The following is a 144,179-nucleotide window of genomic DNA, read 5'->3' on the forward strand; positions in this document are numbered from 1 at the left end:
TAATACAATATATACAGAATAAATATAGGTGGAATATACAGTAGCGCAATGATAGACATAAGTTATGGATGGTGGAAAGATGCATAGTGAATGAAGCAGTGCAATATAGACAAAAAGTGATCATGCAATAATGTATTAGATAACATTCCATGATCAGATGTTCAGCGTGGTAACAGCCACAGGAAAAAAAGCTATTATTTACTGCGGGCTCTAAGGCACTTGTAGTGCCTGCCCGATGAAAGACAAGTGAATAATCCAAGATTGGGGTGCCAGGTATCTTTGATAATGCCTCTGGCCCTTTGCAGGTGGGTAGCTGGGTTCAAATGATTCTTTAGGCTCTTTCCACTACCATCTGTAGGGATTTATGGTCCTAAACAGTGCAGTTGCTGTACCACACTGAGATGCAACAAGAGATTAAAAGAGGAAAAAACTTTGTTCAGAACCGTTCAAATGAATCCAAAGACAACAGCAAAGCAACTGAAGAAGAGCTTGGAAGTCTTAGTTACTAGAATGCAAACATTCACCTTTAAAAAGTTATACATCTCCATGTCCTGAAAGACTGTCATATGAAGAAGAAGCATCTACTCTAAGACAAGCTTATACAGCCTGATTAAAGTTTGCAGGTAAAGCATGGTGGTGGGAGTATACTGTTTTGTTTAAAAATGGACTGCAGCACCTAAGAAAATAAGTGGAAAAGGGTATTATTTAGTATGATTATATGATTTCTAAGGCCCCATAGAGGCTGTAGTAGCCTAGTTGTATGTACTGTAAATTCTTGACCTTAACTTTATATACTGTAAAAGTCCTTTATATAATCTTAGCTCTAGGCATCAGGTTTACATAAGAATGTCATAATAAGTCTCTATAGTGATTTCACTTACAGTGAATCAATTAGAATGAATATTTTGTTTAAAATCTAATTTAAGCTAAAATGTTTTTTTTTTTTAAGTGATGTAGGAGTGTACATGAACTGTGGTAACATCATACTTTCCCCCAAATCATATTTCAATGATTGCATAGTGGTCCAGGCATCCTTGACACTGTTGTAATCCTCTTTGATGTAAAAAAAAATATATATTTTGAAATGTACATACCTGTTATTTCTCACTTTTTTATGAACAAAAGCAAAGTTTAGGAGAATTTTTAAGTAGCCAAATATTTATTTATTGAGGTGTAAGCCATAAAAAAATTATTACTTAAAACCAAGGAACCAAATTGCATTGCAAAGTGTAATCAAGGTTGTGTTTATATCTGCATAGCTTGATTAGTTATTTATAAGTATTAAAAATTCAAAACTATTAAAATTCCTCAGATACATAGTTTGCAGTTGTCAGCTGTGTAAAACTGAAAAAAGTAGACATATTTACTTTTACTTCTTCATGCATTTACTAATTATTACTATAATGGCAGTGCTTTTACTCATTTTCGGTGTGTTTTTGTTCTTTTTGCATTGAAAAATTTGATTCATACAGGGTAATATTATCAAGAGTGAATCATCCAGGGTTGCTAAACAGTTCATGGCCAAACTATTCTTTTGTATTGTTATCAGATAAACACTATAAACAGGGTCAAAAGGACATGCTTTAATTGTAAGCCACTGAACTTTGGAACAAAACTTTATAAACTCACCAAAACTGACTATTACAGTGGAAGTTCTAACAGGTCAGGCATTTAGAGAGCTGTTTGCACAGGCTTATAATAAGTGGGTGGGTCAACTATTTAGACTGCTACTGCTAAAACAGTGTCACTTCTGTCTCCTCCAACACAAGTCTTATATATAGTGAGTATAAGTTTTTGTACCCAGTACTTTTAAGAGCAAATTATTAGAACTGCTATATAAACTAGTTTACTATACTTTAGGCTACAATGAAATTATGTTGCTTACTTTGTACAGTTACTGGAATGTAGGTGTTTTTTTTAAAGGAGAACCTTTTACTTGTTTATAAATCACTCCGGGTCCTAGGACCTAAATACCGAACCTATAAACTGAACAGACCACTCAGATCGTTAGGATCGAGTCAGTTAAAAATACCAAGAGTTCACACAAAACATCCGCATTTAGCCATTAATGCTGCCCGCAATTGGAACCAGCTTCCAGAAGAGATCAGATGTGCTAAAACATTAGTCACATTTAAATCGAGACTTAAAACTCATCTGTTTAGCTGTGCATTTATTGAATGAATACTGTATACGTCCGAACTGACTGCACTGTATTTTATGTTTACCTTATATTTTTAATTGTTTCTAAATCAAATTTTAAGTAGTTTTAAAATTAATTAAAGTTTTACTACTATCATTTTCTATCTCTTTTTATAATTATTTTTTTCTCTTTTATGTAAAGCACTTCGAATTACCATTTTGTTTGAATATGCTATACAAATAAACTTGCCTTGCAGTTTTTTTTTTATAATCTTAGCTCTAGATTTCAGGTTTATACAAGAATGTCATAGTCAGTCACTGTAGTGATTTCTGCACAATTACTTTAAGCAACTAATTAGAATTATTGGGAAAATAAATTGAAACAGATGCCTTGAAAGAGAATTTAATTTTTTTTTTTAATGATTTTAAATATTTGTCACAGTTACATGATTGAGATTATCAAACAAATTTTAATATTACACAAAGATAACCAGAGTAAATACAAAATGCAGTTTTTAAATGACTATTTCATTAATTAAGGGAAATAAGCTGACCAAACCTACAAGCTGTAGGTTCCCACATCTGGGCCTGATTACTGCGAGGCCGGTTGAATCAAGAAATTTGACAAAGAAAAGAATGCTTAATATCTCAAAAAGCCACACAACCTAAATGAATTCAAGAACAGATGAAAAACAAAGTAATTGACATGAATCAGTCTGAAAAGGGTTACCAAGCCATTTCAAGGCTTTGGGACTCCAGGGAACCATCATCCACAAATGGAGAAAACCTGAAACATTCATGAACCCTCCCAGGAGTGGACAACCTACCAAAATGACTCCAAGAGCACTACAAAGGCTTATCCATGGGCTCATAAAAAACCCTGAACAACAGGCTCACTTTTCATGACTTAACAATAAGAAAGAGACTGGGCAAAAAATAGTGTCCATGGGAAAGTTCCAAGGAAAAAGACAGTACTGTTATGCAACAGGACGATAATCCAAAACACACCAGACTCTGAATGGAAAAAAACTAAATTAAGGTTTTGGAGTTCGTACTTCCGATTTAGATCCTTAAACGGTCATTTATGCTTGAAAATCCTCCAATGAGGCCTTGTGGTTAATCCCCAAGAGACGGTTGGACAAACAAAAACTCACAGATTCTGACAAACTCCAAACACTGAACACATATTCAGTTAGCTACTAATACCTCTATCTCACCTACGCAGTTTCGTGCAGTGGTCATAAGTATGGTTCATCATAATTCACCGTGGGTTTTGGCATGTGATTAGTTTCCATCTAGTTTCCGCGCGTCGGTCTTCACATAGTCAAACATCATAGGTGAGATAGGGGTATAACAGCTGGAATGACAGAGGGGGGTGGGTTATCGGGGACAGGGCTTGTAGGACGACTTTCACACACACACACACACACACACACACACACACACACACACACACACACACACACACACACACACTAATGGAATAGGAATAACTGTTGTCTGGCTCACTGATTACATGAATTGTTTAAACAATGGATTACATTTTTGAAAAAGTAATGGCGGACCTAACGCGTTAGATTACTCGTTACATCAAAAAAGTAATCCAAGTACTCTAACATGTTACACCCAACGCTGGTTACATCTGACAAAAGATCTAAAAACACTGAAACAGCAGAATTTGTGAAAATTAATATTTGTGTAATTCTTAAAACTTGTGGCCACAGCTATACTGTTACATTTAGAAGTTAATTATTACCACAAGTGTCTTGCCATGTCTCTAGTCCCCTGGTCTGTGTGTCTAGTCCCCTGGTCCTTCCGTGCCTCTGCTTGTCTTGTCCCACGTCAGCTCCATGCCTAGCTAGTATGTTCTGTTTGATCATAGAGCCTGTGTTTCGCCATAGAACCTATGCACGGTATGTTAGTGCCTAGAGCCCGTGTTTCGTCATAGAGTCTCAGTCCTGTGTGTCATGTCCTAGAGCCTCTGTTTATAGTTGGTTTTGCTTGTTTTGTTTCTTCAGTGTTTTATGTTTTTTGTTTGATAAACACTTATTTGGTTAAACACCCCTCTGCGCCTATGCCTGCCTGTTTGTGCCCACGGCAACTACAACTGCCACATGCCACCTTTCATGAAAGATTGCTCAACCGACTACAGGCATGGCAGAGGGGTCCCCGGGAGAATTTTTTTTTTCCTTTCTCCAAGGGGACTGTTGGGACCATAATGCCGGGGCAAGCTGGTTGAAGGTAATCAGCTTGCCCTGCGGCAGAACAGGGAAGGTCCCTTTCGCCCACACCTTGTCCGAGAACCTCAGTGGCAATCCCACCTTTACTCCCATCTTGTCTAGGAGTCTCAGTCAGAGGTTCCGCCTCTTCGGAGCACATCCTGGGAGGTCCCATAACCTCTACATCGCAGTGCTGCATCCACGGCCTTGTTTTGAGGACCATCCAGTACTGCATCGGCCGCCCGGATTGGGAGGACAACCCCCACCACCCGGCCTACGACATCGATCCGGTGCTGCCTCAGCCGCCCGGGTTATAAAGAGAATCCAGCACTGCCTTTACCAGCTGACTGCGACGTTGAGCGCTTACCGCTGCAAGGCTTGGAGGACTACCCAGTGTGTCTCTAGTCTCTGGTTTAAGTCCCTCGTCTCTGTGTCCCTTGTCCTCTGGTCTCTCTGTGCTTGTTTTGTCCCGCATCAGCTCCATGCCTAGCTAGTATGTTCTGTATGTTTAATCATAGAGCCTGTGTTTCGCCATAGAGCCTATGTACGGTATGTTAGGGCCTAGAGCCTGTGTTTCGTCATAAAGTGTCAGTCCTGTGTGTCTGTTTATAGTTAAGTTTGTTTGTTCCTTTGTTTCTTTTGTTTCTTCAGTGTTCATGTTTTTAGTTTAATAAAAGACTCCTTTGGTTAAACACCCCTCTGCACCTATGCCTGCTCGTTTGTGCCCACGGCAACTACAACAGCCACATACCACCTTTCGTGACACTGCTGAATTGCCTGATAGACTGGTTAAATAATCAAAATTAGGGGAATTGAAACATGAGTCACATAGAGAGATTTTTTTTGCGGAAATCCAGAGCCGTTAAAGAGTTAATGGCCAAACCACTATTACATTATATCAGGGAAGAAGTCCTCACAGGCCTGGCATTTAGAACGGTTTACCCTTGCTTGTAATAAGTGGGCGGGTCAACTATTTGGACTGCTACTAATAAAACAGTGTCACTCTTCTGTCTACTCAAACAAGTCTTATACATGGTGAGTATAACCACTTTTTTTTTGTACTTCCTTTTTTTGAGAGCAGATAGAGCTGCTATATAAACTTATATTTTAACTATACTGTAGGCTACATTTCAAATGTGTTGCTTGCCTTGTACAATGCATAGTGAGTGTTTTTGTGGTTTTAAAGGAGCACTTCTGCTTTATCTAGATGAAATGTTGGACATAAACTATGCGGTAGCTTATTTTTAATGATTCTGTTACTTTAGAGTTTACAGACTAAAATTGTGTTTAGTTTTAAAAACTAGTTTTAAAGTAGCTTTAAGTAACTGTATACATTTTTGTACACTTAGCAGGAACTCTGTCATTTTGTTTACTGAATGTACAGTAGTAATTTTGTGAGCCATACTGGATAGGACCTGGGAAGCATATTTAAGCTTTGTGACCGCTGGTTATGGTTTCAAAAAAAAAACATACAAAGGCACTCTTACAAAAGCAGCATTTCCATCTGATGTGTTCAACATTGAAATTTAATGTTACTATAACCTTATCTATCACAATATAAAAGGTTATGTTAATAATATGCACTGAAGTGTTCCTTTTAAGCCTAAGTACTACAAACCCAAATTTGGATGGAAAAACTCATTCCATCTGATAGAAAAGCTACCAGAAATAAGGTAATGAATTTATCCCCATAAACACTGGAATTTATCATTTATTATATAATTATATAACAGTGTTATATTCTATCATTTGGGACAACCCAAATATATATATATATATATATATATATATATATATATATATATATATATAATGTATTATACACTGCATCTTAAATTTGAGCATCATGAAAGGTTATTTTTCTTTTGTAATTTAATGATAAATTTTTACTATATATTTTTTTACTATTTATTAGAATATTCCCAAAGACCAATCAAAAAAGATTTACAATACAGGAAAAAAATAAAATAAAATATATATATATATTTTATATTTTACAATACTTGGTCAGGGCTCATTTAGCCAGAATTTGTGCATCATTTTTGGCGTGGGAAGGAGACTACTTGGTGTCAAGCCAGATCAACCCAACACTTTCATGTTATAACCACTCCAGAGTTCCTTTCGCACGCTCAGCAAGCTCAAGCTCGCTTGGCCTTATAAGCACACTGAAAAGACAGTCACTGCTGAAATATTTCGCTTGTGTCTCGCAGTTTCTTTCCTAGTGATAGCCAAGATGTGCAACTTGTGACTGGTTCAGTAGATTTTTATTAACAAGATTGCTGACATTTGACTGAACATTACCCCTCCTCCATATGTTCACTTTCAGGTCTGTCTTCGGGCTGTTTAGTTCCAGTGTGCTGGATTATTTCATGATTACATACACCATTCAAAGGCTATGCTTTTATATTTAGTTTGGTCTTGCATCTGTTCATCTTACTGGTTATTGATGGTTATACCTATGTTTGTTAAAGTAAACAATCAGCACTCACATTCTCTTCTCGTCCCTCATTTCACAGCATTCAGACACTTTGTACAAATTTAAACATCGGTCCATCCCGCTCCTGAGAGACAATATAAGTCATTAAAAGCAAAAATTTGCTCTCTTGATATTGTACCTTGCTGCCTCATTAAAGATGGAATTGCAGGTTGCCGAGGTGATGAAAAGGTGCCAAATGGCTTGGGTAGCTGCGGTAAGACAAAAGCATATTAACTTTATTTTAAACATCATTCAGCAGTGAATGAGAGCATGCTCTACAGTATGTTTTCACTCACTCATTCACTATACCACTTATCCTGTACAGGGGTGAAGGGAGACATGAGGTAGGGACAAACGTAAACACACACTATGGGTAATTTGGAAATGCCAATTAGCCTTATTTGCATTTGTTTTGGCTGTGAAAGGAAACCCACCAAGAAGAGGGAGAACATGCAAACTGCACACACACAGACTTGAGGTGGGAATTAAATGTCTGACCCTGGAGATGCAAGACCACCGTGCCGCCCCAATGTTTCTCATTTACTTTTAAACTTGATTAAAATCTCCTGTATCCTTATTTTGCTTTGTGGTTTTCGTTTTATCATAATGTTGTAAAGCGCTTATTGATTTGAACCTATCTTGGAACTTCTGTATAATATCTTTTACTACTTTAAAAACATATATTAATTTGACTTTTTTTTTTATTCTTTCCTGATGATTAGATGATTGGCTCAGTAAGGATGAAGATGATTGGCTGTGCTGGACTGCTCTTAATAACATTCAGCATGGTCACTTCCACTATCGTCAAAGAGGTATCGGGGGTTGCGCAAGGTGAGTCAATATGAAATTTCAGAATTTTCTGAAAAATGACAGACTTTATTCAAACATAACATTACAAACATATCCTTATGCACAGTGGCACTAAGGCACTAAGTGGCACGTAGGTCGCATACACACAAAAATAATGACCTTTTACCTTATCCTTTTGCTACAAGGTTATATTCAGTAATTTGGGACAACAGAAAGAAAAATGGTCAAACTTGGTCAGGGTTCATTTAGCCAGAATTTGTGCATCAATGTGGCATGGGATGAAGGCAATCGGCCTGTGGCACTGCTGAGTGTCACGAGCCAGCAAGATCAACATTTTTAGGTAACTCCGCTCGAGAGTTTCTCTTGCGCACTCAGCTATCCTTCATCGCACACCTGTACCTGATTAGTAATTATCCCATTCTTTATAAACACGCTGAGAAGGTCGGTCATTGCCGCTGTATCTCACTTGTGTGTCTTGCATTTACTTTTCTTGTGGTATTCAGTGTACATTTGATTCGTTATCGAACTTGCCTGTTTCTTTTGGATTGCTACTCGTTCCCTCCCCGGATTTTCTCTCTAAATCTACTGAATTTTGGGGGCGGTGTAACACACTCGGAGGACAGCGCTATCCGCTCCTTCCGCTTGTGTGAACTCACACAGACGCCCCTGATTGGCTGTAGAGCCGTGATTAATGTAAGAGCACAAAGTACCTCTCATCCCTCCCCTCTGAGAGAGCTCGGCCAATCAGCTCTCTCTAGACCTCCTGCTGCGAGAGGTTACAGCATCCCCAGATGATAGGCTGAGCACTTTACCACTACGCCACACCCTTAACAAACCGCGGCTCAGAGCCAGCCCCCAGCCACTTCAGCCAGCTTCACGAAGCTCCACCTGGGGACATTTGTATTCACTCTTCCAACACACTTTTGAGTCGTTAGCTGCTGGGATCATGCGGCTGTCATCATCACCCGCTGGGGTGGGCTTCTTCCAAAGCATGACGGGAGCCTACGTCCTTGTATTGATTCCTGGGGACTATTGTTTCTATTTGTACTATTAGTTAATATTACGGGGTACTATTATTAAGTGACATTACCATCAAAAACTACTATACCCTCCCCCTTATGTCCACAGCCTGCAGGGAGCCCAAGTCCTTATGAAATTGGACCTCCTCTGTGCTTATCATCTGGTCAGAATCAGAAGGGGGGATGAGTGCATGACCACCTTTAACACTCCATCCAGTCACTTCAAATATTTGGTCATGCCATTTACAGTACATTGTCCAATGCTCTGGTAATACTTCAAGCCCTGGTCATTGATGTCCTCAGGGACTTCATCAATGTCTTGGCCTTTGTCTATCTGGATGATATTATCCTCTTTTCATTTTCCTTAAAGGACTACAAGACACATGTTCACAAGGTACTTCAGAGACTCCTTGAGAACCAGTTATTCATCAAAGCTGAGATGTGGGAGTTGCACTGCAACACAGTTACTTTTCTAGGTTTCATTGTCGCTCCATGAATGATTCAAATGAACACTGCCAAGCTGAAGGCAGTTACTACAACTAAAGAAGCAATTCACCTCTGCTCCTATTCTTCTAAAGCCAGACCCATCCCTTCAGTTCATGGTTCAGGTGGATGCCTCAGATTCTGGAGTTAAGGCAGTGCTATCACAAAGGTCATCAAAAGACAAATTTTACCCACGCTGTTTCTTCTCTCACAGACTCTCCCCCGCAGAGAGGAACTAAAATATCATTCATTCAATATCAAACATCCCATATCTTGCATACTCATTAATACCTTCATCTACAGAAAGGGATGGTTAACGTTGCATGTGCTCCTTAGGCTTTCTGGTCTCACATTGCTCTTGATTTTGTTACTTGACTCTTGGCTCACACGTGTCCTCATGGTAATGAAACGCTTTTTTAAGGCCAAAAGAAACTGCTGAGCTTTTAATCATGCATGTTTTCTGGCTTCATGGACCCCCAACTGACATCCTCCTGCCCACCCAATGCTTCCTCTCTGACTTATCAATGGTGGTAAAGCATTCACTGGGCACAAGCTTTTAAAGGTTTGACGACCAGGCAGAGGCTTCCACCTGTGTGAGTACTTTTCTACGTCATTGCTCCACCTCATCTGGTGTCACAGGGGATTCCCTCTTTCATCTTGGTCACACAATTACACACATAGCTTTTTCTGTGCTGCTCCTCTTGCAACAGAAATCTTGATTCTTCTGTATATCTGTGGGATCAGACTGAGTTGGCTGGCCTTTGGATTCCATTGTGAGGTGAGAATAATAGTTGGCCATGGTTAGACCACCATTGCATGCATGAAAATAGAAAAACAGAAGTGGACCTAGTACTGAGTCTTGTGGATCAATTAAACTATTCTCTCTCTCTCTGTCCCTCTCTCCCTCTCTCTTAGGGACTGACTGCACACAAATAAAAACAACTTTCCCACATGCAAAAAGTGGCATTTATACCATTCATCCATCTGGATTAAAAAACCCTATCAAGGTACCAACATTCTTCCAAATGTCTAACCAATATTAACAGCTAAATGACTGCTGTTATATAACACACTATATAAGTATAGAATATATTATATTATAAGTTTAGTATATATTAATAATCAACTAGCCAAGGGTAAATGTTCTGGGCTATTGTACAGTACTGTACATATTTACCTTAATCAATCATCTAGCATAGCACTTTACTCATTGTACCAACATGTTTTGAATATTTTGAGTCTGTTTTGTAGGTTTACTGTGAGATGCGGCAGGATGGAGGATGGACTGTTATCCAGAGAAGGTCTGGTGAAAAGGTTTCTTTCAACCAGAACTGGAAAAAGTATAAGTGGGGATTTGGAAATATTCAGAGTAGGTGTTTTCTATTAGACAACCCACTTTGTTGTTGTTGTTTGTCTTTCGGCTGCTCCCGCAACAGGGACCATTCGATCCGTGTACAGGTTTTTGCACCAGATACCCTCCCATTGTATCTGGACTTGGTACCAGAACTGCATCCAGTGACTGCGGATTGGGTTGTAATTGAACCCGGGTCTTCCACATGGAAGGCGAGAAACCTAACACAGAGCCACCAGTGCCCTAAAAATAACCCATTGTGATTCCTTAAATATTAAGGCAGTCTTAATATATTATAGCAGTCATGAAGTCTAGTATTTCTTTTCGTTTATTACAGTAACATCCCCCTTCTGAAATCAGGCCAATCACAAATGCCTGTCGATGTGACGCCAAACCGACAGAGGCCGCTCCTACACAAGTTGATTGACACTGGTGTTTTAGCAAAGACCCGCCCAGAGTGAGAAGAAGCTGTCGTCCATTGTTTTTCGCCGCTGGAGCAAAATGTTGCCTAAGCGAGTGTTGTGTACAGTTGTTGGGTGTAATAGCGAACACAGCAGTCGTCATTCACTACCTAGGGTTAATGACCTAGGGTACCTACCTAGGGTTAGGTATCTGAGCCACTGAGGAGGCAGTGGCTGAATTTAGTTTTTGAAGCTAACGTCCCCGCTGATTTACCTAAATGCGTTCATGTTTGCGATAATCATTTTTCACCAGACTGCTTTATAAACGCGGGTCAATATAAAGCAGGTTTTACTAGGAAGCTGCTCCTAAAAATGGATCTGTACTAACGCTTCGTGTTCCTGCTTCATCTTCACCAGGCTCGGTGAGTGTGATTTATTTTACTATGACTCTTTGCAGATCGCCTTTTCTAATAATCACGATGAATGCGGAGTGTAAGTTAACTTATACTCTAATAGAACATGATTATGGCTTCTTCTCTATGTACATCAGTCTATATATAATCCCTAATCGCCCGTTTATAATAAACAATGCATTAAGGTGATTGTCTAGTTGCAAACTGTGTACGTAGTCGGAAAACTATATTATGCTTACCTTTGTAACGTTAGATGGTTTATAACGATGTCTGTCGAAGATTAAGAAGTCATGTAAACACATCAGTAAACACATCGCGTCCGTATCTCTCTCGGTAAGTTTCTCCGCTTTTTGTTGTTGTTGCTCGCGGCAGCGCAACAGCCCATTAATTCATGCCCATGCAGTGATGAGAAAGACAAATCGAGTCGATGCATGTCCATTCTTTTAATTTCTGCTTTGTCAGGCGATATTACAAACTTCTGCGTAGGTTCCGTACTTAAATCAAACCAAAAACGACTGAAGAAAACAGGCTCAGGCTCTATATTACAGCGTTTTCCAGTTTGGACTGCATTACCCACAAAGCATTGCCCGCACTGAACTACACTTACGTGGCTATACCCCACGTGTCACGCCCCACAGAACTGTGTGTGGTGGGGGGGGGGGGGGGCGTTCAGCAGAGGTAATGTGCATTTAAAATAGCATGTACTGAAACAGGTTGCTGAAAACAGAGCTAGTTTTTACCAGGTAAAAGTAGTGTTTTTTTTACACAATCATTTGGAATTTTTAATTAACGTATAATACAAACTTTTCATTAGGACCCTAAAGATCAAATTAACATTTAATGAAAAATATGATATGTAGGACCTTTAAGACTACACCAAATTGTTGATTTGGCCACACCAAATGTTTTTCTATGTCACAGATATGTTTGATTTGATTTTTGGCTTTATGATTGCTTATTTTGCTGCTAGTGTCAGCACTTTGGACTTTGGAACATATTCCAAATGCAAACACCACACACGAAAGCAACCCTAGACCTTTTTTATCTTCTTATTTATACATAAGTAAATAATGAGGGCATAACACACACCTTGCCATGGAACAGCCAAGCAATCAATTTTCCAAATATGTTTGGATTCATGTAAAAAAAAAAAAAAAACATGTATTAAAAAGTATTATAATTTACCATAACTTACTGTACAACTGTAAATGAGCCAATTTGGATTTCAAAACCCTCAATTCAAAGCTGAAAGTCTGCACTGTGGCTCATATTCATTACTTGATTTCAACTCAAATTTACAGTCTTAGACACCTACAATAATATTAACTTTGTCATTGTCCAAAAACAATGCCTGGCCCAAAAAAAAAGTCATATACCCTAAGAGTTCATTCAGTGACCTTTAGCTTTTACTAAAATACGCACAATGTGTGAAAATGATTCCTCATGCTCATAGAACCACTTTCTCACAGTTTCAGTCCTGGAATAAGCCTGTGCCATCAGGCATCCGTCAGCTGACTTAATTTTATTGCCACATAATATTGCTAAGCCTAGACCTGAACAACTAAAGCAACCATAAAAATCTCTTAAAACTTCAACTTGAATCTTAAATCTCAACTACATCCCTGAGAGTTAAAATATATAATATATAAAATACTATGTGCCACAGACCTCTATGTTTTTCAGGTTAAGTGAAACAATAAATGTTTTCGATAAAACTATGTACAGTATTCCTTCACAGACTATTAACACTGAAATTTTCCCTAAGATCTGAGAGCATGTTACTGTATACCCTTAGTAATTCACAGACTGTATAATCTTTTCATCTTTTTATTAGAAGACCACTGGCTGGGCCTGAACAAGATATGGGCTCTAACCAAAAGCAAGGATCATAGGTCAACTCTCAGAGTAGACTTGTGGGACTTTGAAGGAGGTTCTGCCTATGCTAATTATGAAGATTTTTGGATTGGTGGTGAAAAAACAGCCTATAAGCTGCATGTTGGAAAATACAGTGGCACTGCAGGTAAAGTATCTAAAGTGTATATCTGGGTTGCAAACCCAGGCAAATTCTCAGCATTCACTCCAGTATAAGAATGACATGTTTTCTGCTGTTTATTCATGCTGAAGAATTATCATAAGCACAATAATTTGTAATATTTGTGTCTACAGGAGTGTGAATAAGAATAGACATGGACTTAAATTTCTATTTTGTTTCATCCACACGAAAATCTAAATGCTTAGGTCAAAATAACCTTAACATAAATAATATGAATGTATATATAATACTCTCTAAGTAAATACTTTAAGCTAAATGAAAAAAATTTAAGGTGATTCAAATTAGTAATGTGTGGACAAAATTACTTTGCACTAAATGCTTGAAAACAAGAAGGTTATTTTTTTCTTCCTAATCCTTTCAGCAAAAAGTAGAAACTTTTTTTCTTGTATTCTAAGGTGATGCTATCCGTGGGTCATATGCTGGCATTGACCAAAATGGGTATGGTTTCAGTACACATGACCATGACAATGATGGCTGCTCCCCGTGTATTTTCGGGGATATTGCAGTTAATGAATGCACTCGTGAAAATATTGGAGGATGGTGGTTCAGCAGCTGTGGCTCAGCTGAACTGAATGGAAAATGGCACTCTGGGGAAGATAATCGCGGATGGGCTTCTGGGCTCCACTGGCTCACCTGGAGAGGCCCTGGGCCCTACTCAGCTAAGGCAACACGCATGATGGTCAAGACCATTAAGCAATCATAAGTTTGCGCATCTTAAACAAGCAGCAAAATGATATAATGCTTTTCAATTTAAACAGCCAATAAACATATTCCAGTTTCACTAGTCTGTATATTTTAAGTTTGTTTAAGTGTTCTTCAGTGTTCTCATCCTGTCTATTAATATGCACGTAGGCTACACAAAATTGCCCACAGGTGTAATAAATGTCCAATTGTGTGTGTAAATGGACCCGAATTACATCTGGCATTCTCCCGCCTTGTGTGCAGTTTTACCAGGATGGGCTTCAGATCCAGTATAAGCAGGACTGAGCAAATGTACACTTAAAGAGTACTTTATTAGGAATACCTGTACACCTGTTTATTTTGCAGTTATCCAATCAACCAATTATGTTGGAGCGGTGCAATTTGTCACATCATGCTGATGCAGGCCAGCAGCATGAGGTTATGTTGATATATGAACCATCAGAATGAGGGGAAAATGTGATCTCTGATAATGACCATGGCATGATTGTTGGTGCCAGGCTGGACAGTTCATGGAGTGGAGAATGGATAAACTGGTTTGATCTGAAAGAAAAGCTACAGCAGCTCAGATAACCATTTTATATAATTGTGGTGAGCAGAAAGACATCTCACATTGGTCCTTGAAGTACAGTAGATGGGCTACAACAGCAGAACACTACATAAGGTTCTATTTCAGTTAGCAAAGAACAGAAAGCTGAAGATGATATAAAGGTATCCTGGTCTGATAAATTTCTACTTTTTCTTAGGCACACAGTTGGTAGAGTCAAAATTTGGACCTGAATACATGAACCCAACCTGCCTTGTGTGAACAGACAAGGCTGTTTTTGCCACATTTTGGACTGTTAATCCCAATCAATCATTGCTTTATTGACACTGTGTTTTTTTTTTCATTGTTGCTGATTATGTGCATTACTTTATGGCAACATGACATGGCAACCGCATCTCCTAACAGCTTCCAGCATAATAATTAATCATGTCACAAAACAAAAGTTATGTCAAGCTGGATCATGAACATGGCAATAAGTTGCTCTTGAGTGGCCCAGTCATTTGCATTCAGTAGAATTCCTTTAAGATGTTGTAGAACAGTTTATTTGTAGCGTGTAAATGCACCTGAAAAATCTGCAGCATGTCAACAATCTCAAAGGAACATTTTGCTGAATCCAACAATTTTTTTTTAATACAACAAAAAAACTAGCAGCAAATATCCAGTATTAATATAATATTCCTAGTAAAGTGCTCTGTAAGCATACATTTTCACCATTAACATTGTTATTACACAGTACTATAAACACTGGCTATATTCAACACACTTCAGGGTTTGGAAATGTAATTCTGTTTTCTGTTTTAAATGTGTTAATGTTTATTAAATGTTTATAGAATGAAATCATATTTCTCCAGCAGAATACCGAACACATAAATTTTTAGTCTTGGATTAGATATTGTTTGTGTGAGAAAATATGCCAAAGCAAGCTCCAAGCAACCCAAACATAAACAGTTATTTATTCCACAGCTCTAAAGCCTCTTTTATGCCTTCTACCTCTATTTATACCTGCTAAATACACTTCTGTTGCCTACAGAGCTTACAGTCCTTCAGACTAAAGGATAAATCTATATATTTTTAGCTCATTTAAAAGGAACTATGATATGCCATCAAGTAAAGTAAACTTTTAAATGTACTGTTTTAATGAAAATAATAAATACTATTGTTTAATGCGAAAAAATAAAATGCTGTTGAAGCTTCAAAGTTTGTTTTCATTATTGACCGACAATAAAAAATGCAGCTGCATTTCCAAGAAAATGACATAAAATACAGTTTTCTATTCTTTAACAGACCTGAAAATATCCTGATATTAATGGGATGGGACTGTGTTGATGGGATAAGGTATGCTGATGCCCTCTTCTGGCACTTATTGTCTGCACTTAGTGCTGGCTGTATATTTTTAAACCCACTTGAACTTTTCAGGTTGCTGTAGCTGTTCAGTGTAGACAGAGTGTTGAAGCTATAATAGAGTAAGTTAGGAGTATACAGTAGATATCTTATAGAGCAGATAGGATGGACCCAGCCTACTGCAGAGCACCACAAGGAAGGCATTAAAAAAATTTTTTTCACAAAATGCCACTGCTCTTATTTCAGCAAACATTTTAGTATATATTTCTATATATTTCTAAATACTATAGAAATGAAACTTGGATATATTTTAGAGAAGTCAATGTGCAGCTTGGATAACAGTACAGATTTACTGTCCTCTAAAATTAACTCAACATAGAACCATTATTGTCAAAATAGCTGGCAACAGAAGTTAGTACACCCTACGTGATAACAGCTCCACATCTTTAACCATGCAAAGTCACATGTCCTATTCATCATGTTCTTGTGTTTGCCAGCTTGATCAGAACATACAAATCTGTTTATCTTATATCAGAGCATTTCAAATTTGGTGCTATGTGTACAATTCATTTAAACTGACCACTGGATGATCAACATGGCACCTCATGGCAAAGAACTCTCAGAGGGAGTGCAGATCAGGTGCAGAAGCTGGTTTTAATAAACAGACTTATGCATTCTGCCAGCATTGCTTCAGGGGTTGCAAAAGCAGGAGGTCAGCTTGTAAATGCTGGGACCATATGCCACACACCACAACATGTTGGTTTGCAAGGCCGTCATCCCAGATTGAAGCTTTTTCTGGTTCACAAGAAAGCCCACAGTGTGCTGTACAACCTGTCCAAATGCATAAATTACTGGAACCATGTCCTGTGTTTTGATGTGATTAAGATAAACTTCTTTGGGTCAGATAGTTACTAGTATGTGTGGTGACGCCCTCATGAGGAGTACCAAGAAAATTGTCTCTTGCCTACAGTTAAGCATGGAGGTGGTAGCATCATGGTCTGGGTACTCACTTTTGTTGATAGCTTTTTTGACAAGTTATTTTCAGAGGACAGTAAATTTGTACTGTTATACAAGCTGCACATTGACTACTCTAAAATATATCAAAGTTTCATTTCTATAGTATTGTCCTTTGAGAAAACAGATTGGTGAAATTAGATGGGTGTACTTACTTTTGTGAGATATTGTATATATACAGTATATACAGGCCTTGGATCCTTGGATTGCGAGCATATGTTTTAGAAGCAAGCTTATAAAGCCCTCATATATCACAGCGAATTTCCCCAAATAATGAAAATAATAGAAATAATGAAAACTCCGATGATTCATTCCACAGTAAAAAATTAAACAAATTAACCTGCACTTTACTTTTAAAAATAAGCGTAGCTGTAGTAATTTAATGTAGTGTCCAGAGAGGTAAGGAGAAGGGGGGGTTACTGTGTAGGACAACTTTCACACACCAGTTTGCCGACAGAGACACTCACACTGTAACGGCTGCTGTGCGTGGGCTTTAGATAATGAGGCATATATGTAGGGGTGATCACTTACTGTAGGAGGAGTCAGGAGCTAGGGGAAATGGCATAACACCAAGAACAAGGAAACATTCATACCCACTTAACTAAACAGATGCCAAACCAAGAGCAACAGAACAAAAGACTATTTATAACTAAACTAATTAGCTACCTCGGTTCAGGTGAGCGCTCCAATCACCTGACCGAAGTGCATTCTGGGAACTGAAGTTCAAACTAGAGAAAAACACAAAAGAACACAAATAAAAACAAAATGCAGTCCGGGAGCATGGCGTCCTCTGGTGTTTGACCGTGACACACACAAGCATGCGTGTGCACACATACACACACAAAATACAAATGCCTAACGTGCACACACATGGTCACAGTGTTATTGTAAACAGTATATGCACACACGTATGTTGACTATATGAGACATGCTCGTACTGTATTAATGTACCTATGTACTCGCAATCCAAGGTTTTATACTCAGCAAAAAAGAAACGGCCTCAGACTTTCAACTGTTTTTACTTTCAGTAAACTTAATGTGTAAATATTTGTATGAACACTAAAAGAGTCAACACCATAAGACATTAACTAAAAATGTTTCACAATGTGTCCCTGAATGAAGGGAGGCTCAAAATCAAAAGTACCAGTCAGTATCTGGTGTGGCCACCAGCCGCTTGAAGTACTGCAGTGCATCTCCTCCTCATGGACTGCCTATTGCGGACAGTCTGAGCACTGATGGAGGAATTGTGTGTTCCTGGTGTGACTCGGGCAGTTGTTGTGGCCATCCTGTACGTGTCACGCAGGTGTGATATTCGGATGTACCGATACACGTGGTCTTCCACTGCGAGGATGATCAGTTGTCCTTCCTGTTTCCCTGTAGCGCCGTCATAGGCGTCTCACAGTGCAGACATGGCGATTTATTGCCCTAGCCACATCAGCGGTCCTCATGCCTCCCTGCAGCATGCCTAATGCACGTTCACGCAGATGAGCAGGGACCCTGGGCATCTTTCTTTGGGTGTTTTTCACAGTCGGTAGACAAGTCTCTTTAGTGTCCTGCTTTTTTAGAACTGTGACCTTAAATGCCTACTTTCTGTAAGCTGTAAAGGTCTTAACGACCGCTCCACAGGTGCATGGTAATTAATTGATTATGGTTAATTGAACATGCATGAAAAACATTGTTTAAACCCTTTACAATGAAGATCTGTAAAGTTATTTGGATTTTTACAACATTATTGTTGTTGAAATACACAGTCCTGAAAAAGGACGTTTCTTTTTTTGCTAAGTATAGGCCTATATATATATACATATTAGAAACACCATACTAATACGGTGTTTGACCCCCTTTCGCCTTAAGAACTGCCTTAATTCTACGTGGCATTGATTCAACAAGGTGCTGAAAGCATTCTTTAGAAATCTTGGCCCATATTGATAGGATAGCGTCTTGCAGTTGATGAAGATTTGTTGGATGCACATCCACGGCAGGAAGCTCCCGTTCCACCACATCCCAAAGATGCTCTATTGGGTTGAGATCTAGTGACTGTGGGGGCCATTTTAGTACAGTGAACCCATTGTCATGTTTAAGAAACCAATTTGAAATGATTCGATCTTTGTGACATGGTGCATTATCCTGCTGGAAGTAGCCATCAGAAGATGGGTACATGGTGGTCATAAAGGGATGGACATGGTCAAAAACAATGCTCAGGTAGCCTGTGGCATTTAAACGATGCCCAATTGGCACTAAGGGGCCTAAAGTGTGCAAAGAAAACATCCCCCACACCTTTACACCACCACCACCAGCCTGCACAGTGGTAACAAGGCATGATGGATCCATGTTCTCATTCAGTTTACGCCAAATTCTGACTCTACCATTTGAATGTCTCAACAGAAATCGAGACTCATCAGACCAGGCAACATTTTTCCAATCTTCAACCGTCCAATTTTGGTGAACTCGTGCAAATTGTAGCCTCTTTTTCCTATTTCCAGTGAAGATGAGTGGTACCCGGTGGGGTCTTCTGCTGTTGTACAGTAGCCTATCCGCCTCAAGGTTGTTTGTGTTGTGGCTTTACAAATGCTTTGCTGCATACCTCGGTTGTAACGAGTGGTTATTTCAGTCAAAGTTGCCCTTCTATCAGCTTGAATCAGTCGACCCATTCTCCTCTGACCTCTAGCATCAACAAAGCATACAGTACATTATCCCACAAACACAGTTTAGAAGTTCAAGCAAAATACACATTTTGGTTGGTTACGCAGGGATTGAGAGTGATTTAAATACAGTTAAACATTTACAGGGCAATATGGGTTATTTTCAGGACATTCTGTCATTTTTAGTACATTTTCAGGTGTTTTCAAGAAAATTAGTCTTCTGAATTTCCTGTCTTTCCTGCCATTTAATTGTCTTTCGTGTTTTCATGTTAAATGTCAACTTTTTTGAATATGCAACTGCAATGTTTATTGTCAGTCAATAACGAAAACAAACATTGGTGCTTTAACAGCATTTTATCATTTGCCTTTTCACAAAACAGTACATTTTAAATCATTTTAAGTTTTAAAGCAAAATTAAACCCAAGGCTAAAGATTACACATGTGTTTCTTATTCTGATGTATTCTGAAATATGATTTAATTCCATAAACATTTAACCAACATTAACACATTTAAAACAGAAAACAGAACTACATTCCCAAGCCCTGAGGAGTGTTAAATGAAGCCAGCCAGTGTAATAACAGAGTACATTTACTCAATCCTTCTTATTCTGGTTATGATGGATCTGAAGCCCATCCTGGTAAAACTGCGCATAAAGTGGGAGATCACTGGATGGAATTGTGGTCCATTTACACTTTTGGGTGGCCTGTTAGCCTACGTGTTTATTAATAGACAGGATGAGGAAACTGAACAACACTTAAGCAAACTAAAAATATACAGACTAGTCAAACTGGAATATATTGTAAGTATCGTGTGTCATTTTGCTGCTTGTTTAAGTTGCGCAAACCTATGATTGCTAAAAGGTCTTGACCATCATGCGTGTTGCCTTAGCTGAGTAGGGCCCAGGGCCTCTCCAGGTGAGCCAGTGGAGGCCAGATGCCCAGCCACGATTATTTTCCCCAGAGTGCCATTCTCCATTCAGTTCAGCTGAGCCACAGCTGCTGAACCACCATCCTCCACCATTTCCACGAGTACATTCATTAACCCCAATATCCCCGAAAATACACGGGGAGCACCCATCATTGTCACGGTCATGTGTACTGAAACCATAACCATTTTGGTCAATGCCAGCATATGCCCCACGGATAGCATCACCTTAGGACAAAAGAAAGAGGTTTTTACTTAATTGCTAAAAGGATTGGTGTATATATATATATATATAATATAATATACAGTGGTGTGAAAAACTATTTGCCCCCTTCCTGATTTCTTATTCTTTTGCATGTTTGTCACACAAAATGTTTCTGATCATCAAACACATTTAACTATTAGTCAAAGATAATATAATTGAACAAAAAAATACAGTTTTTAAATGATGGTTTTTATTATTTAGGGAGAAAAAAAATCCAAACCTACATGGCCCTGTGTGAAAAAGTGATTGCCCCCCTTGTTAAAAAATAACTTAACTGTGGTTTATCATACCTGAGTTCAATTTCTGTAGTCACCCCCAGGCCTGATTACTGCCACACCTGTTTCAATCAAGAAATCACTTAAATAGGAGCTACCTGACACAGAGAAGTAGACCAAAAGCACCTCAAAAGCTAGACATCATGCCAAGATCCAAAGAAATTTAGGAAAAAATGAGAACAAAAGTAATTGAGATCTATCAGTCTGGTAAAGGTTATAAAACCATTTCTAAAGCTTTGGGACTCCAGCGAACCACAGTGAGAGCCATTATCCACAAATGGCAAAAACATGGAACAGTGGTGAACCTTCCCAGGAGTGGCCGGCCGACCAAAATCACCCCAAGAGCGCAGAGACAACTCATCCAAGAGGCCACAAAAGACCCCAGGACAACATCTAAAGAACTGCAGGCCTCACTTGCCTCAATTAAGGTCAGTGTTCATGACTCCACCATAAGAAAGAGACTGGGCAAAAACGGCCTGCATGGCAGATTTCCAAGGCGCAAACCACTTAAGCAAAAAGAACATTAAGGCTCGTCTCAATTTTGCTAAAAAACATCTCAATGATTGCCAAGACTTTTGGGAAAATACCTTGTGGACCGACGAGACAAAAGTTGAACTTTTTGGAAGGTGCGTGTCCCGTTACATCTGGCGTAAAAGTAACACAGCATTTCAGAAAAAGAACATCATACTAACAGTAAAATATGGTGGTGGTAGTGTGATGGTCTGGGGTTGTTTTGCTGCTTCAGGACCTGGAAGGCTTGCTGTGATAGATGGAACCATGAATTCTACTGTCTACCAAAAAATCCTGAAGGAGAATGTCCGGCCATCTGTTCGTCAACTCAAGCTGAAGCGATCTTGGGTGCTGCAGCAGGACAATGACCCATAACACACCAGCAAATCCACCTCTGAATGGCTGAAGAAAAACAAAATGAAGACTTTGGAGTGGCCTAGTCAAAGTCCTGACCTGAATCCTATTGAGATGTTGTGGCATGACCTTAAAAAGGCGATTCATGCTAAAAAACCCTCAAATAAAGCTGAATTACAACAATTCTGCAAAGATGAGTCGGCCAAAATTCCTCCAGAGCGCTGTAAAAGACGCGTTGCAAGTTATCGCAAACGCTTGATTGCAGTTATTGCTGCTAAGGGTGGCCCAACCAGTTATTAGGTTCAGGGGGCAATTACTTTTTCACACAGGGCCATGTAGGTTTGGATTTTTTTTTCTCCCTAAATAATAAAAACCATCATTTAAAAACTGCATTTTGTGTTTACTTGTGTTATCTTTGACTAATAGTTAAATGTGTTTGATGATCAGAAACATTTTGTGTGACAAACATGCAAAAGAATAAGAAATCAGGAAGGGGGCAAATAGTTTTTCACACCACTGTATATTATTTATATTCTCATTTTAATCTGAGCATTTTGGTTTTACCTGTATATAAAATGAAATCGAAATTAAGGTCAATGTCTACTCTCATTCACACTGCTAAATGTACTGCACACACACAAAATATTACAAATGATTGTGCTTTCAAAGTATTCTTTACCCTACTGCAACATTGACTTGAAATTAAAGAGAGATGGCCTGGTACTGTATTCTAAGTAAAATACCCAGCATGGATAAACAGTAGAAAACATGTCAGTCTTATGCTGGGGTGAATGTTGCGAATCTGCCCGGGTGACCACAAAATGTTTTATTTGAATACAGATATAGACTTTAGATACTCTACCTGCAGTGCCACTGTATTTTCCAACATGCAGCTTATAGGCTGTTTTCTCACCACCAATCCAAAAATCTTCATAATTAGCATAGGCAGAACCTCCTTCAAAGTCCCACAAGTCTACTCTGAGTGTTGACTTATGATCCTTGCTTTTGGTTAGAGCCCATATCTTGGCGAGCCCCAACCAGTGGTCTTCTGATAAAAAGATGAAAAGATTATACAGTCTGTGAATTACTGAAGGCATAACATGCTCTCAGATCTTAGAGAAAGTTTCTGAGTTAATAGTCTGTGAATGAATACTGTACATAGTTTTATAGAGTAACATTTGACTTAACCTGAAAAAGATGGGAGTCTGTGGCTTAGTATACAGTACAGAGTATTGTATTTATTATTATATTAGCTCTCTGTCATGTAGTTGAGATTTAAAAAAAGGCCAATGCCTTTAATCCATAAATACACTCCCTGGTCAAAAAAAAGCCCTATTTCAGAAAGGTCAGATTATTGGTCTGCATCAAGCAAAGAAAACAAATAAGATTTGAAATTCCTGAAACTGGGTTAAGAACCCTTCAACACATTATCAACACCTGGAAGGACGGTGCTGAACTGTTGTTTTTGTGAAAGAAATATGGTCCAAAAAATTATGAATGGAGATCACTTAAACACTTGGTAAAGTTCCATGGTATGAAATCAACAGTACAAACCTAGAGCTATGTTTATTAATGAATATAGGAGCATTTCCATACAATGTGATGAGTATTCACAGGATTTGAAGTAAGCAACAGCAACATTATCTGACAATAAAATGAAGTTAGCTGATGACCTGAGTATACCGAATGACCAGATTATCACATCTAAGGAGTTCTTTTCCCCTGATGGCACAGGGATATTCCATGACTGAACTTGTAAAAGAGTGGTTCTGGGAGCATGAGGAAGTATTTTCACATATGAACTGACCACCATTGTGTACTGTAATCAAATCTAAGGGGGTTGAATGATATTGGAGTGTATTGGCCAGGCAGTGTATTTGGTCAATGACAAAGTTAATACTGTTGTAGAGAATAATGTGTTGGGCAATTTACAGTGTAAATTTAAAATTTTACTGTACATTTAAATGGTAAATTATAATACTTTTTACATGTTTTTTTTTTTTACATTAATTCAATAGTATTTGAAAAATTGATTGCTTGGTCAAGTATTTAACTTGACAAATCATCAAATAATAATTGACCACCGTTATTTTACTTATAATAATAATATTTATTTGTTTAATAATAATATTTATTATTAATAATATTTGGAATGTGTTGGCAATTCAAATTGTTAAATTAAAATTTTTAATTCAAAGTGCTGTCACTAGCAGCAAAACTGCCAAAAATCTAACACATCTGTTAGATAGCTAAACATTAGGTGTTGCCAAATCAACAATTAGGTATTTTTGCAATAATTTTGCAAAGTTCATTTAAAACAAAAATACAATTTAATTGACCAGAACATTTGTGTCTCCAATTAAATTGCAATACCTGTACTATTCATCCAAATTGGGGCATATCCTGTACTGTAGTAGAGTAAAATAACTAAAATTAACTAAATAACATAAACTTTGTATATGGCAAAAATATTTATGTCCACTATCTAGGAGTCATATCATTAATGTTCAGTCTTCATGACTGCTATAAAAGATCTGCCTTAATATTTGAGGAATCACAGTGAGTTATGTTTAGGGCACTGGTGGCTCAGTGGTAGGTTTCTTGTCTGCCACGCATAAGGGCTGGATTCAATGTCCCCCCAATGCCCAAACCCCAGTCACTGGGGCAAAACCTGTGCCAAATTGTGTATAAATGAAATGGTCTGCTGTGGCTGGAGCAGCCAAACAGACAGGTTATGTCTAATAGAGAACACCTACTCTGAATATTTCCAAATCCCCACTTATACTTTTCCCAGTTCCTGTTGAAGGAAACCTTTCCACCAGACCTTCTCTGGATAACAGTCCATCCTCCATCATCCTGCATCTCACAGTAAACCTACAAAACACAGTCAAAATATCCATAACACGTAGGTACAATGAGTAAAGTGCTATGCTGCATGATTGATTAAAGTAAACATGTACTGTACAATAGCCCAGGACATTTATATAGATTTATATATAGATTTATACTGGATAGATTTATACTGTATCTGCACTCATATAGTGTGTTATTTAATTACTGTAGCAGTCATTCACCTGTTATTATTGTTTAGACTATAGGGAAAATGTTGATACCTTGATAGGGTCTGTTAATCCAGATGGATGAATGGTATAGATGCCACTCGTTGCATCTGGGAAGTTTGTTTTTATCTGCGTGCAGTCTGTCCCTGTGAGAGAGGGAAGGAGAAACAAAGAGAGAGAGAAAATAGTTTCATTGATCCACAAGGCTCATCCATGACCAACCATTATTCTCACCTCACACTGGTAAACAGACACTACCAAGGGGCCAAAGCAAAATCCAATGGAAAAGCCTAAGCAGCAAGTCGCTGAAAAAAGTCAACGGTGGCTACGATAGAAAAGCATCAGAATGCCCAGCACACGACATCCTGCCACGTATGGAGCTTAATGGATATGACAAATACCCTTTCCAGCAAGGCTAAGCACCTGCCCACAGTGCCAAAACTACTACTAACTCGTTTGCTGACCATGACATTATTGTGCTTGATTGGCCAGCCAACTTCCCTGACCAGAACCAGAGAATCTATGGGATATTGTCAAGAGGAAGATGAGAAACACCTGAAATAACAATACAAATGACCTGAAGGCTGCTATCAAAGCAACCTGGACATAAATAACACCTCAGCAGTGCCACAGACTAATTGCCTCCATCCTATGCTGCATTGATGCAATAATGCTTGCTAAATAAGCGTTGTACCAAATATTGAGTGTATAGATAAACATTTTTAGAATATCTTCATTATAAATCTTTTTGAATGATCTTACTGAATATTCTAATATTTACAGATATGACCTGTAAGCTATAATCATCGAAATGAAAACAAAAACGGCATGAAATATTGCAAAGTGACAGTGATAAAATCAGCATGCAAAATTTGTTGACGAAAAAAAGACAAGACTAAAAATCCAAACTAATAAAACATCTGTCCAATCAGGTCCAATCAGGCCTATATGGTAGAGTGGCCAGACGGAAGCCACTCCTTAGTAAAAGGAACATGGCAGCCCGCCTGGAGTTTGCCAAAAGGCACCAGAAGGACTCTCAGACTATGAAAAATAAAATTCTCAGGTCTGATGAGACTCTCTGGCCACTGACCGAGCGGGGAAGAAGGGCCTTAGTCAAGGAGGTGACTAAGAACCTGATGGTCACTCTGTCAGAGGTCCTCTGTGGAGAGAGGAGAACCCTTTCAGAAGGACAACCATCTCTGCAGCATTTAGGCCTGATTGGTGGATTGCTGCAGAGATGGACCTCTGACAGAGTGAAAAAAGGGTTTTGGTTAGACTAGAATGACTGTAGGGTTCATTAATAATAATAATCTTGTTGCTAAAATGTTACGTTTTCATTGACTAACTACACTGAAATACTTAAAGGTTTCTCTGACTAAAACTAGACTAAAATAATTAAGGGTTCCTCTGACTAAAACTAGACTAAAATGTCCAGACTTTTAGTTGACTAAAACATGACTAAACAAAAGTAGGATAGGATTGACTAAATATGATAAAAACTAATAGTGACATGTTTTTAGCAAATTCTGTAATTTCATATTGACTCACCTTGCACATCCCCTGGTACTTCTGTCCCGACAGTAGAAGTGACCATGCTGCATGTTATTAAAAGCAGTCCAGCACAGCCAATCTTCTTCATCCTTACTGAGGCAATCATCTAATAGGGGGGGGGGGGGGGGGTAGGAAAAAGAGAAACACACAAAGCACAATAAGAATGCAGTAGATAGGGGAAGTAAGGGGGAAAAAAGATCTTAATCAAGTTTAAGAGTCAATGAGAAAAAGTGGGGCGGCACGGTGGCTTTGCACTTCTGGGTCAGGGGTTTAATTCCTGCCTCAGGCCTGTGTATGTAAAGTTGCCCATAGTGTGTGTGTTCTTGTGCTCTGCGATTGGTCCAGGTTTTACCCTGCCTCATGCCACGAGTATCCAGGCCTCCCTTGCACCTGTACAGTATAAGTGGTATAGAGAATGAGTGAGTGCGAATGGAGAACATGCTCTCATTCACCGGTGAATGATGTTTTAAGTAAAGTAAATATGTTTTTGTCCTACTGCAGCTACCCAAGCCATTTAGCATCTTCCCAGCACCTTAAATGAGGCAGCAAGGTACAAAACCAAGAGAGCAAATTGTTTGCTTTTGATAACTAATAGTGTCTCTCAGTAGAGAAATGGACTTATGTACTGAGTAGTTTAATGCCATAAAATGAGGGATGAGAAGGGAATGTAAGTGCAGGTGATTTGCTTCATTTAACAAGCATGGGTATAAACTGAAAAATTAATGCAAACAAACTAGGGACAAAACAAAGCAATGACCTGTGAGATGAACAGATGCAAGACCAAACTAAATACAAAAGCATAGCCTTTAAATAGCCCGAAGACAGACGTGACACTGAACATGGAGGGTTAATGTTCATTCTCATGTCAGCAATCTTTTTAATGAAAATCTAAGCTAGCTGTAAAAAGTTGGACATCTTGACTATGTAATGATGAAGATACATACCAGTGTTTCTTGTGCTAAATTTGACACCTGTAGCCTAACTTTTTAAATTCATGGTCAGCTCTTCTACTTTTCCATCAAATGGAATGCAGACCTTATTTCATTCAGATTTTGGTTTGTAGAACTTAAGCTTAAAAGGAACGCTTCAGTCCATATTATTAACATAACCTTTTGTATTGCCGAAAGATACAGTCACAGTACCCATTTACTTCATACATTGAACACATCAGACAGAAGGTGTTAGAATGCCTGTGTATTTTTCTTAAAGCCATAACCGGTGGTCGTAGAGCACAAATAGCCTATGGTTTGAAAATCCTATACCATATGGCTCCCAAAAAAAGAAAAAACCCAACACAATTCATAAATGCACTTTACTTGGCAGATTTGATTAAAAAATGACTGAGAAATGTGTTTCTTGTAAGAGTACTTAAGGCTACTTTAAAATTACAACTTTTAGTAGTCTATAAACTCAAAAGTATTAAAATCATTGAAAATAGGCTGCCACATTATTTAGGTCTAACATTTCATCGAGATAAAGCAAAAGTGCTCCTTTAAAAAAACATGCACATTTCATGCATTGTACAAAGCAAGCAACAAATTAACAAATTAATTGTACATTACTGTATAGTAAAATAGTAGATTATATAGCAGCTTTAACCATCTGCTCTTAAAAGAACTAAGTACAAATGGTTATACTCACAATGTATAAGACTTATGTTTGAATAGACAGAAGAAGTGTCACTGTTTTATTTATAGCAGTCCAAATAATTGACCCGCCCAATTATTACAAAGAGGACAAACAGCTGTAAATGCCTGGCCTGATGGAACTTCTTCTGTAATGATATAATGTAATAGTACTTTGGCCATGAACTCTTTAACAGCTCTGAAGTTCTCAGGAAATGATTCATTCTTGATTATATCACTCGAATGTGACTCAATTTGATTACTTAACCCACTAGTTAGGCAATTAAACATTGATATAAAGTGTACAAAACACACTGAAACTTGTTAAAAGTACTGCACTGGTGGTAATAATTACCTTCTAAATGTAAAAGTATAATCGTGGCCAAATGCTACAGATATTAATTTTCACAAAGTCTGCTGCTTTATTGTTTTTAGATCTTTGTGTCAGATGTTACTATGGTATACTGAAGTATAAGTACATGCATTTCATAAGTGCCAAAGGCTTTTATTGACAGTTACATTAAATTTATGCAAAGAGTCAATATTTGCAGTTTAAACCTTCTTTTTCAAGACCCCTGCAATTCACCCTGGCATGCTGTCAATCAACTTCTGGGCCACATCCTGACTGATGGCAGCCCATTTATGCATAATCAATGCTTGGAGTTGGTCAGAACTTCTGGGATTTATGTTTGTCCACCCACCTCTTGAGGACTGATTACAAGTTCTCAATGGGATCTCAAGGTCTGGGGGGTTTTCTGGCCATGGACCCAGAAATTCAATGTTTTGTTCCACAGCCCACTTAGTTATCACTTTTACCTTTGGCAAGGAGCTTCATCATGCTGGAAAAGGTATTGTTTGTGACCAAACTGTTTTTGAACAGAAAATGTTTTTATACCATTCTTTATTAAAGGCAGCCGATGCCAACAGATTCAACAAACTCTGTCATTTAAGTCTACCTGGAGCCTCTGGTGGAGGTGTCTGAGAGGAGAAACTTTTCAGGATTCTAAACAATACGTCCCATCCACTGCATGCCACACTGGTGTCCTACCGGAGCACATTCAGCCACAAACTGAGACCATCGAGAAGCACCACAAAACAGCACAGGAGGTTTTTATTCCTGTGGCCCTTCTGTAGGGAGGAGAGCTAAAATAATAATCATAGCCTAGAAACAATATGTGCACTAGCCTTACCTGCAATTTGTATGCCTGGGTTCTTCAATATCATGTGCAACATTGTTTAGCAATATCATGTGGCAAAATCTTTTAGTAATATCATATGTACCGTAAATACCAGTTTTTATGGAGCTAAATCTGACTCAATGCAAATAAAGTTTAATCATCAAGCCAGGAAAATATTTTGTTCTTGCAGCTTTAACACCTTTCAAACCCTCAGACAGGCACTCTCTAAAATATCAAAGGACACCTGTAGCTTGTCTTTCCCATCAGATGGAATAAGTGACCTCGTTTTACTCAGATTTTGTTTTGTAGATAAAGCACAGGTGCTTCCATGATTCCATGCACTGTAGAAGGCAAACAACAAAATTTTATTGGTATGGTAAAATTTTAGTTTACATAGCATTTTTAATTATCTGCATGAGGGCATGTAAAATACCTAAACTGAGAGCCCAGTGTAATGCGCTAAAATGCTCCCTGGCATGGATTGCCCCCCAATTATCTTATGAATTTGAATGCTTTGTAACGGTATATTTATAAAATTTATTTATAATTCATAATATACATTCTCTGCAACATAACAAGCTGTATTTTTTCTGTTATTAAAAAGAGAATAGGTATTAAAATCTTACCCAATTCCTCATATTAACCAAACTGCTGATGCATAGTGGTTTAACTTCTGCTGCTGGTTGTGAAATATATATATATATTTCTTTTTTGCAGTTGTAGGCATTTTAGAGAACTATTTCAAGTAGTTTTTTCTATATTTCACAATGCTAAAAAAATAATATTAGCTGTGTAACCATGAACCAAAAGGGTGTAAGTTCATAAGTAAGTTGCTATTAAATATCAACCGACTGCACATTAATGGGGCAACACAAGGATGATTTAACAGATCTAACAGATTTTTATTACTTCTGTGAGCATGGGGATGGTTACTGGGATGAGAGTCATGAATAACTCTCCTGAGATTAATTGCAAATGTATACTTAAGTGTGTGTGTGTGTGTGTGTGTGTGTGTGTGTGTGTGTGTGATAGATTTATGAGAGTTTATTTAGGTATTGAAACAAAAGATTAACTATGGTGGGGCTCAGAATTAGGGATGGTAATCACTAATAACCTCCCGATACGATATTGCCTCAATTCTTGGGTTCCATTCAACTAACATTTATAATATTGTGATACAACTAATTCTAAGTATCATGATATTATAAATATTTCTATTTAATATTAAATTTTCCCCCTGATTTTATTACAATTTTAAACTGTTAAAAAAGTTTAACGAGTAATCTATGTAGCCCATTACTTATAACATTAGTTTAAAAAACATAGTTTAAAAAACATGCGCAGCTTTTAAACAATACAAACTAAATTAAATGCTTCGATCAAAGGATGCAGGCTGCTTGTCAGTACCGCATATTATGAAAACTAAAATACAAGAGTTTAACATGTAACTGAGCATCACATATGTGTATGTACAGTATTTGCATGTATGCCTGTCAAAAAAAATTGGAAATATAACTTTATAAAGTCTTTTCTTCATCACCACTCACCTCCACATCAAGACAAACACAACTGGAAATGGAGGAAGGGATGTTATCTCAGTTTTTAGCCTTGTGAAGCATAAAAAGCTACTAGAAATGTGATGAAAAAGTTATCTAAAATGCCAACAGCTGTTGTATAAACTGAAAAAACATTTTTTTCACCAAATTTCACAACCAGCAACAGAACTTAAACAACTATGCATCAGCAATTTGGGAGTTATAAGGAATTGTGGGGTTAGATCAACATATTAACAGCAATTTTTGTAGTTATAAAATCGGGATGAACATACAGTACAGACAGACAGACAGACCAGGGGCGTCGCACCCGTGGGGGATGTGGGTGTTTTAACACCCACACTTTTCCCGGTGAGAGGGTTCAACACCCAGACTTTTTCTACAGTTTTCCCGCAGTTTTAAACAAACACCTCGGCCTTGGCTCCTCCGTTTCCCTGGCCGCTCTGTGTCTCCGCTCGCTTCAGCTCTCCTCTCCCCTCCCTCTCAAACATGACACCGGCTGATGATTGGCTGTTCTGCCTTAAGTCCCGCCTCTCTTGGTGTGTTAGATTTATCGGTCAGCTCGTGCAGAGGAGTACTTTAAATGTTTATGCTTTTAAGGTTTTTAAATAAGCTTGATATATGTCTGGGAAGATATTGTATTATATTTCGTTTTTTAGACTAATGGCAGTTGCTAATTGGGATAGTGTTCAGTAGCTAACTTAGCTAAATTCGGTTATGTGTGTGGCATTAATGCATAAAGTAACTGTGAAGAAGAAGGCGGGAAATTGATGAGGAGAGACAAATTGACAATGTTAAGCAATGTATTTATGGGTTTATTGCCAGTGCAATTGATTTTGATATTTTGAGCATTGTTTGTTCATTAGCTGACTTGCCTGTTGTGTTTGATTGGATCTGTTGTGGAGAAAAAAGTGAGAAATAATGTCAGTTTGCATACCTGTTGACTATGGAAGTGTATTATTTTAATGTGTATATTATTTTAATGTTTAAAAACAGTAATTATAAAATTATTTATACTATTATTTATATTATTATACTTTTGTTTATATTATTATTATTATTTAGAAAAAGCTTTTTGTGGGAACTTTTTTGTTTTTGTTTTATATCTTCATTACTTGCTTATCTGCAAGTAAGCAAAATGTAGCAGTCCCAGTCCTGTCAGACCCATGCCACTATCAAGCTTCCCACTGTCCTTTTGTCACAAAAGTATCATTAAGATGCAGAAAAGTACGAGGCAGGAGAAGATTAACACATTTTTCAAGAGAAATCCTGTAAGTGAAGTTGAAAGATAAAAGTTGAAAATGTTGACATTAAACAACAGTAGCCTATTACCATTAGATGCTGTTTGCATTTATTTCATTGTCTTACTTTTCAATATTCACGGACCCAAACTCGCCTCAACAGTGTTGCTGTGTGCTGTGTGCTATGTACATAAAGACAAGCTGGACAGGGGAAACAGAAAAAAAGTTTGCTGAGCAGTTTGTCTCTTGTAAGGAGAGCAGAAAGAGCACTTTTGGTTCTTTTAAATGAGAGTTACAGTTGGTCATATATTATTTGGTTTGTTGTTGTTGGTTGCATTTATATATGTACATAGTGTTTATATTTTTGTTCTGAATATACAGTATGTTGTTTGTATAAAATGTTGTCTGTATATTTGGAGTAACAAAATAATTTCTCCCTGAGATTATTAAAGCATTTCTGATTCTAAATCTTTAGCAAGTCTAGCAAGTGTGTTTTTTAGTATCGCTCTAGTATCACTATCACTCATTTAAACTGAAAGCTTTTTATATCTTGTATGTTAATACCTTTTGTACCCTTCAACAAAAACCTTAACAAACAAACCACATTCATCCCCCACACTTTTGAAAAGCTTGCTACGCCCCTGAGACAGACAGATTTATATAGGTGTTATAATCAGTCACTGTAGTGACCTCATTTAAAATGAATTAATATTTTGATTACATCTAATTTGAACTAATATTTTGAATTTAAAACATTTAAGGAGTTTACATAAGCTGTGGTAACATCATACTCCTCCCTAACCATATTTCAAATGTCCAGTCATGTCTTGTCACTATTGCAATCTTCTTTGACTTAAAAAAAAACAACATGTTTTGAAATATACTGTTTTTTACTTTAATGTGAGCAAATGCAAACTTTAAGAGTATTTTTTATAGATTAATATTAACTTTCCATACTTTTGAGGTGTAAACAATAATGGGTTGGTTATCACATTGTTTATATTTTCATGACAAGAGGGTGCTCTTTAAAAGTGAAATACTAGTTTTGTACTAGTTTTGTCTGATGTTATATCCTGTCTGAGAAAAGAAAACCACACTGTTAACCGAAGTGAGCACCAATTTGCTTTTTTTAACATTCAAAAGTAAAAAAAAAAAAAAAAAAAAAAATATATATATATATATATATATATATATATATATATATATATATATATTTTTTTTTTACTTTTAGTAAGTTGTCACATGGTGCCTAGTTCCATCTCCACCCACTAATCAATTCCAAAAAACATTTAAACATATCCAAATGCTTGTCCAAGAAAACTAGCCCACCAACTGAAAAAACAACAACAAGAAAACTGCTATTTTTACTGACACACCAGTAAAGAAGGCACTTTATTCTGAAAGGCTAACCCAAGCACAAGGTAAAAAGCATCCTGCCTAAGGACGGATGCTGGGCGACCAAATCTAAAATACAAAAGAAGCAAAAGGCAGGGAAGAAGCAGAAGGCTGGTATAATAAGAGACTCCAGATGCTTCTTCATCAGATGAAGATGAGTACCTCTGTCTGGTTTGTATGGAGCAATTTGAGAACAGCTGTCCAGGAGAGACTTGGGTCCAGTGCATGAAATGTAAACAGTGGGCTCAGAAAGAGTGCACCCCTGGCAAAACAGTTTGTGTGTGCCAGAAGTGTGATTCTGCTGACGAGTCTGACTAGCCAGGTTTGACACGTGGTTTGACATTTGTTTGAGTGTTTCACAGGTTTTATTAAAAAATTTGACTGAACTATTTTTCAGTTGTAGTTGGTAATGATTTAATGGCCACATTCTAGGATTTCTTCAATTTCAGTGATAAATGAAGCTTTTTCTGTAGCTGAATGTAATGGTGAATGTGAAGTAAATAAAAAAAAATAATGATTAAGGTTAGGATTATAATTGAAAAAATTGAGTCACATAGAGTGATATTATCAAAGTGAATAATTTTCTTCAGACTCCAGAGCTGTTAAACAGGTCATGACCAAACTATAATGGATTGAGTTTTGTATCGTTATCAGATAAACACTATCTACATGGTCAAAGGAGCATGTTTTAATTGTAACCCACTGAACTTGATAAACTCCATATAAACCATAAGTGACTAGACAGAAGTTCTAGCAGGCCAGGAATTTAAAGCTGCTTGTTCTGGCTTATAATAAGCAGGTCAGTCACTATTTCGACTTAACTATTTAACATGGGCTTTATAGATAACTGGAAGACCTTTGAGGGCAAAGCTGGCCAGTTAGGGCGGGACGGTGTCCATCCCACTCGGGAAAGAGCTGCTCTCATTTCCTGTAGTATAGCTCATAGTCTCAGAAGAGGCCTAGTTAATTGGTGACAATCCAGAGCCCAGGCCAGGGAGCAGACAAATAGGCTAAACCAACCGTCTGCTATCTGCATAGAGTCGTCACTCAGGGTTCACTATATTGAGACTGTGTTTGTTCCCCGAGCTAAGCAAAAATGTAGAAAGACTCAGAAAGTCTGGTTTAGTAATTTAATTAACATAGATACCACAAACTCAGATCACACTGAACACATAGCCAGCACCTCTGATCTAAAATGTGGACTGTTAAATATTAGATCTCTCGCATCTAAAGCAGTTATTGTTAATGAAATTATTACGGCTCAGGAGTTATGCTCTGATTAACAGAAAAGCAAGACGAGTACGTAGCTCTAAATGAAGCTAGTCCTCCTGGATACAGCTACATACACCAGCCTCGGCTAACTGGTAGAGGAGGCGTCGCAGTTATTTACAATGATAATCTGTCTTTTGTACAAAAACACGGACACAAATTGAATTCATTTGAAGTTCTCCACAGTAACTAACAAGTGTAGTAATGTTAAGTCTGCTCAGTCGATCCCGCTAATCCTAATTTACAGACCCCCAGGGCCGTACTCTGAATTTCTTTGTGAATTTGCAGATTTCCTCTCAGACCTAGTCATTTCTGTAGACAAAGCGTTAATTGCCTGAGATTTAATATTTATTTTGAGAATTCAGAAGACACCCTGAGAACAGCATTTATGTCCATACTGGACTCAGTAGGAGTATCAGTGTGTAGTAGGACTCACTTATAAAGCAGGTCACACTTTAGATTTAATAATATTCTTCAGATTGAGTATAAGAAATTTATCACAATTCCACTGTCACAGATCACTATCTTGTCTCAATTAAAGTGTGTCATAGTAATAATGTACGCACAGCGCCGCGCTACCGTATGAAACGTACATTCACATCAACTACACAGACTTCACAGAGTTACCAACTTTGATTGGATCGCCGTCTGACCCCACAGAACTCGATCAGGCGACTGAATATTTAGAGTCGACTTTCCGTTATACCTTAGATAGTGTAGCTCCAGTTAAAAGAAAAAATATTAGCGATAAGAAACTCGCTCCCAGGTATAACGATCACACACGTACTTTAAAACAGATCGCTCGGAAATTAGAACTTAAATGGCGTCAAACTAAATCGTTAGTATTTCAAATATTATGGAAGGAGAGCACCCTGAACTATAGAAAAGTTTCTCTCCACTCTTATAAAAAAATAACAAAAATAAATAATAATGATTTTTATTTAATACCGTAGCCAAATTAACCAAAAATAAGACCACTGCAGAAATCTCCACAACAACATCATGCAATAGTGAGGACTTAATGAACTTTTTTAATAATAAAATTGTAAATATTAGGCATAAAATTGAGGCTTTGAAACTGGACAGTGTAACTGATGCAGATCTTAAACTCGCAATGTCAGATCAGAACCTAAAATACTTTACTCCCCTTGAAGAGAATGAACTAATTTCAATCATCTCTTCTGCAAATTCATCAACCTGTATATTAGATCCTATACCGACACATTTTCTCAGAAAAAATAGTACCAGCAATAACAGAACCCCTGTTAAAAATAATTAATTCTTCACTTAGCATTGAATATGTTCCAAAATCTTTTAAATTAGCAGTTATTAAACCGATAATTAAGAAGTCTGATTTTGACCCCTGTCAGCTGTCCAATTACAGGCTGATCTCAAACCTCCCCTTTATTTCTAAGAGTCTGGAAAAGAGTAGCGGAGCAGCTATGCTCATATCTATATAGAAATAACAAACATGAACTGTATCAGTCAGAATTTAGGCCTCATCACAGCACAGAGGCAGCATTCATTAAAGTAGTAAATGACCTTCTATTGGCCTCTGACCAGGGTTGCGTCACTATGCTTTGATCTATGCACCATTGATCATAGTATTCTCCTTCATGAATTAGAAAATGTAGTAAGAATTAAGGGAACAGCTTAGATCCTATTTGACTGATCAGTATGTATATTTAAATAGTGATTATTCTGCATGTTCTCTAGTGAAGTTTGGTGTTCCACAGGGTTCAGTTTTAGGCCCACTGCTTTTTTCCCTTTACATGCGTCCTTTGGGCAACATAATCTGTAAGCATGGTAGTAGTTTTTATTATAGTTTTATTATGTCTCAGCAAAACCAGATGAGAAAAACTAGCTTGCTAAAGTTGAGAAATGCGTAAAGGATATAAGAGACTAGATGCTAATTAACTTCCTTCTGCTTAATCCTGATAAGACAGAAGTTCTAGTCATCGGACCGCATGCAGCTAGAAGCAAGATTTTATATCACACTGTAACTTTAGATGACCTTTCTGTTCTATCTAGTGCAACAGTAAGAGATATTAGTGTGATTATAGATTCTAGTCTCATTTGAAGCTCATGTAAAAAATACCACCAGGATAGCATTCTTTCATCACAGAAATACAATAGAAATACTAAATGATGCAGAAAAACTAGTTCATGCTTTTATCACCTCTAGGTTGGACTATTGTAATGCCTTACTGTCTGGTTATGCTTAGGTGCATAAACAAGCTTCAGTTAGTCCAGAATACAGCAGAGAGAGTCCTCACTGAAACCAAAAGATACAGCAGTATCTGAATGAACTGCTAGAGTCTTACGATCCGCCACCCCTACTTTGATCAAAGAATGCAGGCCGCTTGTCAGTACTAGTATTATGAAAACTACAGCAGGGGGCAACGCTTTTTCCTACAAGGCCCCAAAGTTATGAAATAGCCTTCCAAATAGTGTTCGGGACTCAGACACAGTCTCAGTGTTTAAGTCTAGACTAAAAACCTATTTATTTAATTAAGCATTTTCGTAAATAGATTTAGTTTTTGGTAGTTATTGGAGGCTCAGGTAGACTCGTAGGAAATTTCAGTCCTAAACTATCGAGCAACTGCAGCCTAGTGAAGTCCTCAGAGAAACAGCTGTCAACATTAGTCGAGGCCAGAACCATCTTCATGGTAGAGTCCCCAGACACTGGATGCATTCCAAGGAGACACACGGGGCATCCATACGACGAGATCTCCAACCAAAAGCAGGGCACCAGGATGAGTCAGGCAGGTCCAGAGGGCAGAGGGAGTCTGGATCACTGGCAGCTCAGGAACGACATGTGTAGCTTGACAGAGAAAGGGAAAGAGAGAGAGGGAGAGAAAGAAAAGGAGAGGGTGGAACAGATCCTATTTGATTGATCGTTACCAGTTGGTAAATTTAAATAGTGACTCCTCTGCAAGTTCTCAAGTGACTATTGTTAAAAGTGCTATACAATTAAATAAAATTAAATTGAATTGAATTATTTTATATTATTACAGAAAAAGTTCTAACAGGCTAGGCATTTAGAGCGGTTTACCCTTGCTTGTATTAAGTAGGCGGGTCAACTATTTGGACTGCTACTGTTAAAACAGTGTCACTCCTTCTGTCTACTTGAACACAAGTCTTATACATGGTAAGTATAACCATTTATACTTAGTTCCTTTCAAGGGCAGATAGTTAGATCTGCTATATGACTATTATTTTACTATAATGTAGGCCACAATTTTAATGTGCCTCTAGCTTTGTAAAGTGCATGGAATGTGCTTTTTTTTTTTTTTATATATACAGCGGCACTTCCACTGTATCTAGATGTTAGATAAATGTTAGACCCAAATTATGTGGCAGCCTATTTTTTTTAATGTTTTGTTTACTTTGTTTTGAGTTTATAGACTACTAAAAATTGCAATATAAATGATATATTTTATATAAATTATATAAATTAAGATAAGAGTAATTTTTGTTCATCGTATGTGCAGATATAAGTGCATTTCTACAACCAATAAAATGTGTTTTTGAAAAGCATATGTGTGCTCTATGACCATCAGTTATGAGTTAAAAAACATACAAAGGCACTCTTACAAAAGCAGCCTTTCTGTCTTGTTTGCTCGGGAAGTTAATGTTTCTATGACTGAGTGAGCTACAGGTGCTGAATTTAGCACCACAAACACTGGTATTTATCCCCATAATTCCAGGGCCAAAATATGCATCTTGTAACTGCTTCCTTAAATTTTTATTAAGAAGATTGCTAATATTAGAAAGAGCATTATCCCTCCTTCACATGTTCAGTGTCAGGTCAGTGTTTAGATCCTGTGTACTGGGTTATTTCTCGATTGGACACTTCAAAGACTTTAAAGACTTTGCTTTTGTGTTTAGTTTGGTCTTGCATCTGTTTATCTTACTGGTTATTTCCTTGTTTCTTTTATTTGTATGTTTATTCCCTAGTTTGTTTGCATTATTTTTTAATTTTATACACATGCTTGTAATAAGGCAAATCGTCTGCACTTACATTACCTTCTTATTCTTTATTTCATGGCATTCAGCCTCTCTGTACAAGTTTAAACATGGGTCCATCTCTCTCCTGGAAGACAATATTAGTCAATAAAAGCAAACAAGTTGCTCTCTTAATATTGTTCCTTGCTGCCTCATTAAAGACATCTTTGAAACCATTGGAGCTACTGTAGTATCCTTATTATCCTTAATTGGTGCATGAGACAGATGTTGTCCCAGTTGATTTTAAACATATGTTATGCAGTCTTTTTTTAAACATAAAAGCCAAATCTGCACCGCACTGCACAGAGCTTGTGGAGTTGACATCATGCCGTGTGTCAAAGAGAACATGCGAACTCCACACATGCATACCCTTGACCATGGAGGTACCCCACTTATTCTCATTGAGATCTTTCTTTCCTTTACTTCTCATATCTTCTGCACTTTTATTCATGCTTTGTGTGTTTCTCTCTTTTGTTGCTTGAATGTACTGATAAAACAAAATTAACTACTTTTATGATCTCTACTTTTATGATTTCCAATTTTATTACTTTAAAAGCATGCATATGTATATTGTTAGTTTTTTTCTCCTCCCTATTAGATGATTGGCTCAGCAAGGACGATGATAATTGGCTGTGCCAGACTGCTCTTAATAACATTCATCATGGTCACTTCTATGGTGACAGGGGTATCATGGATTGTGCAAGGTGAGCCAGTATGAATTTACAGAATTTGCTAAAAAATGACAAACAGTTTATCCAGACATAACATAACAAATATATTCTTACACTCGGTGGCACTTTAAATGTGTAAGTCACTTTTAAAAGTCAGTGACTTCTTCACTGTTGGCACTGCTGCTGTGTTATTAAAGACAGGTTGCTTTGATAGCAGCCTTTAGGTTATTCAGGGTTGGGCGTTTCTCTTCTTCTTCTTGATGATATCCCATAGATTCTTTGGTTCAGGTCAGTCAATTTGGCTGGCCAATCAAGCACAATAATGTCATTGTCAGCAAACCAGGAAAAGGAAATTTGACATGTCCATTAATCCCCATATGTGGCAGGATGTCATGTGCTGGGCATTCAAGTGCTTTTCTATCATAGCCACCATTGACTTTTATCAGTGACTTGCTGCATATGCATATCCACAGAATTGGACTGTGTAGGCTGGACTTTGGCCCCTTTAGTAGTATCATTTATTAGATGAGAATAATAGTTGGTCACATGGTTAGACCATCATTGCATGCAAGAAAACAGAAGAAAAGAAGTCTCTTTCTCTCTCTCTCTCTCTCTCTCTCTCTCTTTCTCTCCCTCCCTCCCTCTTTCTTCTTCTCAGGGACTGACTGCACACAAATAAAAACAACTTCCCCAGATGCAAAGAGTGGCATTTATACCATTTATCCATCTGGATTAAAAAAATCTATCAAGGTACCATCATTTTCCTAATAGTCCAATTAATAATAACAGCTGAATGACTGCTATTAAATAACACACTACATACTGTATATATGTGTAGATATAAATAATATGATAAATATCCTGTACAGTACATGTTTACTTTAATCAATCATGTAGATTGCACTTTACTCATTGTATCTACATGTTTTGAATGTTTCTACTGTGATTTGTAGGTTTACTGTGTGATGCGAGAGGATGGAGGATGGACTGTTATCCAGAGGAGGTCTGGTAAAAAGGTTTCCTTTGACAGAGACTGGGAATTATATAAGTTTGGATTCGGAAATATTCAGAGTAGGTGTTCTTTATTAGACATGACCTACTTTATTGTTGTTGTTTGTCTTTCGGCTTCTCCCGCCATAGCGGGTTTGATTGTTGACCGTGGCTTTAAAACAGATGCCATTCCAGATGAAAACTTCCAATTTTATTCAGCCTTAGGACTAGCACTGCATCCAGTTGTAGGTATCGGGTGGTAATTTAACCCAGGACTTCCACATGGCAGACGGTAACCCTATCACTGAGCCACCAGTTCCCTAAAAATGATACACCTATAATGATACCACTATAATTCCTTTTTTTAAATAATCTTTTTATAGCAGTCATGAGGACTGAACATTAGTATGTTATAATCTCTAGATAGTGTACATAAATATTTTGGCCCTTGACAAAGTTATTCTTATTTTATTCTACCATAGTACAGGGTATGCCCAAATTGAGTGAATAGTACAGGAATTGCAGTGGAGAATATAATATATTGGTAAATTAAATTGTACTAAAAAATTATATATATATATATATATATATATATATATATATATATATATATATATATATATATATATATATATATACTGTATATATATATATATATAGTACTGGCTTACTTTGATTGTTGACCTTGATACAGTTTCAGGCATTTTTGATGTTCCTAAGCTCGTAATAAGAAATTTACCAAATTGATTTGGCACCACCTAATGTTTTGCTGTCTCACAGATGGCTTTATGATTCATTCTGTGTAATTAGAACCGCTCTTACCTTCACTATTAAATACAGCTATGGTTTTTATTGTTGATTTCATAGAATGCAACTTCAAGTTTTTAAGTGATCACCATTTATGATTCATTTGAACTACATTTCCTTTACAGAGTTGATGGTTCAGCACCATCCTTCCAGATGTTTATAATGTGCTTAAAGGTTTCTTAACCCAGTTTCAGTACGGTTTCTTTGCTTGATGCAGCCCAATAATTTGACTCTTCTGAAATAGGGACTTTTTTTTTCAGCCAGGGCATCAAAATTTCTAAAATCTCAACTATCTAACTAAAAGTTAAAATATAAATAAAAAATATTAAACATAATAATATATAATATAAAATTTAAAACAATGTATATAAATTATATGTGACACAAACTTCGAAAAAAAAAAATTTTCAGTTTTAATGAAACATTAAATATTTTCTATGAAAACTATAAACAATTTTTACTGTATACCCCCAGTAATTTACAGACTGTATAATTTTTTCATCCTTTTATCAGAAGATCACTGGCTGGGCCTGACCAAGATATGGGCTCTAACCACATGGGAGGGTCATAAATCAACTCTCAGAGTAGACTTGTGGGACTTTGAAGGAGGTTCTGCCTATGCTAATTATGAAGATTTTTGGATTGGTGGTGAGAAAACAGCCTATAAGCTGCATGTTGGAAAATACAGTGGCACTGCAGGTAGAGTATCTAAAGTCTATATCTATATTCAAATAAAACAAGCAAAATTATTTGTAATATTTTGTGTGTACATTTAAGAGTGTAAATAGACATAGTTTTAAATTTCCATTTTGTTTTATATGCACGAAAATCAAAAATGCCCAGGTCAAAATAACCTTAACATAAATTAGTATTTTTATTAATTTTATTTTATTTTTACAAGCATACTTTTCAGTATTTTTACTCTATTTAGCAATTTAAGGTTCTATTCAAATCATATGGTTATTCAACTCAGTAATGCGTTTACAGAATTTATTTTGCACTGGATGTTTGAAAACGAGAAGAGTAATTCCCCCAAATCCTTTTAGCAATTAAGTAAAAACCTCTTTCTTTTATCCAAAGGTGATGCTATCCGTGGGGGATATGCTGGCATTGACCAAAATGGGTATGGTTTCAGTACACATGACCGTGACAATGATGGCTGCTCCCCGTGTATTTTCGGGGATATTGCGGTTAATGAATGCACTCGTGAAAAGGGTGGAGGATGGTGGTTCAGCAGCTGTGGCTCAGCTGAACTGAATGGAGAATGGCACTCTGGGGAAAATAATCGCGGACGGGCTTCTGGCCTCCACTGGCTCACCTGGAGAGGCCCTAGGCCCTACTCAGCTAAGGCAACACGCATGATGGTCAAGACCATTAAGCAATCTTAGGTTTCTGCATCTTAAACAAGCAGCAAAATGACACACGATACTTACAATATATTCCAGTTTCACTAGTCTATTTATTTTTACTTTGCTTAAGTGTTCTCCAGTTTCCTCATCCTGTCCACTAATACACACGTAGGCTAACAGGCTACACAAAAGTATAAATGGACCACAACTTCATCCGGCGATCTCCCACCTTATGTGCAGTTTTACCAGGATGGGCTTTATATCCATCATAACCAGAATAAGCAGGACTGAGGACATGTTTACTCCCAGAGCACTTTATTAGGAATAGCTGTAGACCTGTTCATTTTGCAGGTATCCAATCAACCAATCATGTTGGAGTAATGCGATATGTTACATTATGTAGATACAGGCCAGCAGCATGAGGTTATATTTATAACAACCAGAATGAGGGGAAATGTGATCTTAGTGATTATTACCGTGGCATGATTATTGGTGCCAGTATGGCTGGTTCGGGTATTTCTATAATTTCTGATACTCTTGGGAAAACCATCCAGTAAGCAGCAGTTCTGCTCACAGAATAGGAGAGATAAGTGAAGAATGGCCATACAGATTTGCGCTAAGTGAAAAAAAAAAACAACAAACCTGCCTTGTGTGAACAGTCCAGACTGTTTTTTTGCCACAGTTTGGGATGTTTATACCAAATAACTATTTCTTTAATGATAGTGCATTTAATTATTGTTGCTGACAATGTGCATTCCTTCATGGCAACAATTCTGCATCTTCTAACAGCTACAGTTGTGCTCAAAAGTTTAAGAGAAACTCTTAAAGAGAATTTAAGAGAATTTGCAAGATGTGTACCATTTTTTTTTTAAGTAAACATGAGTGAGAAGGCAAAACAAATGTATTTCATTTCTTATTGCACTCAAGTTCATATGTGAGGAATAATGGAATAGCACAATCATCAAACAAAATATGACAATAAAGAAAATAAGAAAATAATCCCTGTTTAAAAGTTTGCATACCTTTAGTTCTTAATATCAAGTATTGCCCCTTTATCATCAATGATGGCATACTGTCTTCTGTAATAATTGTGCATGAGGTCCTTAATTCTCTCAGCTGGTAACGCTGCCCATAGGATTCTTGGCAAAATGCCTCCAGTTCCTGTAAATTTTTTGGTTGTCTTGCATGAACTGCACATTAGAGATCTCCCCAAAGTGGCTCAGTTATATTGAGGTCAAGAGTCCAGTACCTTGTTCTGCTGTAGCCATTGAAAGGTTGACTTGGTCTTGTGTTTTGGATAATTGTCATTTTAGAACATGCTACTTTTTCCCCCAGAGCAGCCTGGATTTCTCTCAAAGTTGTTTGTGGGATTTTCACTTTGTCAGACTTAAGAACAAATCAGAATTACAGACATACCCCCGGAACAAAACTTTAGGATTTAGTAAAAGACCTTTAATCCATGCTAAATCCATGTAACAAAGAACTGAGACTCCCGTACTAATATAGCATTCCTAGTAAAGTGCTCTGTAAGAATATATTTTCACCATTAGCACTGTTTTTACACTGTCCTATTTATCATATAATGAACACTGGTTATATTCAACACTCCTCAGGGCTTGGGAATGTAATTCTGTTTTGTGTTTTAAATGTGTTAATGTTGGGTAAATGTTTATGGAATGAAATCCTATTTCTCCAGCAGAATAATGGAACACTTATGTAATCTTTAGTCTTGGGTTAAATATTGCTTGCGTGAGAAAACATACCAAAACAAGTTATTAATAAACCAAGCATAAACACACAACATGGGTTTCCCATCATATTATCCAGATATTTGGCTAGATTGGTAAAGACAGTCATTTAGTCCACAGCTTTAAAGCCTCTTTTAGTGCCTTCTACCTTTATTTATGCTAAATACACTTGTGTTGCCTACAGAGCTTACAGTCCTTCAGACTAATAAATAAATCTATATATTTTCTGTTTATTTAAAAGGAACTATGCTTTGCTACAAAATAAAGTAAAATACTTTTAAAATTTACTGTTTTTGTGAAAATGCACATAATAAAATGCTGTTAAAGCTTCTAAGTTGTTTTTTGTTATTGACAGACAATAAAAATTGCAGTTGCATCTCCAAAAAAGTGACATTTGACAAAAAAAATACAAAAAACTAATAAATGACAGGAAGGACAAGAAATCTAGAGACTAGTTTTCTGAAAATAGTCCATCTCGCAATGTAAGTTTTTAACTGCAGTTTAGTCCCTTACTCAGATTGCAATATACTGTACACTGAAAAAAATATCCAGCCTGATCTACTTAAAAAAATTAAGGTAACTTTTTGCATCAGATAATTATGTAGTTCAAGCAAGACTATTCTTAGTATTTACTACTTACATTTCTTTATGTAACAAATATTTTTTGCTAGTAAAGTCTACTTAATTTTTTCCAGTTAAGTCTATTTAATTTCGCAAGTAAATCCTACTTAATTTAATAATTTCCCTAGTCATTCTTTTGTGTCCATGCTACTTAACTTTAAGAGTTTCAAATATGTATTTTTAATTGAAATTTAACTATTTTTTTTAAGTTTCCACATTACTTGGAGTGGGGCCTACTTTGTTTTATTTTTAAATGTCCTAGTCTCATTTTAAAGTTATATATACTCACATTATCTAGTTAGGCATTTCTTATATGTTATAGTTAAAATACTAGTTAGCCGGTGCCCTCTCCTGGCATCTGGTGTCTGCACTGTATTTTTAAAGCCACTGGGAGTTTTAAGTTTTTAAGTTAGGATGGACCCAGCCTACTGCAGAGCAGCACTGGGCCAGCATATAGGATAGTGCTGCTCTCAATGCAGATAAAGCCGTGACTAATGCATCAGCATTAAAATCAACAGCATTGCAGTGATACACCATAAACTGCTGGCAATAAAAACAGTTTCAAGGCATGAGGAAGGCATTAGGTTTCACAAGTGGGTAAAACATTTGTGAATGTTGGATGTTAGTAAAAAAAAGGGGGAGGGGGGGGGGGGGGTTACTAGTAGATAGCTGTCATTTGTACTATGCAGATTTTTCTCGTTTTAAATTCCTAGACAGAAACAGATGCTAATTAAGTGAGAGAACACGGAGGAAAAAGATGGTTTTAAGCATGCAGTCCTTTGCAGCTGATATATATATTTCTTTTATTGCTAGCTTATAGGTTTAGGATAAAGTTAATCAGTTTTATTACTCTCTCAGTGTGTGATATTAAAAGAGCAGCTGTCAGAGCAGCTAAACAATTACCAAATGGGATTCTGTACTTAACTGTGATAACACATGCTGCATTAAAGTCCTGCCTTAGGATGGGTTAGGATGGGCTTATACACACACCTTTACCTTCCACAGACACACACAAACACAAAAAATGTATACAGACCTCAGGATTTTTTTTTAATTGTTATACGTTATATACGTTGCTATATATATATATAGGGAGTTGCATAGTGTCTTTGTAGATTTAGAGAAAGTGTACAACAGGGTACTGAGAGAGGAGCTGTGGTGTTGTATGAAGAAGTCTGGAGTGGCAGAGAAGTATGTTAGAGTGGTGTAGGACAGTGATGAGAGCTGTAAGACAGTGATGTGATGAGTGATGTAGGTGTGACAGAAGAGTTTAAGGTGGAGGTGAGTCTGCATCAAGGATCGGCTCTAAGCCCCTTCTTGTTTGCTATGGTGATGGACAGGATGACAGATATGGTTGGACAGGAGTCTCCATAGACTATGATGTTTGCGGATGACATTGTGCTTTGTAGCGAGAGCAGGTAACAGGTGGAGGAAAATCTAGAAAGATGGAGGTGTGCTCTGGAAAGCAGAGGAATGAAGGTTAGCCGTAGCAAGACAGATTACATGTGCGTGAATGAGAGGAACCTAAGTGGAGGCTACAGGGAGCAGAGGTAAAGAAGGTGCAGGACTTTAAGTAAGGGTCAATGGTCCAGAGCAACGGAGAGTGTGGATAGGGTGGAGAAACGGGTCAAGTGTGACAGAGAGAGTGAAAGGAAAAGTGTACAAGACAGTGGTGAGACCAGCGATGCTCTACGGCTAAGAGACAATGGTAGTGAAGAAAAGACAGGAGGCAGAGTTGGAGGTAGCAGAGCTGAAGATGTTGAGGTTCTCTTTGGGAGTGACAGGATGGATAGGATCAAGAATAGGTTCATCAGAGGGACGACCCATGTTAGATGTTTTGTAAATAAAGTCAGAGAGGCCAGATTGAGGTGGTTTGGACATGTTTAGTGGAGAGATGGTGAATATATCGGTAGAAGGATGCTGAGGTTGGAACTTCCGGGAAGGAGGTCTAGAGGAAGACCAAAGAGGAGATTTATGGATGCAGTGAGAGAGGACATTAAGTTAGTTGGTGTGAGAGAAGAGGATGCAGAGGATAGTTTTAGATGGAGGCAAATGATTCGCTGTAGTGACCCCTGGAAGGGAACAGCCGAAAGACAAAGAAGATATCGTACTATTTTGTGCGTAAAAATTTTTTTTGGCTTTCATTTACTATAATTAGAGAATTAGTGCATAATATTTATACACATGGAGGCTCTTTCTGCAAATGGTTCTTGAAATAAAAAAAAACATCTTTTGACATGAAGGACTAAGTTTACAATCAAGATCTGTACGGTGTTTAACAGTATTTTACCACTAGATGGCAGCCTTTCATTAGAAAGAGGGGATCAGTGTGCAGCAGTCTCTCTGACATCTCAATTCACCCTGAAAGCCTGCAGCACCAGATATTTTAAACATTCTTGTCATTTGTCATTTCATTTAATCCAACTGAACAGAAAGAAAAAGTAGTTTTTTATGGCTGTATTTTTAATATCGGTTTGTGACACCCCTGCATTTTCTAAAACTGAATGAAATATAGTGTTCTGTATATTAAACTTTATATACTAGCAGCCTTTAAGGTCACAGGCTTCTACATCATACTTAGGATATGCACTTAGCTGTACAGTCAAGTTGCACATATTAATATCTCTTGTTGGCATTTTTGCACCATTCAATTTTAAGAAAAAAAAAAGGAAAGAAACTTAACATCACAGTAGTATGAAACCCAAATACAGATTTTTTTTAATACTTCAAAATATATTAAGTATATATTGTGTGCATTTTGAGCCAATTTTATGTTTAAGTCTGGACCACCTTTCACATGCTTAGAAGCATTAGCATATGCCATTAGTATACGGTAGGCAAGTAAACAAAGTTTAATAAACCATTTAATGATACAAATATTTCAGTAATGAGCTCTACTGAAATGAATCAACCTACAGCATATTTATCTGAGTAATTGTAAATAAGATGTTCTAATTTTGCATTTCGTAATTTTGTGAATGAGTCTAAAGCATGGAAGTTTGCATGTTCTCCCCTTGCTTGGTGGATTTCCTCCGGGTACTCCGATTTCCTCCCGCAGTCCTAAGACATGCAGATTATATTAAATTGGTGTTAACAAATTGCCCGTAGTGGTTGAATGCATGTGTATGTGTGTGTGCCCTGCAATGGGTTGGCACCCTGTCCAGGGTGTACCCCGACATGTGCTCATGACCTAAGGCTCCTGGGGTATGCTTTAGGCCCCCTGTGAATATAGGATAAAACAGTAGGCATGTGTGTGTTTTGTGGCCAAAAGTTTGTGAACATGTGGTTCGTCTCCAAACTGTTTCCATGAAGTTTAAAACATAATTGTATAAAATGTCTTTGTATGCTGAAACATTACAGGTCCCTTTACTGGAATTTAGAGGTCCAAACCTGTTCCCGCAAGACAATACACCTGTGGACAAAGCAGGCTTCATAAAGACAAAGTGTGATAAGTTTAGAATGGCAGAACCTGAGTGTCCTAAACACAGAAACCCTGATTGACCTCAACTAATCCATTGCAGGTCGTACACATACATACATAGACACTCACACAGTCACACACTTTACACACATTACAAACAATTTGGGAATGCCACTTAGGCAGTTAGCCTAATCTGATTGGATTGCTTTAGACAAAAGCGTTTGCCAAATGCCTAAATGATTGTCTTTGGACTGTTGGAGGAAACCAGTGTACCAGGAGGAACCCCTCCGAGCACAGTAAGTACATGCAAACTCCATGCACGCAGACCCGAGGCGGGTTTTGAACCCGGACAGTCCTAACCACTAAGCCACCTTTTCCTCTCGCCTCCTACTTCGGTTTCCCCTCACAGTCCAAAGACATGCAGATTAGACTAATTGGCATTCCCGCAGTGTGTGTGTGTGTGTGTGTGTGTGTGTGATAGATTGGCACCCTGTCCGAATTGAACCCGGACCCTGGAGGTGCAAGACGAACACCTTTAAAATAAACTGGAACTGGAGCCTTATCATGATCCCAAAATCTAGTGTAAATTTTTTTTATATATAAAAATCCATATTACTGTTATACCTGTAAAATAATCACATGACACAATTTTTTTTTTTTTTTTGGGGGGGGGTCATAGTTAGGTGTCCATATACTTTTGAACATAGAGTGTATATAGAGGGTTTTTTTGTTTGTTTTTTCCAGTTGGATCAAATGTATGAGGAGATGAAAAGAGGTGTGTGTGTGTGTGTGTGTGTGTGGAGTGAATCGCGTGAGCGCGCACCGCGCCCCCACGCGTCCCCAGACGGAGCCTCTCCCCGTTCCGGGAAACTGCGACCGCAAACGGAGCGAATTCATCGGTGTAGTCGGAGAGGCGAGTGAAGTGCAGCTGGAGACAAGACAGCGTGGAGCGGGTTTAGTACTGATCATGTCAGCCAGACCGGGATTTTACCGTCAGGAGCTGAACAAGACCGTATGGGAGGTGCCCGAGCGCTACCAGATCCTCACACCGGTCGGCTCGGGCGCGTACGGCTCCGTGTGGTGAGTCCTAACCGGGGAATGCTTCATCATGGCAAAAAAAAAAAAAAAAAATAATAATAATAATGCAAATAAAATGAGCAAGAATATCTCAAAAACAATATTTTTTCTATTCTCTCAGTCATTAATAGTGGCCTAGTAGCCGATAGTCCGAGCGCTTTGTAAACGTCTGGGTCTTTGTAGCAGGTATCATTCAGATGCTGCATCGTGGATTATTTTTTAAAGCACAGAAATTTAAGTTTATTCATCAGTCCTGATGCTTTCATGCTTGAGAAGTTGCATAAAAATTTATTAAAACCTCAGACAATAAACCCACTCCCCCAGTACTGAGTGTTGTGTGTGTGTGTGATGTTTTGAGGAAAGTGGATAGATCAGATGAGATCAGATGAGATCAGATCAGATCAGGGGTTCATTAGTGGTGACGCTACGTCAGGATCATTATCATCATCATCTGAGCTCATCATTCATGATCATTCTTTAATTTTTTTTTTTTTTTGCATTTCCTAATCAAATATATCTGGCTTTGTCTTTCCTTTTTTTTTTTGTCTCAGCCCTTGTGTTGCATAGGCACTTCATTTAATCAATAGAAACTCAATAAAAACAAAAGTGAAAGATGATGACGAACCACACCACTCGTACCATGCCAAGGTGGTGTCAAAAAGTTTTAAGAGTTTTGTAAGATGCCGACAGATGACAGCACGAGGCTGCATGCACTGTCACACGGTGCACCGGCCTTCATGAGTCAGTGTGCCAAAAGACATCGTCCTGTATACATCGGGAGCTGTGCGATTGTTGAAAAATGTCGAAACCGTTCGCAACTTGTGCATGATGACAGCTTGTTCTGTGAATGAAGCAACAGTCTTCACAGAGGCAGAGTCCATCATCTCCAGGACCCGAAAAGGCGAGGCAGATCCACAACTCGATCAAGTCTTTGTCTTAGTCTTTGTCGACATTTGCTGCATTGTGCATCGAGAATTCGTCCCCGGGGGCCACAGGGAGAACAGATTTAGTAAACAGAGCTAATCTGGAAAAAAAAAAAAAAAATATATATATATATATATATATATATACCCCTATTTTAGTTATTCTACATATTGTACACTATTTCATTAAAATAGCTGTCATTTTAGTTTTGCTGCCTAAACAAAAATGTTTTCAACATGTGCTCCTGACCAGGGCTTTGATAGATTTGCAGAATGCATGCAATCTACAAAACTGACTCTGTGTTTGGGCAATAAATTGTCATTAACGCAACGCCTAATGTGTGCGCATAGTCTTCCTGTTGGCTAGCAGACACATATGCCTTGGAGCTATAGAACAAGACCACCCAGTGACATGCCCAATATGGTTGCCATGGTGAGCTGTCATGGTGATATTGTTTCCTGCATTACCTCAAAATATCTGTCTAGTCTTAGTGCCTTTGAGCAAAAATAACAAATAATAATAAATACAATAATAATAATAATAATTATTATTATTATTATTACACTGTGAAAAATAGTATAGCACTATGTACTATGTACATGTAGATATACATAATTTTTGTCAATTTCCGCCAATAAAAAAAAGAAAATATGAACAAAAGCACATACAGTACTTGTGAAGGCAGTATTGTTCTCAAATTGCTGCTAATGCAACGTCTTAGGCAATGTGACAAAGCAACACACATGAAATAAAGCAGTCTACTGAGTGAGTGTGTGTAGATTTCAGCTGCCAGACTCCAATGGATAGTCAGCTGGTTAACTGGCAGGAGAGAGGATCTAAGCCATATTTCCCAGAATCATTGGGGTTTTATTGGACTGCTGCCCATAACCTTTTTTATTGATTTCTATACTCTACACAGCCAAGACTATTTGAACATCACGTTACTTTCCACCAGACTTTCCAGTAGGGACTGGCGATCATTCAGCTACAAGGAAAAACTGATGTTCAGCAAAAAGGCCTGGCATGAACTTTGTTTTGCAATTCATTCCAAAGGTGTGGTTGAGGTCGGGGATCTGTGCAGGCCACATAGACCATGGCAACACATCTCTTTGTGGACCTTAGTTTGTGTATAGGGGCATTGTGATGCTGGAACAGGTTTGGGCCGGTTAATTCCATTGAAAAGATGTTGTCATGCTTCAGCACAGAATGACTTCCTTTACGATTACAGCTTTTCAGCTTTTAGTTTTGAGGTAAATATCTTTATACGAATGTTACGGTCAGATGTCCACAAATTTTTGGCCATAAATTTAATATATATATATATACCTTTACTTATATATATTGTCTTATTTGAAATACCCTAAAACAGTCTGGTATAAAAAATTACCAAAATTTTTTGTTTCGTGAGTTACAAATAATTAAAAACTTGAAAAGTATTTCCTAATGTCTTAAATAATGAGTACATAAATTAAACCAAACTTCCTACTTTGCCTCATTTTATTATTTAATGTCCAAATATAACTCTTATTGCTATAGTATTGAATTGTATTCATTATGAAATATATTTATGTGAATGAGTGTGTGTATGTGTGTGCCCTGCATGGATTGGCACCCTGTCTAGGCTGTACCCCGTCTCCTGGCATAGGCTCCAGACCCTCTGCAACCCTGAATACAGGATAAAGCGGTATAGACGATGTGTGTGTGGGTTATTATTATTCCACATATTATTCCATTCTGTATATTATTGAATCTGTTTAGTAATTATTTTATTTCTGATTTTACTCATTCAATGTTTAATTTAAGAAAAATGCCCCTAGGTATGAATGAGTCTGTGGATATGAGTGTGCATGGTGCGCTGTGATGACCTGGCATCCCATTTTAGTAACTGTTTCACAGTAGTCAGGGTAATAATGAATCTGGAGAAAATTCCATTAAAATCCTGGGTGAATTCCACATTCGAATTCACCCAGGATTTACTGGAATTGTGTCCAGATTCATCATTATCCTGACTACCGTGAAGCAGTTACTAAAAATCAAGGAATGAAGGGATGCATATTGCCTAATTGCCCCACAGCTAATAAGATTATGAGAGGGGCATGCCTAGACCCATTGAGGTATTGTGCAAGTCCAGCTGCTTTTGTCACATATTGAAAAGCCTGCTTTTGTCTAATGTCTAATTAAGCTTGAGTCGAATTCGGTCGACTCAAATGATTGCACAAGGCTGAATTTTATTATTATTTGGGGATTCTATTGTGCAAGCATCATTACTATTAAGTACATATATATATATATATAGTTAGGGCATGTAATATAAAGGATCAAAATTATTCATCTGGATCTAAACAAAGTGGATTTCCATGAGCAAACATCAACTCTTATAAAGAATATAAAGTATGAGGGGTGGTCAAGTCAAACTGAGACTTGTAATGAACTTTCTCGTGAATAAAGGTACAGTACAGTGATGAGACCCTTAGCTGCATTTAAAAATCGATGGATATCTTATCACCAGCTTGCCTTTTGGGCACTGTTCGAAATTATTCACTTACACATTGCAGAAAATCAGTTGGGAGTTATTGCCACATCCCCCATACAGTTCTGACCTCGTTCCTAGCCATTTACACATGTTTGATCCATTTAAGGAGTTCCTGGGAGGCCAGTGTTTCAGATGTGAAACAGGGAGCGTGATCATGGCTCTGGTGTACTGAGAAGAAAATTTCTTCCTTGATGGTATCCAAGCACTAGTAAAGCGCTGGGATAGGTTCATTAGTACTGTATAGCAGGAGATTATATGGAGAAATAAATGGTGTTTTTGTTTTCATAACTGTGTTCTGTTATTCTGCACAATTAAAAGTCCCGGTTTGAACACTTCTTGTTTAATACCACACAACTGAAAATGCTGTAAATCTTATTTCAGCTAAGACATAAAGATTTCATTTCTATGTATTGTCATAGTGTTTGTGGGTTGAGATCAATATTATCTGAAATGTTAGAGCTGAGGCTTCCCATGCGCTACATGCTTTTATTTTTAGCACTGGATCATAAAACTTTGAATGTGGTCTGACAAGTGTAATTAGTTTCTGCACTGTCTTCCTCAAGCCTGACGAAAGGAACCAAAGCCTTGCTAAGACTCCCTCCTATTCTATATACAGTAGATATATATATATATATACACACGTACACTTCCTGGCTACTTCCAATCAGCCAATATTGTGGCAGCAGTGCAATGCAAACAATAATGGAGATACATGAAAGTTCAAATCAAACATTAGAATGGGAAAAATGTGATCCATGACCATGCTTGTTGGTAACAGATGAGTTGGTGTAAGTATTTCCCAAAACCACTGATCTTTGGGTAATTTCACGCACAGCAGTATCTAGAGTTCACACAGAACGGTGTGAAAAAAAGAAAGAAAAAAATTGTGAAAAGCAGCTCTTGTTGATGAGAGACATCAGAGGAAGTCAGGCTGGTAGCAGTGGTGTAATGCTGTGAGAATGCTTTCTTAGCATACAACGGGCCCCATAATACAAATTCAGAATAGTTTGAAAACCACAACATATCAAAGTACTGTTGCTGACAAAGTGCATCCATATTTATCATATTGCATAAACTATCCATAAAGGGGTCAGTGAACATGGTTATGAGTTTAGTGTGCACTTCAGAAGCATTGCACTAACTATATCTGGATCCGGTAGAGTATGTTTGGGATTAAGAGTTAAAACAGGAGAGCAACAAAAAGAATGTGCATCTGAGAAATGCAGTGATTGAATGAGGCACTAAAAAGTCAACATGGACCAGAATCTGAAAAGGACTTTATTTCAACATGGTTATGTAACCCATGCTACAAAGAATTGCTTCTATTTTGGGAGCACAGGGGAGCATTGTTAGTGTACAGTAGCATTCCTAATAAAAAAAAGTGGTGACTGTACTGTATGTTTAAAAACTCTGGTAAAGTAATTAAAGTTTTGACCCCAAAGTGTATGTTGGTGGAGGCACTGTGTACAATCTAGTTTGCATGTTCTCCCCATGCTTGGTGGGTTTCCTCCAGGTACTCCGGTTTCCTCCCACAGTCCAAAGACATACAGATCAGGCTAATTGGCGTTTCCAGATTGCCTGTAGTATGTGAATGAGTGTGTGTGGGTGTGTGCTCTGCAATGAATTGGCGCTCCATCCAGGGTGAACCCCGCCTCATGCCCTGAGTCTCCTGAGATAGGCTCCAGGCCCCCCACGACCCTGTATACAAGATAAAGCGGTATAGACGACGAATGAGTGTATGTTGGTATGGATGGCTACTGTACCAAAAATACTTGTCATCACAGCTTAAGCTGGTGGAACACAACATGGCTCTGGTCCAGTCCCCGAAACCTCCTTTAAAACAAATCCAGTTTCCGTTCCAACCAACTACCTCATTGTCCACTAAACTACAGTATATGGTACGTCAGTAATAATGCACATTCTTTTATATATTTGGGTGTGTATTTTGGTTCTTTTCACAGCTTGAATAATTCACAACTAATAAGAACTTCACATCCTGGGAGCTGATCACACCTTGTGTTAAAACCTAAATGCTATAATGGTTGTTTTATAACACAGGCTCAGTTATCTCTCACTCCTTGAAAATAAAAGCTGTAGGAAAATTACATAAGCTCAGCTCCTTGAAATTATAGTCCTCAGTCCGCTGCTTTTTTTAGAAAAATATTTTGGTAATGGTCACATATGAACAAAAATAAGTGGTAATACAGCTAAAAGCACTTTTTTTGGCTTACTGGCATTTCTGGACCTAAAGTACGTCTGTTGCGTCATGCACAGTAAAATCCCCAGTGTTTATTTAAAACTGGACTCAGATAAACACTGAGGGGTGTTAATTCAACACCTTAAGTGTTAATTCAACACTGGGGAATTTGCTGTGTGACATAAGTAATGTCTCCTTAAATCACAGACATGAGAGTGTGTTGGTCGTTGGTCACTGGACTACAACATGACATTGACACCATATACAATGTTAACACATTAACATTGATTATCAATTATATACCAGTAAACTGGTGACAGGCTCATGGGCACTTAAGGCTCATTTTTGCCTGTGCGGAGCAAAGATCAGTCCATCTGGTCCGACAGAAAAGCCAATGTAGTACAACATAGCTCAGTGGTTAATGCATTAGACTCTGATTTGGAAGATCCCAGGTTCGAATCCCAAAACCACCAGAACACCTCCCTGTTAGGCCCTTAAGTAAGGCTCTATATAGTGAGATAAAAATGCAAGTTGCTCTAGATTAGGGTGTCTGCCAAATGCCTAAATGTAAATTAATTGATGGTCCTGACAGATATATATAGATACTTTCCTGATCCTAAAGGAAATTCCTGATATCCAGCAGCAATAGAAACAATAATGCAAAGACAGTTTGTAGATTGTGCACTGTATATCTTACATATAGTCAGTGTACACAGGGGCCAGGGGTAACTGAGTTGTTGTACTCTGGTTTTGAAGGTCCCAGGTTCAAACCCCACGACCAAGTTACCACTGTTGGGATCTTGAGGCCCTCAACCCTCAACTGCTTAGATCTATAATGAGATATAAATGTAAGTTACTCTGGATAAGAGCATCTGCCAAATGCCCAAATGAAATATGAGGAACTGCCCAGAAGTTACTAGAGCAATGCTAAGAGCAAAAAAAAAACTACAAGATATATAAGAAGTATATAAATAAAGCATATAAATCACAAGTTAAAGTAAAAAAAAAGATTTTAGAAAGGCTCCTAGAACACCCAGTGTACCAGGCTTATAGCCCAAGGCTGCTGACTTGGCCTCTAAATTCCCCAGATCCCAGTCCGATCGATGCACTAGACAAACAAGTCTCATCTACAGAGGCCCCATCTTGCACCCAAAAGGTTCTGCTGCCAACTCCCTGGTGCCAGACACCATAAAACACCTCCGGAGATTTTCTGGAGTCATGCCCCGAGGGGCCTGGGCTGTACCAGTGCCGCAAGGGGAACCTACATGATACTGCGCATAATGTTATGGGTTTTAATGTTACGGCTAATCGGTGTACAGAGCTGCTTTGTTCGAAAAATATATTTTGTGCCATAATCTACTTTTACTTACTTCAGCTAGCTATTACACTTAAAGATTATATACGTATAAACTGTATATATTATAAATATTACATTACGCCAATCAAAAGCAAGTCGCATACTGTAGCATATAATGACTAACACATGACTCATTTATTTCTGGAAACTGCTTCGAGTCACACTGGATCCGATGCCTATTTCAGGTACACAGAATGTATTGTGAGAACACACACTTTACGAGATGTCAGTCTATTGAAGGGCATCATATGACATCATTTAACATTCATACACACCTAAACATGGTATGTCTTTGCCAATTCACCTACTGGCATGTTACTGTCTGTGTAGAGTTGCATTAATTACAGTATATGCTACATAATTTGCTTTTAATTGGTAAGATATTGTATTGGTTTCGGAAATGTTGGAAAACTTTTGTAAAAAGGAAAAAATATGTTAATATAACATAAACCTTTATTTCTGAACCAACTGGCTATACATGTGAATATAAACCATTTACCTGACAAACCTTTCTATTCCTAGATCTTCCAGGATTATAGGGTTGTCACCACAGTTGGTACAATTTACTGAACAGAGTAAAAATGTTGTGGCTATACAGCAACAAATCAAAGAAAGGATTTGTAGTCCATACTGTAAGGACCGACGGTGACACAGGTCTCATAAACCCTTTAAACGTTCTCAAAAGTTCCTTATTCTGCTTGAGAAGTCCCTAGGTGCAATGACCACCCTGGTGCAGCTATGTGATAATCTGTGAATTTGTGTACGCATCATTTAAAAAAAGGATGGTGTGCTCTGGTATCACATGTGACAGAATGAAAAATTCATTCATCATTCTGTTTAACAATTCTAATGCTTAATTAACCTTTCATATTTTACATTTAATGTAGTTCTGGCTGCATTTCTTGAACAAATTAATAAAATATACCTGTGACATATGTAACATAGACCTTTTAACCCTAAAATTGTCAGGGAAAAAGGGTTGTATCATTTAAAAAAGTGATCCATGTGGTCATTTTGGACTGTTATATCTACCTATAGATTATATATAGGACAAAGGGGTTAAAAAAGCAGGTCATTAGTGTAACTTCTATTACAATCCATGGAAACTCATTGAATACAATAAGAATTTTTTAAGTTGGAAAGGCTTGACTTTTTAATATCACCAGTGTAAACTAATAAAGATATGCGTAAGATTTTTTTAAGTGACCGAAGTTGATTCTATCAGAGAAGTGAAATAAACCTGAGTGATACCTAGAAGATCTAGTTTTGGTTACTACACTACACGACTACTATACCGTCCCTCTCTCTTTTACTCATCATCTATACCATTTAATCCAGTATACAGATTATCCCAGGAGACTTGGGGCACAAGGCGGGGTACACCCTCGATGGAGTGCCAGTCCACATACACACGTACACTCGCTCACACACTACGGGCAATTTGGGAACGCCAATGAGCCCAAGCTGGATGTCTCCTGTGGGAGGAAACTGGAGCACCTGGAGGACACCACCAAGCACGGAGAAAACGTGCAAACTCCATGCACACAGACCCAAGACGGGAATTGAACCTGAATTCTGGATGTGTGAGGCCAGAGTGTTAAACACGAAGCCAACATGCTACATGGTGTTGTTGTGGCAACAACAAAAAATAGTTAAAGGCTCTTGTACCAAACATGTGTATTGTATTTTCCTGTGATCAATGTTATACTGCAGTGTACAAAAGAATTTCCCTAAATTGGGTTACACTTCTAGGAATAAGTCCTGTTGGCTTCAGCGTCCATGGTTTGCCACGGATCCCTTTCAAAAAAACCTGCTGAAAGGTGGATCATTTACTCCAAATTGCACTTTGCTATGAATATTATGGCTGTGTAACCTTGACAAAGATAATGCATTAATTAATGAATAAATAATAATTCCGTAGCAAGTACTAAACAGGATTTGTCAGAAAAATTATTTGTTTAAATTAATTTCTGATATAGTGTGTGTCGTTCAATCCCGTGCACCAACATCCTGTCTATGTCTAATTAAAACCTTTGTCGAGCGTTTTCCAGATGTCTGTTACTATAGAAACAGAGGGAACAGTTTCCTGATAATGTCACAGATTGCAGAAAAATGTTGGACAGGCAGGTGCAGAGATACTTTTTTCAACATGTGATTCAATAATGTTCCATAATATCTATTACTAGATTTTATATAACTTTACATGTTTGTCCCTAGTATCCTCAGTCACACACTATTGCGTAACCTTATCGTACTTGGAGATCCATATACAGTATGGAGGACACCAGCATTCGAGAACGTGCACATGCTTTTTGTCAGAAGAGTAATAAACTTTTAAATTCAGGGATAGCGAGATAGCTTTAGATTGCAGTTAATGCTCTGATAGAGCTTTGCTATGCCTAGTTTTGTGGTCTAAATAGAAATATTGTACTACACATTCAAGATTTTTTTTTCAGTAAACTATAATGTTCACTGTACATGTTGTCCCTTACATGACTAACACAACCTCTTCTTTTCTCTTCTCTTCACCTTTTCTTCCTTTTGCCTCCCTTCTTCACTTTCCCTCCCTTCACTTTCCTTTAGCTCAGCATACGATGTGCAGCTTCGTCAGAAAGTAGCCATTAAGAAGCTCTCTCGGCCATTTCAGTCTCTCATTCACAGTCGCCGCACCTACAGGGAACTGCGGTTGCTCAAGCACATGAAACACGAGAATGTGAGTTAGCCACACACGCACACACACACACATGCACACACACACACACACACAACATGCACAAACCCAAAAGCACATAGCATTTAGTCATAACGACTTTATTACAGATACAGCGTTTGTTCGTTATACATCTTTTATTTTGCTAAAGAAGATTCGTCTAAAATGCATCACTTCCAGTCCAAAACAAACCTTTTTTTTAAATTGCCAGTGACTCGGTGTGAATCCATATTCAGATAGATTTTGTAGAACAGTGCAATATGTCAGAGATGACTACGTAGTGGATGTTAAACAGGAAGCAGAATTTGAATAATCAGATTCCATACCACTCAGCTCCCAGGATTAAGTAACATAATACGCAGAGAGTGTAATGCAGTATGTCTGGTGGAGCCGAGTAGTCCGGTGTAGCACTGTACTCATCCTTTTGTAATCACTGTAATATCAAAAGCAGTTTATTTATAAATATTTAAATAGGTATTTATGGAGCAGTCATGCAGATGCAGATGTTGTAGCTACAGTGGATATAAAAAGTCTGAACAGTTTTTTCTACCTGTAATCTATCCGATTATACTCATTCAAATAAAATATAAAGAGGAAAGGTTTAAGGGAACACAGACTTTAAATAAAAGCGACTTGCGCCTGTGCCCTATATTAACAAATCACGTTTACAGTCAATGTTTAAAAGTAAAAAACATATGTCTATCCTCAGTAAAATAATTCTGCTTAACCCCATACGGTAACATGTTTTTATAGGATTTTCCTGGCATGTTCATTTCTTGGCCATTATATCCTGAAGCCATGGTCACCTTGACATGTACCAGATCTCAGTGTTGAAGGATAAGAAATCAGGAAAGCAGAACCAAAGAATGTTTCTAAACATTAGCATGTACCATAGAATACTGTCAAAGTTATTATCATCATACAAGTAGAGGGAAATTGCATTATATTGAGATTACCAAGAACATGACATCCCTTAATAAATAAAGAAAGGACAAAGGCTTTAAAACGCAAGCAGCACATATACAGGGTGGCATCACAGCATACAGTACGGTAGGTCAGAGAAATTTAAAAAATATATGTATGTTCTTATATGGAAGCCTTGCCAGTGTGTGTTAAACTGTGACCTTGGGTTTTCGGACGTGTCAGGTAGAACAAAGGATACCCTTACATCATACTGCACTGCACTTTGTATGTGTGTGCGCACGCATCATTGGACAGTGTGCTCCTTCTCCCCTCCTCTCGCCTTCACCAAAAAACACACACACACTCTTAACGGAAACAGTGTTTTGTCAGGAACACCGCTAAGGAACATCGCTAATGACTCTCGAGTGAACGCATACCAATGGAATCGCTGCTGTAAAGTAAAAATGAACCAAATTAACCTGCACTTTACCTTTGAAAAGAATCACGACAGAGAAGCGTTTCCATTAAAGAGAGAGAGTGTGTGTGTTTGTGTGAAGGCGACACACCCTCCTCAACCATAGCCAAATCTATGCAGGTCAATATGTTATTGCCTGATGAGACCAAGGTAGAATTTTCATATTTTGCATAACAACAAGATAGCTTCTCACCCACAGACCTGCTACACCCATGGTGAAGCATGGTGGTGGCAGCATCATGCTATATGGCTGCTTCTCCTCAGTGGGGACTGTGGTTCTATTCAAGATAGAGCGACTGATGGTCCGTGGAGTTTTCATAATCTCCCTGTGCATGGTGGGTTTCCTGTGGGTGCTCCAATCTTCTCCCACAATCCCCATACAGGATGATTGAAACCTAAACGCCATTTCCTTATTGCCCATTGTGTTTGCAAAACTGTTTCTCGGTTTAATGCTTTACAACATAAAAGTCTGCAATTTGGTCATGTTGTAGTGTGTAGACTGTATTTATGATTGTGTTTTATCCAGGAATGGAAGTGATTTAACATTGTTGTCAGTACTACAGTATGTACTGTATATGTCTAAAAGGTCAGGACAATAAACCATGGAGGGATGGGACAGACCTGGAAATCACAGCTCACCTTCTAAACACAAAGCTTTTTACTTAACTTAACTGTTCAGATAAAACAAATCTCTCAAATATCGGTGTCAATTTAAATGCAGATAACCCAGCTGCTTTCGTGGAAAAAGCTAGCATTCCTTTAAACTTATGAAGATTAATTTCTTTTCAATAACTTGTTTCTACAACATATTATATTGTATATTATACTGCACATAATTGCCTTTTTGCACAACATTCATTGCGGACATTCCTTATACATTATACACAAGTAGACACACTCCCACAATCGTGTGTGTATGGGTATATGCATGTATGCATATGTGTGTATGTGCATATGTAGATATATGTATATATATGTATGTATATATATATATATATATATATATATATATATATATATATATATATATATATAGACGTGTATATGTGTGTATATTCTGTATGTGTATATGTGTATACTTATGCTCACTTTTTTTTCTTTTTTTTAATTATTATTATAATTTTTTTTTAATAACACTTGCACAATATTTTACTACTGTATTATCCATATGTATATTTATTCTTATAATTGTACACCACTATTCCTTGTGTAGCTTGCACGTAAGAATTTCACTCACGTGTACGGTACCAGTGTACCAGTAACGTGATGTGACAATAAAAGCGACTTGACTTGACTTGACTATTGTGTGCACAAGATCAAAGAAAAATCACACCTTTAGGGACTTTAGGGGCTTTGTAAAGTGTAAGTACCACTGTTCCTTGAGAAAACCATTTTACAGAATATTTTCCTAAACATCAAAGAACAAAAAAGCTTAAAACCCACTTAAGACAATGAAGAATGACATTTAAAAATCACAGCAATCCATGACTAATTATATTTGCGTTTTGATGAAGATGTTGTTTAGAGAGAGTTAATGTTAATTCACATTAATATATGTGGAAAAACATGATTTTAAAGATTAGTCATTATCTCTTTGGCTTGTCCACCAAACATTCCCTTCTTGCTGTAGCCTGCCATTAAACAACCCTGCCTCCAGCTGCTTCCCAACTCCCACAGCCCCACACAGGCTGAGTAGCTGTTTGACTTGTGACTTACTCCCCCACCCTGACAATAGCCAAATTCAGCACTACCATCTGCGTCTCTGGCTTGTGAACCACTGTAAACTTAATAGGTTGTAATAGCAGATGACAAAGAGTGATTCATAAATAAACATCCTTCATGCAAGGAATTAGTACAGGGGAACAATATCAGAACAGAGAGAATCGGAGCCCCAGTACAGAGTGAGAATTCTCCACTTAATAGTCAGATCTTCCTCTCCTTGGTGCAATACTTGAATCTAGAATGAAAAGATATTAGCTCATGTTCTCCTTCTTCACAAAGCATCACTTGTGCTCTCTTTTAAGTAAGATCAGTTATCATGCTTGTGACGGCTAAAGAACATGAGTGTCTAACTCACTGTTTTATTAACTTAGGAAATAGTCACACATGATTAAAGTGAAAGTCCAAACGATGCAATTTTCTTTCTTTCTTTCTTGCAAAATGTTGACACACCATTCACTTTGAAGAAATCCACGGAGAAATTGACTATCCTGTCAGGCTGGGGTACCCAGGGGCAGTTCCACTCACTGTTTGACTCCCTTAGTACTCTCATTTCTAGCAATTATCTCTACATCCTGAACCATTGTCCTTTAGTCGCACAGGTCCAACACCCCCTGGCTTTTCTCCCATATAATATCTCAAAGAGGGAAACCAAGTGGTGTCTCCAGGACTGCAAATTTATCCATTTATTTTCTATACCGCTTAATCCTGTATACAGGTTCATTTGATCTGGAGCCTATTCCAAGAGACTTAGGGCATGAGGTGTGCCAGTCCATCACAGGGCACACATACACACACTGAGGGCAATTTGGGAACACTAAATAACCTAATTCAATTCAATTCAATTTCATTTGTATAGCACTTTTAACAAAGCAGAAGCAGCAGCTTTACACAATTAAAAAAATTGTTTAAGTTTGTATGGAATCTGATTGTGTGTTAATTCAAATGGTCAGACAGTCCCTGGTGAACAAGCCGAGAGCGACAGTGGCAAGTAATAGGAAGAAACCTTGAGAGGAACCAGACTCAACAGGGAACCCATCCTCATTTGGGAGAAACAGAGAGCAGGACTTGAACTGCATTCATACAGTGTGTTAGGTGGCAGCCAGTTCAGTATAACAGTTGATGTTAATTGATGTTAATATGGAGTCCAGTGAGTTATTGGATACTCAGGTAGACTTTTAGGAAATTCCAGTCCTGAACTATCGAACTGTCAAGTCCTCAGAAAAACAGCTGTCAACACCAGTCGAGGCCAGACCCGTCTTCTAGGTAGAGTGAAACAGTCCCCAGACACCGGATGCATCCCAAAGAGACACACGGGGCATCCATGTAACGAGATCTCCAAACAGAAGCGAGGCACCAGGATGGGTCAGACAGGTCCGGAGGGCGGAGGGAGTCTAGATCACTGGCAGCTCAGGAACGACATGTGTAGCTTGAAAGAGAGAGGGAAGGAGAGAGAGGGGGAGAGAGGGAAAAGAGAGATGGGGAGAGAGAACAGGAGAGGAGAGAGCAAAAGAGGAGTGATAACAGTTAGGTATGGTTGCATGTCTATCCAGCATCTATCTAGTTAGGTAATCTGCATGTCCTTAGACTGTGGGAGGAAACCGGAGCTCCCGAAGGAAACCCAACAAACATGAAGAGAGCATACAAAGTCCATGAACACAGACCCCAAGGCGGGAATTGAACCTCCAACCCTGGTGGTCCTGAACACTAAGTGACCATGCCACATTCAGACTGCAAATTATAGGGTTTAAAATTATTTCCCCACAAATTCGCATATCATTTTTTTCCTGTTAAATTGTTTGATTAGTGTTGTGTTGTGCCTTTATTAGTTGCACCAACCTACAGTAATTACACACAGTTTAAATAGTTCCACATCATATTAAATGACAATCAGACAACTAAATTCCACTCTGTCACCCAGTGAGATTGCAGCAAATATTGCATGATGATGAGGCTGACTTTAACAAACATTACAGTACTGGAGCACTATGTGACTCCACCTGTACCTGTTGGTTGGATAAAGGTTAATGTCCAGCCAAAAAAAACCCTGATCGCAAATCATGCATATTGTAGTAGTTTGTTTTATTACACACTTCAAAGGAAAATAGATGCAATGTATTTATCATTTGTATTTGTGCATTTTCTTTGTAGGTTATTGGTTTGCTAGATGTTTTCTCTCCTGCAGCGTCACTAGAAGAATTTAATGAGGTGTAAGTACAGTATATACCTGGACCATATATCTGGATTCAGAGAAATTTTTGATGGCTATTAAAATAAATTCACCTGTAGGATGATTAATTAACAGCGCTGTGCAAAAGTCTTGCCCCACCCTTCACTTCTCAGATTTTTGAATCTGAAAACCAGTAAGAAACATGATCAGGATACTGGTGATGCTGAATGCTGAGCGGTTGGAACAAACAAGAGGGGAAAAGAGGTTGCTGCTAAAGTTTTTACATACATTTTTTCATTGTATCTTTATGCAATTTGCAGCCTGTCACAATAAAACATTTGTTTCTATTTCTTTAAATAAATTTCCATCATTTCATTCAACTTAATTTAATATGAAGATATAAGGATTGACTCAAGACTTTTGCTCAGCACTGTCAATAATAAAGACTATATACTGTAATACGTTTTGCAAATGAAAATATATCTGCATTGAATAACCTTTTTAACACATGTTCAGACTTACTTAACATCAGATATAATATTTTGTTAACAATCGTCCTGTTGATCTTCATGTACTCAGTCACCTCTCAATTTTTTTCAGGTATCTTGTTACTAATCTAATGGGAGCAGATCTCAATAACATAGTCAAATTTCAACGCCTTTCAGACGAGCATGTGCAGTTCCTCATTTATCAGTTACTTCGTGGCCTTAAGGTATTTCAGGGGTTGTAATGCAATTGAAATAATTTTTTATTTATTTTTTTTTTTTTATAGCTCCAAAATGCTTTATGGTGTCTCTTGGCATTTTGTCAGTTTTCCTTCTTCTCTCACTCTCTATGATTTGATTTCTCTCTTCCTCTCGACCCATAAAAAAGTACATCCATTCAGCTGGACTAATACACAGAGTGAGTTTTCCCCTCTTTCTTTGCTTATTCTCTATTCTATCTAAATAATCTGAATTGGTCGTTTAATCGCCACTTATGTAATGCAGTAATGCACTATGTGATTGAGTACAAATTCTGACCAATTTTGTCTAATGTTAAGTAATAATCAATGAAGAAGTCTGTGCAGAATATATAAAGGAAGATCTATCATGTACTGTTTATGATGTAAATTGTGTGTGTAATTTTAGCATGTATTGTGTGACTTGAATCAAATATGTATTCTATAGGATCTAAAACCAAGCAATGTAGCTGTGAATGAAGACTGTGAACTCAGGGTGAGTTCCCTATACTGCACGCTTTTAATCAGTTAAAATATGATATAAATAAGATTTAATTTAACAGTGTAAAATTTTGCAGTATAAAATAATCTGAATGTGAAGTGATTGCATTCGATTGTGTCGCCAGATCCTGGATTTCGGATTGGCCAGGCAGACAGATGATGAGATGACCGGGTATGTGGCAACACGCTGGTATAGAGCGCCTGAAATTATGCTCAACTGGATGCATTATAATCAGACAGGTGAGAAGAGCTTAATAAGGAACTCAGTACCAATTTAAAGTCTTATTTTATCTACTTGTTAATAATTGTTAATAATTATTTATTATACTATGCAGAAGTCCTGGAGGCATGTTGGCTTAGTGGTTAGCACTGTCCCCTCCCAACACCAGGGTCTGGGTTTGATTCCCGGCCAAGTTCAAGTCCCGTCTTTGTGTGCATGGAGTTTGCATTTTCTTCCAATGCTTGCTGGGTTTCCTCTGGGGGCTCCGGCTCCTAAGTCTTCTAGAATAGGCTCCAGGCCCCCCGTGACCTTGTAAATAGACGAGATTGTCTGTGAAAAGTATTGATTTTTTTTTTTTTTTACAAATATTTTGTCGTGTTAAATTTAATTTAATTCATGCAGATTAAATATAAAATAAACGGGTACAAATGTTTTACTGCGACAGGCTACAAAGTGCCTAAAGATACAATTAAAAAATTGGGTGTTTATGTAACAGCCTCAGCAGCGACCTCATTTCCCCTCTCGTAAGTTCCAACCACTCAGCATTCAGCATCACCAGTATACTATTTATTAGCCTATTCATCTGTCATCATCTGCAACTGGTTCTTATTGGTTTAAGTTAGATTTTTTTTTTTTATGTTTAAATGACTCATAGGTTCCTAGGTCATTGTGAAAAAAAATTTCTCTGAAACTGCTCAGGTACAGGAACTAAACAAAAAAAAAAAGACAAAAAGGTCCTTCAAGGAAGCCTGGAAGCCTATTCCTCAATACTGCATTAAAAATACAAAAAGTATTTAGAAATATGAAGAAATAAGGAATGGCCAAGAGTTTTGCACAGTACCGCATATCAACATGTATTAAGAATTATTTAATTTTGAAAATAGATTGCACAAATTGGGCATTTAGGTTTACTAAGACTTTGAATTATTTACAAGCACAAGTACAGTTAAGCTTCATTATTGTTTTCCCCCAGGTTATGAAAGTGGGTCGAAGTTATAATTTATTGTAATGATTCCGACAGCTTCTGCAACAAACCTGAGGCTACAAATCCATAAATATAAAAGAGCTATATGTATTTTACAAAGTTTTATGTTGTTTAATGTTTAATGAAGATGAATGCTGCCGCTGCTTTGTCAATATTCGGATTTTGACTACTTCATTATGTTTACTTTATTAATAATGAAATATTAAAGCTATTTTAATGCCGTTTGGTGTAATGCTAGTATTTGATTGTATTTTTATTTGTTTTATTTGAACATTGCAGGGTTAAAAATCCATGCATTCATAATGTCATGTGCAGTTTCAGTGCATATTGTGACAAGAAGAAAAAATGTGTCATGATGTCAAGTGTGATTCTGATCGATTGGTCATTTTTCTTTTTCAGTGGATATCTGGTCTGTTGGATGCATTATGGGCGAGCTTATTAAGGGGAAAGTCTTGTTTCCAGGAAATGACTGTATCCTTTATCTACCCAAGACTAGATGCATGTCTAAGTGTTGCTTTTAAAGAGCTGCTTTCTCTTCCTAGAAAGAGAGGAGGTTGCACTGTACCGGTCTAATTTACATGATGTAATCTGATAGCGTGGCAGAACACAAGCATTAAATATTTAGGTGCAGGAAACAACATTTTGAGCTGATACTGTAGAATAGCTCAGATTCACAGATTTGCAACTTATAGGTTTAAAAAAAAGTAGTATACTGGTATATTAATTATATAAAAAAAAACAGTTGGTGGATTCTTTGCATAAACTATGTAGGACTTGTTTTTATGCGATGATGATCTTTAATGCTGCTTTATCAGATATAGATCAGCTGAAAAGAATCATGGAGGTGGTTGGTACCCCAACTCCTGACCTTCTCAAGAAGATCTCTTCAGAGCATGTAAGATCTACTGCATGTAGACTCCATAATTGTAATTGGTATCATTTTTCCAGGGCTGATTTGTACGGACCAAAAAAGACCCAGATTCCATGCCTGAGTTGAATTCCGTAGAATAATTGACTCGTATGATTTCTACGTTTAATGGGTCTCGTCCACATTCTACAGTATATGTATTCCTAGCAAGCCGATAAGCAGCTGACAGTGTGGATGTTTGATGTTTGCTGTTTGACCTTTTATTGTCCAGGCACAGAAATACATCCAGTCCCTTCCCTACATGCCCCAGCAGGATCTGGGGAAGATATTCAGAGGAGCCAATCCACAGGGTGAGACTTGGATGCCACTTGTACTGTATGTGTGCTGTGGTGTCTGGCAAAGATCAGATCCTTTGGACGCTATGGGTTGCAGGGTGGGGCCTCCATGGATCAGACTTGTTTGTTCAGTGCATCCCCTGGGTGCTCATTCGGATCAATGGCGTGGCGTGGGGAATTTTTTGAGGAGGCCAACTAAGACGATCTCTATGCTCTTTTTTATTTTATAACTGTGTGTCTGTTTTAAGGCGTTACCGTGGTTAGTGGTTAGCACTGTCGCCTTGCTCCTCCTGGGTTTGGGTTTGATTCTCACCTCTGGTCTATGTGCATGGAGTTTGCATGTTCTCCCCATGCTTGGTGGGTTGCATCAGGGTTAATAAGGGATACGCATGAAGTGATATACAGAGCCTCTGGAGGGAGTGTCATGATCTGGGGTTTCTCTAGTTGCTCAGGTCTAGGTTCAGCAACGTTATCACTCACTTATCATCTATACCCCTTTATCCTGTATTCAGGGTCACGGGGGGACAAGGTGCCAAGCCATCGCAGGGCAAACACACATACAAACACTCACACACTCATTCACACTCTATGGGCAATTTGGGAAACGCCAATTAGCCTAATCTGCATGTCTTTGGACTGTGGGAGGAAACCCACCAAGCACAGGAAGAACATGCACACTCCATGCACACTCCATGCACACAATTAAACCTGGTATCACAATCGTACCTAAAATCGAACCCGCACCCTGGAGGTGCAAGGCGACAGTGCTAACCACTACACCACCATGCCGCCACTCAACGTTATGTGGCAATAAAATAAAGTCAGCTGATGACCTGAATGTACTGAATAACCAGGTTATCACATCTATAGAGTTTTTTTTCCTGATAGTATGGGCATATTCCAGGAATCAACTTGTAAAAGTTTGGTTCTGGGAGTGTTTTCACACATGAATTTACTACCACAAGGTACACCGTAATAAAAGCTTAAGGCGATTATTGAACGGTTGGAGTGTGCAACTTTTTTTTTTGCCAGACAGTATTTACTAGTGATGGGTCGTTCATGAATGATTCGGTCTTTTTGAACGAATCTTTGACGTGATTTAGATGAACGAGTAGTCTCAAAATGTGATTAGCTCATTTTCTATTGCGCAAAGCATCGCAAAACCTCCATATGTTATATACAGGAAACAGAAATGAGTCGTTACCTTTGAGTCTTTTCAGCCCTGAGTCATTCGTTCTTCTGTCACGTGACTCCCATAGACGCTATGCAGTGCAGTACACAGGAAACCGAATTGAACGATTCTTTTCAATGACTCTTCTACTCCGAGTCGTTTGTTCCTTTGTCACGTGACCCCCATTCGATGCTATGTGGTGCAATAGAGTCAAAAGATCGAACAACTCAAATTGAAAGATATGAGAGGTGAGCTACTTATTCTGTTTATTATAATATGTCCTTGGCTGCAATATTTAATTACTGGAACTATAGCTAAAATTTGTGTATGTAGACATATTAGGGGTCTTTTTATTGAAAATGCAACATCTTATTTTATTTCTGATCAAAAGAACGAAATGACTCAAAAGAAGATTCGTTCATTTTGATCAACGAGATTCAAAGAACCGAGTCACTGAAATGATTCAAACTTCCCATCACTAGTATTTACTTACTGTAAAATTACAGATAATGCAGTTTATATCTATGTTGATGAGTACCTGTACCATGCCAGGACAATAAAGTTTCTATTCATCGTTATTGTAAGAGCTATATCACGTCTTTCAGCAAATGGAGTGTATATTTATAGCCAGGCTGATCAATATATCTCTCCGGTAATTTTATACCTAATTTTACCTCATGTGCTTTTTACCTTCATTTCTCCCCTTTCTCTATCTTCCAGCGGTGGATTTGTTAAAGAGAATGTTGGTGTTAGACTGCGACAGGCGGATCTCTGCCACTGAAGCCCTGTCCCACCCTTATTTCTCTCAGTATCACGATCCTGAAGATGAACCTGAGGCACCATTATATGACCAAACCCCTGAAAGCAAGGACCGCACGCTGGAGGAATGGAAGGGTCAGAAAAAAATATTAATTTTTTTGCACATTAAATAGAGTTTCTTGACAGAATATTTATAACTGATCTATTTCCTTTGATCTTTCTCTTGTACTCTTTTCACAGAGCTAGTGTTTGAGGAAGTTAACAGTTTTAAAGCCCCGGTCACCCAAACGGACAGCCTCCAGGCTGAGCAGTAAAACTACCCGAGAGGGGCAAATACTTTTGATTTGTCTCTCATATGACTCAAGACTGGGGATCTGAGGACCTGGCAGTTAGGCAACTAGTAAAATGAAAAAACAATGCATTCCATTGAGATAAAGGGTGTGTGTGTGTGTGTGTGTGTGTGTGTGTTATAGACTTATGAATGCTGGAAAGTAATATGTCTCCACTTTCAAGGAAACATTATAGACTCCTACATGCACAGCTGATATATTATTATTATTATTATAGACAGCATGTTGTGTTTCTAGTGTACTTTTTCTTACAAGGACAATACAAGAGACATGAAGCGAAATCTGGATGTCAATCAAATCAAGATGAGGAGGAAAAGGTCAGCATGAAGACTAAATGTTTACACAGAAGTTCCATGTTTCACTGGATGAACAACACATACATTATAAACACTAGAGGAACAGAGAATCAAAACTTTAAAAGAAGCATTACATCTTATTCATTTAATCATAATAATATCTTTATGTAATAAAACACTTGAAGATGAAATTTTGACATTATGAAGTTATGAATATGATTTTAAAAATACAAAAAACAGCAGAGTTAGTGTCACATTATTCACAGTTTTGATTTGTTGCACCAAAGATTAGATAAGTATAAATATGTGACAAATTGAACTGAAACCTGGTGATTGTAATACTGTGACGGTACAGTGTTTTGCTGCCAGGGTTTGTGTTTTTTTTATACTATTAGAAGGAAGCTTTACTGCAAATCATTACAAACACACCTACAGGGCGACATCAGAGCTCATTGAATGAGTATGAAAAGTATGTGAATCATATATGATAGGCATTCAAGTCAAACGACAAAAGACTTATTATTGTACAGAATAACAAAACCCCGTTATGAGAGTAAAAAACCCCTTAATTTATAATCCCCTGCACATAATTTACTCGTGCTTGGATACCATCAGGGTTGACAGTTTTCTCAGTACGCCGGAGCCATGAATACATTTCCTACTTTACATCTGAAACACCGGCCTACCAGGAACTCCTTTAATAAACCAAACATGTGGAATTGGCTTTAAGAGAGGTCATGACTATACTGGAGGATGTGGCAGTAAAATCCCAGCTAAGTTCCGACACATAGATGCGTCTCTTCCGCAAGTTGGCAACAAGTTGTCGGCCCATTTTCAAGGATCAGGCGTTCCTCTCGATTAAAGTTTCACATGAATCACTGCAGTGGGCCCCAGGCCACTTTGAGTGGGGTCGTCATTTACAGATGTATGGCCTTTAAAACGTTTGCAACCTTAAATTTTTTTACCTCGTCTCATCACTATGCTGTGCTAGAAGCACAGTAGAAATTCAGCAGAAATTTTATTACAAGTCCCAGTTTGACTTGAACGCCCCTCATACTATGACCTTAACTGAAACCAGGTCTCATTAATGCCTATGGCAGATTTTTGGCAAATGTGTGAGGAAGCATTCTTTAACGCCATTATCAAATCACTAACTATGGGAGTGTCTTGTTTTACACCTCAAGTTCAGCACCGAGGACTTTTTTACGTTTTTTTTTTCTTATATCTGTAGCTTCTACTTTGCTTGTAACTTCCCTTGTCATTTTATATGTATATTATTTATACCCTATATGCGCACATATGCATATAGTTAAGTGGAAATGAAAGTGTCTGCATTTCCTAAATTTGAGCGGAAACCAACAGTTAAATTATATTTCTGAATTTGATCTAAACGTGAATCTTATTCCATTTATCTTTAAAGACTTTTACCTGTTGTTTACTTTGAAGCTCTTTGCCAGTTTTTATTTCTGCTCTCCTTTCTAGTATCGTGTCTTTATATTAATGTGTCTTACATTTCTCACTGATGGTTTTTACTGCTGGTTATGGTTAAGGCAAACACACTAATATCTCATTTTATTTCTCTGAAGGTCAGAGTTTTGTTTTTGGCCTTGTAAAGACTTTGTTCTTTATACTATTGACTCGACTGCTTACAGCAAACAGCTTATGAATAAGTGTGTTTGAAATCTTTATGCATCACACAAGACTTGGCAAAAGTAAACATGTGGTTTAAGTCTTTTAAAGTCTTAACGAGGCACGTTTAAATAAATCACTACAGCGTTGAAACGGGGATGCGATATACTGTAACATACGGCATGTCTAGATGTGGTAATACTGTATCTCACTATTCAAGATCTTTATGTCATTTAAAAGAAGTGATCAGATTATTGACATCTCACATACCTCAGTTGCTTTTGTGAGTGTGTGAATTATGAATCGTCAGACTTGAAAGTGGAACATGTTTAGTGTTGAGATGTTGTGCTGTATGTTGTTTTAATAGCTGTTCTTCCACTGACTGAATGAACTGGTGCTTGATTGGCTGTAGTGAGTCCCTCTGTGAATTCACTTCACTCACACACCAGTTAAATATCTACGGTTGGTTTGCACTGCACTGTTTTACGCTACAGTTATGAATTTGTTTAGACCTCAAACTTTTTTGGTAAAATAAATTAATAAATTTCACCAATTCCCTTGGTATGGCATTATTTCATGAGCATGATATTTATTTTAATATATATATAATTATATTTGGGCTGTGTCTTGGAACCATAGAGGTTTTTATTATGAGTGTATTAATAAAAACCTTTTAATTAAGAATAAAGGCCGCTTTTTATCTTGAACTTACACCAGTACATAAAAAGCAAGAAACCTGATGTGAGATTTTGGTTGAAATTATTTATGTTCAAATCCATGATCCGTCAGAGAAACTACAGAAACACAACAACAACAACTATAATAATAATAATAATAATAATAAAAGAATTTTGATAGTGCAAAAAAAAATTCTTACACCTATTAGTGCATTTATTAAAAATAAATGCAGCTTTTAAATTATTAGGATTTTACAGTCCAAATGTGTAGTTGTAAAGCACTGTTTACAGGGATCTGATAGTCTAAGTGTTGATATTGTATTTATTTATTTATTTATTTATTTATTTTAGTGAATTAGTTTTATTACTAGACTTTGTCTTTAAACTTTTACTTCATTGCAAATTAATTTTGAAATTACTAGGCTTGCAGGAGTACAAAGAATGCTTATTAAACAATATAACACAAGGGAGTTCTGTTGTAGTAAATATCAGCACAGCTGTGATGTGGCCATAGGCATAAGAGCACAGCTCAAATGCTGAAGGTGTCACCGTCGTGCTGATATTCAGTACAACAGCACGACCTGGAGAGTGATATTGCTTTCATACAACAGTTGTACAAAGTCCATTTATTATGACCAGGATAATGACATAGGATTCTTGGTTTATTTAACCAGTTGTTTTGCTCCACCAATACATTTTATTCTGCAACTGGCAAAACTAAATATCCGCGATTGGTCAAGCTGGTGACCAACAGTTAGCAAATGACATTTAGTGTAATTAAAAGGGAAGAAAGTAATTTTAATTTCTTATCAGTTCTAAATTTAAAAATGTATAAATTATTATCAGTTCTGCGTAGCCAAAAGGTGAGAAGACAAAAAACTATGGAGGTGGTGGACAGTCCTGAGGAACTTGCAAGATTTACTCAATATTTCCACTTATTCCACTTTAAAATATTAGCTAACTCAGGGTTCCAGGGGTTGAATTACAAATCAAAATCAGAGTCAGAATTGGGTTTATTCACTTAGGATGTTGACACACGCAAGGAATTTAATTCTGGTTGTTTGTGGCTCTTCAAGTACAGACCAACATAAAACATTTGTTGTAGACAAAACACTATAGACAGTATGTACACCACATTCAGTAACTGTAAAGATTAAATAAAGACCAGAAAAAAAACTGAGTATGTAACTCGTGAGTGAGTGTGCAAGGTAGTGCAAGTAACTATACTGTAGTGTGCGTCATATATAAATAGTGTTAAATAGAAAGCTAGTGCACTATGTAGGGTGTAGAATTCCTTGTTCCACACTCCAAGTAGTGCCCTTGTTGAGTGGTTAATGGTTATTAGAACACCTGTGATGTGAAATGATAGATATAGTTGAACGTCCCAGTGCTGTTATACGCTATATCGGCACCCATGGAATACCTCTTTTCCAATCTGGTTGGAACTAAGACAGAAAATGATTTATTTTTGTCTTATATAATCATTTCCACAACACAGACTGGACAGATCACTACAACCTCACATAGATGATCCTTGGAAACAAAGGTCTGGTGATCAGTACATCAGTACTAGCTGGCTTATTGTTTAAGGAGTTTGATTCCCAAAGTGCACTTTCTTTTCTTTCTTTTTTTTTTTGAGACACAAAGTGCATTCAGGATGTGACAGAAGCTTCGCCGTGCTGTTGTTCTCCCTCACAATCTCTGTTCATGTTTGCAAAACAATTGCTCCTTAGGGGCTCTTTAAGGACAAGAAGAATTACTGGGTCTTTGTTAAAAAGAGTCCTGCTAGAATTCTATTCAAGTGTGAGACTAACTCGCCCTCCCCCTCTCAGAAAAGTCAGGGTTTAGTATATTCCGAGTAAAATAAATGATAAATGATGTTTTAATCAAGTGCCTGCCTAGGATAAAAGAATATACATACAAAATAGGTTATACACTATATAAATAAAAAAAATATTTATATATATATATTGATAAATGAATTGGAATGGATTTTCAGACAAGATAAAAGACAGGATTACAATAATCTAAAGGGTTGAATTCGAATGCAAACTTCTTTTGTTTTCATGTACTCTGCTGACTGTATAATTGTGAGGTTATCAGGAGCATTAGGGTGTTAAACAGCCCCAGATGCGCTCGTGCAGGCTGGCGCGCGCTGCTGTCCGCGTGACCGTGGATGAGGAACAGTTGCCATGAACCCGTGAGACAACATAGACAACATGTCAGTGTGTGTAAGGACCGGATTCTACCGCCAAGAGATCAACAAAACAGTTTGGGATGTACCGGAAAGATATCGAGATCTCGTCCAGGTGGGCACCGGCGCGTACGGGACGGTTTGGTGAGTTCTCACTGCTTCACAAAAAAAAAAAATCAAATATTAAATATTTAACAAGCCGATGGAGGTTATTGTGTCTCACTGAGCTGAGGGACAAAGCTTCAGAGACATCGCTCTTAAATAGCGTCTCAGGGGGGGAAATCCTAAAGACCAGGTCACTTTTGTTTCTTTTTTTGCAATGCGCCTTTTCACAAATGCATTTTTTTTTTTTTTTTTGGAGAAAATTGTTTTTATGATTTTTTTTGTTGCATTTCTCAATAAAGTTGTTGGAATTTTTTTTTTAAAAAGAACAATTTTATGTTATAAAATCCTTTGACTTTTTGTTAGACAGGAAACTTCCACAGCAGTTAATTATTTGTATGCAATGCATTTAAAGTTTGTATTAAGATAATACCTTTTTATTCTACCCAAAGAGCCATGATTGCGTAACTGTAGAAATTCCTAGAACATTCTAGATTTTCCAACAGATTTCCCTATAAGATCTTAAACACACTATATGGACAAACTTGCATTCCGAATACATATACTTCAACATGGAGTTGGTCCCACTTTTGCAGCTATAACAGCTTCCACTCTTCTTGGAAGGCTGTCCACATGATCCTAGAGTGTTTCTGTGGGAATTTGTGTTTATTCGTTCTGTAGAGCATTTAGGAGGTCAGGCACTGATGTTAGACTGGCTCGCAATCTCCGTTCCAGTTCAGCCCAAAGGTGGTCGATGGGGTTGAAGTCGGGGCTCACTGTATTCAGGCCAGTCGAGTTCTTCCACACCGAACTCAATAATAATGTTGAATGTCTTTATAGTTGTTGCTTTCTGTACTTGGGGCACAGTCATGCTGGCATAGAAAGGAGACTTCCCCAGACTTTTGCCACAAAGTTAAAAGCATAGCACTGTCCAACATGTCTTGTTTTGCTGACGCGTTAAGACTGGGGATAAGGGACACCTGATTGAAACACCTGACTTCAATGATGAACAGGTTTGAAAAAGAACCTCAAAGAACTATTACAGAACACTAATGATGCATTAGTAAAATTGACCAATACGTGGGCTCGTTGTGTGAGCATTCTTGTTTGAGAATTGACCTTTTCAATGTAATTAAAATGTAAAGGTTAAAAAAATGGAGTGAACATCATCCTCTTTCCTTTCACAGCTCTGCCATCGACAGGAAGACAGGTATACGTGTTGCTATCAAGAAACTGCATCGCCCCTTCCAGTCTCGGCTCTTTGCCAAGCGAGCTTACAGAGAACTGCGACTGGTCAAACACATGAAGCATGAGAATGTAAGTTAACAGGATTAGAAAACAGCTATTGATTACAATCATTGTAAAAATGTTGCAAGTTTTGGGTAGTACATATTAGGGATTGCAAACAGGAGGGATCACCCAATTCGATATTATCACGATATCCAGGTGCTGATTTGATTTGTATTGTGTTTCTGTTAATATCACAATTTTATATCCCAATTAGATATGAATTAGTTTTAAAATTCTAAACATCGTTGCTAATAATTTGCACCTATCACACAGGATACTGTGCTGCCTACCATTGTGTGAATATTTTAGTGCATGCCACCTGCAGGATTATAGACGAAAGGGAACATTTTACCACCTCAATAAAACATATAAATTAGAAATTAATTAAAAACAATTTGGATGTGTCAGTGTGCTGATAAATGAATTGCCACAGAAATAAATCACAGAATGTAACTAAATCCCCCATCTTGAATGTCTAAAACAGGTCATTGGACTGTTGGATGTCTTCACAGCTGAACTTTCCCTGGACCGGTTCCGCGACTTGTGAGTTTATCCTTAAAAGCAAACCTTCTATGTAGAGAAAACACATTTTAAGTTTTGACGTCTGAATATCACAAATGCTTCTCTCCTTCTCTGGTAGTTATTTGGTGATGCCATTTATGGGCACTGACCTTGGGAAGCTTATGAAGATGGAAAGATTGTCCGAAGATAGAGTACAGTTCCTTGTATATCAAATGCTCAGAGGGCTGAAGGTTAGAGATACTCATGTGTATTTAAAACTGCATGCGTTTTATTTAACTTCAAAAATGTGTTGCATTTCTTTTGTTGTTTTCTGTGATGCTGATGTGTTGCCTCTCTTTCTCCACAGTATATTCATTCAGCTGGGATCATTCACAGGGTTTGTGACCTCTGACATGTTAATTATATGCGTGGGGGCTGGGTGGTAGGATGGCCACTCCATTCAAGTCCCAAATTCATTCTCTGTCTATAGCTCTTCTGTTTTTTTCTTCCACTGAATGGATCTAGAAGTCAGAAAAAACTTGATATATGTGACTTTTGGGAGAAATTATTTAAGTGTGCAGACCGGGCAGCGTAGGAAAGTTTGTACTCCAGTAATATTGGTGCATCATGCATAAAAATAAAATGAAATTCACACTCAGACCATTAAACAATAAAATGACTTGATTTTTTTTTTTTTATGATGATAGCTGATTAGTTTTTTTATTTTTATGCCATTTGTGTTGTCTGTGTGTTGGCATTATTTTTCTAGAAACCATGCAATATATAATACTGTACAACAATTCAACATAGGCAAACATACAGGTCTTAAATCAAGATTCGCCTGAGTTATACTATATATTGAGCCCAGTTATTCCTGGAATCATCATCTTAGAAAATGCCCATGTGATCAGGAAGGAAAACCATTGATGGAAAAACCTGGTCATTCAGTATATTTAAGCAGTCAGCTGACCTCATTTTCTGGGCAGATAATGTTGCTGAACCCAGAACAGGGTAAATCTGGTCTTGTCAGACCACATGACCTTTTTCCAATGCTCCACAGTCCATTCTTTATACTCCCTAGGAAATTGAAGCCTTTTTTTTTTTCAATTAGCCTAACTGATGTGTTTTTTTAACGTTACACAGCTGCTTAGTCCCAATTCCCTGAGTTCTCATGTACATTGTGCATGTGTAAATGGTCTAACTTTCACTATTAACCACAGCTATGAGTTCTATTATTGGTTTTTTTTTACGATTTAATTTCATTATACGTTTAGGTGATCTCCTATCACGTTTATTCAGGATTTTTTCTGACCACATTTCTTTCTTGAAGATGGCGGCCCACCACTATTCTTCCAGGTTTTAATAAGGCGTCTCACTTCTTAACCCAATTTTAGGAATCTCCCTAGTTGTTGTTTTTTATTGATTTAGGACAATAATTTGACTCTTCTGAAACAGAGTATCATTTTTGCCACAACCACAGGATATATTTTCTGACATGGTTGTTTAAGCAATGAGAAGCTACTTTTAAAAGGTTACTTACTTTTAAAGTAATAAAAAACATGTTGCCAGCTGAACCACATCTTTTCTAAATTTCAAATATTCCTAAGGTAAACAGAAATGACTAGAAACAGTTGTGTGTGTATCTGTGTGTTTGTGTGAATAACCACAGAGGTAATGTGTCTTCTTTGGTTGATCTCCAACAGGATCTAAAACCAGGCAACTTGGCTGTGAATCAAAACTGTGAGCTTAAGGTAATAATTCTTTAAAAGAAAAATGCAAACAGATGATGTAAATGTAAAAAAAGTATGGTATGTCCCTTTAATCAAAGAGTAGCCTTACAGTTATTAAACACTGTTGAAAATGTATACCGTTACATCGTTCCCAGCCTTATCTTATGAAAGTCGTTCATATACAGTGATACAGTAGATGGCAGATGACATACTGTGATGATTCATAATTGATGAATGTCAATAATAATTACTTCCCCCTTGATAATTAATAATACATTTGTGTAATAAGTGCAGTAGTATAGCTGATGGACATTATATATTATATTCGTACAGTAGATGAGTTTTAGTGTTCCTGTACTTCTTACAGATTTTGGATTTTGGCCTGGCCAGGCAGGCAGACTCAGAGATGACGGGTTATGTGGTCACCAGGTGGTACAGAGCACCTGAAGTCATCCTGAACTGGATGCACTACACACAGACAGGTAACATGCAAAAACAGTTAAGCCTATTGTAGCAATTAAACAGAACAATTCTTGTTACTGTCCTGTGAATGTAAAGATTCCTAATTCTAGTTCCTAGCATTAAATTTTCAACAATTTAGTTTAAAGGATGTAATAAAGTAAAAGCAAGAATATTGATTTCCTTTACTTTAAATAAGCTATGCTGTGTTGTGCTTTCATTTATGTTCCTTCCGCTCATTCTGTCTATACATGATAACCTATTGTGTTGATTGGTTCTGTTGAGTGACAGATATAGCCACACCCACCTATGCCTACCTAAAACTTGCTAGATCACTGGTATGCTACTAATTCTCATTTATCAGAAAAGCATCAGGATTCAGATAGAACTGTCATTCGGTCCAGATCCGGACTGCTGGTGCACCATTTAGCTTTGCCTAGTATAAATAATAAAAGATCAATATTTACCAATTTTTTTTTCACTCTGATCAATTATATTTCTTGAATAATCAGAACCATATTAAACTATAAATTATGCTTTGTAAAGATGGAAGAAAAAGTGTTTTACTTAATTTCACCGAATCAGTTTCCTGTTTCTTGTGTCTTCCAGTTGACATCTGGTCGGTCGGTTGTATCATGGCAGAGATGCTTTACGGGAAGCCACTGTTCAAAGGAAACGATCGTATCCTTTTTGCATCATGATACACCAAACAGTGGAACCCAGTTTCAAATGATTTTTGTCGAAAAAGGATCTTGTACCGTGTGAACATCGGGCTGCAGCGACACAATGACAAACTTCAGTTGGCAGCATTTCGATCCAAAATGGATCTACCTCTGAAATCTTTATTTCCATTTGAATGAATCCTTGACCCTGAGTTATAGATTTGGACCAGCTGAGAGAAATTATGAAAATCACAGGGACGCCAACACAGGACTTTGTCACAAAACTTCAGAGTCAGGATGTGAGTGGTATTACTTGGATAAATACACTGCTTGGCCAAAAGAAAACTTTTTAAAGCATTTATCCTGATGCACATACTGTATTGCTCTGGAATAGGGTTAATCTGAACTCATCAGACCACATGACCACATAATACACACATGATTGCTTTCTTTGCTTGATGCAACAAAATCATTTGATCCTTTGGAAATGGCGACTTTTTATTGTTATTATTTTTTTGGTCGAGCGGTGTAAATACAAGTATAATGGAAAAATATTTCATTATTAACATACCTTTTTATATCCATGGACCATGTTTTTTAGGCCAAAAACTACCTAAGAAGTTTGCCTAAAGTGCCAAAGAAGGACTTGCAGTCTATTTTCTTAAAGTCCAGCTCAGATGGTAAGAAAAACCATAGATAATGCAATTTTCTTTTACTTCAGGGACAGCTCCAGGTAAACGCACATACATGATAACTGTGTCTGTCTTTAAGTGGTGAGTGCCATGGACAAGATGCTTGTATTGGACCCTGACAAGCGTGTGAGTGCCTCTAAGGCTCTGGAGCTTCCCATGTTTGCTGACTTTCGAGAACCTGAGGAAGAGACAGAGGCTTTACCGTACGACCACTCCATGGATAACGCCGACCTGCCGCTCGAGCAGTGGAAACGTAAGGCGTGCTAAAATAGTGAAAGTTTAAGCAAGAATCATTGCTTGTTTTTAATTACTTGTTTATGTCTTCTTTACAGGTCACACATTTACAGAGATACTGTCGTTCCAGCCGCCGCTCATAGAACTTATAGACTCCAAACACACCACTCTCTGAGTGTCTTATACTAATTTAAAAAATGTGCATGCTACAAAACATGCACAGATGGATTTTTTTTTTATAATATTTTGTATACTTTGTGTATCTGCTTTAGCTTGTATATTTTGTATTTTTATTATTCAATTTAGAAAAAATTGGAAATTTTTGAATAAAATGTACAGGATCAGCAAGTCAATTTATATTTTATGTGAATATTATTTTGTTTCTGTAGTTCAATTTGTTCATATAAATGTAGAAAATAAATGTTTTTCAGCCAAGGTTGATGACAAAAAGCAAGCGCAAGTGAAAATTATTATAGTAACCTAATCAGCAACTAAAAAGGAATGTATGTTTCAGGTTTACGTTTTATTATTTTCGAATCTCCTACTGTATAAGAAACCAATCAAATGTAAACAATGTTACCGTTTCCGTCACACTGAGTTTCTCATGCATTAAACAGCCATACACATTTGCTGATTTGAGCCTCAAGTGTGTGGGAAAGTCACCTGTTTGAAACTGTACTATAGAAATATTAGTTCCTGTACTGACTCATCTCATAATACATAACTTCTTTTCACCACTGGATTGAAAGTAGTGAGAAAAGTCATAGCTTTCAAATGGCAAAAAATTGTCATTGTCATGCTTCACATTAAATGCTTCTGTCTGCTTCAATAAGAACACCTGTATTTACTCAACCCAATTATGCAATCATGTGTCAGGAACACGCGGCACGGTGGTTTAGTGGTTAGCACTATCGCCTTGTACCTCCAGGGTTCGGGTTTGACTCCCATCTCGGGGTCTGTGTGCATGGAGTTTGCAAGTTTTCCCTGTAGTTAGTGGGTTTCCTTTGGGTACTTTGGTTTCCTCCCACAGTCCAAAGGCATGCAAATAAAGCTTATTGATGTTCCCAAATTGGCATGTGTAACAGCGTATGTGTGTGTGTGTGCCCTGCATTGGATTGGCTGCCCATCTATGGTGTACCCTTCCACATGTCCTAAGTCTCCAGGGACAGGCTCCAGGCAACCCCCCCCCAATTCCATAGGCTATGGATAGGCTCCAGGCCACCTGCGACACTGTATATAGGATAAGAGGATAAGTGGTATATATCAATGAATGAACAAATGAATGAGCTGTGTCCTCAAAACAATCTGCGTTTCCACCCACAGAACTGTTCTCACACCATTCTGTGTAAATTCAAGAGACTGCTGTGAGAATCACAGATCATGTGTTTTCTTCATTCTATGTTTGAGGATAAAATTGACTTAATCTTGTGATTTTATCTGCATGAGTTTATGCCTGTCCTGCTGCCACATGATTGGCTGATTAGAGCAGTACTTTGTATTGCGCAGGTGTACAGGTGTTCCTATTAAAGTGGCTGAAAGGTTGGGGTGAGTGATTTTTCTTATTGCACATTCATCCTCTTGATAGTGATATACAGTATGAGCATGTGCATACTGAGCTACAGGAGACAAGGGTGAAGCGGTGAGATAAGGATGGAGAAAAACAAATCAAATTCAAAATCAAATTCAAATTTGATTTGTCTCATACACAGTCATACACAGTACGAAATGTAGTGAAATGCTTATACGACTGCCAGTGACCTTAAAAAGAGAATTAAAGCTTATAATAAGAAATAAATATGAATAAAAGAAATACGATAGAAAAATTCAATAGAAAAATTCAATTGAACTAGGAAAAATAGAACTAAAAATAGAAATAGGCTGTACATAAAAATAGAAATATACCGTACAAATAGAAATATACTGTACTGTACAAGAACATTGGTTATTAAAGTGACTTTGTGGAGTGGTCCGGAATGTAAACGTAAACATGTAGATTGATTGATTGATTGATTGTGAAAAGATTGTGTTAGTTCTGCATAGTGGTGTGAACAAACAGAGGAAAAGGAACACGTTGTTGGTTAGCAAAGTTTCCTGATTAATATGTTTGCTTTATTACTCATGCAGCGTATACACCGCCTCACCATATCTCGAAATCCTTCACATTTCACATTTCATATGTTCCAACCATGGAGTACAAACATATTTCGCTTTGTCTGCTTCTGCATTTACTCCATTTTACAGGTACGGAATTAAAAATTATATATATATTATATATATATATACCTCTTATATAAACCATTCGAATGCAACATACATAATGTTTTGTTGTGTTGTTTCTTACTGTATAAAGCTTATGGCGTGGACATAGGAAAGGACTCTTCAAACACTCAGCTTAACGTCAAGGAACCCTGTAAGTAAAATATACAGGTTATATAAAAATGTTTAAATTGTGTTTATTGCATTAAGAAATACATTATATAAGCCTCTGTTTCAAAATAGGTAAACATTTGATTGACACTTTACTCAGTCATGTTGATCTACTTGTTGCATGTGCTTTCTGGTAAGAAGACAAAGTCACGCTTGTAATAAGTTACACTAAAAATTATATACTTTTTTTTTCGGTAGCTAGTGTTTAGGATAAAGGAAATAACCTGATTTAAAATATATATAATCTTATATTATACTGTACATTAGTATAACATGGATCTGATATAACTTTAAAACCATTACGATTAAAACCACAAAGGTTTTAGGTTCCCCTTGTGCCACCAAACCAGAGCTGACTCCACAGGACCTCTGCGCGTGTGCTGTGGTGAAGGGCACTGGGACGTTACCGGTGGATCCACTGGGTGCTGTTTGTTTATAGGGTTGGACCTACATGGATCAGACTTGTTTATCCGCCGCGTCCCGCGGGTGCTAGATCAGATTGGGATCTGGGGAGCTCGGAGGCCATGTCAGCAGTGTTGAGCTCTTTACCCGCTGGGTGATGTGCGTGATGGCCTGTGGTGCACTGGGTGTTCTGGTGCCATTGTGCCACATTGGCTTTTCTGTGGATAGGGCTGGGGAGGCTGGCCTTTGGGCATGGATGACCCTTGGGGATAAATGATTCTGTTAACATTTTGTTGGTCTGTAATTGCTAATCAACGTTATTCAATCCACATGGAAGTGTAAATGTTGAGGCTGATCATTGTATATTGTGTTGTCACCAAAAGCAAGCTGGTTTTATACTTGCATTGAACTTTTTAATAATACTGGATTATCTACAATGACATAATTCAGGCATCAAACAAAGGTTATCTTTCAGAACTTTGCTTCACTTCCACCTTGTATATTGCTTGTTTTGGATGAGGATACCTGTTACAGAATTAATTATTAATACCAGAATATCTATCACAAATTTTTCTTTGTACCATTGAATCACAAATTGGCAGAAAGACTTCTATACTACATGGCTTACGATTCACACAGAAATTAATCTGAACATAAACCTTAAAAAAAAGAAGTTTTTTTTTTTTTTTACATAAATGATGTTAAGACGAGAGTCAATACTAAACAAAAAGAAAAAAAAGTAAAAAGAGAAGCAATAACTGCACATTTATACTTATAATAACTACACCTAATTCTAACCTTTTAATTTTGAACACATTTATTGTAAGCACCAATTATGTTTAGTCTGATTTAAAATTCTACTTTAATATAATTTGAAAGTAAATGTTTTGTCATCTATGTAATAAAAAAAAGGATTTATTGCTATTATCATTATAGCATCATTACCATCATTCAAGCCAGCCGTGTTACAGAAGTGTAATGCATGAAATCATGTAGATACGGCCCAACAGCTCCGGGGATACATTTTCATGTTCACATCAGAATCTGCTGAATCACAGGGATGACAGGGTCAGAATTTGGCAAGAACAACATGAATCAACAGCCCCGCCCTGCCATGAGTGAACGATCCTGCTTGGTGGTGTTGTAATGGTGTGGGGAATGTTTTCTTGGCACACATTAGGAACAATCAATCATTGCTTGAATGCTTCAGCCAATTTGAGTATTGTTGAATACTGACCATGTGCATCCATTTATGACCACATTTTAGTGAACACTTTTGAAATGTGGTAAATGTAAGTATTGGTATAGTGTTCCTAAAGAAGTGCTCAGTGAGTGTATAACTTAAAAATATCCATGACGTGTATATTGTTTTGTAAATAAATGCACCATGAGAGAGCTAAACAGTTTCAATAGAAAAGTAGGAATTTAACAAACACTTATATAAAAACATGGTAAATAAAGACCTGTGCCAATTCCTTTTAGATGGGCCACAGAATCTGACCATTTCTGGACCAAATGCAGTGACTGTTGGAGTCCCATGTAGCTATATATGCCTTGCTGAATGCTCACCTAACTGCAATTACACAATTGGTCTGGATAACCAGGCTGGAGAGGGCAATGAGATACTTCTCACCTTAAGTCAGTGGGTGAAATCCAAAATAGTGACCTGCACTGCAACAAACCCGGTCACAGGAATCTCTGCCATAACGAGGAAAACCCTGCACATTTTGGGTATGTGCCTCATAATGTTTCTCAGAATTAACTGCTTAACAGTCAGTCACTTCTCATTTCATTATAATCAATACAGACCTTTAGAGTTTTTTTAAACACAACTCGGTCCTATTATGGTTTGCACTGACTTTCCGTTCCAGAGGGCCCAAAGGACGTCTTTATCACAGGACCTAAAACTCTGACACCGGGTAAAACTCAACGTTTTCTGTGCAGTGCGACCTGTAAGCCTTCCTGCATTTACTCCTGGATTATTGATGGAGAATCAGGTTCTGGCTATGGGGATGAGGTAGCATTTACGGCACCTTTCGGGACCACTTTGGGAACCATCACCTGCAAGGCTACAAACATTATGTCTGGATTGTATGTAACAGCGACCCGGAAACTAGACGCAACCCGTAAGTGAACTCCAGATTTCCAGTATGTACATGACAAGTTTTAATGCTCGGTCATTTGTATTTAAAGGAAGGGATCTGCCAGTCTCCAGTTTACTGAGAAAAACAGTCAAGGCAAAGAGTTTGCATACATTTAGGATGAAGATATACAATTTTTTTTTTTCACAGCTGTACACATTTCATTAAAAAAAATTCTGTGTTAATAAGGGCATCAATTTTATTTAAAAAAAATAAAAGCAGATCAACAAATTTTTTACATTCTTTTACCATATCATCTCTCAAAGGCCTCAATATACTTTGTTGGTTTCAAACAATAATTTACTAGAATTTTCATTCAGATCAGATCTTTGTAATGTCCACTCTAATTATTTAACTGTTTTTTTTTTTTTTTTTTTAGTTAGTACTTTGGATGTCATGATCCCATGTGTTTTTTGAAATACATCAGTCCTTTTACCAGCAAAACATGATGCTTTTGGAAGGGTTTTCCTTGGTTTAAAAAGCTTCATCCATTTTCAGCACACATGGAGCTGATTAAATTAGTTTTAATCAGGCCTGCAGTAGGGGCTGCTTTCTTAAATAATAATCTTTCAGGTTAACAGTGGATATAAACATCTTAGGGAATATTTCATTGGACCACTTTTAGCTTCGATTAGAGCAACAAATTCACTGCGGCACTGATTCAACAACCTTATGCAAAGACATGACATTTATAGTCATCTGGAGTTCCATTATTTATTAGTCAAGGTTGTGTACGATGACGGGAAGTCAAATGACTCCATAAAGCCTTTTCCAGCACATTCCAAAGACTTTCATTCGGCTTAATGTCAACCTCTGGTTGGACAATTCATATATGGAAAGATTACTCATGCAACAAGAACCACTCTTTCATAATTTGAGTCTGGTGAATCTTGCCATTGTTTTCCTGGAATATGCCTGTGCTATCAGGAAAGAGATAAAAATACATTTAATTCATTTATTATCTATTAACCTGGTGATTCACTATGTTCAGATGGATAGCTCATCAGACATGATCATTTTTTCATTGTTTCAAAGTCTAAACTTTTAAAATGACCTGTGATGTAATTGAAGTGTACACCCTTATCGACTTGATAATAGAAATGTATGGTAACATGAAATGCGTTATGTGAAAAACAGCTTAAATATCTTAGAATATCTGGAATCCTTTGGCTTCTACGACACAGAGTGTGAATTTTGCGACATGGGTCTCAGATGTCCCTAGAGTGTGTCTGTGTGACTATTTTTGATATAATACTCTGATGAAATTGCCATTCTCGGGTTCTCTCGATCACTCAAAATTACTAGCCTGAAGATGTATCCTGCTTTGACATGCAGTGCAAGCGATTATTAGCAGCACTGGACTTGTCTTGTGCCTAAAATCTAGATTCTTAGACTAATTTGTCAAGACCAAATGTTTATTTGTTTCCCTCTCAGAAAGCATTTGATATTTAATTCTGTACATTTGAAATTTGGTTGTCGTTTTACAAAAATAGGTTGTGTTTCAATGCCATATATTCTCATTAGGTCATTTACATACCACCATGTGTTATAGTTATAACTCAACCCACAAAATGATATTTTTCTTACAGATACATAAAAATAGAAATTATCAGTGATTAAATGTTGTAATTTTATTTTGCAGGAAGCACATTTTCCTCAGCAGTAAGAGTGGATTTGCTGCCAGCACTGCTGTTTGCAAGTGTTATACAGTCTGGTATAATGACTACACTATGACCAAGTCAAGAAGATCATTGCTGGAGTCACAGAGTTGTGTTTCATAATTAATTTGGCTTAAAGGTTTACTCCTTTGACAGTATCAATCTGGATTGTACTGAACAAACTGAGCTGTTTATACAGTATATTAATAAAAAAAAACAAATACAAAATAGCCATGAAATAAAAAGAAAATCATGGTTAAACATGTTTAATTAATTTAACTCTAAATACGAAGTATGATTTACTAACAATAATAGACTTGTTTGAAGTACAATACTCTTGCATTTATAAAAAAACTACCACGTCCAGTTCTTCTCCTCTGTCCCTCCACAACACAGAAGTTATACTCCATATTTCTTCTTTAGGGCTTGCACTGAATTGTCCTCTAATCCAGCATGTGAAATGCACTGAAACAGCTCCTGTAAACCTGGGAGAAATGAGAGAGAATTTTTTTTTTACTGATTATTGTGAAATAAAACAAAGTAAAATGATAACACAAATAGTGTACTATAAAGCTTGTTGGTTGAGCAGGGATGCATACATGCTGCTTGTTTACATATGATGTGATTATTTAATAAAGATTTTCCACCATTATTAGTTATTATTATTATAGAGTGTTAACATTCTTATTATTTGTTGAAATCCACAACTGTAATCACGTTCTTCAATACAGCTGTAATGTGGCTGCTTGGATTATTGTGTTGTGGGAAAATAAATGCCCAGAAACTGACATACTTTTATTATTTTTATCATCATCATCATCATCATCATCATATAAGCCTCCACTGTGCACTATAGGAACAATGGATTTTAGACACTTGATCATAACAGTCGTTCGTGTTTTTGAACATCCCATTTCAGATTTATTTCCCTTTCCTTCTACAATGCATTCTTCTCTTCTGGAAAGGCTTTCTATAACAGTACAAAGTGGAGCACGGCTTTTGGGAATTTGTGACCCTTTGGCTACACAAGCATTAGTGTGATCAGGTACTGATGTTAGGTGAGGAGGTCTGAGTGCAATCATTGTTCCAGTTCATCCCAGAGATATTCAGTGGGGTCTTAAACCCCTTTCCGCACCAGAAAAGTTTCATGATGAAGCCGACATACAGATGTGACAATTTGTTGTCTACAACTATTTGATCATATTTAGTTAGTTAAACCTTTATTTATCACATATACATTACAGCACAGTGAAATTCTTTCTTTGCATATCCCAGTGAAACTGGGGTCAGAGCGCAGGGTCAGCCATGATACAGCGCCCCTGAAGCAGGTAGGGTTAAGGGCCTTGCTCAAGGGCCCAACAATGGCAACCTGGTGGAGCTGGGGATCGAACCGCCGATCTTCCGGTCAGCAGCTCAGTGCCTTAGCCCTCTCTTAGGCTTTCAAAATATAAACAACCGTAGCACAAAAAACTATAATTTACTAATAAAATTTCACTGGCAAAACTGAACCTGTCAAGGCTAACGCAGAAAATGCAAAATGTTGCCCGTCTTCTGTCACTAGACGTCTGGTCTCCGATCTTCAAAGATAATTATAAACAAAATTATTTGTATAAAAATAAAAAATTGTGATATGGATATGCGCAATTATTTAATTACAAAAGGCTGCAATTTGTTACAGGTACTATACACATACACTATATTGCCAAAAGTATTCGCCTGCCTTGACATGCCATATGAACTTCAGTAATATCCAATTCCTAATCCATGGGGTTTAATATGATATATAGCCACCCTAACAGCCTTATCTCTTCTGGGAAGGCTTTCCACAAAGTTTAGGAGTGTGATTTTGGGAATTTTAAACCATTCTTTCAGAGGCGCATTGTGAGGTTAGGCACTGATGTTGGACTCTGCTTCAATTCATTCCAAAGGTGTTTTGGACCATCAAGGTTTTCCACCTCAAACTCGCTTATCCATGTCTTTATTGATCTTGCTTTGTGCACTGGTGCGCAGTCATGTTGAAACAGGAAGGGGTCATTCCCAAACTTTTTCCATAAAGTTGTGAGCATGAAATTGTCCAAAATGTCTTGGTATGCAGAAGCGTTAAGAGTTCCCTTCACTGGGGCAAAACCAAACTCATAAAAACAACCCTACTACGTTATAATCCCCCCACGACCAAACTTTACACAGCTGATTCGGATGGGTGAGTGAATGGGCAATATAGTGTAGCTGGGAATTCATGTAGCATTTGTCGAAAACTTAAGGATTTTTTTTTGAACACATTTGAGGTAATAGATAAATATTGGCAAGCATTCCCTCGATAAGATAAATTGTATTGTTGTTATAAATGCTTTTTAAATACAAAACGGTACATTAAATAGTTACATAATGCAGTTTAAAATTGCAATATTAATATTTTTGTTAAAATAACTGCAGAGTGATTTTTTTTTTATCAAAACATGCAGCCCTATTTAAAACCTTAAAATTAAAATCCTTGTTTTTTAATAATTTGCTGTTTCAATCATCTGTTCAAACTGCTAGTAAGAATAATCAACAATATGTCCAGGAAGTAATTAAAGGTAAGACCGTCTGCAAGATGAACAAGTCATAAAGGCCTTGAGTAAATAATCATGTACTATTAATTGACACAATACAAATATACGCTTGGGGGGGAAAAATCCCTGATTAACCAATAAAGAGAACACACCTTGCTTTTCAGTGGATGACATAAACATGACAGCCATGTCAAATCTTCTAACACGTGATAAGCTTTTCAGGATGGCCAGGATGACTGAAGGGTCCTCATTCCTGAAGAATAATACAGGAATATATTAAGCACAAGAAAGTCTTAGGTAGGGTATTTACTAGAAAATTATACTATGTGATGAAAATATTATAGTGATAAAGGAGTTTATTTTAAAGGTTAGTTTATAAGGTACCTAATGGCATACATACTGTATGAAGAAATGTTTAGGTACTTACTTGGTATAAAAACTTTGAAGTACTTTCAAAATCTTATTAAGAACTTCAGGCTCCAGAGAATTTTGTAAAATACTTTGAAAAGCATCAGGATGAATTTGCTGAAATGAAACAGGATCATCGTAACTGACACAACGCAACAAAGCCGTATGTACACAAAATTATATTTATTTTAAAGAACAGGAAACAGCACCTACCTTTAAATACTGGTAGGTAAGTTCAGGGTGATTACCAATCGTCCTTAGATCTGCTTCAAACTGGAAGCTGCTAGTGGGAGGTGAAGGAATAACTTCAAGCTGGACTGAAGTGGAAGGCGATGATAATGGTTGGTCTGTTTTACCTGGATTTTTTTCCTCTTTCTGTAAAACATCAGGTTTTTCAAAGGAATCTCCAGTTGTGCCTCTGAAACACACCAAGTAATCACAGAGTTCAATGGTTATTTAATACAGGTTGAACATCTTTATATACAGTTTAATGGTTAAAGTAAAAAAAAAAAAAATGGCTGTTATGATTTTGGAGGCATTTAGTTGGTATGTTTTGGTTCTACTTGTCCTATTAGAGGGAAGTGTCTCTATCAAAAGTGCCAAGTCATAAGCTATTACAGTCGTACAGCTGTCACGGTCATCATGTCTTGGCAGTCTGAAGCTGTTTTGGTAGATCGTGTTGGATAACACCTTAGTAAAATGCTTTGCTTATATCAGTCTTTGATTTATGGTGTCGTATGTCTATACCTTTTTCAAGTTCAGTTATAAAGAATGCAATTAACATCCACAAGCTGAAATCCACAAGCCCACTGAACATCAGTTTGAGCTGCTGGACAACATGATGTCGGTCACGTCTAGAAAGATGCTCTTATGCTGGGCATTTTAAACACAAAAATGAATAAGTACCAGGGTGTTTCAAAACTTATCTGCAAACTGACTGTAGAATTTACTGTAATTAACTTTTAGAAAAGACAAATACATAACTTTTAATCATAATCTCATTGCTTTTTGTCCATCTATCGATAAGCTTTCGTATTCCCCTTATTTAAAAATGTTTTAGGCTGAGCTCAGAGCCACGAATGTACCGCTGTCTTCACTTCTTCATCAAAAGTGAATCTTTATTGCCATGTGCTGCTTTCAGGGGAAAAAGGTGCAAAAAGGTGAAAGTCCAATGGAGCGAAATCAGGACTATAGGGAGGATGCTTTAACAAGGTTAAAAATGCTCTCTAAATGCTCTCAAAAACAAGGTTTTTGCAGAGTGGCTCGACAGAGTGGCTTTTGAATACAAAAAAGGTACGGACACTTTACCTAGGTGAGACACTTTTTAGCACTGATGGTTTACTTAAAAAAAAATTCTCTGCCCGTGATTGAGGATGTTTCTGTTCCATACTCTGCCGCTCTCAGGCTCATTGTATTGAATCCATGTCTCATCACCAGTAATGATTCTCTTTAAGGAATGTTCATCTTCCTTAGAGGATCAGTCCAAATTTAGTCTGCAGATATCCAAAAGCTTCTGTGAGCCGTTTCAGCGACAGGTACCCCATCAGACCACAAAAAGCAAATACCAGGGTTTTTTTGTGCAAATCACAAGTGGGGTATCTGCTTTTGCTCACGGCACAGTTACAAATAAACTGATGTAACACGATCACACCTACACAGCAGTGACTAGGGAGACCATAGCCTGGACCGGAAAACACTGAGTACGGCCAACAGAAGATTAAATATGACCGAAGTGCAGATCATTTTTGACTCCCCCTTGTATTTGGACTTGGAATGTATTGAGCTTGACGTTACAAAGCCTGATTTGATTTACCTTGATAAGGTATGCGCGGTATGCACTTACTTGGCTGGTGGTTCTGATGAAGGCTGTGGAAGCTCCTCTATCTTCTGTATCTTAGCAAAAGGGAATGATGAACATGGAGAGGCCTCAGAGCTCATCTCTTTGACTGAGGAGGAGGCTGCACTGGAAAATGTCTCAGACCTTGAAGAGCTTGATTTGGCGATGATTCCCTGACGTTCGGGGATGGGGGTGAGCTTTCCACCAACTTCCTCGATATTTATTCTTCTCAGAGGTTTCTGTAGCAAAAAACAGATTTCCAGAAATTCAGGTCATGCTGCTATAAGCAGCCTCCTCCAAAAACGTGGGGAACTCTTTACATGTACATAAAACGGATTACAGTCATAAATAACTTTTAAATAAATTTAGTTGTTACTGAATAAAATCTGTAGGGATTTATTCATTTATTAATCTACATCATAACAGATTTGAGTTTATAAGAGATTTACTGTGGATCTGAGGTGCTCTGGTTTGTCGACTGGCTGAACTGTTCTTCTTTGTGTACCATCTGCTTGTTGCAGCCCAGAAGGCATCATCTCCTGAATAACATACAAACAATTCATTACACATTTATCAACAATCGAGTTGGCAGAAATAAGCCTTTTATGAGGTTTGAAAAAGCCTTAAGTAATATCTTTAATGTCCTTGTTAACAAAAGGAAGTATTTCAGTTTCTCAGTTTTAAAGACCTCATCATTGTAAAGTGACACAATTCCTGCGTCTTACTACAGTAATGTTATTATTGTACTGGCATTATAGTATCATTGGTAATTACGATGTAGTTAAATTATTTTTAAATATTCACTGTTATTTTTTAGTATTATGGTTACCATGTTGAGTTTTTTCAGCTCATTCATCGCTTGCTTATTTCCTGGTTCGAGTTTCAGAAGCTGCTCAAAATCTACACAGAAAAACAAACAACAGTGTTACGAACATCATAACACCATACTGTTAAACACTGATCTGACATAACATTATGATCACTGGCAGTTGAAGTGAAAAACATTTGTTATCTTATCACAATGGCACATAAAAGTGGATGGGATATACACTTCATGGACAAAAGTATTTGGCCAAGCCTGCAAGTCAAGTGGGCTCTTATTGTAATTTCATCCATATACAGTTCAGTATACGATTAAACCAAACAACCTTCTTTTAGGACCAAGGTGCTATATACAACATAAATTAACAAAAACTAACTAGCTAACTAAATAAGAAACCTAATTAACTATGACTTTGAATCTGAATACATTCGATATGGAGTTGGTCCCCCTTTTGTGGCTATAACAGCTTTACCTATTCTTGGAAGGCTGTCCATAAGATGTTGGAGTGTTTCTGTGGGAATTCGTGCCCATTCATTCTGATGTTGAATGAGAAGGCCTGGCTCTCCAGTTCATCCCAAAGGTGCTCAATGTGGTTGCGGTCAAAGAAACTGTGTGCGGGCCAGTCAAGTTCTTCCACACCGAACTCATCAAACTCTGTCTTTATAGTCCTAGCCTTGTGCACTGGAGCACTGTCCAGGATGTCTTGGTATGCTGAAGCATTAAGATTGTCCTTCACTGGGGATCAAGGGCCTGATTGAAACAACTAGATTTAATAACTAACAGGTTTGGCCAAATACTTTTGTCAATATAGTGTATTAGGCAGCAAGTGAACATTTTGTCCCTGAAGGAAAAAAAAAAAGGGCAACCTTAAAAATTGTATTAACTTTGACAAGGGCTAAATTGTGACCAATGGGTAAGAGCAATACAGCATACAAATACATTATATACAATGGGAAGTGTCCACATTTGAGGCAACAGAAAGACCACTTATTGTTGAAAATGCCAACTTATGTCCTTTGGTGCGTAAATATTTATTAGGGCTGCAATAACTAATCGATTAAATCGGTAAAAAATTGATTACTAAAAAAGTTGGCAACGAATTTCGTAATCGATTCGTTGTGTCGTGCGACGCGAAGACATTTGATTATTTAAAAAACATTTAGTTGAGCGCGGAACGGAGTAAACACACTCGGTCTCTCTCGCGCACTGATGCAGAGTTCGAGGCATCATAGACAGGGCAGAGATAGAGGAAAGATACATGGCGGAGGCAGAGAAATCTGTGCGAACCAAGTCATCCAAGGTGTGGCAGCATTTCACACTAAATATACAGAAAAAGTCTGTTAACTGCAAAATATGCAAAAGCAGCATGGCATAGCACGGGAGCACCACGGCAATGATATCCAGCACCTAAAACGCAAACATGTTGGAGTGTTTGATGAGGAGGAAGGGAGTTCAACAGCAGGTTAAGTCACTACAGAATCCTACTTTTGTTCCGTTTTGAAGTGAGGAACGTAATGTCCCTGGTGCTGGTGTTTACTCGTTATCCAGCTTGACAAGCATGACAAGTTAGCGTTAGCTCGTTAATGACAGAAGTAAAGCAGGGGTGGTATAGTTACTTTGCACTTTGCATTGCAAGACTAAAGACACGTTTGTATTCACTCGCCTTTTATGGACCATTCATTTTTCAATCTGTTGTCATGTATAGCTACACTGCAAACACAACTTTTCTCACTTAGTATTTTTGCCTAGTTTCCAGTCCAAATATAAAAAAAAAATCTTAAAGCAGGATTACTAGACAAGTCTTTGTTTATGAATAAAGGGTTGGAAATGAATGCTTTTCTTGTTTTTGTTTTTTGTCCGATTCATCAATTAATCTAAAAACAATCGACAGAATAATCGATTATTAAAATAATCATTAGTTGCAGCCCTTATATTTATATCTTTTGTAAACATTAAGTGTATTATACAATGTGGCAAGTTAAAGAAGCAGCTTGCTACTTTAGACTAAATTTGATTTCTTTCACTTTTTAAAAAAATACAGAGGCAGAATTACCCATCATCACACACAAAGTATTACTTGTAAACAAAATAATCAAACATGACCAGGCAGACAGGCAAAAAGGTGTGTATGTACTGTAAATAAATAATAAAACTAATAAAAACTAAGTCAACTATACCAAATGAAGCCATGCCCAGAATGGAAAAAAAGAACTCAGATTTCTTTTTCTTTTAAAGATGGTAAGCATTTCCATAGGCAATATTACTAAGACATTTCTTGTATTACATGGACAGAATAAATTCGAACCTGCTTTGGCTTCAGAAAGTCTCCCCAGGGCCACTCTCGCTGTCCCGCGTCGAGCAAAAGCTTTTGAGTAGGTGTTGTCCAGAGAAACTGCTTTGGTGCAGTCTTCTTCTGCCTCAGCAAACCTGTCCAAAATACACAAAATACATACACATCAGGCTTTATGCTTTGCTTGTAAGTTTATAGTCAAATTAAATTTCTTGGGTAATTTCTGTAGACATGAAAAGAATGTATATTGTTTTAATATACACTGCATGGACAAAAAAAAAAGTTGCATATTTAAAGATTTCATTCAATGGTCATCGCTCTGGAATAGGCTCAATCTGAACTTATCAGACCACATGACCTTTTTCCATTGCTCCAAAGTCCAATCTTTATTGCTCCCTAAGAAATGCAAGCCTTGTTTCTGATTTGCCTCATTAACAAGTGGTTTTCTCATCGACACACATCTGTTTAGTCCCAATCCTATGAATTCTCTTCACATTGTGTGCGTAATGGTGAAAGTAAGAGCATTTCCCATTATTACCATGCAACTTCAACAAGTGTTTGTGATCTCTATTTTCCTGACCACGTCTTCCATAAAGTTGACGGTTTAACGCTATCCTTCCAGGTACTGAAAGGTTCTTAACCCAGTTTAAGCTAATTCACATCTCCTTAGTTGTTTTTCTTGCTTGATGCAGGCCAATAATTTGACCGTCCTGATATGCGCCTTTTGTTTTTTAATTATTTATTGGTCGGACAGTGCATTTATGCCATTTGATATCCACAGAAAATAAGAACAAACCTCTCGAGTTTTAGGTATGCCATGGCTCTGTTAGCAGCAAGCAGAACGTTTGTGGCATCAGCCTCCATGCCTTTAGTGTAGCAGTCAACAGCTGCCTCATATTTTCCCTCTTTAAAGTAAGCATTGCCCTGTGTGAACACCAGAGAGCAAGTTCATGTTTAACAAAGACAACAACTCTTGAGTTTGTTAATTAGTCAATAGTTTGCTTATGTCTTGTATTGGTGTTGAAATAAAAAGAGGATGTGCTCACCCTGTCTTTTTGGACCACTGCCTCTTGTCTTCTCTGCTGTTCCACCTCCAGCTGATTCGGTTTTACTTCCTCTGTAACTGCCACCTCGGTAACTGTCTTATCCATCTGCCCTTCTTCCTGCTTTTGGGATCCTAAAATCTGAGAGATGGAAAAAAACAGGAAAGCATAGAATCTTAAACTTTAACACCAACAATACAAGAAGTAGCAGTAAGACGGGAACTGACCTGGTTCAGTTTCTTTATCTCGTTCTGAGCATCAAGGTTCTCTGGATCCAACTTCAGGACCATTTCATAATCTTAAACAGTAAGTAAAAGTTAAAAGGATGATCAAAATATTATTGCATGCAACACAGCAACGAAACAAGAATATCTCTTTAAATTATTTTTGTTATACCCCCTCACCATCAAGAGCAACTTGATAGTTTTTAAGAGCAAAGCGAGCAGCTCCTCTTCGGCTATAAGCTTTCAGGTATTTGCTGTCCAGCGCTATGGCCAGGTTACAATCTGACTCTGCGACGGCATACCTATATGACATACAACATTTGAAGACTTCAAAGGAACGTACTGAGACAAGTAAAAAATATATACATCCTAAAAATAAATAATAAAAAAACACATAACATCTGACAGGTTCATGATGGTCTTTGTTCAGCTGAGTAAGTCCTACTAAATCTAAACATCAACCATTCATGATCTCAACATTTAGATGAACTACTCTTGTCTTGTGTTGGTCATATGAATCTCAAACAGATCTATCCTGTTAGTGAGCCAACCAGACCCAGTGTTACTCCACGGTCTAATACAGAACCACATTACAAGAACGGTAGCCCTTGTCCATCACTCAGAAGCAGAAAAGAAACTGTGTTAGTCATCATTATTAGGTAAAACTCCAACTTTTTACAGAATGCAGATTTAATTCCTAGAGAAATTGTAAAGTAGAGGTGCAATAGTGCAACACTTTTCCTTGACACAAAGCTGAAAACAGCTCGTCTTTAGCAGAGTAGGGGCACATAGTGCTGAATCAGAAATTCAGGATTTGGACAAAACGTTTGTCTGAACCCTTTAAAACTAATTTACTGGTATGACCCGCATTAATCATCAAAATTCTTGTGCTTTGAAATTGCTCCACACCTTGGCACTCTACATCTAGTATTCTCATCCCCCCACAAATACACTGTTTCATTGTCCTCTAAGTAAAGATACAGTACAATGATTATTACATCCAGTCCTACTGTAAGAACACAGAGCCACCTGAGGAGCAAATGACCAAACCCAAATACCATCATGAGCAAGATAAGGTGTGTTGAGAGAGGGGTAAAACTGTATAGATCCACTTATGTACAAATATAAAGTGTAAAACGTACTGTGTATAAAAAAATACAAAATTCTTACTTTTTAAGTCTGAAGAAGCAGGCTGCACGGTTTGTGGGCAACACAGGGTTGTACGGGTCTGCACTCATGCCTTTGGTATAGCACTTAATGGCGTCGTCATAATTTCCATCTTTGAAAAAATTGTTTCCCTGAGGAAACAGGAAAAGCGGTGAAAATAATTTGTGGTAAATACTGACTTTAGTAATGAGTTTGTACAGCTCTGCTGACTTTGTAGTTTGTAAGAACACGGTAATGGCCTCATGTAACACCATTCTTTGAAATTTTTTTTTTTGAAAGAAAAAAATTATAAAAGTTAACACCAGATGCACCAAACGTTCTTAAGAATCTGAATTCTAAGCTGAATGATGAACGCCACTTGATCTTAAATTAGAGGTGCATAGGATTATCATGTAATTGGGATAAGTCATACACCTTACACCATAGAAGGGCAGGTGAGTTTTGTGCAAATAAGGTGCTAGAATGGGAGAAATGCCACTGAAGAAAGGTAGATAAAGAAGTAGAAGCACAGCAGTAGTGAAATGAAAGTACCAAGTTAACGTAAACTTGATCATCCAGAAAGTTATCACAAAAAATCTAAAGGTACTGTGTTGGCCGGGGGACAAGAAATGAAAAGTGTGGTTAACCTCCATCACCTGTAAAAAATTTGGACACGCTATCTAACTCCGTGGTCTTTCTTGATAAGACAATGCTGAAGGCGTCCAAAATATGCAATAATCTCCTCTGATGTTGAGATGTCTCTGCTACTTATGCTTGTAAATGCTTCATAACGACTCTGAGGTGCTGTTTGTTAATTGGTGATTTCTAAGGCTAAATGAACTGATTCTCTGCAGCAGAGGTCAGTTTTGGTCTTGCTTCCCTGGGAAGGTCTTCATGAGAGACAGTTTTATCACGGTGCTTGATGGGTTTTGCAAATGCACTTTACAATATTGTTCTTGCAAGAACTGTTCCAGAACAGCTGACCTCCATGTCTTAAAATAGCAACTGACTGTTGTTGTTACTTACACAAGTATTGATTTAGAAGGTAAAAAATGAATCCAAACTGAGAAGCAGAACACATGCAAGCATTCAAGGGTTTTTGTAGTCTTATTGGGATCCAATCATTAAAACTCCCCTAAAAACATACAATGGTATAAATGTAAAAAACATACAAAGTTATACGAATAGATACCTGTTGTTTTGTTTCTCAATTTTAAAACTTTCTGTTTACTATACAAACAATTTACAGTCTGTGAAAATTAATGTTTTTTATTATTATTATTTTGGTAAAAATTGCTCTCAACCACTCACACATTTTTTTTCTTACCTAAGACATTGGTGAATGCCAGAAGTGAGTGTGTATGACAAAATAAACAAAAATACGGATATGATTAAAAATTGAGAAAATTTTACATATATATTTTTTTTGCAATAAGCCCACTGATCTTTATATATTTAGTGTTAAAAACAACCAGCATTTTGTGTCACTGACTGGTTCTGCAGAGATCTATGTATAACACTGTTTTTTACCCAAAATAGAATTATTTGACATAAATGAAATAACTATCCAACCCTCACACAGCACCTTTTACCTTCTCCTTCTCCTTTATGGCTAGGTCTCTGTCCACTTGCACTTCCTCCGAGTCCGAGTCATTAGATTCGGCTGGGCTGACTTCTTTGTCTAGTGCTTCAAGGGCCTTCTCCTGTAATACACAATCCTGTCTATAAAATAGCAAAACCCCATGTCTTTACTCAGAAGTCAAAACAGTGGCATTGAACAGAAATGTATTACCACGTTAAATTTGTCCCAGGATTTGTAGTCGTATGATTTTATTCTTTGTGCTGGTTTCTCCTCCCTTTGTGCGTTCTCAGCAGGAGGTACTTTACTTCTGACTTTGCGCTTCTTCTTGTAATCCTTGTTCCTTACAGGTGGGAGAGTTTTCTTTGGTGTCAAGAAAAAAAAGAAACAAAGAAAAATAAATAAATAAATAAATAAATAACACATCACAAAGCCTTATCAATGTTAAGTTTGCTTTCAGGTGTACGCATTGCATTAACGTTGAGGAAGTAACGTTCAAATGGCACACCTGAAGGTCTGATGGGTTTTCTGCACGAAGCTGTTCGTCTTTTTTCTTTATGTCCTCTTCCCAGCTAACCAGCTCTTTCATAAAATCATGAAGATCCTCTGCATTTTGACGCATGTGCATTTGCAGCTCCATGGCTTTGTTGCCACCGGACATGATGCTTCTTTTCTCTCAGTCTGAAACAGGACGAAGCAGAAAGAATACATAATGGGGAAAGAAATTTTGCAGTCAAGTAGTGTTGTGATTTCAGTAGGTTTTGCAATAAAGGCTATCTAAAGGAACTTCAAAAGCCTTAGGATCAGGTCAAGATCCACTCTAGACAAACAGCGATATAACTGGGTACATGTGAATGAAATATAGCAAGGCTTTTAAAACTTTTTCCATCTTTTCACGCTGTACTATTTAATACTACCATTCCTGGAATAACTTTGAGTATATAAAGCCTGTTTTAGCTTGAATATAAAATAACACGGACGAGAATCACCAGGGATCACCCCAGACATATTGCCATATTGATTCTAAAATTGATCAGCTTCAGATATATAAATGTTTCTGTACCGAGCGCAAAAGCTTCCAGGTGGTGCAACAGAGATGCATTTTTACTGTATTACATTCCCAAAAATCATGCAGGTTAAAAAACTTAGATCTGCCTTTATCTCCAAACTCTGTGAAGTTCACTTTATTGTCATATGCATGTTAACACAGGGTCAATAGTACAATGAAAAGGTTTTGTAAAGAAGAGCCAGTCAACTTGTATACTCATATATCTGAGTGTGTATATGTGAGCATACATTTATGTGTGCCTGCGTTGTGTATATGAGCACAGGTGTATGTGCGCATATTCATAAGTGAGAGTCCATGTATGTGTATATGTGGTATTGCACATGATCAACATATTGTACATTAAACTCCTCATAATATATCGATAACAGTTTATTGATAATAGTTTAAGGTGTCTTAGTACAGTCATTCCTTTAAAACAAGGTTTTACATGATGTGTATGCATTATATCACTATCTATTCGAAATGAGAATCCTGATAACTGGTGATAGAAATTTTCAATCTTCACTCTCTTGGTGCTCTCCAAGCTCCTGTACAACCTGCCACAATAGCAGTTGTGGTCCTGGATGAAACTGTGTGCCTTCTGCAGGTATTGTCTGTAATATATATTACAGGTGGACGGGAAAGTGTTTCCAGTGATCTTTTGTGCAGTTTTTACCACTTTTTGCAGTGCTTTCCCACTTTGTCTGGAACTGTTCTCATGCCACACTTTTATACATCCAGTCAGCAAGCTCTCCATGGTGCACCTGAAGAAATTTGTGAGGGTGCTGGTCTTCATGCCGAACTTCCTCAGCCCATTCTGAGCCAGCTGACTACTGCCCTGAACTCTTCTCTGTAGGCCGTCTCATCATGATCTGATTGGTAGTGACCAATATTGCTTCCCTTAAAATTTCAAGTTGCTAACTTCAGCCGATATGGAGAGATGAATTTATACGTGCCCTAAATATGCCATTTTTTAGCGTTATACTATCTTACTACACTATCAAAAAATATTTCTAATGCAAATCATTCATATTACCTTGAGTATTGATACTAAAATTGGTGTAAGATTGTAGAAGCATGAGACCTGTAAAAACTGCTGCTTAAATTGTTTTTTTAGTAAAAGCTTGAAAAGCAAAAAATCCGTAGTGTCCGTAACCATGCCAAATTCATGTAGCAATAGCCTAACAATTTAGCATTTTACACTTTTTTCAGTTTTATGTCTTTTCTTCATGTGAAATCTAAATTGAAAAAATTTCATCTGAATGTCAGTTAAGACCGTTAAAAGATTTAAATTTAAAATAAGGAACGGACACTACAGACATAAAAGAGCATGAAATTTTATTTAGCAATTTTTTTTCTTTTCATCTGATAAAAAATATAAATGTGTATGAATATTTATATAAATGTATAAATATTTACAAAATATATTACTACTTAGCACCAATAGCATCTTCTCATTCTTAAGTTTGTCTCCAGCACATAAATGAACAATTAACTTAAAACATTTTTAACACACACACACACACATTCCCAGAACTGAACATTGCTTAAAGGCTTGTCACCAGAACAAGAGCCTACCCAAACTAAAAGAAAGAACATGAAGTATTATAACAGTGTTATATAATAAACACACACTCATCACCCTCAGTGATAATTATACAGTTAGCGCGCGCGGCTCTGTGACTGTGCTGTAATCGCGTGACGTTTGCCTCGCGTGCCAACTTTAGTAATAAATTCACACAGAATACAAAGTCGATACGCAACAAAGCAAAACATATTTGTAAAACCAAAACATAAAAATATTACTGACATACCTTTCAAGTCTTAAAATCGAACAGAAACACAGTTCTAAGGTGAAAGAACTCAGCGCTCAGTGGATGATGTTCTGTTTGTGTACGGCGCCATGACAGCCAAGTACCAGCATGCTTTGCGCGAGAACGTTTCTCGAAGCGTTTGCGACACAGTACACGACTTCCAGGTGTCTGTGAAGCTTTTAAAATTTGTAGTGTTACGTCGCAACGTTTTTAATATATCCAGATCGAAAGCTGATGATTGCATTATTTAAACTAGCAATAAATAAATTATAATCAAAAGCTTTCTGTTTTTAAAAAGACCCGATATTGCGATGCTTTTAAACACAGGTGCACGCTAGTGACCTCTGATGGTCAAAAGGATGAACTGCACATAGTAATCCACTACTGTACTTTCCAAAAAAGGAGAGGAACAAATGTGCATTTCATCAAATTTAGGGAAATCCATATAGTAATGTAGGGAAATCCTTATAGTAAAACTTCTTTAAAATGTTAAATGATTGGCCTGGGTGCTAATTAATAAACAAATATTGATATGCATATGAAAGAACCCTAATTTGTTTGCTTATTTTAACTATTATAGAAGAAAAGCTTTTAATTTGTTTTATTTTTACTTTATATTTTGTGTTAATTATTTGTATGTATTTATTTGGGGCTGTGGAACAAATAAACAAATAATTTGAGTTTCCATTATTTCATATGAGAAAATTATGGTTTACGTGTGTTTTAAAATACGAGCCAGTTTCTGGAATGAATTATGCTCGTAAGCCAAGGTTCCACTGTAATATACAGTGCGTGTTTATATATATATATATATATATATATATATATATATATATATATATATATATTTACACACACAAATGTAAATTTAACATTATATAATGTTAATTTTTAACACAATCATTACCTTTATATACATCAGTCATGGCTTGTTCAGAATATCTTAAAGTAGAACATTGAATCACATTTCTTAATTAAAAAAAAATGCCATGAAAGTACATTATATTAACAAAACAGAAATGTTCGAACTAACAAACTTATTAGTCAGAAAAATCATTAAAAATTACAAATTGTTTTTATTCCATACAACAAATTAATATAAAGTATTAATAAAAGCATAAGACCAAGTTACAAAATTCACAATTTATTTAGTGTAATGTAACAAATCACAAAAGTAATTAAATATGCACCTGGATTATACAATAAATAGCATGCTGTATCGTCACATTAGGCGATATAATTTCCTTTTATTCACACTGTTGTGACTTTACTGCCATCTATAGGTTTGCATAGTATCGGTCTCTGTTCTCGAAATCTCTGTAGGCGAACTTGGCGTCTTTTTTACTGTGTGGAATGCGACCGAAGGGCGCGTGATCATTGTAGCAACTGTCAAACACTTCGTCAACCGTTTTTACCGCCTCCTCCTTGCTTATCTTCCGCACGGCGAGGATAGAGCGTGTCGCACGGTCCCGCACGCACTCCTAAATCAGGGGAGGAGAGATGGGAGTTATTGGTGCACAGTGTCGAGATGCACAGGATGCGTTTTTTTTGCCCCTGCCAGGGTAGCGTTAGTTTGCTAACCTAGGAAGATAACTTTTGACCAGTTGTGTACAAATACTGTATTTGAGTTTAAGTGGAGATTCCCTAGGGAAGAAATATTGCTCAAGTAAAAGTAGAAGTCCTCCACTGGCTTGTGTACCTGAGTAAAAGTACTTTCACTTTCAAATTTACTTTAGGTATTAATTAAGGTGTTAAAAGTCATGCAATTACAGATAACAGTCAGCATTTTCCTGCTTTAAATACTACTAATGTAAAGTACTCGATACATATGTAATATGATTTGAAATTGATCTAGTTGAGGTTTACATTAAGTTACTCTACTTATTCATACATGCTGGAATATGATTTTTTTTCCCTAAACGCACCTGTACAAATAATCCATGCATCTATGACCAGATTGATAAATGAGGCCCACTGCCAACTAACCTGATGGTGCTTTTTGAGGCCAAAATGAAACCTTGCGACTTCATTGCCGAATGAGCAGTCTCCACTCAGACTGGCTGCCCGAACCTTAAGCAAAAAAAAAAGTTTGAAAGCTTACTATGGATTAGATTAGTCTTTAAAGAAAATTAAAAAAAGACAACATAAATACTACTCAAAACATTACAATCCCATCTCACCTCGGAGCAAGCCAAGTGCTTGAAGTTATTGAACCAGTCGACATGTGCGCGACAGTGATCAAACGCATGAATGAGCTCGTGCGTGACCACTCTGTTCATATGAGCCTGCTGGTGAATGTTGTTTTGACACAAGACAATCTGCAAAGGATGACATAATAGTTTTACTCTCTAAGTGATGGTAGATCAAACATTATATTAATGCTACAGTATACAGAGATGTTAATGATTACTGCTTAATCAAATAATCACCGTCATGAATTAATCAGTGTGGACTGTGCACCTAGAACGGTTTAAATGAAACTTAAACTGAGGAGGAAATGTGTGCATGTTTGTCATTAAGTATTAATGATTAATTGATTATCTGTAGAAATTAAATAAAAGGTTTTGCCTGTACATTGGTCAGAATACGCTCTTTTAAGGATATCTTTATGTTTTATACATTGCATGATCTGAAACCAGTTTTGAAAAATTATCTGTTAGTATTAACAAAAAACTGAATTTAATGAAAATTTTGGCAGTAGTTAGGTACTTTCCTTATGTTAAACCACCTGCGCTATAAATTTTCTAAATTAAATCAAAATGTTGGGTAAACGTAAAGTTATAAAGTTATAAACCATGTGTGCATCTTAAAACGACCGCTGGACAGAATTGAATGAAATTGTGCACTACTTCAAGTTTGCCTGAAGTTTAACCTGCACATCTGCACCCATAGATATTAATTAGAAAAGCTAAACTGAATATTTCTACCAGGATTAATTCATATGATGACATAAAATAGGATTAAGTTAATATTTCCACAGATAAACAGCGCTGAAGTGCTATAAGTGAATTTTAACTTGCTGGAGTCGTTTTAAGACAAAACGTTTAAAAAACCTTTATCGATTTCTTTCGATTAGTGATTCACTCTCCGATTACTGGACAGGAAGTGTATTTGTTTCTTACAAGTTAATGAATTGTATGATACTGAACCTTACAAAATGTTATTTCTTTGTATTAATAAGTTAGGCAGAGAGTACATGGGCTTCAACCTGAAATAATGATATCAATGATTACATTAAAGCTGATCAGATTATTTTTTAGCTTTAACCCTTTAACTATTTCTACAAACTCTTTTCCCATCAATGACAGATACTTATACTATTTGATTATAAACGTGTTCAGTTATCGATTTAGAAAAACGTGCAACCAACACTGCTAACAAAACCATTACAGTTATCCTTAAACTAATAATATTTTGCATAATACAATAAATCATTTTAAACTTCCTGTTTATACACATACATTATTATTATTATTATTATTATTATTATTATATTACGTACAATCACATTAACTGCAGTTTAAACATTTAAACAACACTGTTTTTTTAATCCTTATTTTTTTTTAACAACTATCCATGTACTTGTTACAAATGTCAAAAACTTTATATTGTAACTTTTTGGTCATTTCTTAAAGCATTTAAGCATAAAATTGGCTTTAGTTTTTCTCACTTGAGACGTTGTGGCATCGAATCCGCCGCTAACGGTCCCGTCACAGTCCTCGCATGAGAAATGCCTGTCTTTGTACACTGCACTGAGAAGACACAATAAGTCAGATGTCTGAAAAAAAAAAAAAAAAGAAAAACCACAGCCACTGAAGCAATACACTGAAATGACAGCACATACCATCCTGAGTTCTTCATGGCTCCGAGGAGAACTTTCGCATATGGATCTGAAGGGGAAATAAGGCATGTTTAAGTGCATTCACCTGGGCATTTAAGCGAGAGTGAGTGATAATGATCTGTAGGAGCTATAACTGGAAAGCCAGGAAACAAGACTATTAACAACTGATCAGCGTGCTTTCGATTCTTCCTCAGTTTGGATGAAGACACATGCCAAGTTTATTGCGATGCTGCAATGATTCGTTTTGAGTGACACACACACTTCCAGAACAGAAGAAGAACATCACTGGTAGACAACAAGAGATCAGGAAAACCTTCATTGAGCTCAACCCCCGAAAATGTTTAAACCATTCGACGCATTGTGCACGATGATTGTCGGAGAACAACCCTCAACATTGCTGCCATTGTCTGTGTGTCAAACAGAACAGTCCAGGCCATCCTCACGTGCGATTTAATCATGCACCGTTTTCGTCCCCAAGGCTGCTGATCCAAGAGCAGAAGGAACATCGCCTTAAAGGTGAAGCAACAGTCTTTACAGTGGAAGAGCCCATCATCTCCACGAATGAAAAAACGGTGAGGCAAGTCCGCAGCTCAACCAATTGCATGCTCATCATCTTTTTCGACATCGCAGCATTGTACATCAAGAATTCATCTCCAGGGGCCGGGGCGTCAATAGCGAATTCTACTGCCAGGTGTCTGAGGGAGGACATACAGAGAAAGCGATCGTATCTGCGTTGCACTAATCTTAAAATTTTTCGAAACTCACTGGTATAAATGTTTACATATTACCTGATGTGGTTAATATATAAGCAGCTGGATTAGTGGTAATATCATTAATCAGGGTAGTATTGTGCTCCCCCCCTCATCTGTTTATGGAACTTTGTACACCCCCAACTTTATAAGGTGTGTTATGATAAACCGAATACACACCACATCAGGAGATCTTTGTAAAAATGGAATCTTGAGAACTAGATGAAACACACCACTCTTTAAAAACACACTGATCAACCATAACATTATGACCATCATCTTAATATTCAGTAGGTCCCTCCATTAGCCACCAAAAACAGTGATGCACTGTGTGTTCGGACACATTTCTATTAGAATCAGCATTAACATTTTCCTCAATCTAATACTAATAGCACTTCTATTGGATCACACTACACAGGCCACCCTTCACTCCGTATATATCAGTAAAACCTGGCCATCCATGTCTTTCTAAGGCCAGTTCACCGGTTTTCCTTCCTTGGATTACTTTTGGTACGTCCTGACCTCTGCAGACCAGGAACATCCTACAAGCTCTGCAGTTTTGGAGTTAAACCAGAGAACTGGTGACAGGGGTCATGGGTGCCCAGGGCTGACTGATGACTGATGAAAAGGTTAATGATGGAAAGGAATCAGAACGCACAGTGTGTCACTGTTATGGTGGCAAAAGGGGAACAAGTTGAAAATGAAAAAAATCTAACTAATTATTTTGCTTTAACTCTTGCCCTGATGAGTGATCTTCTTGATCCCTATAACTTTGTCAGTTTATGTCATAGCAAGGTGATCTTGGGATCACTGGGAAACTCTTTCCACTGACACCAGTTCAATTAACATACAGTAGAACTACCTTTATATCGGCTGATCACTTGCATTTTTTGCTCTATAACCTGCACTGATTTATTCACAGAACTGTTACATAATCATCACTGAAGGCTAGGAGATTGCTTACTTGTCTCCACTGCGACATGCAGCATAATCTGACATTTGTGGTTGAAGGTGAACAAGCTTTCCCCAATCGAGCCTTTCTGGTACTTGCTCTTCTTTCTTTCCGGAAACAAATTGTAGCCATAATCGTCATTCTGCTCTTTAGTCTGATCCATGCTCCTGTCTGTAGGTCACGTGATTACAGCAACAAGAGGTGTTAAAGAGGCGACCGGGAGCCTCACAGGTCCGCCATTTTGGATATGGAGAGGATGTGACGTCCCGGAAGTAATAAAAGACGGAAGTAAAAAAAAATTGTCATGTTTATTTCACAAAAAAATCTGTGACTGCACTTGGAAAAATCTTCGCCAAATATTTTTGTTTTTTATTTAAAGTTTGTTTCCTGATTTTAGTTTTGCTTTTAAATACGTTATTTTTGTTAATTTTTTTTTTTTACTATAAGAAAAAAAAGGAGGATAAATATTGTAAATAATTTTTTTTTATAATTGCTATTTTTATTCATGAATAAAAATATATATTTTTAAATTGAATATTTAATAATAGTATAGCCCATCTTTCTTGTATTTAAAAAATTAATTATGAGATACTTTCTAAGTATTATAAGCTATTAGAATTTTACATTTGAGTCATATGGGATAATATTTTAGTTTCATCTTCTAATGCTCTTTTACATTGTTTTTCCTTTTTATTTTCCTCCTTGTGTGTGTGTGTGTGTGTGTGTGTGTGTGTGTGTGTGTGTGTGTGTGTTTATTTGCATCTTTTATCCTTCCTGGCTGTGCTGTTTGGATTGTGTGTTGTTCAGGTTGTATAATATACAGTATGATACTGGATGTTCGATTTGTGCAAATAACAATTTAAAAATGGTTGTAAGACGGTTAGGCAAATAATGATTTAAAGACGGTTGTAAGATCCAGTTCAACTGTTTATGAGGGTGATTGCTTGAGGAGTGATTGCAGTTTTGATGTGCAGAGTTCTGTAGCTCCTGTCAGAAGGACGGAGGTGAAAAAGGTTGTGTCCTGGGTGTCAGGGGTCTGTGAAGATTTTTCCTGCCCGTTTCCTGGTTCTTATAAAGTACAAGTTATGGAGATGGTGCAGGGGAGCTGTTCCAAACCAGACAGTGATAGATGAGCACAAGACAGACTCAAGAAGTGCAGTGTAGAACTAACTGTTTTAGCAGCTCCTGAGGCAGACCGTACTTTCTTAGTTGGCGCAGAAAGTACATTTTTTGCTGGGCTTTTTTGAGAATAGAGTTAATGTTGAGTTCCCATTTCAGGTCATGCGAAATGGTAGTTCCCAAAAACTTGAAAGACTCCACAGTTGACACATTGTCAGATATTGTGAGGAGGAATAGTGTTGAAGGCTGTCTCCGAAAGTCCACTGTCATCTCCAAAGTTTTGGGCGTGTTCAGCTTAAGGTTGTTCTGACTGCACCAGAGCACCAGGTGTTCCACCTCCTGTAGATATGCAGATTCGTCACCATCTTGGATGAGTCCAATGAGCGAAATGTCATCTACAAATTTCAGAGGTTTACCAGCTGGGTCTTTAAATGTGCAGTCATTAGTGTACAGGACGAATAGTAGAGGGAAGAGGACACAACCGTGTGGAGCACCAGTGCTGACTATTTGTGTGCGAGAAGTAACTCCTCTTAGTTTAACCTGCTGTTTCCTGTCTGTCAGGAAGCTGGTGATCCACTGGCATATTGCAGGGGGTACAGTAAGCTGTAGGAGTTTAGAGGAAAGGATCATCGTATTAAAAGCCGAGCTAAAGTCGACACACAGAATTCTTGCATAGGACCCTGGGCAGTCGAGATGTTGGAGAATGTTGTGCAGTCCCATGTTAACTGCATTGTCCGCTCTGTATGCAGATCTAACAGCTTTAACATTGTAAAACGTCCTTCAGTTGCATTTTTTTATTTACATTTTTCTGTTAGTGTAGTCAATTATAAAATATATATTGTTTAATATAGACACTTAACTAAAAAAAATTTCTCCTTTTTTGATTTATGGACATAAAATGAGATCAAAATCCTAATCAGGTTAAATCAATAAAACTTATAAAGGTCAAAAGTGTGTGAAATTTATTATTTGCCTGTGACTGGTAGAGGCAATAATTGCAATTTTCTAATGAGCCACTAGGAGGCAGCAGCTACTTGCAAAATAATTTTTTTTGCAACGTTGGCTTAGTTGTGGTTCAAGTGTTTCATATTCACTATTATAAAAATGTAAGGTAATGTTGCACATTAATAATAATAATAATAATAATAATATAAATTATCTACCTTATAAGGTAAATTATTTGGATACTAGCTTTTGCAGTGAATTGTGGGAATTTATGAGTGTAATGGATACAGGCCTTCTTTGACCTAATGTTATTTCATTCCTAATGTCAGTGGCAAATCAAACTCTGCTTACAAGAATGTCAGTTGGTGGTGTAATTTTACAATTTATGCATTTTTTTCTGTCGCTTTCCCTAGTAAGCAAATGTTTTTAATTTGTATATTTGATATGTTTCATTATGATATCTAGAAATTACAGCATTTTTTTTATTTGTTAACTTGCTTTGTACCAACAGTTCATAAATCTTTTCCTAGTAGTAGTGGCTTAGCGGTTAGCACTGTCGTCTTGCACCTCCAGATTTCATTACCGCCTCACTTCGTCGTGCTTGGTGGGTTTTCTCTGGGTCGTCTGGTTTCTTCCCACAGTCCAAAGAAATGCAGATTAGCCTATATGTGGTTCACAAATTGAACGTTTTGTGTGAAAGTGCGTTTAAATGTTGACTGGAGGTCTTTCCACAGTTGTAAAATGGGAATAAATATAATAATAATCACCATTGGCCTCCATGTTCCCTGGTTGGCCTACAGAGGTTCCTAGGTGGATGGATGAATGAGGTAGTATTAGTTATTATACACTTTAACGACAACCAAAGCCACCGTTGAGGTGAGGCATTATTGGACCCATATTAATAATCCGTAGATTATTGAACTTTAGATTTCTTATATAAAGTGGCTTTGATTATTGTGGCTTACTAGGAATGCCATTGTTTTACACACACAAACGCACACAAACTTCTCTTACTTTCCTCTTGCATTTTATGTGAACCTGCAGATTCCCACTGTTGGCATGAAATTTTGGGTGTGTTTCTAAAAAGAGCATGTTTAAGAATTATAAATATAAGCAATTTGTATCAGATATACATTATTTATTTTTATTCCTTGCACAGGCGTTGTTTGACAATTTGACTCATTACACAGTACAGTTCTTGAGGAATTATTATTTTCAGCAATTATGTAGAATCCTCCTGCTAATGATATTTCATTTTAATTAAATGATTAGCATAGCAAACACCGGACTGCCCCGGAGGAAGTGAATGTGTTTTTCTTACTCTGTTAGTTAAATGTTGGCTAATGAATTCCCCTGTCTGATATCCTTGAACAAGTTTTATATAGTGCATAACATTAATAATTAATTTCATTTACTTTATAATTAGCCAGCACGTCTTCAGCGAAACTATATTCAGACTGCAGAAAGATAAGATATGAAAAATACATATGATTCAAAAATTGCATAAAATATAATTGTATTATATTTTAAAAGTCGGTAGAACAAACAGTTTTGACATGATGACATTTTACACTATAAAAAAAAAAGGTTATGTAGTAACATTGCTCACAGTTATTGATGTGACCAGCAATAGTACAGTTTTCTGTATTGCAATGAACATATGTTTGTTTTTAGGAGAGTGTAAAGCTCTCATGCAACTTTAAAAAAGAAAAAAAAAAGACTTCTCTTGACATGCAAACTGTATCTGTGGTGAGTTGTAACTTACTTCCTGAATATCCTACTTACTTACTTCAAGGACAGAGTTGAGATCATTACCTGCTAATCTTAAAAGGTTATTCTAAATATTATAACAGCTCCCAGTGGTCCGAATAGGCACAGGTATCACGAGGAAAGAGAGAATAGTTGTCCCTTCTGAGCCTTATAAGGTTACCCTCTGGCTTCTCGGTCATGCATTACGTTTGCTGGCCTCGGGCTGATCCAGGCACATGAACCTGAATGACTCAGATTAAGACATTTCAGCAAGGACAGTACACCAAATAAGGAGACTTAAGAGTATCAGAGCTTTTATTTAACATTGTATTAACAGTTAATCTGTAGTATTAGTCAAAGCTCTCACCAACACTGTGCTTTATGAAATTAAGGAAGAGGTTTTCTTTCCATTTACATTTATAATACATCATTTGGCAGATGCTTTTATTTAGAGAAGCTTAAAGAAATTACATTGCATTTATCTTATGTATAGGCATTGTATCGCCTTTTGGGACCTGAATGTTCTCATATAAGAATGTGACGTTTTCCAAATACAAATACACCATCTATATGACTATATATCTACTTACATTTACTTTGTTACTTTGTACTTATATACAGTTTTCACATATTTGTGCTTTACTTAAGTAATTTTATAAATGCATAAATTTTTTTTACTCTTACTTCACTACATCCTACAGGAAATATCTGTACTTTATACTTCACTACATTGTTTCTGTAGTTTATAACATTTGAAGCTGGAATATCATATCACCTAAAAACTATTATACATAATTGCATGATTTGCCCTCCCTCCTCAATCATGTAGCAGGTGTTTAAAATCAAAAGTGGAGATAAAACTAAAAACATGTTCAGCAGACAGTCTCTCTTGCACATGAGAGAAAGACAGAGAGAAGGAGAGAGAGACTTTTTTGTGACATAAAGGACAGTGAACTAATATGCACTCAATACTTTTAATACATTTTAAGCCAAGCACTTTTGTACTTTTTAAGTAGAAACATAAAGTGAGGACTACTTTTACTTCAGTATTAGCTTACCTGGGGTATCTCTACTTTTACTTAATTGCACTTTGCACAGCACTACAATGCTTATATAAAGACTTTTATGTACAATTCCTCCAGGGTCCGGGTTCGATACCTGGCCAGGCTCGATTCCCTTCTCTGTGTGCATGGAGTTTGCATGCTCGACCCCGTGCTTGGTGGGTTTTCTCTGGATACTCCGGTTTCCTCCCACAGTCTAAAGACATGCAGATTAGGCTAATTGGCATTCCCAAATTGCCCGTAGTGTGTCAATGAGTGTGTAAGTGTGTATGTCTGTGCCCTGTGATGGATTGGCACCCTTATATATAATATATATATATATTAGTCCAACAACTTAAATCACTGAACACAAAGAAGGTATAAAAGAAATATCAGTGGATATGGAAGACGTACCTGCAAATCTATCAGTGAGACTTGTAAACTCTTTCACAAAGACTGCCTTTAGTTTCTACTCTGGCGTTTGATTAATAAAGCATGCTACCATCAGCGTGTATGTTATTCTTTGCCGAGCACTTTGACTCCCCCAGATCGGTGATTTGCATGGTCATTAACTGTAACACGACTGAAATCCACAGGGGGTTCATTAGTGGGGATGGTGGCCTTCTTTCGCCTCCCACAAATCAACTTTTTGACCTCTCTGTCTCATTATCTACAGAGATGTAAGGGACCAGTGACTGCGAGGCACCAGTACACAGGGCACAGCTCTTATTCCTAATCAGCTTTTGTATCAAAGTGTTTTGTTCCCAAGGACTTCCAGCAATTAAAAGTTACTAGTAAAAAAAAAAAAAAAAAATCAAGAATACACTAATGATTTATAATGTGGTGAAGCAAACCTGTTCCCTGCTTACTGTAGTCTGTTCAGTATGACTATTCTGTTTAAAATATATTCCTTTAAATCTATTATATTTCTGAAAGTAGGATGTTTTTTGTTTGCTTTTATGTAATAGGTGACATGATTAAATCTCTTTTAAACACATTATGTATGTTTGTGTAGGTGTGAGATATAGAGCGGGAGGAAGAGATTTTTTTTTCGCTTTCTTTTGCAGGTACATCCGCTAAGATGGTAAGTGTGACTTATCATCTCATTATTGTGTGACTGTTTGTTCTTTTGTCTTTGATCTTTGCAGTTCTCCTTTCCTCCATTATATTTATTCAAGCACAATATTTTAGTCACTTAATAACGCACTTACATTCACTCACTCTCTGTACACTGAAAACTAAATAATTAATACGTTAATATATATAAATTCAAGGGTGAATTTACTCTGAAGTAAAATTTGTAAATTGAACAACAATAAATAAACAACATTGGTATGTTTATGTTAAACTAAATATATATAACATATATTATATATATAACTATAACATATATAATATGTTAAATTTAATGAACTATATGTACAGGTTTAATTTGTTTTACTAAAATCGATATATCAATATTTTAAAGCTACATGAGGTAAAAATCATTTATTTGCCATATATACTGTAAATATGTAACATGTAATGACTGTTTTTGCCGCCAGGGGACACTAAAGAGACATTTCTCCATTTAGTTATTCAAACTACCTCAACTCTATAGATAGATAGATGGATGGATGGATGGATGGATGGATGGATGAATGAATAGATAGATAGATAGATAGATAGATAGATAGATAGATAGATAGATAGATAGATAGATAGATAGATAGATAGATAGATATTGTTGTTGCATAGTACAGGTACTCAGCAAATAAAATGCAGTTTAGGATCCACCAGAAGTGCAAATAGAAGTGTGTATATACTTCAGTACAAATCAGTGTTGGCATTGTGCAACTTATAGGGTGAATGGTTAAATACGGATTATATATAGTGCTGTGAAAAAGTATTTGCCCCTTGCTGATTTTTTTTTTTTTTTGCATATATGTCACACTTAAAGGATTTAGATCATTGAACAGTGTTTAATATTACAAAAAGATAATCCGAGTAAATACAAAATGCTGTTTTTTTTTTATTATGATTTTATTTATAAAGGGGAAAGGGGAAAATGCTGTCCAAACCTACCTGGTCCTGTGTGAAAAAGTAATTGCCTCTTCTTGCTAAAGCATGAATGACCTGTAATTCGGAATGCTGAATTAACACCCAGCCGTGATTACTCCCAGACCTGTTGAATCAGGAAAACACTTAAATAGGACTTGTCCGACGACGTGAAACATGCTAAAAGATCTATAAAATCAACACAATCTAAAGAAATCCAAGGGGACAAATTGAGCAGGATATATACATATATTGTTATGTGTATACATACAGTTTATCCTGTTTATATAATATACAACCAAATCAATTAAATGCCCTTGCAAGACATTAACAATTAGAAATCATCAGCATGTTGAAAATAAGTCCAAAAACATATACAAAGAGCAATATACAGGGATTTTTTTTTTTAATTCCTGTCGATATTACTAAGGTGTCCATGTCCAAACTGGTAGACCGAAGAACATGCAGACATAGCAACTACTGGCAAATTCATAAGTATGTTAAATAGTAAGTATTTACATAAATATCCAAGCCTGGTAGAAAAGGATCATAAATTAGAAACTGTAAACAAGAGGGCCTTTGCATAGTATGACATCAGCACTATTAAACTGCATTATCAGAGCAATGACGATGACGTCATAGTCATGTCGTTATCGTGCTGATGTTATAGTGCTTGGGCCCTAACAAGTAAATCAGGAAATGAGTTGAACACAAAAAGGCACCAAAATACTAATCATGAGAAACTTCAAAAGTCTTAAACTCATTGAGGATTCTGTTTGGAGGCTGCATTTTCCTTCTTATCCTAACTCGGATAGTAAAAGCATTACATTTTAAATAATATTTATGCTAAGGGCATTGGTGGCTCAGTGCTAGGTTTAACGTCTGCCATGTGGAAGGCCTGGTTCAATTCCCATCCAATGCCCAAACCCCAGCCACTGGATGCAGTGCCGGTCCCAAGTCAGGATAAAAATGGAAGGGTTGCATCAATGGACAGCATCCGGCGTAAAAACTGTGCCAAGTTGTGTGCGGATCGGATGGTTCGCTGTGGCAACCCCTTGACGAGAGCAGCCAAAAGACACACAACAACAACATTTATGCAAAAACTACAAAAACTAGTAATCCATGAAAAGTGACATGTGTTTTTTCTTTACGGCAGAATGTAAAAGGTTTATGTCCATTAAGGCTTCCACACTCGGTTGTTCTCCTGTTCTACCATGTGTTTATTTGTATTAATTTAAAGTTACCATCTAATTTCAATATTTTTATTGTACCTCCATCAACAGTGAAGAACACATGCTGAAGTATGGAGATGGTATTGTCCATACCCAAGCTCTGAGGATATAACAGTTGCCAAGAAGAACCAATTAAAATAAGTTATAATTAACTGTAAGAACATAACAATAACTCATGAGGTGTGTAATAACTGTATATTTTCAGTTCATTTAACATTCATATAGCAGGTGAAGCTGAATACATTCACCAACACATGGAGAGAAGCATCACCTGATATAGAAGCTTGTTTGGGGTCGTATTACTTTTATTTCCTTCAATTACATTTGTAATTTGCCCTGTAATTACAGATCTTTCCAGCACATTCCCTTAGATTTTTTTCCCACTGAAGATCTAAGCTGAACTTCAAACACGCAATTGCTCATTAAGGTGGAAGCTGCAAGTGCTAAAAATAAAGACAAATTTAAAACAAAGTGTGAGAGTGTTTTTAATCTCATCTTATTCCAAATTGTTTATACGGAGGAACTTGAAGAGAACATTCTTCCCATGAAAGTAAGTCCATGCCGTATAAAGGCTGCACAGATGATATACACTTATGAAAGTTTTTTTTAGGAACACTATACTAGCACTGGGTAGAGCCTTATTTGCTCTCCAAACAACCTTAATTCTTTATGGCATGGATTCCACAAGATGTTGGAAAAGTGCCTCTGAGATTCTGGTCCATGTCGACATGATAGTGGACTTTCATGGAGCAAATCTCACGTTCCAAAGGTGGTCTACTGAATTTACATACATTGACTACGAAGGCTATTAAAGAACCATCAACTCATTGCTATGTTAATGAAACCGTTTTGCTTTGTAACATGGTGCATTACCATAATGGAAATTGCCGTTAGAAGAAGTTCAATTGTAAGTAAGTAAGTAAAGTTTATTTATATAGCACATTTCTCTCAGCAAGCTGACCAAAGTGCTTAACAAAATCAAGAGATAAAAACATAAATAGTCTCGATAGACTCTAGTCCCCCCACAACCCTGCATACAGGATAGGGCGGTATAGACGATGAGACAAATGTTCCTAATAAAATGCTCAGTCAATGTAGTTGATGTTTAACTTGGACTAATTAGGGTGGTAAGAAAGTAAATGAGGCAGATGATTTATAAAAGCAATGTAAATGTGATTTATGAGTCTCAAGACAATATTAAGGAATACTCTGTGAAAAGTCTTTTCTGAAATATTGTCTTGGTGCTTTTGTTATGCAATTTGTTTGCGCTCCTTTTGGATGTCCTTTAAAGAAAATTTAAATCCCTGCACTCTGGCGTGGTGAATTTCATTTCATGGTTGAAAGAGTGCCTTCAGTGCATCACTTTTCGATCTTCCTTATCTTAAAAACAGATTAACACACACATATGTTTTTAAAGATGTATTGCACACATACAGAGAAAAGGGATGAACTTGGAGGTAAGGCTTCCCAGAGACTGCTCTCGTATACTCATCATACTTTATTATGCTAACGACCTTCTATGAAGTTTTAGATGCTTCAAGAATGAGTTTTTTATATTTGTTAAGAATAGGTAGAAAGTTAAATAGTGTAACATGATACTCAAATTTTTACTAGCATAAGTACCTGTTATTAAAGAGTTTTTAGAAATAGTTTAGGTAGATGTCTAAGATGTACTGCAAAAGTTTTATTAAGTTCTGTCTAGTGGTCGATTTAAGTCGTGTCTACAGTTTGACGCATGCACAGTACGCTGTCAAAACTTGCAGTTTATAATCTGGCACTGAGCTGCTCATAACGTTCCTTCTACTCAACATTTTGATTTAATTTATTGTAAAGGTTTACCTTTAGGCAAATACCTACAGTATAGACTGACAAAGTTTCATTAAATTCTGTTCAGCCGGGTTTGTGTGATGTTGTGACAAAATCTGACTGGACAGACATACAGACTGGATTCAGGTCCTCTAATGCATGAAATGTAAAGGTATCATTAATACAGCAAATTTTGACCAAAGGACAGACAAAACATTTCTTTTATTTCCAGTGAATCCTCGGATTGCGAGTAACGCCAATAAATTCAATAAATCCATACCAAGTTAATAAATTTTGACTTGGAAAACGAACAAGTCTTGGTTTACGAGTACCGAGTATCATGTATCACGCATACACTTCTTGTTTTGACGCCGAGCGTCACGTGATCACAACTCTGACCGTAGGCCACGTAAAATCATTTTTGTTTCTCTTGCGCTGCGGAATTGTGGGTAATTGTCTCCCCTGCTGGGTCTTAGCGTCTTTCACTGGTAAAATCAACATCCGTGCACGGATGTTGGTTATACTCATCCTACCTTTGCCTTCACACACACACACACACACACACACACACACACTCTCTTTCTCTCTGCTCTACACAGAAACACTGCTCTGTTGCAATTCTTTTCAAAGGTAAAGTGCAGGTTAATTTGTTTTATTTTTACTTTACAGTGATTCCGTTAGTGTGTCGCTCAATCAGGTGTCATTAAATAGATTTCTTGTTTATTTTTCTGATAAAACAGTGTTTCCATTGTGTGCGTGCTTGTGTCTGAAAAGAATGGAGAAAGGGTTACTGTGTAAAACGAAAAGAAGGGAGGGGACGGGCTACTTACTTTAGCTTCACACACACACACACACACACACACACACACGTTTTATTTTCACTTTATATTTTGTGTGAATTAATTTTATGTATTTATTTTTTTGTGGCTGTGAAAAGAATAATTTGAGTTTCCATGATTTCTTATGGGAAAATTCAATTTGGTTTTGAAATACAAGCCCACTTCCAGAGCGAATTATGCTCATAATCCAAGGTTCCATTGTATATAGATTTTGCACACTTTTCTTAGGACCAGTATAGTCTAAAAGCACAGAAATAAAAAATCAAAATTATACTCTGCTAATCTTTTGATACAAAAAGTAACAACTAGCAATGCCCTGCTTCACTTTTCTTCAAGCATGAAAAAGACAAGTTGACTTTTTAAATTAGCCGTTAACGTGTGAACATTAATCGTCATGAAACTTTACTGCGAGTTAGTGACTTTGTACTGCAATATGTTATAAAATTTTATGTTTATTACGCTTATTCTGTATACTTTTATACTGTTTCACTATAACAAACATTACATTTAAATACTAAGATAAATAATATGCTTAATAGCTGTACACTGTGCTCTACCCTAATCTAGTTTTCTGAAGAAGTCTATTATTTAGTCTATTTTTCTAAAGAAACCCAAGATGTGCTCTTAGCAATAATTGCACTAGTATGTTTGGGGCTAGGAAGGGAAAACGGGAACGGGAAGGAAAGGTCATCACAGCTCATTTACAGTGGAGAGGTGAGTCAGTTAGACTTTCTAAATGCTAATTTACTAGTGTTATTAGATTGGCTGCAGATTCGAGCGCTACACTGTAAACCCTAACGAGTAGCGTAGCGTAAAGAAGCGTTGGAGGAAATTCGTGACCACAAGCAATTTAAGTTTTGAAAGAAATTTAAGTAAATAGTCTAAGCCTGAGTAGTTAAACTGCACTTAAAGCCAGTGCTCTTTCCATTATAATTGATGTTACAGAACATTGAAATGCTTTATACATACAGAACATTCAAGCTAGTTAGGAAGCTGAGTCAGTCATGATTCAGCATCCCTGAAGCGCATAGGGTTAACGGGCTTATTGGGAGCTCAGCAGTGTTGGGTTTGATCCCCTGACCTTCTGGTTAGTAAAACAGCACCATAATCACTGAGCCACCACTATGTTTCTTTTATTTTTTTGGATTTCACATCTAATTTCACTGTTTTTGTAGTATCCATTCATGTAAACACAGTAACACAGAATAGATCAATGACAATTAAAAAAAAATTCTGCATTTGGGTTTAGTTAGTAGAACAAAAGCAATCATTACTTATATAAAGGGGAAATTTGACCACTACCAGAATACATGAATGATGTCACACAAATGTAGAACTCTTAAAATCAACCCATTATTATTATTTGTTGGTCATAGAAACAAACAAAAACAACCATAAAAACACACGATCATGTGTATGTGTGCTATTACTTTGGGCATGTGACCCATTTTTAGGTTTTGCCTATTTTTAAACATATTGCCTATTTTATGTTAAAAAAAGAATATGTCACTTTATACCAATCCTGAGCCCGGTATATGATTATTAAAAAAACAAACAAAGAAAAAAAAAACAGCAAAACAAATGATGGCTAAAATGCTCTGACACACATTTTGCTGAGTTAACCAATAAGAATTTGAATTAGGGGACAGCCAACTCCAAAACTGAACAGAATTATAAACTAAATAAACTTAAACATACTAATGCAATGAGACAATAACCGTATAATAGTACAATAAACCAAGACTGGAAAAGTAATAAAATACAAATATTTTGAAGTTTTTAAAGTTGTTTGCATTGAAACAAATTTCAGACAGCAGTATGTGCTAAACAGGAAATATCATCAGAAATATAGTTAATTTTTTTATTTTTATTTTATTTTATGCAAACATAGTTACAGCGGTAATAACTCACTTTTAAATCAGTAAATCCACAAATGTTTAATATTTACTGATGTGCATCATGCACAACCCGAACTTCAGAACAAAAACCTGTGTAATGAACGCTTTAACAAACCTTTCTTTCTAATTCATAGCCTACGGTCAAGGGTTGCCTGGCCCTGGTTTCGGAGTCATTCAAGATGTTTAAATCCACATAAATGAGCACGTCTCTGATTCACCGAGTAGCCATCTTTGCCTCGGCGAGCATTTATTGAGTCACCCCCACCCCTGCTCTTTAAACTCGCAGCCTCTTTAAAAACCACTTCTGATGGAAAATGCAGATGTTTGCAAGTTTGCTTCGTAAGCGTATGGAATTGGTTTAGAAGGAATGCTTGTCAAGAGGAGAGCAGTTGGAAAGTGAAAGGCACGAATGCTGGAAAAGAGCAGAAGCTTAAAAGGGAGGTCAAGAGAAAGAAAGTGAAGAAAAAGGAAATTATTCAATCTGGGTGTATGATTTCTTAACGTTTGGTCTTGCTCGGTGACTCAGGACATCACTTACCAGGAATGATCACACAAAAATAAATAATGGACAAAATTGATGTGTTTATGTAAATAAAATTATGTATGTTAGCAAGCTTAATTAATTTTAGTAAAATTATATATAATGTTAATATGCAAAAGTCACACAGGGCCCAAATATTTATTTTTTTATTTTTTTTGTTTACATTTTAAAATCAGACATGGAGATCAAGATTTACAATAACATGCTGTAATAAATTTCTCACCTTCTTATGTATTTGTATTTGTATAAGTATGAAATCAATGAGAAAAAAAGGTTGATGTTTTCAGGGTGCTACTGTCCATCTTAGATGAGTGCAGAGAAGTCTTTGACACCTACAAGGACTACGACTTTAACTTAAAAGGCATAATATTTAAAGCCAATTAATTATCTGGCGGGTTCATTTTAAACATAGCATACCTCAACCAAATGGTAGAGATGGCTTGATCAGGTTAAGTTTAACACATTTTTCAAACAGACATAAAACAGTTACTTTTGTATAAAAGTAATAATCACAATATCACCAGGGCTGCAATGCTTTTAGTACTTAAGCTGTGCCCTCATGCCTGCAATCACATCACAGTCGTGCTGATATTCAGTACAACAGCACTCCTTCTCACGTGATACTGTGTATGGCTTTCTTAAGCATTAAGTTGCATTTGTAAATTTAGTGTTAATAGAGAAAAAAAAACCACACACACATAAGCCACACACACACATAAAAAAGACCAAAATCATGGCAGCAAAATGTCCCTACAGCATAATAGAGACACTGTTTTTTTTTTTGTTTGCTTTTTTTTCTGCCACTTGTCCATGATAATCATGGAGATCGCTTTGAATCATAATTAATCACAATACTTCTTTTATTTAACAGTTACCAAATTTTAGTGTCATCCACATGTTATAATATTATTATGGTAGCTATAACTAAAGTCCCAAAGATGTATCCCTTTATGTAGAACCCTACAGCCACAGCTCACCTTTTTGAATAAACATTCCAAGTATGACCGCTGTACCAAGCTTGAACACCTCAGTGTGTTTTCTTTTCCTATACTGTTCATGTAAAGTTACACTGCCAGTCTTTGTGGGTGTTAGAACAATCAAACTGTGGTACGATGATTAAAAATGGGTGTTTGACTGCTGCAATATGGCGAGCATGTGTGTTCGCGCCCCGGTAATTACAACACTTCGAAAGCCACAGAATCTGTCCTTTTGAAGTGCGGCTCTCCGAGTCCACTTTGAAGATTCATCTGGAATCAAAGACAAAAAATAGCACAAGAGAAACAAAAAAACATGTAGAAGTGTAACACGTTTAGAATAATCTTAAAATCTTGGTTTTGAAGGTTGTGTGCAGGATTCTCGTTCCCTGAGAGCAGGATGGTGTGCTGTAGCGTCGGGTTGTGTAATGTTGTGTGTTAGCGTGCTCTCTGTACAGTCAGTGTGTAATGAAAGTTACAAGACTTTGTGCTCATTTGGAGTTTATGGGGCATGCAGGTTTAATGGGGTCACTATTTGAGCTGCACCCACACACACACACACACACACACACACACACACACATACACACTAATTACTAAATGGATGATTATTCTTCATTAAAAAACTTCAGTCCAGACGAAATTGTCAGGTCTTTATTCTTTATGTTTTCTTTGTGTCAAAGTCAAGTAAGAGGTTTTGTGTAAAAGCTCCAACTTGGATATTGGTTGTAAGGGGAAAAAAAAGAGCGAGGCCCATAATATCTAGGATTTGAGGTTTTATGCAGAGTTTACTACTCTGTGAATTAACAGTATTCAGGCCAAAATGTATAACTCTTCCTGGATAGAATAAATTAGGTTAACTGGGAAGTTTTGCCAGCTAAATTGACTTACGTTCATCAGCATATACTGTCAATAAACTAATATTTAGATGTATTTCAGGCTTATCTAATAATGCCAGATTGAGAAGAAAATATCAATAAATGGCATTTAGGCCATTTAATTAAAACGTAAGCGGCACAGAACTGTGCCAGGAACACAGCGTAGGTCGAAGACAATAAAAACATATATGGGCTTATATGGAAGCCTTGCAGGTACGTGTTGGGTTTTTGGATATGTCAGGTAGAAAAAACGATATCCTTATAAAGGAGCATTTTTTTCTTGGCCATAGAAACAACCAAAAAAAACAACCAGAACAGTGCTCAGTCATGTTTGTATAGTTGGTTAAAATAAAATAAAATTGACTTCATCATATTACCTATACTGTGCTGATAAAGAAGATATGTCACTCTATACTGCACAATCCTGAGCCCTATAACTTACTCTCTCGGCTGCTTCCGTCAAGGGGTCGCCACAGCGGGCCATTTGATCCGCACACAACTTTTGGCACAGGTTTTCACACCAGATGCCCTTCCTAAGGCAACCCTCCCATTTTTTTCCGGGCTGGGGACTGGCACTGCATGCAGTGGCTGGGTAATATAGGGTGTGGCAACCACTGACAGCGGGGCTTGAACTCAGAATCTCAGATCCCCAAACCAACAAACCAGAGCAAAAAGAACAGCAAAACAAAAAGGGCTAAATGAGCTCAGAGTTTTTAAGGGCTACATATGGCAAAAATAGTTAATTTTCATAAAAAAATATATATGTAGATATTTGGGTCATGTTGAGTTAATTTTCATAAACATATGTATGTAGATATTTTAAATTGGGTCAACTTCATTATTATAATGTTCAAAATTAGATGAACACACTACAGTAGTATCTTTCAAATGGCCAACATCTTGAGCTTTTGTCTCCATCTTTAAGATTTTTTGCAGAATTGTATAAACAACGAATGAGCAAAAATGCAGCATGTTAATTAACAAAAAGGGTTCATAGACAACATAAAGTACAACCACAATTCCCCAAAGTTGAGACACTTTGGAAATTGGCATTAAAGCCAAAAAGGAGTCATCTGTGAAATCTTTTCACCTTGTACTATATTAAAAACACTACAACAGTGCATTATTTGATGATTTACCATGTGAATTTAATTGTTTGTTGGAAATATGTACTCATTTCAAATCTGGTGGCTGCAACGTCCTCCAAAAAATTTGGGATAGTTGATTGTTTACCGATGTGTAACATCGCAGTTTCTGTTAATAACTCTTTTTAAGCATTTGGACACTGAAGAAACCAGTTGGATAAGTTAGCGGGAGTTTCCCCATTCTTCCATTATTCAGGTCTTTAGCTGTGCAATTGTACGGGGTCTTCGTTGCCATATTTTGCACTTCATAATGCACAACACATTCTCAATTGGAGCAGGCAGGCCAGTCTAGCACTAGTACTCTGTGTTTAGCAGCCATGCGTGAGTAATCTGAGCAGAACGCGGTTTGGCGTTGTTAGGTTGGAAAATACAGGGATGTCTGAAAAAGATGGCAGCATATGTTGATCCAACAAGAACATATTTTTCTGCATTAATGGTGCGTTCACAGATGCAGCTTACCCATGCCACCGGCACTGGAACACCTCCATACCTTGACTGATGTGGGCCTTTGGACCTGATGCTGAACAGCTTGGATGGTCCTTTTCCTCCTTGACCCAAAGAACATGTCAGCTGTTGCTTCAAATGTTGACTCGTCAGATGACAAAACATGTTTCCAGGCTGCTACTGTCCATCTCAGATGAGACAGAGCCCAGAGAAGAATTTGATGCCTAGAAGGACTAGGACTTTATTTGAAACGTAATTAAATGTTCATTATGACATAATTGGTTTAAAAAGGCATAATACTTAATCATCTAAGGGATTAATGTTTAGCATAGCATACCTCAACCAAATGGTAGAGATGGCCTAATCAGGTTGAGTTCAACACATTTTCAAATACAATACAGGTACTGTTGTTTAAAAGCAATAATCACGATATCACCAGGGCTGCGATGGCTTTAGTACTTGGGCTGCGCCCTCATGCCTACAAGCACATCACAGTCATGCTGATATTCAGTACAACAACTTCTTACGTGATATTGTGTGCAGCGTCCTTAAAAATTAAGTGCATTTGTAAACTCAGGAGTTAATGGACAAAGGTTTACTAAAATGTTCCAGAGGGCACATCATGATATTCACTATGATGTTTTTTAAGGCAGTGATGTCTGAGGGATCGGTGATCATGGTTATTCAGAAGTGGTTTGAGATTTGATGGGTTTCCTTAAAGATATTTCTTGAAAATATTGTGTACATTATGTAACATTGGGGAATGTTATCCTGCAAGGTTAATTGGTGAGCCTCATCCCATGCTTGCTCTAGAAGGATTAGGCCTTTATTTGAAACGTAATTAAATGTCTATTATGACATAATTGGTTCACCTGTTTAACAACATTTTTTCTCATCACCTTAGGACAACCTTGGTCCCATCTTTTGTGGAAAATGTTGCAATCACCAGATTTGAAATGAGCTTATATTTTTAACAAACAATTAGATTCACCTGGTATCATAGTGTTTTGAATACAGGACAAGGTTGAGAGACTTCACAGATGACTCGTTTTTGTTCGCAACATTTTTGAAATTTTGGTTGTATAATGAAATTTTGCCAGCAAACACACACTGCAATCAAAGAACTTGCATTTAAATATGCACAGATCTTCAAAATGTTTACTCACCACTTTAATGGCTTACTGTCACCATAGCTTATGACAAATGTAAATGATAATGTGAGCGCAGAACAAAGAACATGTGGACACGTCAGTGGACTACTTATGAGAAGAAAAAGTTCTAATCAGATAAATCTGTTGCTGATGAAAGGATCAACATTTGGTGCAAGCAGAATGAGCCCACAAGGCATTTAGTTTTATGGTAAGAAGATGTCCTGGTTTGCATCTGAACATAGTTCCTGACCAAGTTCATCTCAACACCCGGATAAACACTTGCAGCACTATAATGCATTATGTCACACGGCATGTATTATTTGGTCAATAAATGGTTTTAGGTACATGAATGTGGGTTTCAGTGAACTGCACTACACTTCCTCGGTTAACCATATTTATGATGTGGTGGAAAGGATTGTTTTAAAACTGTACACCCACCGTATTTGCGTAAAATGAAATTGTTTAATGCGATAATTCATTAAGTCAGTAATTCTTATCATACAACATTGTTGTGCAACACATCCGACACAATGTATAGGCTTCCAAATGGTTGAGATGTCACTTCTTGGTAAAAGTATCAATAAATTTAAATATACAATAATAATTATTATAATAATAAGTTATATTCATGGTGGAAAATTTTAGTATTCACGCTACTTTATCATTTGTGGTATACTACAAAAAAATCAAAAAGGCATAATATTTAAAGCCAATGAATCATCAGTTGGATTTATTTTTTCAGTATAGCATACCTCAACCAAGTGGTAGAGATGGCTTAATCAGGTTAAGTTCAACAAATTTTTCAAACAGACTTAATACAGTTACTGTTGTATGAAAACAATATTCACACTTTAGGTTGTGTTGTTGTACTGAATTTCACCATGTCTTCAGTTCTTGGGCTGTGCCTTCATGCCTACAACTGTGTCACAGCTGTGTTAATATTCAGTACAACATTCTCCTTCCTACATGATATTGTGTAAGGAATTGTTTTAGCAGCACTGCCAAAAATTGGTGTAAATTGTATATACAGAAAACATATTAGAGCCTGTCTTTAGTTAGGACATGTCAGTTACTGTTTATGTTAATGTATTAATAAAATATAGCTTTTATAAAGTGTAGCAAACCTAATTTGCCAATTTATTCCAAATTGTATATTAACTTGTTTCTATATCTATGAATTCGTGTTTGAATGTATAGTGTAGAAACAGATCTATCTATCTATCTATCTATCTATCTATCTATCTATCTATCTATCTATCTATCTATCTATCTATCTATCTATCCATCCATCTATCTATCTAGTTATTGTATGAAAGAACATAACAGTACAACAACACAACCTCAGTTATTCATTAATATGCTAATTATGTTTTAATTTATCACTCAATGTATGGGACAAAGGAGCAGTCCTAGATTGATTCATAGATGTATACAGTATACATGATTGCACAAAGTCTTCTAAAAGGGTAAAAGGACAACGATTTTGTTCCAAAAGTGAATTTTGGAAGCGCTAAACACATTTTGAGTCTGGCCCGACCCCAAATAAATGATACTGCCAGAAGTTTTGACAGGCCAGCAATGTATCTGCTTTGTTTCTCCTCGTTTGTGCTTTGAACACCAGGTTTGGTAACAATTATTGGCCCCCAAATCCATTAGAATAATGAGAGTCATTCAGTACAAGATTGATGTCACATCTCTTTCTTTCTCTCTCTCTCTCTCTCTCTCACACACACACACAGACACACATACACACACAAACACAGCATATGTAACTAGTTCAGTTTTGTGGAAAATTATTCCTGCCATCTCATTATTCTAACAACTATTCCGAGCACATCCATTTGGGATTAGTAGCACACCTGGAAAATTGTCACCAGTTTTCTCTCTCTCTCTCTCTCTCTTTCTTTGTTTCTCTCTCACACACACATGCACACACACACCTCTCTTTCTACCTCTTGCATTTAATATGCTCCTACTTGTTTCCAGTGTTGGCAAGAAATGTGCAGTTTTACATTATGATCCCGGGGGCGCTACAGAGCCATGCTCCAATTTTTATTATTTTTTTTAAAATACTGTTTATTTTTTTCTAAAATCCTTTTCAGTGTGCCAAGACATTATCTAACACCGAAATGGAGCCTCTATAAGTCTCTCTCCCTCCATTTCCAAGGCATCTGGAAAGCATTAGAAACTCGCTGTTATGAAAACGAGTGCAATGGCAACCCAGATGAACAGCACACTGAGACTTTGTGTCAAACTCCTGAGCCATATTTCTCCATGCATAGGGACTGCTTGGATCCAGAAAGGAGAAATGGGCCAGGAGGTACAGAGAAGCTGCTGTATATGAATAGAGCTGAGCTCCAGGATGTGCACACAGCAAGTATTTCAGTATGATCCTTATTAAATGTGAGCCGTAATTCTCTTCTGGGTGGCCTGGCTACGCTTCAAATTAGCTCTCCGGGGCTCAGTGTGCTTTTGGCTTAGAGGAACTGTCAGATGCAGCTTAATAGAAATCAGTTTACATTCATCAATCGGCACCGAGACAAAGGATACAAATCCAGCCTGGGTTGGCTATCTAAATCCTTGAGGAGTGTCATCCTGAAATTCTGTCTCCACAAAGCGGGACGTGGGGAATTCCCACGCTGTGGGGTGTTTAGAGGCTCCAGGCAGCTCTGTAGAGTTGTAACAGCAAACCAGCACTTAATATCCAATGCTTGTCTTGTTTTGTGCTGCCATAGCACCCTAAGCTGGAGCATGAGTGTGTAAGGGGGTTGAACTCATTAGAAAGTAAAGCCTGTACAACACACTATACACCATGCTAATCTCCAATACATACATACACATACACTGGCTCCAATTAAGTAGGAAACACACAGATGAACAGTGAAGGTCGTTCTGACAAATTCAAACCAGTAAATGATTTTTTTATTCAATATATATTCATATGTATTTAATGCCTAAATGGTTTTAAACTAATTTATTTCCATTGTGCATTGCAGTATTGCTTTTGATGGGTTGAAGAACCCAGAAGAACAATATATTACCATACCATTATTGATTTGTTCACATACTGTACTGTATGATGGAGGGATAGAAATAGAAAAACAAACATATTTTTTGTGGAGAATCAGTGCCAGCAAATGTGCCTTATTTCAAAAGAATTAAGAAGAAAACTTTTTCAATAGTTTTTTGCATTCACTTTTTTCCATCCATCCATCAAGGAACCTCTGTAGTCCAGTCAGAGACTATGGAGACCAATGGTCCTCCAAGCAACATTCACACACACACACCGCAAGCAATTTGAGCTTTTGTATTTGGACTGTGGAAGGAAATCGGAATACCCGGAATATCAGAATACCAAGCACAAGGAGAACATGCAAACTCCATGCACACAGACCCTGAGGCAGGGATCAAACACGGAAATGCTAACCACTACAACGTGCCACCATTCATTTGATTAAGTCACTAGAAACTACCAAATAGTATTACTTATGAAGCGATTCAGAAAGATCAGAGCCATGGTTAGGGTTTTAATTGTAACAGTGAAGCTATATAATGCTCTTCTTTTCGTATTCAAAGATTACTAATCCAATAACAGTATATAAACATTATATGCCATTCTGGCAACACACTGGCTCTGTGATGAGCATCATTGCGTCTTGGTGTTGCCCCCACTCTGGAGTCCTGCATGTTCTTCCCTTGCTTGGAGGCCTCCCCTGGGTTCTCTGGTTTTCTTCTACAAACTTTCTTTTTTTTGTCTGAGTTTGTAACTGTATGTGTCCAGCAATGGGTGGGCACTCAATCCAGAGTGGTCCTTGGTTGTGCCCCAAGTTCCCCAGGGTAGGCTCCAGGCTCACATGAATCTACATAGTGTTAATGTATGTATGGATGGATGTATGGATGTATGGATCTATCTATCTATCTATCTATCTATCTATCTATCTATCTATCTATCTACGGTGAGGTCAATAAGTATTTGATCACCCTGTGATTTTGCAAGTTCTCTTACTTAGAAATCATGGAGGTGTCTAAAATTTTCAGCATAGGTGCATTTCCACTGTGAGAGACAGAATTTAAAAAGAAAAATATGGAAATCACATTGTATGATTTTTGAACAATTAATTTGTGAATTACTGTGTCAAATAAGTATTTGATAACTTGCTTATCAGCCAGATTTCTGACCCTCAAAGACCTGTTATTGTGCTTTGAAATAGTCCATATGCTTCTTACGGAGCCACTCCTTGGTTTTCCTGGTTGTGTGCTTTAGGTCATTGTCATGTTGGAAGACCCAGCCACAACCCATCTTTAATGCTCTGACCGAGGGAAGGAGGTTTTTGCCCAATATGTCACAATACATGGCCTCGTTTATCCTCTCTTTAATACAGTGCAGTCGTCCTGTCCCCTGTGCAGAAAAACACCTTCAGAGCATGATGCTTCCAGCCCCATGCTTCACTGTAGGTATGGTATTATTGGGATGATACTCATCATTCTTCCTCCTCCAAACACACCGAATAAAAAAGCAGAACTTTTTTAAAACCAAAAAGTTCTACTTTGGTCTCATCTGACCACAGGACTTTCTCCCATGACTCCTCTGCATCATCCAGATGGTCCCTGGCAAACTTCAGACGGGCCTGGACATGGGCTGACTTAAGCAGGGAAGCCTTGCGTGCAATGCGAGATTTTAAACCATGACGTCTTAGTGTATTACTGATGGTAGCCTTGGAAACGATGGTCCCAGCTCTCTTCACGGCATTGACCAGCTCCTCCCGTGTAGGTTTGGGCTGATTCTTCACCATTAGCACCATTCTTAGCATCATTGCCTGGTTGCTAAATTTCAAATTCAAATTTTATTTGTCACATACACAGTCATACACAGTACGAAATGTAGTGAAATGCTTACACGACCGCCAGTGACCTTAAAAAGAGAATTAAAACTTATAAGTAATAAATATCAATAGAAGAAATATGATAGAAAATTTAAATAAAAATTTAACTAGAAAAAATAGAACCTGAAAATAGAAATATACTGTACACATAGAACTATAATGGTGTGCAAGTATGCATAGAAAAAGTGACTTTGTGCAATGGTTATTAAAGTGACTTTGTGCAATGGTCCAGAATGTAAACGTGAACATGTAGTGTAGATGTGATGTGCGTGGAGTTGTCCATAGTGTCCATGGATGTATAAAGATTGATTGATTGATTGTGAAAATATTGTGTTAGTTTTGCCTAGTGGTGTGGAGCTCCTCCTCAGTCTCTCTGTGTTGGCCCTCAGGAGCGGAATCGCTTCCCAGACCGCAACAGAGTAAACAGTCCATTGTTGGGATGGCTGAGGTCCTTCACGACCTTCCTGGCCTTGGTCCAGCACCGCTTGGTGTAGATTGAGTGTAGGTCAGGGAGCTCGATGCTGATGATGCGCTCAGCTGATCGCACCACCCTCTGTAGAGCTCGTCTGCCCTGCATGGTGCTGTTCCCGAACCAGGTCGTGATGTTTCCCGTCAGGATGCTCTCTATGGTGCAGGAGTAGAAATTCCTGAGCACCTTGGAGGGCAGTCTAAAGTCTCTCAAGCGTCTGAGGTGGTACAGACGCTGCCGGGCCTTTTTTACCACAGTGTTGATGTGACAGGACCATGTCAGGTCCTGCGTGATGTGAACACCGAGGTATCGGAAGCTGTCCACTCTCTCCACTGGGCTCCTGTTGATGATGGGGGTCTGGTAGTTCCTCACCTGCTTTGTACTGAAGTCCACTATCAGCTCCTTTGTCTTGCTGACGTTCAGGAGGAGATTGTTTCTCTGGCACCAGTTCTCCAGATTTCCAACCTCCTCCAGGTAGGCCGTCTCATCGTTGTTGGTGATCAGGCCCACCACAACAGTGTCGTCAGCAAACTTGATGACGGAGGTGGAGTTGGTAGTGGCCACGCAGTCAGAGGTGTACAGAGAGTACAGCAGGGGGCTCAGAACACAACCCTGGGGGGCTCCAGTACTGAGAGTACTTAGACTTTGGCTGATTGTGGGGTGCACAGGTGTCTTTATGACAGCTAACGACCTCAAACAGGTGCTACTAATTTAGAATCATGAACAGTGTAGCTGGACTATTTAAAAGCAAAATAACAGGTCTTTGAGGGTCAGAAATCTGGCTGATAAGCAAGTGATCAAATATTTATTGACACAGTAATTCACAAATAAATTGTTTAAAAATCATACAATGTGATTTCTTGGATTTTTCTTTTTAGATTCTGTCTCTCTCTATCTCTTGCTCTTTCACTCCTTACAAATAAACAGCATACAGGTAATTGTTTAGAAATCACATGGACAAGCAGGACTACATCTCTTCCTATTGCATTCATGCTATCTTCCCTTTCCTTCCCTTACCTGAGGGCATTTATTTCACTACTTTGCATAGTTTTGACCCATCAAATTTACGAAAACCTGAACTTTAGGCACTTAACTGCCAATTTATCAGAGTTATTTATTGGCTTTTGAGTGTGCTATTATACACCAATCAAGAATAACATTAACACCAGACACCATTTACTCATTAACATTGATTATTGATTATATATCATTAAACTGGTGACAGGATCATGAGTACCCAAGGCTCACCCATGCCCACAGGGCCAAAGGCCAGCCCATCTGGTCCAATCCCACGAAAAAGCCAACGCAGCACAGATTGCTGAAAAGAAATCACTGCTGGCCTCAATAGAAACGCACCAGAACTCCCAATGCAACACAGCCCACCAGACACAGGGCCCAGCAGGCAAACATAACCAGAATTCACCAGAAAAAAAGGGAATTCAAACTGCCTAGATCCTAATCCGATCGAACATGTATGGGATGTTGGACAAACAAGTCCAATCCACGGAGCTTCCATCCCACAATCCACAGCACCCAAAGGATCCGCTGCCAATCTTCTGATGCCAGACACCATATTTCCCTTCCAGAGGTCTTGTGGAGTCTTTCCCTTAATAATAATAAGAACTTGATTAATCCTTGAGGGAAATTGCTTCTTCGCATATCCCAGCGTAACTGGGGTCAGAGCACAGGCTCATGATACGGCACCCCTGGAGCAGTTAGGGTTAAGGGCCTTGCTCAAGGGCCCAACAGTGGCAACCTGGTGGAGCTGGGGATCAAACCGCCGATCTTCTGATCAGTAACTCAGTGCCTTAACCCTTTAAGCTACCACTGCCACTGCCTTTAATGGCCGGGCACAGTGTTTTGCATTGTAATTTTATGGCTGATTGGTGTATATTGGTGAAGTCTGATAGTATGTATGAAGAATAATTCAAAAGTAAATTTAATGAGCAGGAGTGTCAACCCAGACTTATCTCAGTACATGCCTTTATCTACATTTACACTCTGTTATTGCCAGTCCAGTTACCCCAGCATTAATGAACTACAGGTGTGCCTCATTTAAGGTGCGTAATGTTCTGTACAAGAGAAAATTATTCAATTTGGATGATGCTTAATTTTTTTTTTTATATATAATACCATATTATGTACCACATAATGTACTATATAATACTCCTGTTATCACTATCACTGGTTCTGTTTTATTTGGGAGCCATGATAAGAAAAATTGAATTAAGGCTACTCACAAGGTACAAAAGCTACAAGAGACTTGAGATCTGACACATGTTGTGCCATGTGTGCTTTAAAATACCATGATGACTCGAAGAAGACTTGAAATACTCTTTATCAAGGTTTTAATGGTTCTTGCTTTATTTGAAATTATTTAGCAAAAAATGAATAATAAGTTTCTCATTCCACGGTCAATGTGTTTGAATATAATTCAATAAAATGTATTTTTTAATCATAGTCACAGAGATTTCTTGCTTTACACTGTTCTCATTTAAGCCACACACAATATAATAGTATAAAGTTATGAATTATGGTGTTTTTTTCAATGATATCTTAACAAAGTTGTGTGTGGGATGATACGCTGTAATATAAAGACTTCAAAAACACACACACACACATTTTCCATAACCAATGTAAATGCCTCCTCCCTTTCCCCAGCTTCGTGTCTGGAAAGTGTAAAATCACCCATAAGTTACATTTCTCTGAAGTGACGCTTAGGACGTGAGCAAGGACGTCTCATTGGAAAATATATTTTCCTGCAACCTTTAGATGTGCGAAAGGGTGCAAGAAGAAATAAAAGGGGAGGCCGGTTAATAAAATAAGAGGAGCAGATGTTTGCTAGTTTTCTTTATTGCCCTCCTTATATAGAGGTAGGGAAGGTGGGGAAATGTTATTGTCCAACAGCCAGTTGCTTAGGCAGGGCCAGTACGTGATTTATTGCAACATCTGCAAGACGGAAAAAAGGACTGCTTTTAATTATCCGAGCCAAACCATCGCTCCAGGAGAGACAAGGGGGAGCGTGAAAGTACTGAGACTGAGAAGGAGGTGACAAAAAATGTGAAAGTGATGTACTGTAGTGTGAGACCATGTTTACCAAGGGGCATTTCAGGAAAGAAATAAAACTACAACTATTCACTACGACAATATCTACTACTACTACTAATAATGTGATCCTGTCATAAGGTAGTGTATAGAAATAGCTCCTCCCCTGAACAAAAAACAGAGAAATCCATCATGCTGCCTAGAGCCATCTATTACTGCAAACATTCTTTGTCTGTGTCTCCACATCTGGCAGCAATGAGTGCAAATTAGCTATGAAATTCCAAGTGTCTCACTGTAAGATAAGGCTGGGGCATGCTAAATTCATTTCCTCTGCTTAGTCACAGTGGCAGATCAAAGCGTCATTCTGCTGCACGGGCTTCAGGTCAGGGCCTGCGGACTCCGTTCACGTAAAACCTGGGGGCGCTTCTTATTCCTTTCTATGGAAGGCTAACTCGTTTTCTCCTTCTTAGGTTCTTCTTAGGTAAGGGGCAAGACACATGGATAGAGGGAATCAAAAACACAAAATGATCATCCTTGTTCGCAGATGCTTTACCTTAAACAGACTCGAACTTGTAATGACAAGTTGCCCGGTTGTAGTAATGTTTATTACTTTAATACAGAACAGAATCACACACCTAATGCTAATCTTTCATCCCAAACAAGATTCTTCACATCACTTGTTTGCTTAAAAGTCGGTCACGGTGGCGTAGTGGTTAGCAATGCCGCTTTGCACCCCTATGGTCTATGTTCGAATCCCGTTTCGGGTCTGCGGCATGGAGTTTGCATGTTCTCCCTGTGCTTGGTGGGTTTCCTCCAGGTACTCTGGTTTCCTCCCACAGTCCAAAGACATGCAGATTAGGCTAATTGGCGTTCTCAAATTGCCTGTAGTGTGTAAGTGTGTGTATTTGTGTGTGCCCTGCGATAAGTTGGCAGCCTGTCCAGGTGTAACTCGTCTCTGTGCCCTAAGTCTCCTGACAGGGATAGGCTTCAGGCCCCTTGCAACAGGATCCTGAATACAGGCTTAACTGGTATGGACGATGAGTGAGAGTGAGTGAGTGATTGAGGCAGCGGTAGCTCAGGCAACTGAAGCTAATTGGAGGGTCAGGGGTTCACCTGGTTGCAGCCGCAAGGCACGTAACCCTATTCCCATATGAGCATCACAAGGGGAAGCAGGACAGATGAAAAGGGGTGATCCATAAGAATGGTTTAAATGGAAGAGGCTGAGGTACAAGAAGAACCAGCATACACTTGACCTCAAAGCCTTCTATCCCTTACTGTTTTTGTTACAATCATTGTTGCTTCTTTAACCACTTAAAACCCAAGTGGTACACAGCATAGGCCAATGGCTTATATGGAAGTCTTGCCAGTGGGCATCGACAAAGGAAGCTTCAGACATCAAACTGTGTATTTGGGTTTTCATTTATATCAGCCCGAGTTTTAAGGGCTACACACTGTACCATGGTGGACATGGTGGACACTGTTTGAAAGGGACACTGCTATACATTCTGGGCCCCTTGAAAACCGGGCCCCCAACCTTTTTAAATGCTATGGTGTTTTTAAAAGCCTCCTGTCATTCAGGGTTCCTTGGAATCATCCTTACCTCCCCTTCCCTAATACGGCTCCTCCTTAATTGCTCAATCATCTGTTTTTTATCACTAACTGGAAATCCAAGACAGGGAACAAGAAGACGGAGTGAAAAAACTGAGAAGAACAGACTGAAGGATTTAGTAGGATATAGGCAACAAGGTGGGATCAGTTATTTTGGGGGGAGGGGTGTATTCTCAGGAACAGGACAGGAGTCCGGACTTCGGGCCACAGACATACAGAGATTTGTTTTCCCTTTCCTAACTAATCCCATTAGGATCTGGGGAATTAGCTAACGAGTTGAATCAGGTGATTTATATAGAATTAAACCGGTGTCGTCTCAGAAACGAGTCCCCTTGGTGTAAACAGTGAGTCTGACTGTAAGACAATGGCTGATCCTAGATCACCTTTGCACCAGACACTGATGGTTTAAGGAATAGCCAATTTCCTGTCTGGTTCCTCTGGAGCCAGCAATCAAAGAGCAGAATTATTTTGGGAATTTTGGTTGTTTTTCTTTTTTCCTTTGTGGAACCTTTTTTTCGTTGACTGTTGTTTTTGTTTGCTTCTCAATTGGCTTTTATTCGATCAGAACACAAGGCTGTTTTTTTTTTCACCATAATTCTCTTTTATTGTGACTTTTAAAAAAAAAATCGGTACTCATTTTCCCTTAAAGTTGCTTTCAGCTTTGATGAAAAATATTCTTATATTTTTTGGAATACAATTAGAAAGAAAAAAACTATCCCAGAAGGGTCTTTTTGTCAACATTAGTTTCTTGTTGATTGGCTTTTTTTTTGGTTTAATTTGAAATAATTCCAAAGCTTTTGGAGTTCCTGTGAGAAAACCTCAGCTTGGCTGCCAATCGAGCCAAATGTATCTGTACATTTAGACTTTTAGGAATTTGTTGATCTTCATAGATGAGTTAGGTCTTTGATCATTCTTTATTTGTTCATCTCTGTTGTTCATCACTATGTCAGCACCGCTCGCCAGCTGTGCTCCAGGTGTCGGGCTTTGTGTGTGGTTTTTCCCTGCCTTGCGTTCTTCCCAGGCTGTTTGAAAAGCTGCTGGAGCTTCCAACACGTCTAGTCCTCTGTGAGTTTATTGCACAATTATGGGAACTGGGCTAGGAAACAGCAAGGACGGGGAAAAAAAAAACCTGGATTTAAAGGATTCATCAAATACCAAGTTGGGGTTTAAAAGTTTGGATTAGCCTTAGACACACACACACACAGGTACTGTACATAAACATATACTTAGAATAATCAAAGACAAATACTGCTACAATTATGGTTACTACAGCATTTTGAAATAATTTTTAATCTATAGTTAAAATAAGTAAAATAAATAAACAAATAAATAAAGGATTTAATATTGGCGGCATAATGACTTAATGGGTAGCGCTGTCGCCTCGCACCTCCAGGGTCTGGGTTCTATTCCCTCTTGTGTGCATGGAGTTTGCATGTTCTCTCCGTACTTGCTGGTCTTCCTCCAGGTACTCCGGTTTCCTCCCACAGTCCAAAGACATGCAACTTATTCTAATTGCCATTTCCAAATTGCTCATAGTTGGCTCATAGCAAAAATGCACATTTTCCACAACCTGTAATGGCTGAGAATGTTTCAAGCACGAGTCAAGATTTACACATTTGATGCAAAATGTATCTTATTTATAAGTATTATAATAATTATACTTCCAGGTAAAGTGTACACTCACAAACAAATGGTAACCCAAACGTTAAACTAAGAGCACCAACAATTTTTTGTCTTTCTTTTTTCTGCTGTTCTTTCACTAATGTTACCCGTAAAAGAGAGCATGCATTAAATGGTGATCTTTGAAGCTGGTGACTCTAAATGAACTTCTCTTCTGCAGCAGAGAAAAGTCTTGGTCTTGCTTTCCTGGGAAGATCTTTATGAGGTCTAGTTTTATCATGGTGCTTGATGGGTTTTGCAAATGCACTTAATAATACTGTTATTGCAAGAACTATCTCATGTTGATAATGTGATTGCCTGGAAACTGATTAAAACCTCATAGCTGATAATATTGTCTCCATTCTAATATATGTTTAAACCTTGAATTGTCTCCCTCACGACTATAGAAACCCTACATGATAAAATAATAATAATGTGAAAAATATAAAATTATAGTAAAGATATAGCAACATGAATTTTACATGGTTACAGACACTACAGATTTCTTTCTATTTAAGCAAGCATTATTACTGGTCATATGTTTTTGAAATCAATCACCAAATTAGAAATATGAATAATTTGCATTTTTAATTATTATTATTGTTTTATAATAATTGCCCATTTTTGGGCACATATTAAAACTTCTCTTCACTTCAGTGTTGCATAAACTAAAGAAGTAGCTTCTGTGGCACACGCATTTTCTGTAGTATATGAATAAAATATAAATATATACATCTGCTTATTGTGCTTTGCAGAATGTAGCTCAATGAACTGAAATAAAAATGCAACCAGGACATAAATCAAGGTCTAATACAGAACCACCAGAAAGGAAATGATTATTAAGCCACAGGTTTCTAAACAGAATGAGTCAAAAAGCCCACAGCAGCGCTGAGCACTGACACAGCAGCAGGTGTGTTAAACCCCACATGCACACACACAGTTACTTGCACACCCTGTTTAAAAGATCTAAACCTTGAAAATGTGTTTTTCTTCTTACACTGCTACAAAGTGGGGGGCTGAATAAGGAAGCTTATGGCTATGTTTAGTGGTCTGTGGTGGAACTTGGAGAAGCTAATAAACCTCACAACCACTGTTTCTACACCGAGACCAAACAAAGGTGAGGAAAAGCAGCCGAGGGATGTCATGCTGTCCTTAACATCACCAAAACACAATACAACTTTGGAAAAAATCTACTAGGACAGACTTTTTTCCAGAAATGCTTTAAAGAATATACTTAAATCAGCCCTTGACATGAATGTATTGGAAGGTTACAAATAAAGTCACGACAGTTTGTCCATGTAGCAGCACATGTTTTATTATCAAAGAGTGATATGTGCAAACCGGTGCTTTACTTAGAGCAAAAAAAAAAAAAAAAAAGCATATGCATGTATAACTGAACAGACTCACAAACAGAAATAGGCTAAGCATTGTATTCACTTGCTGGAGTACATCCTTTTTGAAGTCCTAAAAAGTCACTAGCCATATTATTACTAGGAAAAAGTACCGCCGAGATGTTGTGCTGTCATATGCAAACATTGCACAGAAACACAAAGAAGCCTTTGTGCAGAAGAGGTGGACCAGCCATTACAATTCCCTTATATTTATTTTTCTGATTATTTGACTCATGTCTGTTCATGACAACAATCTTCCAAAAAAAAAAAAAAGTATGCAAAATAATGGACCCTATTTACAGTTAATTTACAAAATAAAATTAACTTTATAAAATGTATATATATTTTTTGATATCTGTTTTTTTTTTGTACAAAAGTAACAGCGGATATATTTTTTAAAAAACAGTTTCAAACTTTCGGAAGGATTCCTCATTTTTACCTTCTACATTCAGAACCAGCGTGCACATCAAGCGTCCAAGCTGAGGTAGAATTCTTACATTTTTTCATTTTTCAAGGTTTTTTTTTAAAAAAACGAACAGAGGTTGCAGTCTTTTTTCTGTTTCTCTGCCTGTGGTGCTATGAAGAGCATTGAGAGCTCAGGCAGCTCTCCACTGTCCTGTTGCTGTCGAACGGCAGCTCGTACACACTGCTATCCTGTTCCAACTTTAGATTCTGAGAAAGCGAATGAGTGGAGAGTTCCTCCTCGTGCTCTGAGTCGTAGTCGAGGGCTGTGTAGATGTTCTCATGATGTGTCGCTCCTTTGTGAGACACTGAAGTGCACAGGCCGGGGTACAGCTCCTGCTGCGGTCTCCAGGGTGCTTTACCAAAAGTACCTGATGAGGCAGATGAAAACAGACTCGGTCATAAGAGCTGGGAACAGCCTTAATGTTCAGAATCAAGAAAATAAACACGTTCCAAACAAAACTAAATTGACATTTATTTAAATGTAGTTAATTTCCTCATTATACCTAAAACTAAAGGTGTACTTCTGCTTCAGGCTTGTCCACTACAAGATCTACCTAAATGTAAGTCAAAGATGTCTATCAAAAATGTAAAAAACATTTAATAAGCTGAGGAATTGTAGGAAAAAGCTTTGAGCCTAAACTCGATTATGCATTTTAATCAGTCTTTTGTTGGTTGAGTTGATTGAGTCAGGTTTCGATTAAGAATTTTTAAATTATTATGTTAAATTATGCGACTGAAATATAAACTTCTTGCATTTTCTGCAAAGTACTTACAAAATACAAATTTTGCGAAAAAAAAAAGAAAAAAGAATCGCTTGTTTTTTTTGTTTACATGAGTGGTTTGTGCATTACTGCCACCTACTGGACTGGAGCAAAAGATTGGCAAATGGAAAAAAAAAATCTCTTGGATGAGACACGCCGTTTAAACAATTACCAACATTAATGCACACAGCATTTCAATGTTTTAATTTTAGAAGTATTAATTACTATTTATTGATAAATCCCAATGGCTGAAATTCTAGTTAACAGTTTGGCTTGTTTGTATTAGTATTTTATTGCCAGATCAGCTTCTCAGGCTATTTCATGGCACGATTCATATAAAATATTAAGCTGGTTTATTCAAACCAATTTTATGTTATAATGTACGTGATTTAGAGAGTTGTGGGAAAGTAAAAAGGATATAATAATATATAAAAATAAATAAATATCACATTATAGCATGGTTATACATTTGATTCTTCAGGTGCACTTTAGATAGAAATTGTAAAAGTTTTTCTGGTTTTATCTTGCAGAATATGTTTTTTAAATCTTGTTCTGGTAGAAATTGTTTTCTTATAGTATTAAAAATTGGGCAGTGCAAAAGTATGTGTTTTATGGTTAAAGTAGTTCTGCAGAGCTGACATTTTGAAACTTCTTGATCTTTTACTATATAAGCATGGGTAATATTTGTATGGCCTATACGGCACCTTGTATATACGACCTGGTCGGGTTCTAATTAACAGTCTACAAAGTTTTAGATTCATACCTCTGAAGTAATGCAAGCCTAATATTGTGTGCTATCTCTGTGTACATCCAAAGATGTGAGATTTGCACCATTTTAAACTGGAAATACATTGAAGCCCTAAATGCCCATAACAACCTCTAAGCACATATATAGTAAGTAGTGTATCTGATGTATTAAATGTTCCACAAGTCATCTAGACACGAAAAGGATTTCTCACTGATATTTAAATGTAGACCATATGATTATTATAATAATTTATTTACTTACCCATGTAAGAGGCAGAAGGCAGTTGTGACTGCATACACTCTCCGCCATCACGCTGGACCAGCACCCCAGGGTTAACATGGTCATAAGAGTCTGAGGACAATGAAGGAGTGTACGTGTAATAATCTCTCTTTTTTAAGCTGGGGAGTGACGGGCTGTACGAATCTCTGCACATAAGCCTCTGATCTGCAGCACAGCCTGTAGGGTAAAGGATAAAACATGAAAACATGACAACATGACCACAATGCCAGTCAAACACAGTGAAGGGCATACTAAAGTTTATACGCTTCATGTCATCATTCAATTAAAAATATATATTTTTTAATCTGACTGGTTTTCTTATCGAAGGAACCAAGAAAACCAAGTAGCAAATACACCCAGAGTTCTGTACTTGTGTGTCTCACCTGTGTACATGTCTGTGGGGTCTGGGCCATACAGGTTGCCTCTCCTCAGCAGTGTGCCGATCGGCCCTTGGAAATGGCAAAGCAGAGGGTCGATGGCTGCCTCCATGTCTGTTTCACTTCCTGTGTCTAGCTGACAAACACCTGAAAGCAGCACAAAAGCCAGTATTACATAAATAATTTGGAGTTAATGGAACCATGCAATAAGTGTCGTCCTTGCCTATATGACTTGAGTCCTTTTTCTTTGATGCTGGATGAGACTGGAGAATGCACAATGATCTCAGTTCTCACTTTGCTTGTCATCTTATCTCACAGGTTTGCAGTGTATAGATTAAGGGACTAGTATGGCCATGTTAAAACCTTGATTCTGTAGTAAATGGACCATTTTTATACACGATTAGACTTAATGCATATTCTGACCCTTGACACTTTAAATTTACATTCTTTACCCTGGTGCCTTCACAAAACTAATGATGCATAAATCAAGCATGTCATCTTGGACTGAGGGCATGAGGGTGAGTGTTAATTTGTTACACTGGTGAGCCAGCTGTTTTACCTTTCATGTCTTTAGGTTGCAGGTAGAATCCTCCCATGGAAGAGCTCACGTACTGGTAATTGCTGCCGCTCTCAGAGGGCACATAACCGTCCTGACGCTCTGCCAACGTTCCCTGAGATGACAGATAGCTAGGAATGTCTGATGGAAGATTGGTCTCATCTATAGAGGGCAACAAGAACAGATTTTAAAGTCATCCATGCACACCAAACTGTAGCATCCTAATATTTCTATTTCTATGCACTTCTTTAAAATAATTAAAAATGAATTCTGTGAATTAAGATCATTCTTAGCTCTGTGCATGACTTGGAACTGACCGGTGTTGGTGACGCTGCAGTCCTCGTTGCGTCTGCGTGTGTGGTAGATGATGACCACCCACACCAGGGACGTCCCCACCACACAGCACACTACGGCAATTATGACGATGCCCACTGTGGTCCAGCCGTCATCCTCTGTTCCACTGCCTCCTGGGCCCAGTGCCCCGGTGCCTGCCTGGTTTGACTCACAGTTAGGGTTTGGCAAGACAGCCAGGCGCACATTTCCCCTCTCCGTTCCCAGCGGGTTAGACATCTCACAGGTGTAAGTGCCGGCATCGGTCTCTGCTGCGTCCACGATGATCAGAAGCTGGTTTCCAGCCGCAAAAAAGTGGCGCTCGGTCAACGCTAGCGGCCCATCGTCTTTGGTCCAATTTAGGCGTGGCGGGGGGCTTCCACCCGCGATGCACTGCAGCACGGCCGTTTCGCCTCTAGCTACAGTGCGGTCCGTCAGAGGACGCAGGAAAGAAGGCATTTCTGGGAAGAAAAATAAATTCCAGCTGAATAATTTTCTTGGGGGGGGTTTAAACATTTTAAGGTGATCTCAGAGCTATTTAAAAAATATCAGTCAGTTCAGACTAAAATATATTGAAAAAAGGCTTAAATCCTTATTACGCACAATGCTGAGATATTAAAAACGTACTATAATTGGATCTTGGAAAAAAATATTCTAGTGTTATGTCTAGTCACCCTGGAAAACCTAAACTATTAAAGCAACTTCAGAGCTGTGAGGTCAGCATTGGCACAATTCTTTGGCACAAGCTTGGGTATGAAAGAAGGGCAGGCTCCCATTATTTACTGTGTTGTGAAGCCAGCTTTGAACCAGAGACGTGCAAAAAGAGCTTAAAAATGAAAGTGACTAATGTTCGTTCTCCGCTGTGGCAATGAGGGGGGGAAAAATAAAATGGTACAGATTGCATCTTATCTTAGATACCTGGGTATTTAATCACCAAAGTAGCAGAATGATTTCAATCTTTTTATATGACCCTTTTGCTCTTATCACTTATGCTTTGACATTTCTTACATTTCTTACCTAGTACAGTTAACGTGGCATTGGCAGAAATGGACCCGGCTGTATTCTGGGCGGTGCAGCTGTACACGCCGATGTCTTCCGTTTTCACTTTGACGATGAAGAAGACGGCATCGCTGGGCATAACGTGCATCCGGCGCTCTCTTGCAGCTGGAAAGTCAGTGCCCCCGTCCTTCTGCCAGGCTATCTGAGGAGTCGGATGCCCGGTAGCGGCACACTCCAGCCGGGCGGTGGCTCCAACACGGACCGTCAGATCCATAGGGATTTTGGAAAACGATGGCAGCACTGGAGAAGATGGTGATAGACAAAAAAATTATAAAAGATTCTATAACTACTATAACTACTAACTAAGATAGAAACTGCTGTGGAATCGGATCACTTACTGTGGACAGTGAGTTTGGCTTTGGTGGAATAGGTGGAGCCAAAGTGGTTGGAGATGACGCACTGGTATTTGCCCTCGCTGGAAGATTCCACATGGCGCAGCTGCAGTGTGGTCGTGTACTCGGTAACCTGGCTCCCATCGCCGGCTTGCGCTCTGAGATGAGCCTGGTTGTGAATCTCTGCGTTGTTCAGCACCTCGTTGTCCTTCTTCCAGGCGAAGGTCATGGGCGAGTCACTGGAGCTGGCTGCCGAGCAAACGAAGGTCACGTTGGTGCCTTTGATGGCTGACTGCGTCTCAGGCTGCACCGTGATTTGCGGTTTGGGAAAATCATCTGTGCAAAGATGAAAAACAATTGGTTATAGTCGAATACAAATAAGATTTATACTGAACAAATGCAGACTAATAACTTAGTGTTTTATAGCATGCGAAATGTGTAAAATCTGGGAAGGCTTTGGTTGGATTCTTTGGTTAAATACATTTTTCGGTATAATCCCTTACGAAATTTCTTCCATGACAAATTTTCCACCGGGAGAAAGAAGGCATGCTCGGTCAGGTATAACATGCTGGGAAAAACGCACACCAGGCACCTACTCACCACAAACAAATTCGTCCTGGCT

At 37.5% G+C, this 144,179-nt stretch overlaps 9 protein-coding genes across 13 annotated transcripts in view; 5 read left to right on the plus strand and 4 right to left on the minus strand.

Moving 5' to 3' along the window:
* The first annotated feature begins 1,662 nt into the window (after positions 1-1,662).
* Positions 1,663-15,807, plus strand: LOC128534010 (fibrinogen-like protein 1). Of its 2 annotated transcripts, none has more exons than XM_053508265.1 (6): positions 1,663-1,780; positions 7,557-7,665; positions 10,062-10,153; positions 10,398-10,515; positions 13,146-13,331; positions 13,760-15,807. In XM_053508265.1, the coding sequence occupies exons 2-6, from the start codon at positions 7,557-7,559 to the stop codon at positions 14,065-14,067; spliced, it is 813 nt and encodes a 270-aa protein (XP_053364240.1). In that variant the 5' UTR covers positions 1,663-1,780; the 3' UTR covers positions 14,068-15,807. The 2 variants fall into 2 exon arrangements, with proteins under 2 accessions (XP_053364240.1, XP_053364239.1); XM_053508264.1 differs by lacking the exon at positions 1,663-1,780 and adding an exon at positions 5,268-5,393.
* A 4,135-nt stretch (positions 15,808-19,942) lies between these two features.
* On the minus strand, positions 19,943-30,932 carry LOC128534396 (angiopoietin-4-like). The gene is made up of 6 exons (XM_053508817.1): positions 30,897-30,932; positions 26,544-26,652; positions 25,050-25,141; positions 24,693-24,810; positions 22,799-22,984; positions 19,943-20,760 (listed from the first exon to the last, which is right to left on the minus strand). The coding sequence occupies exons 2-6, from the start codon at positions 26,650-26,652 to the stop codon at positions 20,462-20,464; spliced, it is 804 nt and encodes a 267-aa protein (XP_053364792.1). The 5' UTR covers positions 30,897-30,932; the 3' UTR covers positions 19,943-20,461.
* Positions 30,933-39,425: 8,493 nt separating this feature from the next.
* LOC128534589 (fibrinogen-like protein 1) lies at positions 39,426-43,076 on the plus strand. The gene is made up of 5 exons (XM_053509051.1): positions 39,426-39,519; positions 40,145-40,236; positions 40,440-40,557; positions 41,797-41,982; positions 42,364-43,076. The coding sequence occupies exons 1-5, from the start codon at positions 39,435-39,437 to the stop codon at positions 42,669-42,671; spliced, it is 789 nt and encodes a 262-aa protein (XP_053365026.1). The 5' UTR covers positions 39,426-39,434; the 3' UTR covers positions 42,672-43,076.
* Positions 43,077-49,263: 6,187 nt separating this feature from the next.
* Positions 49,264-72,828, plus strand: mapk11 (mitogen-activated protein kinase 11). 3 transcript variants are annotated; one of them, XM_053508326.1, is made up of 12 exons: positions 49,264-49,502; positions 59,094-59,223; positions 64,469-64,527; positions 65,088-65,199; positions 65,361-65,390; positions 65,657-65,704; positions 65,835-65,949; positions 67,314-67,385; positions 67,730-67,809; positions 68,054-68,132; positions 70,009-70,182; positions 70,288-72,828. In XM_053508326.1, the coding sequence occupies exons 1-12, from the start codon at positions 49,390-49,392 to the stop codon at positions 70,359-70,361; spliced, it is 1,086 nt and encodes a 361-aa protein (XP_053364301.1). In that variant the 5' UTR covers positions 49,264-49,389; the 3' UTR covers positions 70,362-72,828. The 3 variants fall into 3 exon arrangements, with proteins under 3 accessions (XP_053364301.1, XP_053364302.1, XP_053364303.1); XM_053508328.1 differs by having other exon boundaries at positions 49,445-49,502; positions 59,099-59,223; XM_053508327.1 differs by lacking the exon at positions 65,361-65,390.
* Positions 72,829-75,218: 2,390 nt separating this feature from the next.
* Positions 75,219-81,038, plus strand: mapk12b (mitogen-activated protein kinase 12b). Its single transcript, XM_053508329.1, has 12 exons — positions 75,219-75,337; positions 76,483-76,612; positions 77,070-77,128; positions 77,226-77,337; positions 77,454-77,483; positions 78,790-78,837; positions 79,184-79,298; positions 79,885-79,956; positions 80,157-80,236; positions 80,539-80,617; positions 80,709-80,882; positions 80,962-81,038. Exons 1-12 carry the CDS (start codon positions 75,219-75,221, stop codon positions 81,036-81,038), a joined length of 1,095 nt encoding a protein of 364 aa, XP_053364304.1.
* A 2,004-nt stretch (positions 81,039-83,042) lies between these two features.
* Positions 83,043-87,567, plus strand: LOC128534106 (uncharacterized). Its single transcript, XM_053508412.1, has 5 exons — positions 83,043-83,104; positions 83,214-83,273; positions 85,175-85,423; positions 85,564-85,818; positions 87,476-87,567. Exons 1-5 carry the CDS (start codon positions 83,050-83,052, stop codon positions 87,565-87,567), a joined length of 711 nt encoding a protein of 236 aa, XP_053364387.1. The 5' UTR covers positions 83,043-83,049.
* On the minus strand, positions 87,450-102,373 carry rpap3 (RNA polymerase II associated protein 3). The gene is made up of 17 exons (XM_053508096.1): positions 102,256-102,373; positions 99,902-100,074; positions 99,607-99,756; positions 99,407-99,517; positions 97,839-97,966; positions 96,849-96,970; positions 96,672-96,742; positions 96,448-96,585; positions 96,198-96,325; positions 95,417-95,538; positions 93,118-93,188; positions 92,738-92,827; positions 92,295-92,527; positions 90,665-90,869; positions 90,471-90,568; positions 90,196-90,296; positions 87,450-87,976 (listed from the first exon to the last, which is right to left on the minus strand). The coding sequence occupies exons 2-17, from the start codon at positions 100,052-100,054 to the stop codon at positions 87,891-87,893; spliced, it is 2,007 nt and encodes a 668-aa protein (XP_053364071.1). The 5' UTR covers positions 100,055-100,074; positions 102,256-102,373; the 3' UTR covers positions 87,450-87,890.
* A 985-nt stretch (positions 102,374-103,358) lies between these two features.
* On the minus strand, positions 103,359-108,047 carry atp23 (ATP23 metallopeptidase and ATP synthase assembly factor homolog). 2 transcript variants are annotated; one of them, XM_053508729.1, is made up of 6 exons: positions 107,810-108,047; positions 106,100-106,145; positions 105,926-106,007; positions 104,436-104,573; positions 104,242-104,325; positions 103,359-103,736 (listed from the first exon to the last, which is right to left on the minus strand). In XM_053508729.1, exons 1-6 carry the CDS (start codon positions 107,958-107,960, stop codon positions 103,533-103,535), a joined length of 705 nt encoding a protein of 234 aa, XP_053364704.1. In that variant the 5' UTR covers positions 107,961-108,047; the 3' UTR covers positions 103,359-103,532. The 2 variants fall into 2 exon arrangements, with proteins under 2 accessions (XP_053364704.1, XP_053364705.1); XM_053508730.1 differs by having other exon boundaries at positions 103,360-103,736; positions 105,926-106,002; positions 107,810-107,902.
* Positions 108,048-138,556: 30,509 nt separating this feature from the next.
* lrig3 (leucine-rich repeats and immunoglobulin-like domains 3) overlaps positions 138,557-144,179 on the minus strand; it is a 24,618-nt gene continuing 18,995 nt past the window's right edge. The window contains exons 12-19 of the mRNA XM_053508947.1: positions 144,158-144,179; positions 143,564-143,893; positions 143,184-143,465; positions 142,154-142,627; positions 141,840-141,998; positions 141,287-141,427; positions 140,886-141,080; positions 138,557-139,483 (exon numbers count right to left, since the gene is read on the minus strand). The exon at positions 144,158-144,179 is cut by the window's right edge and continues 142 nt beyond it. Of these exons, the coding sequence (XP_053364922.1) occupies positions 139,227-139,483; positions 140,886-141,080; positions 141,287-141,427; positions 141,840-141,998; positions 142,154-142,627; positions 143,184-143,465; positions 143,564-143,893; positions 144,158-144,179 (1,860 nt within the window). The 3' untranslated portion in view covers positions 138,557-139,226. The remainder of the gene's footprint in view (positions 139,484-140,885; positions 141,081-141,286; positions 141,428-141,839; positions 141,999-142,153; positions 142,628-143,183; positions 143,466-143,563; positions 143,894-144,157) is intronic.

The sequence above is a fragment of the Clarias gariepinus genome, chromosome 12, assembly GCF_024256425.1.
Source record: "Clarias gariepinus isolate MV-2021 ecotype Netherlands chromosome 12, CGAR_prim_01v2, whole genome shotgun sequence".
Taxonomy (NCBI): Eukaryota; Metazoa; Chordata; class Actinopteri; order Siluriformes; family Clariidae; genus Clarias; species Clarias gariepinus.

What these genes read in the sequence shown, in the direction of transcription:
- rpap3 (XM_053508096.1), bottom strand. Translation starts at nt 100,054, where the DNA reads ATGTCCGGTGGCAACAAAGCCATGGAGCTGCAAATGCACATGCGTCAA. An exon ending in CTATCAAGTTGCTCTTGATG is followed by an intron (nt 96,743 to 96,848) that starts GTGAGGGGGTAT and finishes TTACTGTTTAAG; the next exon opens with ATTATGAAATGGTCCTGAAG. An exon ending in AGATAAAGAAACTGAACCAG is followed by an intron (nt 96,586 to 96,671) that starts GTCAGTTCCCGT and finishes TCCATCTCTCAG; the next exon opens with ATTTTAGGATCCCAAAAGCA.
- mapk12b (XM_053508329.1), top strand. Translation starts at nt 75,219, where the DNA reads ATGTCAGTGTGTGTAAGGACCGGATTCTACCGCCAAGAGATCAACAAA. An exon ending in AAATGCTCAGAGGGCTGAAG is followed by an intron (nt 77,338 to 77,453) that starts GTTAGAGATACT and finishes CTTTCTCCACAG; the next exon opens with TATATTCATTCAGCTGGGAT. An exon ending in GATGCACTACACACAGACAG is followed by an intron (nt 79,299 to 79,884) that starts GTAACATGCAAA and finishes TGTGTCTTCCAG; the next exon opens with TTGACATCTGGTCGGTCGGT.
- LOC128534010 (XM_053508264.1), top strand. An exon ending in GATTAAAAAACCCTATCAAG is followed by an intron (nt 10,154 to 10,397) that starts GTACCAACATTC and finishes TCTGTTTTGTAG; the next exon opens with GTTTACTGTGAGATGCGGCA. An exon ending in GGGATTTGGAAATATTCAGA is followed by an intron (nt 10,516 to 13,145) that starts GTAGGTGTTTTC and finishes TCTTTTTATTAG; the next exon opens with AAGACCACTGGCTGGGCCTG.
- LOC128534106 (XM_053508412.1), top strand. Translation starts at nt 83,050, where the DNA reads ATGGAGTACAAACATATTTCGCTTTGTCTGCTTCTGCATTTACTCCAT. An exon ending in GCATTTACTCCATTTTACAG is followed by an intron (nt 83,105 to 83,213) that starts GTACGGAATTAA and finishes TACTGTATAAAG; the next exon opens with CTTATGGCGTGGACATAGGA. An exon ending in GCTTAACGTCAAGGAACCCT is followed by an intron (nt 83,274 to 85,174) that starts GTAAGTAAAATA and finishes AATTCCTTTTAG; the next exon opens with ATGGGCCACAGAATCTGACC.
- LOC128534589 (XM_053509051.1), top strand. Translation starts at nt 39,435, where the DNA reads ATGATAATTGGCTGTGCCAGACTGCTCTTAATAACATTCATCATGGTC. An exon ending in GATTAAAAAAATCTATCAAG is followed by an intron (nt 40,237 to 40,439) that starts GTACCATCATTT and finishes TGTGATTTGTAG; the next exon opens with GTTTACTGTGTGATGCGAGA. An exon ending in TGGATTCGGAAATATTCAGA is followed by an intron (nt 40,558 to 41,796) that starts GTAGGTGTTCTT and finishes TCCTTTTATCAG; the next exon opens with AAGATCACTGGCTGGGCCTG.
- mapk11 (XM_053508326.1), top strand. Translation starts at nt 49,390, where the DNA reads ATGTCAGCCAGACCGGGATTTTACCGTCAGGAGCTGAACAAGACCGTA. An exon ending in CTAGAAGAATTTAATGAGGT is followed by an intron (nt 64,528 to 65,087) that starts GTAAGTACAGTA and finishes AATTTTTTTCAG; the next exon opens with GTATCTTGTTACTAATCTAA. An exon ending in CAGAGGAGCCAATCCACAGG is followed by an intron (nt 68,133 to 70,008) that starts GTGAGACTTGGA and finishes TCTATCTTCCAG; the next exon opens with CGGTGGATTTGTTAAAGAGA.
- atp23 (XM_053508729.1), bottom strand. Translation starts at nt 107,960, where the DNA reads ATGGATCAGACTAAAGAGCAGAATGACGATTATGGCTACAATTTGTTT. An exon ending in GCATGTCGCAGTGGAGACAA is followed by an intron (nt 106,146 to 107,809) that starts GTAAGCAATCTC and finishes TTTCCCCTTCAG; the next exon opens with ATCCATATGCGAAAGTTCTC. An exon ending in TCGATGCCACAACGTCTCAA is followed by an intron (nt 104,574 to 105,925) that starts GTGAGAAAAACT and finishes CATCCTTTGCAG; the next exon opens with ATTGTCTTGTGTCAAAACAA.
- LOC128534396 (XM_053508817.1), bottom strand. Translation starts at nt 26,652, where the DNA reads ATGATTGCCTCAGTAAGGATGAAGAAGATTGGCTGTGCTGGACTGCTT. An exon ending in AGTACCAGGGGATGTGCAAG is followed by an intron (nt 25,142 to 26,543) that starts GTGAGTCAATAT and finishes CCTCTCTCACAG; the next exon opens with GGACAGACTGCACGCAGATA. An exon ending in GGGATTTGGAAATATTCAGA is followed by an intron (nt 22,985 to 24,692) that starts GTAGGTGTTCTC and finishes TCTTTTTATCAG; the next exon opens with AAGACCACTGGTTGGGGCTC.